We start from the raw sequence: 144179 nt of genomic DNA, 5'->3' as shown, positions 1-144179 counted from the left end.
AGTCATTGCTCCCAGCTCCATGGTATACCATGGAGCCGTACAAGAGCTACTGCAAAGAGGATGCTCAGGGACAATCATGTCAACTATTTCTGCATTCCACAGATCAAGCAGGGTTTTGACAGGAATGCCAGCAAACCATCTGGATCCATTAGCCTCCAAGGACGGACCATTTTAATAGATCCCACACCCTTGCAAAATGGAAAAGCCACTGTCAGTCTAAACCTCAATTGGAGATGATCTGACTATGACCAAGGAAATGATTCGAAGTCCCTTAGTTTCAGATCAACATCTCCGTTACTGGCTAAAAAAACCAAGTCTAGACTGTGCCCTGCTATATGTATTGGGCCGATGACAAGTTGGGACAGTCCCATGGCTGTCATAGAGGCCATGAAATCCTGAGCTGCGCCCATGGCACAAATGTTGATGTCCCCCAAAACCAGCAGCTTGGGGAACCTCAGCATCACATCCGAGACCACCTCTATCAGCTCATGTAAGGAGACTGCTGGGAAGCAGGATGGGCCGTTGCGACGTAACAAATCCTTACAACTAGGCCCATCGCATAAACCCTTCTCAGGCCAAGCACCACCACTTGAAAACCTGAGGGAGGGTTAATTAAAACCTTTCCCCTAGCTATGAGGGGAAAAGGTTTAATCCAGGATCTGCTCTAAATATACTGTGGGTATAATATCGGGTGGGTGTTTAATAACTGTAAGGCAGGTAAATAATGCCAAGCTGACATGTGGTATTTGGTAGCTAACAAAATAATAAGAAGTTTATTATTTAAAAACTTTAAATAAAAATATAATACTTTCAATCCTGCCTAATCTAAACTCTCCACACACCAACCACTTCTCTCTTTACACCAATCCTAAATCCCTAGAATCTAAACTCTTCTTACTTTACAAATAAAAGCCACAAGAAAACAAAACCTAAAAACACTCTCCCTCACAAACTCCCAACACGCTCCTTATATACAGGGCCGGTGCCAGACTATTTTGCGCCCTAGGCAAGGTGAGCTACTTTCACACACACACACACACACACACACACCCAAAAAATGCCAACTTTGATTTTGAAGAACATATGCTTCCTAGAAAAAATAAGAAGCAAGAAACTAACATCTACATGAAACCGCTGGGAGAGATCATCCGGAGGCATGGGGCGGGGTGCTATCAGTATGCTGATGACACCCAAATATATTTCTCTATGCCTTCAGTAACAGCATCAGCTAAGGATAGTGTGTCTCCTCTGAATGAATGCTTGGAGGCAGTAATGGGCTGGATGAGGAAAAACAAACTGAAGCTGAATCCAGACAAAACAGAGGTGCTTGCTGTCAAGGGTTCTGACCTAGGTTTGGAGGTGTGTCAGCCAGTTCTGGATGGGGCTACACTCCCCCTGAAAGACTGTGTTCGCAGTTTGGGGGTGCTCCTGGATCCGTCACTCCAAATGACAGCCCAGATAGATGCGACGGCCAGGAGTGCCTACTATCAGCTTCGGCTGATACGCCAGCTGCGCCCCTTCTTAGAGTCAGAAGACCTAAAGACAGTAGTGCACGCGCTGGTAACCTCAAGGCTTGACTTCTGCAATGCGCTCTACATAGGGCTACCATTGTACCTAGTTCGGAAACTTCAACTAGTTCAAAATATGGCAGCCAGGTTGGTCACCGGTACACCTAGGGATGACCACATTACACCAACATTAAAATCACTCCACTGGCTGCCAATTAGTTTCCGGGCAAAGTACAAAGTGTTGGTCATTACCTTTAAAGCCCTAAATGGTTTGGGTCCAGGTTACTTGCGGGATCGCCTTCTCCCATATAGTCCGCCCCGCACACTCAGGTCCTCTGGGGTGAACTTACTTCAGTCAGCTAAAACTAGGCTGACATCAGTTTCCCAGAGGACCTTTTCTTCTGTCGCCCCCAGATTGTGGAATGGCCTGCCGGAGGAGATTCGTAAAATTAACTCTATGTGTGATTTTAAGGCAGCTTTAAAGACTAGCCTTTTCCGGCAAGCCTATCCAGATCAATGTTAAATCATGAATTTTTAAGATGTATTGATTCCTGTTCTAATGTTGTTCCCCGCCTCGATCTAAAAGGAGAGGCGGGTAAGAAATACATTTATTATTATTATTATTATTATTATTTTAAAGTGCAAGAAATACGTCATGCCAATTATAGCAAACAAATTGGAAAGGAACGTCTATGGGTCTAAAATGCATTATTTGATAGGAATATCAACTCCAAATCATCCCCCCCAACTCACACATGTGCGCGCACACACACTCAGTGTCACTCACTCCAAACAAACACACACATGAACACATGCATTCACTCAAAGACCCCATGCACCCCATGCACCCATACATTCTCTCTCTCTCTCTCTCTCTCCCCCTTCCGGGCACGTCCCAGAAGTCCGAACGTGGAGCCCCCCACCCCCACCCCAGCGTCCCTGACTTCGCTTTGGCTGGGCGGGCACGGCGGGCCATCTTGCCCACCCAGGCCCAGCTGAATCCTTGGGCTGGGCCGGCTCACAGCCAACGCACATGAGTGCTGCACTGTGCCCGGCACCCCTCTTAGCTTGGTGCCCTAGGCGGCCGCCTGAGTGGCCTCTATGGTAGCACCGGCCCTGCTTATATACTCCTCTTTCCAACCCCCACCTATTACATCATAAACCACACCCACTCAGTTCTATTCTTACCAGACATACTAATCCAGACATATACAATATAATCAATTGTGGGGTAACACCACAGTAGTACACCAGCAAAATCCCCAATCTGTCCTGCTGGCCCAAGACAAGATGCAAAGACTTCAGACCAGTAGTCAAACGGACAGGGAGTCTGGAGAAATAGAATTCTAACAGACCACACACACACAAAAAAAAAACCCCTCTGCCAGCCCTCAAGTCTACCATGATGCTGAACCAAATATCCCGATGAGCACAACTGGGAGAGACTAACTCCTCTCTGTTCACCTACCCAGCTCTCGGTTACACATGCTACAAAGCTGCCTCATCCACTATTAAATCATGGATAAGGGAGGTTTTATTATGCACCGATCTCACATTTAAAAGCTGCATCCAGAAACCCAAGAGCAGGTTGATAACCACCAAACCTGCAGATGGGGGGCAGGCCAAAACATGGCACAGCCATTAGCTGTCTGGGCCACATTCCCCTTAGCTGACTAGCCTTCCTCCCAATGCCATATTTCCCTCTACCCATTACTACACTGATTGCCCACATCCTGCCCCCCATTTGGCCCCATATCCTCCCTCCGAGGCAGATACTCAGCCCTAAGAGAGAACCAAGCCCAGATGATATTCACAGGCCTCATATCTTCCTAGCTGACCTGCCTGCTGAATTATCAAAGTCCTGTGGTGTTAAGGGTTAAGCTGCATCACTTTGCTCAGCCTCTCTCCACAAGGGAAGAGACACAAGGCAAGAGAAAGTTGAACATTCCCACTTACCTTGAGTGTTTTGTAAGCACTGCTCATGGTAGACACTCTGTGGTTTGCATGTGTGCCGCCCAATTTGCAAAGATGACAAACAGGCCTTCTGCATATTTCACAATACATGTTTACTCTCTCCATTTCATGTTCTGGACACATCAATATCTAATGAGGAAAAATCAGAAAATAAGAAGTATTTCAAGAACTGCCCAACAATGTAGTACATTACTTGGATGCTATAGTTTTGACAGAATCACAGACGAATGCAGCCATGGCACCATCTGGTCTCTTTTTATGGGAACTTGTCAGCTTGTGTAGTCTGAAGACGCTGAGAAGCTGCTTGGGCTGGCTGACAGGGCAGCCACCAAACCTATGGGTGTGGGGAGGACTGGAACACGGCACTTCCTCTTTAGAACTTTGCCGTTCCTGGCTAGTGAAGTCTGCCAGAGCTGGGCTTACAATATAGATATCAGATTCAGAAATGGTCAATGCCTCACAGGGTGGGAGTAGTTCTAGCAGTTCTGAAGAAGTCAATGATAAAATCACTGTTGAAGAAGCGAAATCTAGATCCCTTGGCTATGGAGAATCACCACCATTTCAAATCAACCATTTCTAAGAAAGGTCTTGAAGGGAGTGATAGATGTCAGGTTCAGGCAATTTTGGATGACACTGATTTTAGATCCATTCCAGTGTAGCTTTGGGCCTGGGTTTGGGACAGAAACTGCCTTGGTTACTGGGGAATGGGTGGGTAGGGGGGCAGTAACTCTTAGTGGCTATCAATACCATTGACCATGGTATACTTCTGGACCTTCTGGGATTGGACCTGAGTGCACGGAGTTGGAATGGCTCCAGGCTTTCTGGGATAGAAAATGGTGCTAGGGGTCTTTTGTTCCATTTCTTGGTCACTGACATTTGGGGTACCTCAAGGTTCTATCTTGTCCCCCATGTTTTTGAACATTTACATGAAACTGTAGGGAGAAGTTATATGGAGGTCTCAGCTGAGGTGTCATCAATATGTGGCTGACATGCATCTCTAACTCTCTTTTTCCACTGCCTAATCCCAGTAAGGCAGTTGAAACCCCTGGACAGGTGTCTGGGGGACAGTATTGGAAAAGATGAGAGCTAACAAGCTGGCAATTGATTTGGATAAGATGAAAATACTATAGGTTTGGAAATCTGTTTATTGGATGGAGATTTAGATCTGACTCTAGATGGGGTTACACACTCTCAGAAGGGCAACGGATGCAGCCTGGGAGCGCTCCTGGATTCGGCACTGTCTATGGAGGCACAGGTGGCATCAATTGCTAGAAGTGCTTCTAACCTACTTAGTCTGGTCTGACAGCTGCAGCACTACCTAGAGAAGGCTGACCTACCAACAGTAACACATGACTTGGTTAGGTCAAGTTTAGGTTACTGTAATACGCTCTACATAGGCTGCCTTTTTTAAAAAAAAATTATATGGGGTTGCCCTTGAAGACAATTCAGAACCTGCAAGTGATACAGAATGCAGCAGCTAGAATGCTAGGCACTCGGATCTTATTATTCCTATTCTGTGTCATATACATTGGCAGCCTGATACATTCTGAGCCCAATTCAAAGTGCTGGTTTTCACTGGCTGAGCAGCAAAAAGTGTACCCCTAAAGTGCAAAACTGATGTTTTCATGGGGAGTGCTACCCCATTCAAGAGAGTAAATCCCATTCCAGGATCAGTCCAGCTCCTGTTGTTGAGGACTTCTGTCTTGTCTGTAATAAACTTCAATTTTTTGGCCTTCATCCAGCCCTTTACTGCCTTTAATGCCTCAGAGCATTAACAGCTTCCCTGTAATCTGATGAAGAGAGAAATAGAGCCACATATTAACAACAATGTACTCCAAATCTCTGGAAGACCTCCCCCAAAGGTTCCATATTAGATGTTAAATGCCATGGGAAACAGAACTGCCCCTGGTCAAGGTATCAAGCAGTGTCCCCAGCACCACTATCTAGAACCAACAGTCAAGAAAAGACCAGAACCACCATAAAACAGTGCCTCCAAAGCAACCAAGCGATTCCAACCAAGTGAACCAGAAGGATACCATGGTAGATGGTATCAATCGCTTGTAAGTTAAGCCAATTAAGTAGCAATGGCAAACAAGTGGAAGCATGAACCGTCAAAAATGTTTCTAGAAGCCATCTGGCTGGCTCTGCAAAAGGGCATGAAGAAGGTTATTTTTTTCCTTGCATTTTTGTTTTTTCTTAATAATAAAGTAAATGTAAGCAAGTTGTTTCACCCAGTTACTTGTTTTGCATGTTACAAAGATTTACTTTTTTCACCTTATTTAATTATTCTGATTCATAGAGTACTTTTTAAAATTTAATAGCAGAAATACTAATATGAGAGACATTATAATTAGACTTGACTAAAAATCTACAACAGTCTGGAATTTAACATTTTTAAGATTAATTCGCTGAACAGGATTACAAGCAATCAGGTGATTCCATCTGCTTCTCCTTGTAAAAGAAAAAATGGCCATCTGAAACAGTTATCCTGTGAGTGTTATAAATGGGAACTAGCTCAACAAGCCTGAGATATTGTAGGTATTCCTCTTTTTTAATAGTTTTCTTAAACCTAAGCTTCATTACTCACTTTACAAGTATAGGTTTGGATACAAAGATTTACCTGTGCAAACAGAAGGCACTTTCACATATGGATGTGCCAATTTCCATAGACCACCTCCCCTCCCAGCTATAGTCCTCTATGTTGCACCACTTCCCATTATGGAGAGTTCCCCAACCCTCACTGAAGCGGCTTTTCAGGGGAAGAAAAGTTCCACTGACATTCATGGTTATTTCTATCCAAGTCAAATATTTAGGCTGAACAACATGGGTTTAGTGCAGGTAAATATGAGGGCAATCACAAATAGATGCAACTACCAATGATTTATAAGTTGGAAATTGAAAGGAAGTTATTAACCATCTGGGGAATGGAAATCTGGAACATGGCCTCAATAAAACTGAAAGCAAATAACCTCATTTGTTTTACTAAACTGCATAGGCTGATATGTTCTATACAGCAAATTTTAATCTCAGGCTTCATTAGACAGACATTTAGGAAAAGAACTATTCTCATTCCCATCTCCACCAGAAGAGCTTTTCTGATATTACATTAGATGACAGCTGAAGACATCCATATATTGTAAGCATGAAAGTAATGCTGTGGTTATCGTCAAAGAAATAGTCAAATAAAACATTAAGAAAGGTAGCAGCCATTGCAATCTTGTTTTATTTTTTATTTTTATTTATTTATTTATTACATTTCTATACCTCCCAATAGCCAAAGCACTTTCGGAGCTTCACAAAACTCTCTGGGCAGTTCAGAAAATCTTTTCTATAGTTTCTTTCTTGGCCTCAGAGACTCAGATCCCCGTATCTCCAGGTAGAGTAGGAGAAAGTCCTGCCTGTAACCCTGGAGAGTTGCTGCCAGTCAGTGTTGACATTACTGAGCTAGATGGACCAAAGCTCTGACTCAGTTTAAGGTGGCTGTTCCTAGGAGACAAAGTTTTGCTTTCTCTATAGTAGGTTTACTTGAGCCTTGGAGCCAGTTACAAACTGACATTGCAACTATCATGCAGAATGATGTATTCTGCCTCATGCCAGAGCGTAATGCATTCACATAATGTAGAAAGGAGAGGGCACCATCTAAAAGTCTCATTCAAACTTAAGCAAGAAAGCCTGCTCACCGTGAACCACGACAGTTGTTATGCAACAACAGTCCTGGTTATTTTTAGCAGAAAGCTTCATCCATGATGTCAGAATGACTACTGTGTGATGAACAGAGTTATTCTGCAACAGTTATTTATTTATTTGAATTGTATCCTACCTTTCAACCAAAAGAATGGCACTCAAGGCTCAAAGGCCCAATTCAAATTGATTAAAAAAACTAAACAATACATTAAACTACAATAAAAACATAACAACTGGAAATAAAAAAGAGTACCCAATTCAACAGACCCACTTATAGGCCAAAGTCCTTCTTGAATTAAGTGGTCTTTGCCTGCCAGTGCAAGAGCAGCAGGGGAGGAACATCTACAACCTGGGAGCGGCCACCAAAAAGGCCCTCTTTCAGGTTCTCACCAAATGTGCCTCTGAAGGCGGTGTTCTCAAAACATGAACCTCTCCAGAAAATCTTAAGTAAGTTTATTGAAAGATGCTCCTGGTTGATAAAGTTTTAACTATAGTTTAAAAAAAAGTTACAAGCATTCTGTTGTAATTGAATTGACCTGAATTAGAATAATTTAAATTGAGAATATATTGTCTTTATCATTGTCTACTTGCGATTAATTTATTTTTGATTTATTTATGTTTTTATTTAGTAATTTTATATGTATTAAATTTATGAACCTAATTAAAATGTGTGTTTTTTTAAAAAAATAGATAGTACTTAAGATTCAGAATTACCATTATCACATCTAATACCCCACTCAGCATAAACTATATATTTTGCTAAATATGCAAAGACCAAACATAAAACTAAAAAGTACTGAGAACATTATACCAACGTAAGTAATGCCTAGAAGGAATTTAAATTATTTTTAGATTCTAAAATATTTACAACATTTGAAGATAATGATCTAGAAACTTTCAACAGTAGTAATATTATACTATTTCAAAATAAAACTGATTCAGCCCTGTGCTCTACGTCCAAATTCACATTTGGGTATGCATTAAATTTTACAGTTGTCTCCAAAATGTACCCTCTGTGTGGTTTTTTTTTGTTTAGTTTATCACATAGACATGCCAGTTCTACCACATACTGAAAAAAAATCCTACTTACTTTAGGCCTGAAGTTGGTGGTTGGTCCCACATATTCATGTTGGGCTTTTACAGTTCCCCAGGGATGATGTACTTTGAAGCATTCGTTGCAGTAACTTGCACTACAATCTATGCAGCTCTTTGTGGATTCTTGCGGAGGTGGTTTGCAGAGATCACACATAATGGCTGTCGCTGCCCTTGCTGCCTGCCTGTATCGCTCTACAATAGTTTCCAAGGTGAAGTTGCGAAATAGGCCACTGATGCCACGCTCTCCCAGGTCAACATCATGCTGGCATCCAGGACAAGGGAAGGTAGTTGTTTTAGGAGTCAATGAATTGCGTTTCCAACCTGTGTAGATGGCAGGACCTGGTTTAGTTGCAGTGCAATAGTTTGAAAGGTCAAGAGGTTAATAAATAATAAACTACTAGATCTTTATTTCAGAATCCCCTTTAGTGCATGTGTCACCCAAATTGGCACTATGTTGATGCCACAAAATTTAGCAACTTTGCATACAAATAAGATCACATAGAAAGCTAAATGCTTGATATTTCCTATTTTGACAGTCTTTTTACCAATTTGTAAAATGATGAAGGGATTTTGACTAATAACTACCCTGCTGGAAAATAGTGGATATCTAAAGGGAAACTGATCAGGAAATGGAAAGCACTTGTTCAAATTCAGATCAGCCTAAAGCACACTCCATAGCCCCTACAACTCTCAGCCTAATCTACCATAAACTGTTGTTGAACATTGTGCATTGTGGGAAGATTGTGTGTTTTGGACGCATTTTGTATTCTATTGTTTTTAGGTTATAAGCTGAATCCAGATTTATGCTGGATCAACTGCGCTGCCAAAAGTAGACTTCCTCATCCCCTCCTTTCCACAGCAGCCCTCCAGCCTCCTGAAAATGCTACACAGAGTTGGAAGCCTCTGCTGAATGGTGTGAAGTGTGCTGTGGAAAGGGGTCTGCCAAAATCAAGAGGTGGAGCTTTCCGAGAGTGGAGACCACCCCTAGTAGAAGGCAGATCCTAGATCAAACCCTGTGTTTTTATAGTGTTTATTTTTATTTTTATTATTGTGGTTCATTATAGTTTCTATTGATTTGGGATTTTTCCTGTTATACCAATGCTGGGTACAAGATAGGAAAAGATCATGAAATAAAAGAACCACAATTATAAGTAAGTTATCCTGAATATGAAGTCTAGCAGCTAAATTCCATCTCCTTATTCAGCAAGAAAATGGCTTAAGTTTGATTTAATTCTCAAATTGCAACTGACCAATATTTAAAACTATTGCATTTGCAGATTGGAACTGATTTTTAATTGCAATGAGAAATATGCATATGTCACTTTAACAGCTGGTTTTAGCTCAAGCTTAATAATATTGACTCGGACCTGTCTGGAACAGCACTCGCTTCAAAAACCCTTGACACACACTTAAGGCTGCTTATTCTCTGTGCCAAGGAAAAATCATGATTTTTTTCCACCCATAATACAACATTCTAAATTCTGTGACAAGGTTTATGGAAGTCTAGCAGGTTCAAATTAGTTTGCATTTTTTTTTTTGCTTCCTATAGGGTTTCAAGAAATTTGGATTTGGGGTGTGTGTGTGCTAAAATTAGGAAAATGGACAAAGTGGGAGGAATAGGAGGCCAAGAGACAGTTACTATGGACAGCTTCCTGATATACAAATATATGCTGAAGGCTCTTGGGGTTCTGTTATTACACTGTTTATACTTTTCTCCACAGCTCAAATAGTTCTTAAATAATGAAACCTGAAAGTTCAGAATGTCAAATTCAGTCAGATCCCATGATTGTGCAGAAGTCCAATAGAGCCAAGAAACTTATCCCCCTATACCTAGTACCATTGCACCAAAAAAAAAATGTGATCATATTCAAACGTTGGTTAAAACATGCCAAGTATAAACCAGTACATTTTCCTAGTTCAAAAGCTGTATTTTAAGAACATTTGGTTGGGTCTAAAGGACTCCTCTGATTCCAAAGAAGTAAGGGACCTTTAAACTTAATCCTATATTTCCCAGAGAATTAACTAATATGAATTATATTTTATAAAGGATTTTTATATAGTTGTATGTACACTTCAGGACTCAAAACTCCATATTTGTGGATTGTCAAGTTTAAGGCAGTAAAAGCAATTTCTCCTATGCAAGACTCCAGAGAATCTTCAGAAAGATGGCTATCCTTACATTCATAGGAAAATATGGAAACACAGTGATTAGTGCATTTATAAATTGATCACAAGCTATCAAATGAACATGGTATGCTTGTACTTGAAGCAAATTTAACTTCAAAAACAGCATGCCCTGCAACAAGGCATACATGCAACACATTACTGAAATATATTTGATGCAGATTTTGAGTAACTTACAGCACAAGCCTATATGTACTCAGAAGTCCAATTAAGTTCATGAATTTTGCTCCCAAGTAGAGCCTTAAAGTTTTAAGTAGGAAGAGGATATAACATGCAACTTGCAATTAAAAGCAGATTGCCAAAAAAAGCAGTCTTGTGTTGACTAGCACAGCAGGCAACCAAAGTCACTACAATTCCAACCATTCACTATTTAAATGAAAATTAAGCAGGCAAAGGAAAACAAAAAATCCAAAATAAGTTTTTATACGTGGTGCAGTGGTCAAGTTTAGATAATGCAATCTGAAATGCTTGGCCAATAGCATGCTTTTGATGTGTTGACAGGTGTGAACCTTTATCATTCAAGCCAAAATATGATGTTGGATGACATGGAACTTTAATTCAATTAGTTAAAAATAAGAAAAAGCATGATAATGAAAGCATGCTTTTACGTACATACTGGTGACACCATGCTGATGACTAGTAAATCCAGGAAATCTAAGATGTTCCATCCCTTTTCACGTTGTCTAGTTATCATTGCTTAGGCTAACTATTAGATGGCATTCTATCATCATTCTTATAGATGCAAAAGAACTATTATTTAATTATTTAGAACTTATGAACACTAACAGAACTGCAAATTCACCATAATTAGAGGGAAACGGTTACTTATCTGTGTGTCATTATTTGCTTTCCACATAGGTACTTATCTTTACACCATTATTTATTTGATAATATAACTAAATTGTTTTTAAAAAACACCATAAAAGTGCTAATATGAACTGTTCATTTTTCATTCGCCTTTGTCTTCAATCCTATTTCTAACGTCAACATTCCAGCTCATATTATGGGTCACAGAATATTTCCAGGCCAATTCCAAGTGCTGGTTTTGACTTTTAAACCCCTTTAACAGCTTGGGACCTAGGTACTTTAAGGTCTGCCTTCTTCCATATGAACCTGCCTAGAATTTAAGGTCTGTGGTAGATATCCTCAGGTGCTTCAGGAGGTTAGGTAGGTGCTGGCTGGGAAGGAAGCATTTTAATGTCCTCCTTTCCACAAGCAGGTTTGTATGGCATCATTTTTTTTATCATTCAGGCAACAAATTTAGACTTTTTTTTAGTCTGCAAGGTTTGGGTAGGTTGCTCCTTTTATTGTCCTGCTTTTTGTTTTTTGTATAATGGCTTTCCCCTTCCAGTAATTTTAAGCGTTTCAGTGTTTTTATTATTATTTAATATTGAATTTTACGATGAACTGCTTTGGATATCAATGTCAAAATTTCAAATAAATAAAATATGGGAAGAACTGTACTCCGCCCACTATTTTCCTAGGTCTATATAAATGCATATCTTGATCAAAACAGTATTTTAGACTTCTGGCTGAAATTACGTCCCCACTACCATCTGCTTTTATCTGCTACATTACTAGTAAGACCAGTATCAATAGCTACAATGAGTTGAATGTGTGTAGCAGAGCTTCACCTCAACCCTCAAAAGACCCCCTTTTGCTTATGAGGAAATAATCTCAGTATTCAAAAATATTAATTGCCACAACAAATGCCAGAACTAGAAAAGGGATAATACATCTTTAACTCAATTTATGTTTTTGAATGCAGCAATATCACCAGTATAATGAAGGACAATGAACAAATTTCTGGGGTATGTTTTAAAAACATTATTTAAAGTCAACTGGATTCATGTAAAGTTCACAAATGAATACTTGCTCTCATCAGATAAAATATTTTCTTAAAGATCTTTGAAACACGTAAGGATTGCCTGGGTATAAGAATGTTGAACAAATTAGTAGTATGAGACACCTTAATTTTAATTTTGTCCAACTATCAGTGCTGGACAATGTTGGAAGCCTTTTTCAGTTCAATTCATATATTTTTGAAATGCATTCTTCCTCAGAAACTAACTTTAAAAAGAGACCTGCATCTATGGCAATGCAGACCGTTTTCACCTGTCTGTATTTTCAAACATGTCATTTGTTATCACTGAAGTACAAAAGTTCTTTCATGGGAAGAGGGTGGAGCCTGAAGAATAAGTCACCTTCTCAAAGCAGGAGGAATTCATAGAACCCTAACTATTGGTGCCGGAGTGACAACTACCACAGGTTTAGCTATGCCACACAAAGGCTGCATTTGGGAATGAATCTAGTTTCCTCCTTTGCGCCTGCTTCCTCTCTCCTGGCATAGTTACAAGGACATCATAAACTTCTGTTTCCACTCTAGATTAACTGCAGTTTAGCATCTTGACCATGGCTAATATTAACTATGCTTAGTGCAAACAAACCACCTTCATAAACTCTGGCTCGTTTTCATTAACCATAGCTAAGATTATTCATGGTTCATTCAGTTTAGATGACATGGCAACTTGCAGATAATCATAAACAGAAGCGAAAACTTCCAAACTCCTCCTTTCGACCAAGAGGAGAAGAGCATATACATCCAAGGCACATCTTTTGAGATAGATAAAGATTGCCTGAGTATGAAATGTGAATGAATGTGAATCTTGAGACACCTTTGTTAAACTTTGGTTTAACATTACATCTGAACCAGGCCAAAGCGTTTTAAGACTGGATACAGAGGTAGAGGCTGGCAGCACCCATTTAAATATCATAAAGAATATTTTATTATTCTTGAGCTAGAAACAGTACTGCAATCTTGTATCATTCTTTCCAAAAAGTGCTTGTTAAGGCAAACTGAGCAGAATACATAATTCTACTCAATAACACAAACTAATATAGCGGGCACTACATGTTACTTTACCTTCCTCTACAATCGGATGCATTAGATGAGAATGTATTACATCACTGATTCTCACTTGAATATTACAAATTACATCAGCATTTTTAAAAAGGAACACCTTTTTGTAAAAAAAAAAAGACACCCACGTAGAATGCTACAACCAGCAATAACACTATTTTGATAATAAACTGAGTTGTCACGTTGCTAGCATCAGAACCACTGATTAATTATTTCTAAGCACAATCTATTATTTGAATGGAAGTTTAAAATCATGCAATAAGGGTGTCAAGTTGCACACTTGAATCCAGTTGACCATAAAGTCTGCTCCACAAAAATGAAAGTAGTATTTCCTCAACAATATTATCTCTATTCACCTGCTAATCTTGGACTTGACCACTGATACTTAAGAAAACTATAGGTCAAACATGTGTATGATAAGACCCAAATACTACCAAGTACTATCTACAGCCATACAAATGTGAAACATTTCTACCTCTCCACCCAAGAGACCTCCTCTGTGATGCTGTAAACAATGAACGGAGAATTGTTTATAGAAATCGAAAAGAAAGGATTCTGTACTGATTTACTATAGTACACTCAAGATAATATCCTCTTTTGCATTTGAACACAAAATTTATTTCTAATTACACAATATAATTGTTAGTTTCAAACTTTTATTATTTGTTAATTATAATATGATTTCCATAGTCAATCAATGGTACCTCAGACTTACTCCCCATATGGAAGTGAATGGTAACTCTGTATACAAACACAAACATACATAACTAGTTAACTACTTGAATATCAGTGGTGTTAATGTAAAGGCAGTATCATGCATGTATTTATTAAGCAAACATTTCATATATGCAAATAAGTCACAGACACTGTATTGAAAACATGAGGTTTGATGATATTATTCAGTTATGGTATCTACCACAGTACAATGCCAGTAAAATTTAGTTTCAGTCGGTCAGGGCTAAACTACAAAAAACACAAGGAAGAATGCTGTTGCAAGGAAGGGGCCATAACACATGTGGCAAAGCACATGCTTTGCATGCAGGTCACAGGTTCAATTCCTGACATCTCCAGTTAAAAGGATCAGGTAGCAATTGATGTGAAAGACCCTCTGTTTCAGCCCCTGAAGGGCCACTGCTAATCAGAGCAAACCATACTAGGCTAGATAAATAAATAGGCTGCACAATAGTCAATGGTGGTTTAAGTAGTCAACCGTTGCTTAAATAGTTGTTAACCAACAGAGATAAACAACGCTCTGTAGAGCTGACTATCTGCAAAACCATTGGTTAGCGAGTTGTTTGTCAGGCTCAGTGGACTATTTTGCAGGGTTGAGTTGACGATCTTGGCTGGCTACAATTCCCGGGCAAGAGCGGTCAAAACTGCGCCGGCTGCTCAGCTGTTCTGATACAGCTGGCACAACTTGCAGAGGCTGCTAGGATAGCACCGGGAGGACTGAGGGAGGAGGGAGGGCAGGAAGAGGGGCAGGGGCTGTGTCAGTCAAATTCCAGGTTGACTACTACTCCACTCAACGCCAACCCCAACCACTCAACAGTTGTGTAGGAACATGTTGTGTGGGGAGTAACCCCTTGATAATCAACCCTGAAGTTGACTATTAACTCACCATTGACTATTGTGTTGTCCAAACGCAGCCATAGCCTGTTATAGTTCTAAAAAACAACCAAAAGTATTACTTGGTTTGCTGAAGAATTCCAACCAATAGAAACATAAAGTAATGAAACTTACCAGAAAAGTTTAGGGGTACAAATAAAACCTGTTTTATTGGAAAACTAATATTCTAAGAACACTTTGACAATAATAAGGGTGACTCTGTAGAGCAACAAAACATGTTACACTTTTTAAACTACTCTAATTAAAAAAGCATTTTTCACATCAAATTTTGTGCTAATCATGCAGTGTTCCTCATACATACCTGATCTATTAACCCTGTCAAGTCTATCCAAGCTAGGGGAATGCATTCGGTTGCGAGGGCTACTTTGATTGGAAGTCTCTGAGGCAGCATCATTGAACGAATCTTCAAATGTATAGTACAGAATTTCTTTTACACATTTGTGGCAGATACTGTGTTGACAAGGGAGAATAAGTGGGTGGGTAAATAACTCCTTGCATGCTGGGCAGATGAGCTCTCGTTCAATATTCTTAATGGTAACCTGTAAGCAAAGAAGATAGGAATGAAAAAGACAGAAGTAACAGAAAGATGTCTGCATATACAAAGAAAAAAATGTCATTTCTATCAGATCACTTTAAAATATAGAAAGATAACTATCTTTTCCAGTTTGAGATTCAGTCTCCAGAAATGCAACATGGGACTCAGTTTAGAAAAGATTTATATGTAATAACTAAAGACAACAAACATCATTGATGTTATGATTCAGTATTGCAAAGGGTAATCAAGCCATATAAGTACTGCCAAGAATTTATTTATTTAAAATATTTCTTAGCTGCCTTTCAGAGCAGAAGCCCTCCTGAGGTGGTTTACAACAATAAAATACATAAAAAGCAATTAAAATATTGATAGCAATAAAAACATAAACACAGTAAACTAACAATAAAACCAGCAACAACAACTGCAGTAACAGTAGCAACAGCAGCCATAGCAAGAGAAAACCATGGTAAAATAATCTGTTTTCTATCCTTCTTAAAAGCCTGCAATGATGAAGCATGGCAGACATCCGATGGCAACTTGTTCCAAAGGTGTGGGGCCACTGCAAACAAGGCCCTCTTACATGTGGTCGGTCACCCACCTAACTGTTCTCATGGGTGCGCAAATGAGAAGAGCCTCTCTTTCTGATCTTAAAGTGCAGGCAGGTTGAAATGTCTGAAGTTGGTCCTTTAAGTAACTCCCAAACTGTTTAAGGCTTTAAAAGGTCAAAACCAGCAATGTGAATTATGAAGTATTATTGTACGATTTAGTGGTAATATGAGAGCCCCAATTTAATCTTTTAAAAAAACTGGAGGGGAGAATTGGACTGTTTTTGTCAGAATGTTGTCAAGGAAAGTAAGAAGACATGGCTCCACTATCTGCTTTGGAAGAGGGTTCTTAAATCGAAGTCTGTGGGAAGAGACTGCAGTTACTCAATGATAAGGAAAAGACACTCTGTAGAAGCCCAGAGTAATTTATCTGTTTCTTTAAAGTAGCAGTATGAACAAAGATATGAGGCAGTGTTAAACTGATGTGAATAAGGAAAAAGTGTGGAAATATATGGTGATGATCAAAACTGATTTTATTCCTTTTCTACCATTAAGGCTGCAACCTTATACTCATTTACCTGCGAGTAAGAGCCATTGATGTTGATGGAATTTATTCCTAAGTAGACATATATAGGTTTGCACTGTTGGTCAAATGTGAATGAATACTATGAAAACATTGGGTGATTTCTTTTGAATTTCAGATTTATTTTCACTCTACAGGGTGCCACATTAGCTTATACTGTAAATCTGAGTACTGCTACTAAATGAGTCATGGCATCCCCCTTTCCACATATCTTGTCTGAATTGTGGGGAGCCCCATGCAGAAGGAAAATAAGTCAAGCATCCACATGCAAAGATGTCTTTTAGAAAACTGGCTATAAATGTACTGCTATCTTTTTCAAATTACTACAAAAATGTAGTAAAAATACGGCTGATATGTTCAAGAATAAGCCCACTAAACTCAGTAGGCCTTGTTTCCAAGTAAAAATGTGTGGGATCTGGTTATGGTCATGAAAATATTTTTTCCTGTTTACTACCTGCATTGAAATCAATATAATAATCAAACCTGGTATTCCTGCTTCCTTCTATTTAGAGATTTTTAGAATGAAATGTTCTCTATTAGGACAATGCTCTTTCACTGGCAAGCCTTTAACCAAACAGTCACAAACTAAAGTTAACTGAAGCCGTTCTCACTTTATGTCGCCTCTGATTCAGCTTTGAGGCACAAGTTTAAATTCCAGATGTAAGTTTAACATTACAAGATCTCATATCTCCACTATGAAATCAAGTAGCAAATAAATGTAATGCCACAGACAGCATAACTATAAGTCAAAAGGGAAATCCCTATTTAAATGTTATTCTGAGGGCTGCACTTTCACAGTGATGCCATGGTATGGCAGTAAATACCACATCAAGAATTTACAGAAACACTTTTAGATATGAGAACAACTTTAACTTGTTATATTATTGTTTAAATAGTCTAAAAATATCTCATTAATACATGCTACTCCAGTCAACTACATGATTAACTGGTTAGAGAAGTTATATTTTGATAACTAATGCACTTAAAATAAACTGTTTGCCCCTTAAATAGACACACACTACTGTGCATGTAGCAGTTTGCTTTGCCTCTCTTCCAAGAGGACTCTAAAGAACAAGAAAGCACATTGTTAGAAAAGAGAGATGCTTGTCCCAGTTACAGTTCAGTCAGAATAAGTTATAGCCTGGTTGAATAAATTAGGAGACAGGCTCTGCAATGCCCAGCTCTTTGCTTTTTTGGAAATGGGGCTTTGTTTAGTGAGGGATGATCAATCTTCTATTCATCCTCTAGAAGCAAAAGCTTCACCTTCCACTCATCCAAAGAAAAAGGAGGAAGAGATACGGCATTGTACATTAGTTCTTCATACATTGGCTAGAAAGACAATAGTTTTTAAACAAGCTGAAAGGGCTAGGATAGAACTTTGAAAAGGCTAGGATAGAGTTGTACGAACTCATGTCTTTTGTCCCATGGTTTTTCTGTCAAAGGGGTTCTGAAGCATCCCAAGCAGCAGTCATAGTTCAACACTGATCATTCCAGATCCAGTTACATGTGGCTAGTAAGCCATCTCTCATGGTACTTAACTGAGTATCATTCAATTAGGAATAATTAGAGATTATTTTTCTACTCTTTAAATGGTTGTTTCCCCTAACCCCCCCCCCCCTACTTTTTTATGTATGGAAAGTGCAATCCGCACTGTTGATATGGTATAGACAAGTATGTCCTTTCAGTTTGTGCGGCCTGATGAGGTGGACAGACTGCTTGGAGAATTGAGAACTACCACCTGCATTCTGGGCCTTGCCCTACTTGGCTTGTAAAAGCAGCCAGCGTTGTTTGGACAGTGGGGGCTGATCATGCCTCCTTGAAGGAAGGGGTGGTTCACCCCTATTTTTAAAAAAATCATTGTCTTTTTAAAAAATCATTTGCCTTTTTTAAACAAGATGTTGGAACAAATGGGGATGTCTCAACTCCAGAAAGTCTTGGATGATACTGGTCATCTGCATCCATTCTGTCCAGCTACTGATCTGGCTTTGGGATAGAAACTACCTTATTTTTCCTGGTGGAAGACCCTCACTGGAGGCCAGACAGTGGGAGTGCCACCCTCTTGGTTTTCCTGGACCTCTCAGTAGCTTTTGATATCAACCATGGCATCCTTCTGAACTTCTCCAGAGTGACGCTTATGGGCATGGGATTACAATGGCTCTTCTTTGGAGGGGCATTTCCAGAAGGTGGTGCTGGGAGAGCTGTTCAATCCTATGGCCACTTGCCTTTGGGGTGCCTCAGGACTCTATCTTGTCTTCTATGCTCTTTAATGTCTACATGAAACTGCTGTAAGTCTTCATTTATAGATTTGGGCTGAAGTGCCATCAGTAAGTGGATGACACACAACTCTACCTCTCTTTTCCATCCACTAATCCCAGGAGACATTGGAAATCCTGAATATGTGTTTGGAGGCAGTTCTTGCATGGATCAGGGTGTACAAAATGAAGCTTAATTCAGGCAAGACAGAGGAACTGTTGGTCAGGAAGACCATTGATCTGGATAGAGGTTTGAAACTAGTCCTGGATGGGGTAACATTACCAGTGAAGAGTGTGGGGTTTTTCCTGGACTTGGAGCTATCTATGGAGTCATGGGTGACTTGTGGGGCTGCCTTTAAAGAGAGTTTGGAAACTTTAGCCATTACAGAATGCAGCTACCTCAACACTTGTGGGGGTTCAGGTATCCAGATCATGTGACACCAATTCTGTACCTGTTGCATTGATTGCATATTCATTTCCAGGCTGAATTTGAAAACCTTGTTTTGACCTTTAAAGACTAAAACAGTTTGGGACCAGGTTACTTGAATAAACATCTGCACCCATATGTACCTGCACAACTCCAAGATTGGCCTCAGAGACTCTGCTCTCCAAGCCTACCATTAAGAACTATCAGATGGGCGGTTACCAGAGAAAGTGCTGTTCAATGGCAGCCTCATGTCTTTTGGTGTTTCCTGCCCAGGTGCGTGTGCATGCCCCCTCATTGATAGATTTAACCTATATCTAGCCTTTGCATCCTAAAAAAAATCCATAGATATAAATAAATATAAATAGTATTCCAAATGAGCATGAAGTACAGACAACAGCTCTGATTTTCACTGCCATTTTTCCCCTCAGTCTGCTGCTTACTCACCTCATGAATTTCCATAGGTGAGACCTGTACACATGCATCCACTTCACCGCATGTGTGCAATGAAAAACTGGGAGATTGATCACATCCCAGCATGTGCAAAGAGCACTCCTGATTGACTGTTGGATACATTCTCTCTCTCACACACACACACACCCCATTGTCCTGATCCCATCTCACCCCACCCTTCAGCAGTGCAGAGATTCTTAACAGATCTGAAGCGACCCCTGGTCAGACTGAAGCAATGACAGCTCCTCCTCAGGATAGAGTCCACCAAGCGGTCAACTGCAGCAGAATGAGTTTGCACAAAGCTCTGGCGCATGGCACAACACACCCAAGTCCCCAAGCCTTGCGTGTATGTGTTAAAAGCAAACAGAGAGAAAGAGGAATCAGCCTCCGCCTAGGGGAGTGGGGAAGGAATCTAGCAAGACCATCAGCTAAAACCAAACGCTTGGGGGTGGGGGGCAGAAGAGGCTGGGAATGGGATAGAATTCTGCTTTCGCAGCAGAGAAATTGGGGGGGGGGGGGGAGAGAGAGAGAGAGAAGCACTTCTTGGATTGCCGAGATATGACGGCCTCTCTTTCCAACCCTGGCTGGAGATGGGCGGGCGGGCGACATCTCGTTGCGTTACAGTCAGAAGCACCCCTTTGAGGCAGAGAGGAACGTAGATAGGTCAGGGGAACCTCCCAGCATTTTCCATCAGACCTTGGTTTGTTCCACAGATCCCCTCCTCAGTAACTAACCCCGTTTCACACCTACATCCCAGTCACTGAAGCACCCCTTCCCAGTTCATCCGTCGCCGCCAGAACTTCGCCGCCGCCCGGAATCCCCCCCCCCCCCACTCAGGGCCACACTCACGGCGGGTTCCAGTCGGTCCCCTTCCATCCTGGAGCCGCTGCCGCCGCTTTCGCTCCCGGGCGGTTGAGTCGAAGGTGCCCGGTGCGCGCGTGTCTGGTTCTCTCGCTCGCTTCGCCGACTCTCGGAACCGGCTGGGTCCGCCCTCCCCAAGGGAAGGGAGAGAGGGAAGCGAGAGGGCGCGAGCGAAGCGGCTACGAGGCGCCCAGCAGCTGCCACCACTGCCCCAAGGAAACTCCGGCGCCGCCGGGGCGGGGTGGGGCGGGCTGCGCGGGGCGGGGCCGCGCGGCGGGGGAAGCCTGGCAACAACGCCCACGCCACAATGGGGGAGGGGCGCCACCTGGCACCTTTGTTGAGCCGCCGCCCGCCTCGGCGCTGGGGCAGGTCCGTCTTTTCCCTGCCCGTTGCTTTACTTTAGAAAGGGCGGGGAATGGGGCGGCGCGGGAAGGAGAAAGAATCTGTCCTGCGATACTCCGCCTCCCCACTACCAAATACACACATTACACACAAGTGGAAGCCGAATAGGGGAGGCAGACCGCCGCCTTCTGCTCCTCTCGAGAAAAATGTGTGAGGACGCTCTGCGCGACGACTTGGGGGATCCGGTTGGCGCTGGGAGCGCGGCACTTTTCTCCCCTCCACGGGTACGCACGACGGGACGGCCGCAGCTGCCACTCACGGAAGTGGGCAGGTGCCGCTTTTCCTGGCACTGACCTGCAAGAAGAGGGAGTGCTTCGGCTACTGAATTTCGGGCTCATACGGCAACTCGACTTACAGCTTGGTTTCAAGCCAAATTTGAGTTCTGTTAGCTCTCTGGATAGAAGCCACTCGTGTCTGTATTCTTTATTGAAATGGCACATTTTCTGTCGTGGAAGATGTGGTTTGCATCTTTGAAGGCTGTTAAGAATCATAGAATAGTAGAGTTGGAAGGGGCCTATAAGGAATCTGCATTCTGGCCATTTCTTTTGACAAGAGTTATTACTTCCACTTCCAGAACCTTCGATACTCCTGGCAACCCCAGGATGCTCAGAAACTAGCCCTGGCGCTTTCCTAGGTAACTAACATCGCATGATAGAGATTACCCAAAGCAGATTGGGTACGCTTAGTAGCGCTAGGGATCTGCAAACCTTGCTACAGTTCTGGTCACAGATAGCTTCCCACCTCCTTCCTTTATGATGGGAAGAAATTAAGACTATCAGAGTAAATTCTCCAGCCTGTCAAAAGGAAATTCTATAATAAGGGCATATTTCCCTAGGGAAATAACACCAAAGAAGGAATTTCTGCTCTACCCAAGATTTAGCAACTGGCTGGTACACATTCCACCACTTACCATAAAATACTACGCATATAAAGTAACAGATTTTAGAGAGAGTCATTCTCTCTCTCTCTCTCTCTCTCTCTCTCACACACACACACACACAGAGAGAGCGCCAGCCACAGGCGAACCTTCCCTACTATGAGCAGTACATAATTGAAAGTTTATAGGAGTAATATGTCACTGAACTCCTGTAGGAATACATGGCACTAACGACTGTTTCAAGCATACGTTGGGATTTATTACATGTGTACCCTCAACCAAGCATGTGAACAGAGAAGGTGAAAAAATGGGAGTCTTCTACAAGGCTGGTGCAGAAGATTACATACACACAAGTTCTGGGCCAATGGTTGCACATGTATACTTGTCTCTTGCTGCCAACAACTGTTGATGGTAGCAGAGACCACAACAAGCCAGCACAAGCCATTTGCCTGGCCCCAGCTGGGCACGGACCTTTGAGTAACTTGTGGGCAGCAAAAAGTAGTAAGCCACATCATTTCTGGAAGTCCAACACAAGGCCCCCAAATTGGTCTAGGGCCAAGGAAGTTTAGCTTGTTCACACAAACAGCCCAGGATCGGAGAACTCACTAAGGCTCCTTGAACTTGGAGGATGAAAGCAGCCCAAGGCAAACGTTTGCAAAGGCTCCAGTGCCAAAAGGAGGCTGAACAGGGTTAACTTTCCATTGGCTGGAAACCAATATCCAGGCTTAGATGTGTTGGGCCAAGAGTTACTCTTCCTTGAATTCAAGACACACATCTCAGTGGGTAGTGTGATGTAGGTAGAATGCAAAAAGAGAAATATTTCCATCGTGATTTCTTTGCAAATAAATCCAAATTATAACAGTTTAGCTTTTAATAAGTACCACAAAACTGTTTTAGGTTCTTTAGGCACATAATTTTAAAATGACACCCTTTGGCAAGACTGTTTTCTAAACTGAAAAGGACAAGAACCGATGGAAGGCACAAGAAAACCTTTTTAAATAATCTTACTTCTATTGCATTTGTACATGAGTAAAGGAGTTGGCTCAAGTGAGTTGCACTATCTGTGGATATCTGAATGCTGTGACTAATCCTCAAAATGCATACTAGTGAGTTAGCCCAACTGTATCCAGTGGAACTTACTTCCACAAAAACATGCATAGGATTGTGCTGTAAAATGAACATGGCAAAGTCCAAAAAAGAGGAAAAACAAGACATTTGTTTCTATCACTGTCAGTTCAATTAGATTAACACCAATTTATAATTAACAGTTCCATCCAAACCTAAGCAGCAGACATCTCCACATCCAGCAAACAATCTCTCCATCACAAGGGGGCTGGGGGTGGCGGATACCATCTGCAGTTATATAGAGTTAAGCTTCTAAAAGCATGCTGGCTAAAAAAAAAAAAAAATAGACTGAGAGACAGTGTCCTTAGCTCACATTTTTGGAAACGGCTTAATAAAAACAAATTGAATTAGAGAGTCTGACACAAAGGTAAAGGACAATCAACCTTAATTACATATTTTATAAAGTTCATTTATCTCAATAGCATTTTTAAAAAATTGGTTTTTCTTTTCTGCTTACATTAAAGCTACCCCGATTGTTCGAGCTACTTGAAGTGACTAAGTCTTGAGAAAACAAACTTGATTTACCATTATTTACAATTCCTACATGGAAGTTGAGACCGGTTGATTTTTAAATATTGTATAGGATCTCAGTCACAGGAGATAGGATACTTTTTTAACACCATAATAAAGTGATTTAACATTTATAATTAACATTTTGTCACTGTCAAACACTGTTTGTTTTGGGGAAATTTGCATACCTGTAAAGAGATCAACTAAAAATATTACTAGTTCCAAAGACTTAAGCCTTAGAAAAATATTATTAGTCACTACTTAAAAAAAAATTATGGGGGGAGATTACAAACAAAATATTTCCTAGTTATTCTGCAAAGTTTTAAGCTTTCTATTTTTCAGAAGTGAATATGTCCATGGCTAATTTTAACATGATCAACTTTGTCCTTAAATTGGAGCACACATACAACATAGGCCACAAAAGCAAAACAATCTAGGATTCTGAGCTATATCCAAATTAGTGATCACAAAAATACAGTTTCTTGGACCAGACTATAAAGTGTAGTGACTCATAATGCTTGCTTCCAATCTCAGTAAAGGGTTAGGGTTAGGGCAGCTTACCAGGCTCCCTTGTCCCTGGGGCATGTAGCTTTCCCCAGGCACTTCAAAACAAAAATTTGCATGAACATCAGGCACCCTGGAGAATGCTACACTTCCCAATCTCTCCTGACAGCACCCCAGCAACCACTAGTTGAGAGAAAGGACCCTCTAAAAAGTCCTCCTGGCCATTGCTGCCAATGCCCATTGTCTTTGAGCCAGATATGCAGGAAGATAACAGCAGAATCCGTGAGACTATGGGTGGAAGGTGCTGTGATTCAATCATGCTATAGATGCTGTAGTCAACAGCATGATGGGATCTGACCTGGACTCAGTATTTTCTCATTATTGAGCTTGGCACCAAATCGTCGGAAGAGGAGAAAAAGAGCCTGACTCTCTGCAGCCTCCCAAGAACCCAAATGTTGGCCATACTTTTCACCATGCAAACAGACTTGCTCTCTTTTACATGAAAACACACATGCACAGTGCTATCTTTCTGCCCTTGCCTGCCTCAATGAGACAGAATGGAAGAGGTCTACACAAGTGCAATTATAAAAAACACAGAATCCTCTTGGGCATCAATTTTCTAAAAATAAAAGCTAGCACTTTCTCAGGTGCAGGAGAATTACTAAAGCCTATATCTGGAAGCAAGGAAGAACATTCCCTCCCATGTCCTTCCCACCCCACCCCACCCCACCCCACCCCACCTCACCTCAACCTTGGAATTGTGAATGAGAGAACATTCTGAGCATATGCAAACTCTGCACATGCTCAACATTCACCAAGTAAGGCAGGAGTATTCCATGACACAACAGAAGAAAAGAGTGCTAGGAGACAAACACTTGCTAAAAACAACTTATTGGGGACAGGCCTGTTTTGAACTGGAAGAGATAAGAGGTCGCTGCCTACCGCTCCCCCTGCACATTCTGCTGGGCTGCCTCTGGGGTAGACCCAGCCTTATTTGTAAACTTGCAAGATGTTTGAGAGTATAGTCTTAGAGTAGCCAGACTATACATATTCATATACACCAATGAGACTATTCCAAAGTAAGTGGCTAAAAGACACAGCTGCCACATTCTGGTTAAATATAGATATAGATATAGATATATATGCTCAATTGTTAAAAGCAATAAAAAAAAATTGCCCCAGTCCTAAACAAAATGGGCAAAGCCTGCCTGAGACTAACTTAACACAACAACTATCTATTCACTGAGCATTAATCAACAATAGCTGATTTTGCACATGCACCCATAGACATGGGAGATCCATTATAAATTACAGGTTACTTTGCTGTCCCTCCCAATTTTTGTTATTGTCAAGACTTCTTTTTGAAAGAGGACACTCCTTGCTCAATCCTCTTTCTGACAGATCAAAGGGATTAACCTGTATCTGTTTGTTTTGACTTTAAGGTGCTTTCAAAGCAAGATTTCAATTATCTTGCTCTGCTAGGCATATTAAAACTGCATTGGATAAAAAGGTCAGCGGTGTAGTAGACACTGGAAGCACTTTTTAAACCACCACCCTGCCCAGGACAATTGCATAGCAGTTCATTCTTCTTAATAACCCCTTTAAGCTGTAACAACATTGAAATCTCAAAGCAGCAATCCATTACTATTTTAGTAGAAAGACAAAGTAGTCACAAATTCTTCTCTTTTTCAGTCTGGGATGAACCAGATACAGAGCATTTGCAAAAACTGTCCTAAGCAGAACAAAGTCCTTTCCTGTAGCACAATCTTTGGGTGTATTGGCTGGATTAAGGCTGGTTTTCCTCCAGGTCTACCTGCAGAGTTAGCACTGGAGGCTTCCAGGACATGGCCTACACTCGATTGCTTTGGCCTAGTATCTTTGACTAAGCTGTGGAGGATTTTTGGTCAGCTCCAGTTTACCATCTGTGGACTGGATCCATGTCCAACTTAGTTGATCCGCCCTGCTTGGTTGGTGGTGGGTCCACTTACAACGCAAGTGGTGAATGAAGGCTCGGGTGCCCACCTGCCTAAAATTGGCTAGTGTGCGGCCACTCCTTAAGAAACCAACTCTTGATCCATCACTGCCAGCAAACTATCGACCAGTCTCCAACTTTCCTTTTCTTGGTAAGGTGGTGGAGAAAGTGGTACTGGAAAGGGTTCAACAGGTTCTCTGTGACTCAATTTTTTTAGATCTTTTTCAATCTAGCTTCAGGCCTGGACACAGCACAGAGACTGCCCCTGCCATGGTCTGTGATGATCTTCTTTTAGTGATGGACAAAGGTAATCTGTCCATCTTGCTATTATTGGGCCTCTCAGCAGCCTTCGACACAGTGGATCATGAATTGTTGATCAGGTAGTTGAGGACCCAGGTGGGACTGGAGGGACTGGCTCTTGCCTGGTTCCAGTCCTACTTGGATGGAAGGGCTCAGTTGGTTACCATGGACACTTGTGCATCTGCCCCTACAGCCCTCCCCTGTATGTGAGGCTGCTGGTGGAGTTAATTAAAGCCCACGGGTTGAGGTATCATTATGTATGCCCATGATACTGCCCATGATACCCAGCTTTACATCTTGGTGGGCTCCGACCTTGGTGGGGCAGTTGCTGTTCTGTCTTGGTGCCTGGATGAGATCTGTAATTGGATATCCGGAAGCAAACTGAAGTTTAATCCAGAGAAGACTGAATTGTTGGTGGTTGGTTGAGGTTGGTGGCTGGCAGATTGGATGCAGGAGTTTGCAGGTGTGTCACTCTCTGGAATCTGACCAAGGATTGTGATAGAGGCGCGAGACTTGGGTGTCATCCTTCACCAGTCCCTCACCATGTCATCACAGGTGGGGTTGTGGTCCTGAGCTGCTTTTACCAACTACATACGCTCCGCCAAGTCCACGCCTTTCTGTCAGAGGCCGATCTTAACACTGCAGTCCATGCCCTGGTCATTTCCGGGCTTGATTATTGTAACCTGTTGTATACAAGGCTTCACTTGAAGCAAACCCAGCACCTACAAGCTGTGCAAAATGCAGCAGCCAGGTTGGTCAAGGGGCTCCCGAAGTGGTCTTCTATCACTTTGGTGCTTCAAGAGCTGGCTGCCAGGGTACACCGCATGGTTTTATTAACGTTATATAAAGCCCTGCACAGCTTAGGCCCTGGTTACTTGAGTGCCTGCCTTGTTCCTGTGTCCCACTGCCAGGAGACTCGCTCACAGGAGCAGGGCCCTCTGATGGTCCCCCACTATAATTTGGAATGTGCGGGGGCCAAGTTATTGCCCCCAGTTATGGAACAATTTGCCACTGGAGTTTAAACAAGCTCCCACTGTCAATTGTTTCAAATGTCTGTGTAAGGCTTTTTTATTTACACAAGAGTTTGGGGCAGGGGTGGTTTTTAATTTTAATGTGGGTTGGGTTTTTTTAATGGTATCTGTTTTATGTGCTATTGTAAAGCACCAAGATGCTGGAAATGGTGAGCTGGCGCTATAAAAATATTTCAAATAAATAATTAAATAAATAATTAGGATTCTTTATTGTTTACTATCTTATTTGAAGGCAGATAAATCCCTCAAACCAGTGGTTCTTGTCTAAAACATCAAAACTCACCTTTGTATTTATTAATTATAAATGAATGGATAAACTGCCCTTCAAGACAAGATCCAAGGGAGAGAATGTAAGCCTATGCGGCAGGGTCTTGCTATTTACTGTTTTACTCTGTACAGCACCATGTACATTGATGGTGCTATATAAATAAATAAATAAATAAATAAATAATGTGCAATATAAAATAATAAAACAAATACAATAAAAGAATAAATACAAAATCTCAGAACAGTAGCTATTAATACAAATAAGACTAGTAAAACTCAGAATCTACAAAAATTCAACTAAGGGTGCAATCCTATGGATGCTTAGACAGTAAAAAAAAGAAAGAAAACGTCCTACATCACCCAGCATGCACCAGCTAATGTATAGCAATTCTATACATTTCTACTCAAAAATAAATCTCCATTGGGTCTGTTCAGACAAAGCGCTAAGCTATGGTGAGGCCGCTAAGCCTTTTGCAGAAAATGGCTAGTACATGTGTTTAATCCATGGTTATGTAGCCACCATGGTTAGGAATGGTTCCCACAACACACTAAGCCATAATGTTTAGATCCAAATGCTTAACCGCCCTGACTTAGCATGTTATCTGAACAGGGTCATTGAGTTCAATGGGGTTTACTCCCATATAAGCGCATTTAGGATTGTAGCCTAAAACCGACTCTATCTCCCCCCCAGCTAATTTCTATTAGGATTAAATGAACTGATTCGTGTTGATCAAGGCTCCTGGAGATGTAGACTAATTGCTTTGCTAAAATGATTACATTAAGAGTGTAAGGAAGGGGTAAAATCATACTGGGAATGGCTGGTTTTAATATGTTAAACTGTTTTATTGTTATGGTTTTAGGAGCGGAACAGATAAGCGGCCAGCTGCATGGGGGCGTTCTGATACATCCTGGAACCGCTTGGGGCTAGGCCAACCGGCCTTGAGCGAAAATTAACATCTCGGTGTGAAAGATCTTCGAAGGGAGGGGGGAAGGAGCGAGAAAAGTATCTATATAGAGTATGCTTTTGAAAAGGGGTTTTGTCCTGAGCTGGCTGACCTCATGGCTGGGTGATGTATCATTTGCAACTTAGTTTTTAGTTTGCTTGGTCTGGGTTCTCTTATATATCTGCATGTTTTATCAGTTTGAAATGCTAATCCTGTATATCCTACCCTTATCCTGAACAAAATTGGGCTTAACCCTCCAAACTGGGAGCTGTGTGCGTTTGTTCTGGGGATCTGTGCAAAATCCAGTGGAAAGGCCAGCTTTGCTGGGGCGTGCTTCCTTTACAAAGAGTACTTCTGTCTTTTCAGGGAGGGAAGGTTTAAGGCAGCGGTTCTCAACCTGTGGGTCGGGACCCCTTTGGGGGTCGAATGACCCTTTCACAGGGGTCGCCTAAGACCATCGGAAAATAAATATTTCCGATGGTCTTAGGAAACTGTATTGACTGAACTATGTCATGTATCATCTTTTGTATTATTAAAGCTATTGTTATGTATTATTTTCATTAGCAAACCATCCCATGACAATGGTTCGTGTAGAGAAGAACGAAAATAATTTTATGGTTGGGGGTCACCACAACATGAGGAACTGTATTAAAGGGTCGCGGCATTAGGAAGGTTGAGAACCACTGGTTTAAGGTGTTCTCTTGGTCTCGTAGACGCACTGCTTCCAGAGCAGACACACAGGCCCTTCCTATACCATGCAGGTGTAGAGGAAGGGGGGGCGATCCTGAACTTACCCTAGCAAAAGGTACAAGAGGGAGAAACCCGCTCCCACTCCCCCACCCACCCCCGGCTCCTTCCCTCTACTGATCCATACTACTCGTGGGGAGGAGGGAAGAAGCCGGGACTGGCGGCCACCCACCTCCCATGGGCTCAGGATGATCTGGAGATTGCAGGAGGAATTGGGTTTTCCCAGGGATTATTTATCCCTGGGAAAACACATGCTCGTTCCCCATGTAGAAATGGCCATAGATAGCATAACGTGTCCATCTTTACTCAAAAGTAAGCACTACTGTTTTCAATGGTGGGCCTTACCTTTTAATAAAAATGGGTAAGATTGTGCCTGTAAAATAGTGATAGGCCACAGGAATCTCAATCAAGTGTAAAGAATTGTCTGCGAAGACCACAAACCTGCTTCCAAAGTAAACAGCCTAGACAAAATTCAATAATGTTTCCCATATTAAAGGAAATGTTTCCAGCTGTGTGCTGTGGTATATTTATCTGGAAGCACCACTATTTGGGAGACAAATCTATCCTGTTTCTTGCAAAAATTAGTTATTACATTTCTATACGGTCCAATAGTTGAAAGCTCTTGGGTAGTTTACAAAACAAAACTTAAAACCATAAAGTACAATGACATAATAAAACTTCCTCTTCTTCCTCCTGCAGCCCACCCAAAAGCTGCTCCAGAGTGTGTGCCCCTGCCCCAGGATTTGAAGGGTGCACAGGGAAGGGGGAATCTATTCTGCCAGTGGTGTCCATTGTGCTGGCAAACAGACACCTTTGGATAAAATCCAGCATTAGTTAATGAAAAATATCAACTTCTTGCTGGCTTCCAAGAATATAATATTATACAAACCAACCTTTTCCTTATGTTCTCCATACTCTCTGCTATCCTGAAATGCACCAGAATCATTGCTGTCACTTCACAACAGAGTGCATATCATATGGTGTATATTTAAAACTGCTGATGCTACACAAAAAGCAACATTAATCTTAAGCAACATTCCAGTCAAGAAAACTTTTTCCCTATAAGCAGACTTTATGAATAAGCTAAGGAAGTGGTTTCCCCCTTAACCCCAAATCATATTGAAGACCTAGCTTAACTAACATCAAAAAGCTAAGGCTTCAAAGCAGCTGCTAATCAAGACATGTTAATGTACTCAAATTCTCCCTAACACGAAGCAAGACTTTACTCGCCTTTTATTTGGGGGGTTAACCCCTACAGCGTGCCACATATCTGTCAGAACTCCTTGATCCATAAACTCACTCTTCGGCCCAAGTACACTGAAGTTGAAAGAAGAGCACTGAGAGGACCGGTATCGATAGACTGTAACAATGACATGAGTAATACACCCAAAGATTAAAGAAATTACAGACAGGAATATTATTATGCTACCTTGAGATGCACTTGGATTACTTTTGTTGAAACTACTCAAGTCTGGCTTCATTCCTTTTCAGCTACAATTTCTCTCCTCTTTTCTTACTACCATTTTTATTAAAAGAAAAAAAGGCTATTGGAACATTTTAAAATGGATAATTTATGAGGATGTTCAAAGACTTTCTTCATAAAGCTGAGGAAAGAACACTTCAGCCACATTGCCATTTTTCACACTCTCACCAAGGCTGGTTCTATCACCACGGACACCTAAGCATAGCTGGAGGCAACGGAGTGAGGAGATGTTTGGAAATGATCCAGAGCTGGAGCACTGGTTGAGTGAGGAGCCTCAGCAAGAAGCATGTACACAAGTTTAGCCCCTCCACTGGCTAAGGGATAGAGCAAGAGCAGGCTCAGGTTTAGAGTAAGGGAGCAGGAAGAAGGGGAGAGTAGAAGAGATTTGATAGGAAAATATTGAAGGGCAGCTTTGATTCCCAACATTGTTATAAACTACAGGCTGCCCATTTAATGAGAGGTGGCAGAGAAGACACTCAAAATTACTCTAATAAGTGACATCTCACCAAAAAGAGCTTGGTTTTCACAGTTTCAAGAAGCTGCAAGTATCATCAGTTTCTCCCCTTTAACTACATTTACAAGTCCTGAATCATTTCCTGAAAGATGACAGCTTCTTCCTACTATACCCCCATCTGTCATCACAGAAAATGGAAGTATTTTTAGCAACATGGCACCATCGCTTATGTATGCACTAATCCTCATGATAGCCATAATTAACTAATAGTAGGAGTGATAAGCACAACACACATTATTATTCTTATTATTTATTTATTTATATAGCACCATCAGTGTACATGGTGCTGTACAGAGTAAATACATAATACACAACTCCTCTGCAGGCCGGGGCCAGCGTGTAAACACAGAAATAAAAGTTATATTTAGCTAGTCAGAAAGGTTTCTAAGCCCACACCAATTTCACTTCTTGACATGATTTTGTTGTGCAATGCCTAACAGATTCTTTACCTTATAAAGATTCGGTGTAATTCAAATGGGGGGGGGAGCTTTGTTTTCAAATTAGTCTTTAGACTGAAAGTTGTTAGAGCTGACTCATCTTTGTCAACTGAGCTGGAATTCTATTAGCATCATCTTGCTCAAGAACAGATCTTGTCTCAAGGTCACTTTACATATTATGTAATAGTAAACATGTGTTTGCCACTTCATATACCTGCAGCAAGGAGCCAGGGGGTGGGGTCTTCCGGATGGAGGGCTCCTGGCGCCAATGAGTGAGCAGAAGGCATTGGGCAGCTATTCCATCTTTTCTTTCTTGTCAGGTTTTTTTTGGGGGGGTGCAAGAAAAAATAAGTGGTGGGAAAACATGGGAGGACTACAAACTGAAGATGTACCCCTCCCCCCCAAGAATCCCCCTATACAAACTGAAGATGATCTCCATAAAATCTATGAATGTGGCACTCTGATTGCACAATTAAAACCTTGTCTGGAAGCACCCATAGCCAATTCTACCTTCCTGATAGTTATAAAATATATTTGGTGGGAAGGGATGCATTTGCCATAAAATTACCATAACACTTTGAAAGGACTATGTCACAGTGCTTAGAGAAATATTTGCTAAGGCAAACATGGATATTATTTATTTATTTTATTACATTTATATTATTTTTGTTTGAGCAAAATGATGTTAATAGAGTTCCAGCTCAGTTGACAAAAGCTTGCATAATTAGTCTAAAATTGTCCTAGTAAGAACTTAGGTCTTGTCTATACAACTTCCTTTTTTTCTAAAACAAGGGCACGTGGGGGATGGAGAAAGAGAAATTATAAGTACTAAGAGCACAGTGTTCATGTGTAATGAGTAATATTTTGTAGTAAAACTTGCTCTGATCCTGCAAGTCAGAGTCTCTCTTAGATATTTGATACCTGAGCCAAAATACAAAAGTGAACACACACAGTATGCTTCCAGTTGGAAGGTTCTTCGCACTAATGATTGAAAGGTATTATTAAGCTATTCCATATTTTTTTCCTTAACAGAGTTTTTTTCTTGCGAGCAAAGAGATGGGGAAAGTGGGTGAGAAAGATGGCTACCAACTGAAAATGACATCTGAATCTCCCATAAAATTCCATGAATGAGGCCATGCAATTGCACAATAAAAGCCTTATCTGGAAGACCCACAATACACAAGAAATAATGTTTGAATACCATCTGGAGATGGAGGTTTGAGGCAGAAAATATATCCCCCCCCCAGTCTGGAATGAGGTGCTTCCAGGGGGATAACTTTATATTACATCATAATAACATTGATCCTGTGCAATAGCTTCCATCAGGATAATTCAACAATTTCTATCCTACATCTTGTCAGTTTGTAAGACCAAACCCACTCCCATTTCTGAAGGCACTTTCCTCACACTCTGTGTGGGTATCTTTTCCTCTTAAAATCAGGCAGAGAAGCCAGTCATAGAAACTACACAGCTCTTAATTGGCCCTGTCTGCCATGCAAAAAACAAAGCAAAACAGGGACCAGTACAGGCAGAAGAACCCTACAAGTATGGACTACAAGAATCAGAAGCATCAAGGGAGAGCATTTTGAAGCCCTACATTTAAAAGTATCTTGGTCCAAGTGTCCCAAGATACTGTGGTGAGCCAGAATTGATAAGGGGCATACAAAAATCATCCTCCCTGCTCAGGACCTTTGCCCTTTTACCATCAGCTCTTCAGTCAGAACAAAGGCCTTGAGCATGCAATGATCAATTTTCTGAGCACAGACTGAACTCAAGAGGATGAGAAACTGACCTATGAAATTCTTTGCTTCAGGCTAAATGATATTCTCTCTCACCCGAGACATTCTTAAATCAAGTTGTTCTCATGATACACATCTATTCCTGCTTAATCCCAATAGTTACTGTCGACACTTTAGAACAATGGGAAAAGGATCAAGGTGTGCTTAAGCCTAGGATGAGGCATGAATCCAAAGCAAATAACCCCACTGTAGGCAGCTGGTTGGCCACTGTGTGAACAGAATGCAGGACTAGATGGACCCTTGGTCTGATCCAGGATGGCTCTTCATATGTTCACTTTGGAGGCTCACCACCTCCAAATGTGGGCCTGAGGTAAAGCAGGCCGGTCCCAAAGCTGATAGACCTTTGGAAAGTCAGATGAGTGCAGTTTCATTTACTTTTACTGGCCAATTTGATACACTTTTCAACCTCCCACAAGCTCGACATAAATGATAGATGCTGAGCAGGGAGTGGAGGAGAGGCAGAGAAAGTCTGTAACTAACTCTAGTTTCCAATCAGAAAATGACTTACAGATATCTCCTTTTTTTACTTCTAATTGTAGCGTTATTGGGAAGGACATAGGAGGAACTTATCAGAAGATGTTCCAGCAGCAGAACTCCAAGAACACCCCCCTCTGGTTTTCCACTGCTGCCTGTTCAGTGACTGGCTAACGCCAACTGCTCTTTCAGATATGTGACATTTCACCCCTATAATCTGATCAAGCTCCCCCAGCACATTCCCCCTGGCTGCTGGTACGGGAGAGCAAGACATAACCTTCCTGCTGAAAATGGTGCAATAAATAATATTTTGACAATGAATAATTTGGCACCAAAGCAATGTCTTAGGGCGCAATCCTATGCATGTTTAGACAGAAAAGGGTCCTACATCTCCCAGCTTTCCTCAGCCACCAGGGGAAAGCTGGGAATTGTAGGATTTCTTTCAGTATAAACATGCACAGGACTATGCCCTTAATAATTTAAATCAGTTGTCAGACTTTGTGCCTTGTGCCACTCTCGCTATTAGGGGCTCATTCACTTGCTCATCTTCCCAATGGAAGATATGCCATCTTCTGTCTCATTGCCCTTCTGCATTCTACATAGGGTAAACAGGCCAGTCTCTACAGAAAAGAATAAATGGACACAAATCTGACATCAGAAATGGCAATATTCAGAAACCAGTACAGGAGCACTGGAGCCTTTCAGGACACTTTATGACAGATCTTAAAGTGGTTATTGTGAAACAAATGAACTTCAAAAGAAGATCAGAGCAAGCTACTGCTGAGCTAGAATTCATCAGCAGCTTTAATTCTATTGCCAGAGGCTTGAGTCAGAAATTTTTATCACACAAAATGTGTTAATTGGCTTACCTAGAGCCAGAATGATTTTTTTTATCACAAACCAGCTGCACTGTGAATAACCACTGTTAATAATGTCATTGTCACCACCAGTATGTTTTGCATTGAATTTCCTTCTGACCTCAGTTTTACATTCTTCCTCTTCACAACATCCATGTACTGCATTTAAAAAAAAACCTGAAACTCTCCACTGTACTCTGTGCAACTGATGAAGTGAACTATAGTCCACCAAAGCTTGTGCCAGAATAAATTTCTCAACCTTTAAGGTGCCACACATCTTTTTGTTGTTGTTTTCTGTAATAGACTAACACAGCTACCCTCTGGAAATCATTCATTTGAATTGCTTATACAAAGGGCCAAATAACCCTAACCACTTTGGTAAACAGCTACATATGTTATGGCTATAATCATGGGCAATTTTTGTCTTCAGCATTGCTGCTTCAAAGCTATACCCACAAAACAACAACTGCACATCTATTTACAAGTGACATCACTCCACCAATTCTCTGTCTGCAAGTACACTATTGACTGTCTATTGCACTATTACCTGTGTTAGATCTGTCTAAATGTGATGTGTGTCCCTCACTACATAAAACTACATAGTTCTATGGTAAATAATATTCCAAGCCAATAAGGCACTTAATTCTTAGGTGATTGAAAAATCCCACCAGGCATTAAATGCTAATTTAAATCCATCTTCCAGGGAGTACAGGCTCTCATTTGAATTTAAAATGAGCCTCTAGTACATAATATACCACATTAGTGCCACCGTTCTGATGAGAAGTACACTGAAATTTTTCATGAAATGCTAGAAGGCATTTTTTAAACATCATTCATGAAAATGCCCTCACTAATTCAACCATTCCATGGCACAAGCCACAGGCCACTGGAAAGTGTCTGGTGATGCTGGAATGCCTACTGAAATGAAGAGATTCTGGCAAGATACATTTGCAATGTATGGCTTTTGATTCCCAAGTCACACATTGCAATATTAATGTATGGCTGCTCAAAAGTAAGCCTTACTGAGTTCAACGGGACTTATTCCCAAGAAAATGTGTATAGAATTTATATACTGCCCCTTCAACAAGTTCTCTGTTGATAAGTTTACAAAATATCAACAATATAATAAAAACACATTTAAAATGACAAAGAGTTTTGTGGCACTTTAAACACTAACGCATTTATTATCGGATCCATTTATTATGGATTCATGAAATGTTACCCTGTGGCTTACATGGTTGGAAAACCAGGGTGGATTTAACTATCACCTGAAGCTTGAATATGGACAAAGGGGTTGTTGGTGTTTATCACACTATATGGGTTAACCAGCTCACCAATGCAAGGATGTTTGTGTTATCATCACCCAACACCTGTCTTGTAAATGGCCACTGTTTATAGGGTAATTATCACTGTCTGTACTTTTTGCATTTGAATTCCTTCTGACTTCACAGGTTTCACCTCCCCCAAACCATCTCATAAAGTAGGCTATACTCCACGAAAGCTTACACCATAAGAATTGTGTTAGTCTTTATGATGTCACACCAAATCCCCACCACCAAAACAAAAACAAAAAACCCTGTATTATTTTTGCTGTAACAGATGCAGCTACCCCTCTGGGTGTTAAAAATGGAAACATAAACATGGAAACATTAAGGCACCACGATTTTTAAAAAGCAACATAAAAGTAATCAGCAGCGATAAACAGGTCAGGGAAAATAAGAGAGGGTTGGAGCTTAACTTTCCACATCATCAGATCTCCAGGATAACATGAGCATAGCAGTGTCTAGCATGAAGGGTCTTCCATATTCACAGCCAACATGTATTCGTATATGAACTGTTAATTCTTTGTATTTCAAAGCAACATCCCTCACAAATACGCATCTCTTAACTCCCATGTTGACTTTTATTCTTTCATCTCCCCGATCTCAATACAGAAAGTGAAGCAGCCATATGAATGAAAGACTAACAAATCCGTGTAAACGTTACGCTGAAAAGGGATGATGGATGGCGGTACTTCGCATTCATTCAATAGTTCTAAAAACGCTTCGCATGAGTTACTGCCATAATTCTGACAACAGCCTTGTAAGGAAAGTCAGTATAGGTGATTCCCCCACTGCAAGCGGGACAGGAGAACTTGGGGTGGGGGGAGAGGGTTTGCCTAAGGCTACCTAGTAAGCTCTTCTTGGAATATCATTATCATCATCATCATCTACATTTTTATACTTCCCAAGAGCCGAGGCTCTCTGGGCAGTGCACAATATACACTCCGGGTAAAAAAGTAAGTGTGGTTGGGGGAGAACCCAACCAGACTTGTCGAAGCCTTTCGTTCGCTTTCAAGCCCTTGTTGGCTGCCGGGTTTATGAAAGTGGGGGTGGGTGGGGAATCGCACGCAGAAGCTTATCTGTGGTGGGCTGATTAACGGCTTATCGATCGACACACAGCGCAATATGTTGCCTCAGGAGGCGGCCAGGCGGCCTAGCTCTCCCGCCACCTCGAGCTTTGCACGGGACCGGGGCTCTAGCTGTGCAGTCGACGCGGTTGCCCCGCCCGTTCCACCGCCCACGTTCAGCCCCTTCCGAAACGCAAGTGACTCGCTGCTGCTCCTACTAACCGGGGTTGCGCCTTTTTCAGAGGGGGGGGGGGAGAGAGAGAGAGAGAAGCAACAGCTAGTCTGACTCGCTCTTTGTAGCCAGGCGGCCGAGCAGCCAGCCCTGCTTGATTATTCCCCCACAGCGCCCTGAGCAGAATTTGCATTGCCCACAAGTACAGACGCCCACAGCACCCGAAACACCTTGCATTTCATATACAGTTTTACTGTGGCTACCCAGACGCACGGCAACACGCGCGCGCGGAAAGGCACGCCTTCTTTGGTGAAGGCAACCCCCCGCTTACGAAGAGGAGGGTTTCCCGCTCTGTCGCCTTACCTTGCCTTTTTCTAGCAACTCCACTATGTAGCCAAACTCAGTCCCTTCCTCAGACATCATCAACAAAGAAACGAGAACGCAATTAGTAACAAACGACACCTCTTCTCCGCCCCACCCCACCCCACCCCACGCAGCAATATAATTTTTTTTTTTTTAAGAAAAAAAGTCCAGCTGCTACGCCGAGCCAGCGTTAACTTTCCGACTCCTCCTTTGCAGTTCTCCCTGGTCGCAAACGCCTTTGCCAAAGAAGAAACGAGCGCTCCGGGAAGGAAAAGCAAAGGGGGAAAGGCGCTGCCTTAATTGATTCTATTTGCGAGCTGGGCAAGGAGAAGATGAGCTAACGGAAAAAAGAAAAACAAAACCATGAGAGGCGGCAAGGATGTGAAATTTTCATTAGCTGAACTCTATCTCGGGACACTGAAGCTCCGCCTAGAGGAGACGGACGTTTCATCCTCTTGCTGCCCCAACCCCCTCCCGCCCGGCAAACAGCCGCCCTCGCCTCGCTCACGCGGAGATCAACCCAACACAAAGCCAGATCGATTATCAGCGAGAATTACAGCCACAACGAAGTACCATCGACAATGGTGCAGCAGCTAGGTGAGCTTTGACCCTGGACTTTATCATCTCAACGGAGCCCCTTTTAGAAGGCCATGTGATTGCTTTGGCTGTGAAGGGCACAACTAACATTTCTTCCCTCTCCCCTCACAACCGCGATTCCATTTTTACAACAGTCCAGCCTATGCATCTTTACTCAAAAGTAAGTTTCACACAGTATTCAATGGGGCTTACCCAAGTAAGTGTGCACTGGTTTACAGCCTCAGCCAAGGATGTGGCTTCCACCTCCTGCCCCATTCCATTCGTTTGGAATTTGTAGATACTCTCTGAAGTCCTAGGTTAAGATTTCCAGGGGTATACGAGAGATGTATCTAACAAATAAAAATAAGGATAAGAAGGATGCTTAAGCAGCTGCCTCGGCACCCTGGCAGGGTCCACACTGATGTTTGGCTTTCTCCTCTCCCTCTATGTTTATTTTATTTATTTATTATTTTGGTGACCTGGCCTGAGCAGCATCAGGTTACTAAGTCTACTCTAACTGCCATTGTTATTTCCCACAATGCTCCTGATATGGCATTGCTCTGGAGCATTGTGGGAAATTAAAATGGCAACCCTCAGCCACCCAGCATGGTTACTGCTGCCCACCAAAAGGGGAAGGAGTTCACCAGAGTGCATATTGTCTGGGGGTCCCTCAAAGCCAAAGCTGGCCCTGATGACAAGATTTAGAGAAAAGGACCAGTAAATAACAAGGTCACTGTGAATTATCAGGCACTTAACTGCAGTGAAACTGGCATTGTATTGATTGGATAGATCTAGCCTTCTAATGCTTGGAAGCTGAAAGTGGTTCATCTTTTTTAAAAGCACACATAGACAGATGTGAATGTACTATCTTTGTGTTTGTTTTGTTTTTATAGCATATTTGCTACTGGGCATAATATGTTTGCTTATACACCATAGCAAAACAGATAGACCCAAAAAGCATCCTGACAGTCCAATTCTTTCCATATTTACTCAGAGGCAAATTGTACTGATGTTGAGGCTTACTCCCAAATAAATCTGCATAGGGCAACAGCCTCAGATTCATATTTGTTTAGTCTATTAATTACGCAAAGAGCTTATTTATAGGAAATGTTTTTTGTGTAGCTGCAATGCATTGTGCAGCCCGAACCTATGCAGTTAGTGCTCCTAAATGTTGGAATCAATATGTTTAAATGCATTCAACTCCACACAGGATCTGGTTGCTTAGTATGATCTTCCAAAGAAAGAGATGGGATTTCCTAGTTCACACTTTGAGAAGGCTCTTGTACCTTTAAGGCCGCAATCTGATGCACATTTACTTGTAAGTCCTAGATGGACCAATGGTCTGACTCAGTATAAGGCAGCTTCCTATGTGCCTTAGTAACAGCTGCAGGAGGGCAATCAGGACCTTTAAGGGCAAGAGGCAGAGATGGGGCAGAGGGACTCGTCATCTCATCATTGTTCTGATGAAATTCACTCCTCCCAAAGCTGCTCTTGGCCCCAACATGGAAGCTTTCAGCATTGGGTAAGCCACTTCCTCTTAACCTAACTCAAAGGCAGTGGTTGAGTTAGGCAATTTTAGACTCTGGACTTCCTGGTCTTGGGGCTCTTTGGATGGTTTTATGTATTACTTTCCTGACTTCAACATGTAGTAAGCCAGCCCCACTACTTTTTTGGGGGTGGGGGGCTTTCTGCTCATTCTGCTGAGAGAAGCCCTGGGCATTCTGCTTCAAAATCCTACCCTGACAGCATCACTGCCCAAGGGTTATTGAGCATAATACAAAAGCAATGCTTCAGCTCTTTGGGAGAAGGATAGGATACAAATGTAATAAACCTAGAAATGATGTAACACTGGAAGCATGATAAAGAACAGCACCCTAATAATGTATGTTTTTAATCTTAGTTTGCAGCTTCAGTACTGGGAAGTCACTAGACTTGATACAGTTCTGTACATATAGGTCTCCAGTAGGACAACCTAATTTTCATCACCCATGCTCTTTGTGAGGACTGAGTGGTGTGGCCATTGGCCAAGGATGGGCAACTTGTGGTCCTCCAGATGTGTTAGCCTACAGCTCCTATCAGCCCCAGCCTCCAAAGACAATGGTGAGGGATCGTGAAAGTTTGAGGCCAAAACATCTGAGGGACTAGAAGTTACTCACCCTTGCCAAAAGGCTCATGTTGGCTGCTTGAGGTTGTTTCATGTTGGTTTCCTGCCTGCAACATATACTTGTTGTTGTTGTTGCTATTGTTGTTATTCATGTTGTTACTCACTACTAACAATCCAGAATGCAGGTCTGCAGCAATGTGCAAAAAAATATGTTGCAAAGGCATCAGCTATACATGATGCAACAGGCCTCAGGCAAGAAGCCAGTGCATGGAGCAATGTCAAGGAGCCACGAGGGTTATGTGAATCAGCCCTTCTGTTGGCATTTCCACAAACGAGAGTCCTGATCCAGCCCAAACATATGCAGCTTATAACTCATTCAAAGTTATTTTATTCATGTTAGAGCACATGTACACACACAATCTTAAAAGCTCAGAGTGGGAAACTTACTTACTTTAAAAGTACAGTGGCAAAACAAATACCCTGGACACCAACACCAGCTGAAGCAGACTACCCCTAGAAAATGCCCAACTTCAGACTTTAGTGGTCCCCACCCCACCCTAGGGAAAAGTTTATAGCAGTTGTTGAGAATGTGTGTCTCTGTGCTCTTACTGTTCACTTGTAGTGGATGGAGTTTATCAGTTCATAGGGAATTCCTCTTCAGTCCATCTAAATAATAAAGAAGGATGAATTGGTAGGACTCAAGTCTAGGACATTTTTCAGAGGTTGCAATTCTGTTCACTTACCTATCAATAAACTTCATTGTATACAATGATACGTATGGGTATACATGCTTGAATTTCACAATGAGGAACATTACTCATAATGTATTTTAAGTGCAGAAAGCTTTGAAACCAGAGGCCTGCCTCAATACTTGATCAGTGTTTGACTTGAGTGTTGAAAGGCACCCTGCCTCTAAGAAAACTCTCGTGTGTGTGTTTGAAACTCCCAAACTGAAACAGTGGCTGAGTTCTGATGACACGCTAATTAATGGGGGAGGGGGGATAGGAACAAAATGGAAAACAGCCGTTGATGAGTCTGTCATCCAAACGCAGACAGTATCTTTCAGATTTGCAACTCAAACAAGTATTTGTTTTGTTTGATAAATACTTGAATCCAAATGTGTTCCATACAAATCAGGAAGAACTGGATTTCTGAGTTTCTTGCTAAAATTATTTCTGCTTTAGTGCCACCAAGGAATTTCCAGAGTTCAAGAGCAAAGCTGAATGGAGACCTCTTCACCTAGGCAAAATATACCTGGGTTGTTATCCTAGGTTATAACAGTTCCACATCTGTTTACTTCTGATGCCTTCCTGCAATCCCCTGTGCACTCTTAATCATTTGTGATTCCTTAAAGTTACCTTATAAAGGAATTTGAACATAGGAACCATCAATGAGGCTGAATTTAGACTGGAGGTATAAAAGCAGCAGAACGAGGTGGTAGAAATCCTGAGGTGGTACAGTTAACTTGTATGATTTCAGACTTCAAGTGGGAAATACCATTTTTAATTCCACCCCCACCCCCAGATGCCCTGCATGTAAAATACTAGTGCATAAGGTAGACAGGTTCCAGCCCAACACAACTGCTGCTGTACTGGGGGTTATTTATGTTTTTAGCTGTAAGGGATTTAGCTGTCTTGTTTCTTTAACAAGTTGGAGAGTTCAAGAATGTGAGTCCTCACCGCTAGCCTGAGGCGCACAATCCATTCTGTCACCTCATGTGTCTGCTGTTTCATTCCCTGTACTGAGGCCTAAGAATATATGGCATTTGGTATCTCTAGGCCTTGGGGCCAAACAATAGGTTCTGTGTAGTGGCATGATTCTTTACCACACACACAAAAAAACCCCATCTAGAAAAAGAAAGTGCACTCACCAGAGGTAAAGGGGCTGCTTAAGGGAACTGGCCATGTTGGCTGGGAATTATAGCAGTTGCAATCTAGCACAACTGAAGGGTGCCATTTTGGGGAAGTGTGGCCTAAGCCATTGACTTGCAGCCATTAATCCACTCAAAATCATTTCCCCTAAACTGCTTGTCTATGCATGGAGCAGGGTGGAGAAGAGATGGGGACCTATTTATTTTATGAAAATAAATGTCAGGGAACGGGTTAAGTATCTCCTTTCCCCCTCAAAATTCTAGTCTTCCAAGAGTGCTTTAAAAATAGGTGAGGGGGCAGAATAATTCAATTACATATAACATGTAATTTGGCACACAGGTGCTGTACAGTTGGCCCTTAAATTCAGTTGTGGGATCCCTAACAAGAAACACCAGGATTATTTCATGCCAGTTTCACTGCAGGATAACCCATTGTCCTTCAAGGAGTTACCATGCATTCCCTTTGCAAGCCTGCTATGTAAGCAATCCATTTTAACATGGTTATTTCAGATTTTGTATCTACATACCTTGGGGTTCACCCAAGTATGTAGATATCGTCTTGTTTGTCAGTGATCCTGTTTTGGCTCCAATCCTGTTGACAGTCAACCAACTGAGTTTGCTATTAGAGGGAATATCTTTTTTGTTTGTTTGTTTAGAGAGGAATAATGAAAAAAGTTACAAGGGAAAACAGGTCTCTTCCTTTCTCTCCTACTTCATTCAAGTGATGTCATTTCATTTCCTATCTTGTTCAATTTTATTTTCTAAAGAACATTAACCTCTGGTTTTTGCATTTGGAAGAATCTAGGTATCTTCTGCCTTCTGAAGTGCTGTCCACTGTGTCCTGTATGAATGATTTTTAACACACAGTGCCAGAACTTTCCCAGTAGGTTTGGGAAGGTTTGAATGCCTGCATAGTCACAGATTTTCAGTAGAACACAGCATCCTCAGAAACTGGGAGCTAAATTCTGCTGAAAGCCTGATGCCAACATATTATGTAACCTCACTGAATCTATCCATAGAGTATGTCCACAGGTTACTTTGGAACAGGAGAATGGCTCTTTTCAGAGGCTCCAGTGTTTAAGGTTACTATAGTAATACAACTCCAGTTCCTTTCTACAGGTTATCCCTGACACAATATACTCTATTTCTCAGGAAACTGAGCACATGAATAGATATCAGGCTCGTTTGTCACTAGATATGGTGCACTTCCATTCGATAATTCATTAGCTAAATAGCTTGCTTTTCAGATCTCTCATCACATCTCTGGTGCTTTTTTCAACACTGTCTTCTGTTTTTGTGACAAAGGGTCCAGATTAACATGAGGCTAAGAAGACAGAAGAACTGTTATCAGCTGATGCAGAGGAGAAGACCTTCAGAAAAGGTGGTAACTTTATACTGCTGGTCTTGTTTGAATCTAGACTGCAAAGCAGATGAATGTAGTTCCTCCCTCCATGGTGGATGAGGATTTCTTCTGCCAAATTTGCCTCTTTCTATGATAACAGTCAGTGCCATGTTCCAGAGCTGGCCCCATGACAAATTGGCTTCTTCTTCCTGAAATAGTCTGTGGTGGGCCTGTAGCATAGTAGCAAGAGGGAGGCACTCTGGCCAACAACACTAGAGTGGGTGCAGTAGCTGCAGGTGGTGCAACCCATAGCCCCAAGGCAAATATATTCAGGGCAATATGCCCATTCTGTTTGACCTTCTCCTTAATTGCCCTCTCTAGGCACTCAACCACCCCCTCTTCTTTGTGACTCCTTGCCTTCCTTGTCTTTCCTGCATATTCAACCTCATGCTCACTTTTCTTGCCTGGTTTTGCCATCCTTTCTGTTCTTCCTGGTCACTTGTTTTCCTTTTTGCTATCTACTACACCCTTGCTGCACTTTTTGATCCTCTGTCTTCTCCTGTTGCTGTCTCTTACTGCACTACCCTCCCAAAAAAGAAAGGACAACAGAGAAGATAATGAAAAAACATGTCGCAAGCACAATCAATCAATCTTTATTTACAGTCAACAGACCATTATTATAGCATATAGGTACACAGTTGTTAATAAAAATACATGATGGTAAAAAGAAAGAATACAAAATCTGTAAAAATGCTAATCAGTAGGTTTAAAATAATGGACAGACATCCATGAGTGGTCTAATGAGAGTAGCCAGATTCAAAAATTTGGCCACTTGCACTAAAATGAATAGAAGATAGAAACAATTATGTTATAAAAACTTCTACGCTTTTATTTTATTTGGTCTCCCTAACCCCCACGTCCTTCTCCCCTGCTCCTCAATCCCTTCTCCATCTTCAGAGTGCTAGTTCAGTTTAAATCACACTTCTCATGTTATTTTGACATGTAAATTAAGAAAACATTAATATAACCACCAGCCTGTTTTGTTTCATTTACATCTTTTAATGGTGTATGTTTCTTACCATGTAAAAGACATGAGCTCTGTACATGCTGCTTCCCCATTTCTTTGTTATGGCTTCGAATGAAGTCCGGACCATCAAGCTTGATTTATATCTCTCTATGACTCAAAAAGGCATTTACCCCTTTTCATTAAGTTCTGAATACACATACTGGAATTCCTGTGTTATTCTCAAACTGCAGGTACACTATACACGTATAGTTGTGGGGAAGTAGGATTGTAAACAGTGGTCAGAGGGAAACGAAATGCAAAAAGTACAGTTTGTTACAGTCCATGCTTTTGGCATTTCATTTTCCTGTTTTCACTGCTTTCAACCCCACCCTCCTCAATACACACAGCCAGACACAAAACAGCCATGCGTATATATACTTGCCAACTTAGGATAACACTTCATGCATCTAATAAAGTGCTCTCTAATACATGAAAATGTATACCCCATGATACATTTGTTATTCATTAAGGTGCCACAAGACTTTTTTCTTTTTTTCTCTCTTTTGGCTTCTAATGGGATTATCCCCCTCTGGAAAATGTTGTAACAGTAAATTATTGCCAAACTTAAGAATGGATCAAATGAAGCAGTAAAATACCTCATGTGCACCTAACTTTCTTGAGCCTAGTATTGCCCTTTATTAAAATAACAAACAGTAGGAATAGTTTTCATTAGCTACATTTTGCTCTGAGAAGCAGAAATGGAATTTGCTTTTATTCTGCCACCTGCATTAAGAGAAACATTTTAAGCTCCTGTGCCCAAATCATTCAGAACGTAAGAGCATTCACATTAGCAGTTTATGAATTTTACATAAACTATTCTCTCTCCACAGGGGGTTGGCTTAGACAGAAACTGGCAGCAGCCACAAAAAGTAGAGACGCTCTTCCCCACTATGCTCAGAAGAAGGTTGACAAAGGGCTTCTTCACATGAGCATAATAAAGCACGCTCATGCCTGGCCACTCCCAGAAGTTCACAGGTCCTTTTGATGACGTTGGTATCATATAGGAGGTCTCCCACACTTTACTTCCTAATTCCATTATAAAATAGATCAAAGAAAAGCTGGAATAAACCCTAATGGCGTGAAATCAGCAGTGTGTAGAGCTGGGGTTGCACTATGAACTTGCCAAGGAAAGACTTCCCATGCCTGCAATAGAGGGAGAAGAGGGTAAAATGCCTCCCTGCAACAAAGGGAGGCAGATCTGACCACCCACCCCACTAAGACCACCCTTTTAAGTTCATTGGGGCTAATCCCCAAGTAAGTGTGCTGGAGGTCTTATGTCTACTCAGAAGTAAGCTCCACTGTGTTCAATGGCGTTTACCCCCAAGTAAGTGTGCTGAGGGTCTTATACTTCTATTAATGCAGCCCAAAAATTTTTTAAGCTTATGTAAACCACCCAGAGAGCTATGGTGCAAAATAGAAATAATAATAATAATAATAATAATAATAATAATAATAATACTCAGAAGTAAGTCCTGGCTTTCTTGGGCTCTGCGAGGAAACAGTACAGCACAAGTTAACCTAGGGAGGGAGGCACTCCTTTGAGTCAAACCTTTAAAGTAGGGGTGTGCACGGACCCCCCGATCCTCTTCACAGCCGATCCGCAAATTGAGGATGAGGCCCGCTCCGGAGCTCCAGCTCCGAATCGGAGCTCCGCAGTGGCGGGGAGTGGCGTCAGGTAAGCCCCCCCTCCCTCCTCCCGCTTACTTGTGTCCATCCCAGCTTCACTAGAGCCCGTGGCTCAACCCTTCCTGGTTGAGCCGCGGGCTCTAGTAAAGCTGGGATGGGCCGTGACGGACTCAGGTAAGACCCCTCTCCCCCTTGGTCCCTTACCTGGCTCTGCCACCATCACTGCATGGGCGGCGGCGGCAGCAGGGCCAGGTAAACCCCCCTCCCTCCTCTCCCTTACCTGCGTCCGTCCGCAGTCCCGCGGCTGCTTCAACTGAGCCCGAGGCCTCAACCAGGAAGACTAGGCCGCAGTTGTGGCCTAGTCTTCCTGGTTGAGTCCTCGGGCTCAATAGAAGCAGCCGCGGGACCGCGGACGGACGCAGGTAAGGGAGAGGAGGGAGGGGGGGTTTACCTGGCCCTGCCACCATCGCAGCAGGGCCAAGTAAACCCCACTTACCTTTTTGGCGGAGCTCCGGATCGAGGCGAAGGATCCGCCTTCACTTTGATCCGCAACGCTCCGTGGGTCCCCCAATCCTCTTCGCCTCCGCCTTAAGGGTAGGCGAAGCCCTCCGCTCCACTCCTGCTTCTCCAGTTCGAGGAGAAGCGGAGCACATCCCTACTTTAAAGGAGCCTCAGGGAAACAGCAGGACCCTTGTCACCCCTCTCCTCCAGTGTAATCAGCTCATATCAGTTGCACCAAGAACAAGGAGGCACAACAGCCCTGGGTAAACAACGCAATTTCCCTTAATGTAGAGACACTCAAAAACAGCATGGGTAATAGGGATAACATTACCTTTGTGGCACAACATCCCTTCAAAGTCCCACCTAGATTTGGTATTTCAGCTTCATGGTAGGAGATTTAGGTACAGTGGCAGGTTGTAGGCACAGTGTCATGAGCTGTATTGTGATAAACACAGTCATTTGCTTTATTTGTTTAGAACATTTGCATTCCCTCCCTCCCTCAAGGAAAACAGAGCAGTAAACATGGGATCTCCCACAATGTCCCAACCAGATGCAGCCAGATCCCAAACTGCTCAGTTTCAGAGACAAAACTGCATCAGCTGCATTTCAAGACACCCAACAAAACTACCTGCTAAAAAGAATAAAGATAATAAAGGGTGTTCATTGTAGTGCAATAACTGCCCAGAATTATCTTTGCTTGGATTATTAAATGCTCGGAGTGTGGGAAGGGCTTTGGTCATCATTCATATCTTGCAATCCATCTGAGACTTTATAGTGGGAGAACCCTTATAAAAGGCTTGGATGTTGGGAAATGTTTAGTGAGTTACTTAGCTGATCAAAAGTTAGTTTCTAATTATGTATTACATTGTCGGTTACCACCTCAGGCAGATTTCATTGCAACACAATAAAGAATTAAGTCCTACTGATTTCCAGTGCAACTTTTGTAATCATGTGTTTATGATGAAGCAACAAATCCTAACTGGGAAAATCTTTAATTGAAAACAGGACTATGGAAAGAGGTGGCTTTTGTCTTGGGCATTTTATGTAGCACTTCAGAACTATGAAAAAAGAAAAGAATGCCACATTTTTGGCATTTAAAACATGTTTCACACATGACTTATCTTTCTCAGCAACTCTATTGAAAAGTCTTGTTCCACATACTACATGCCTTTGAGGGAGTTCATGTCAGAAATATGGGTTAAGTATGTAGACCACTATGAATATTTCATGCATAATGTTCTATCTGCTATTATATATTTATAAGCAACAATCTCAAATTTATAGACAAGCATACCATAAATATGCATCATTTAAAATAATAAAACCTTTCTTAGCAGATGGAGTTAACCAAGTCTGCAGTCCTATGCACACATATCTGGAAATATGTCCCACTAAATTCAGTGGAAATTATGTCTGAGTAAACAAACACAGGATCAGGCTGCATATCAGACAAATGCAGGCCCGTTGAGGGTTAAAAATATTAATTGGATTTTGAAGTGTCGGCTGCATGCATTAATTGTGGTAAAGAAATACACATGTTATTAAAGATTCATATATGGAAATAGAATGGAAGGAGTACTGTTGGGCAATTAGTTGTGCCCAAGGGCTGAGGCAAGGTCTCTCAGGTTTTCCAGCATAATCTGTTTTACTTTGATATGTATCAAACAGCAGGACTTCTCTGCTTCTCCCCAAAACAATTCTATAGAGCAAACAGTTATATTATTGGACATTCTTCTAGTTTTTTTCTTCTATTCCTATCCCCACAAATGTTTATATCCAAATCTTCCACACTTTTACATTTAATTCTTCTTAATACACTTCGCTTGCCTTGCATGAAGGAGCACAAGTTATTTACCTTTGCCAGGCTGAAGTCAATTTGATAGCTAGAGAATCTTCTACCTTTAAGGACATCATAGCATTATTCAAGACACAGAAGTAAGGAAATGGAATATCTTTTATATATGGAAAGGTCAACTGGATTATGACTCTTGAGTAAAATTAAGCAAAGCAGCAAGGACTCTTGAGCAAGGAGAAATGCTTGGTAACATATGATAGCAGGTACACACTGGCCTTATGTACTGCAAAGATATCCTCTTCTACTTTTCGGTATAGACTTCCCCAAACTGGCAACCTTTGAATGTCCCAGCTGTGCTGGGACTTGTAGTCTTAACACATCTGGAGGGTGCCAGGTTGGGGAAGGCTGTTTTAGTGCATCACAATTTCTGTATTGCACTGGAGGTAGATAGCATCTAGATTAATGTTTCTCAAATTGTGACTTGGGAACCACCAGTGAGTCTCAGCCAACCTTCAGTTGGGTCTCAGTGCTGCAGACTGCTCAGCGCCTCTTTGCTTGACTCCCTGGAGCCATGGCCGCACCATGCACACTGCATAGGGAATTGAAGTTGTTTGGAATGCAAGACTATCATCATCTTAATATTATTAATAGATAGATTAAAGAGGAAGTGGATATAAAAATACTGTTATAGGAGGAAGTGAATGTAAAAGGAGCAGGAGGGAGAGATGAAAGAAACTGGCAGCTGGGGATAGGGTTCAAGTTACGCATGTAAGAAGAGGAAAAGAAATGACAGGAGGTAGGTAAGAAGACTTTGAGAGGCAAAAGGGGGAAAGGAGAAAATCAATATAAATTAATCAGCTTTCTCTACCTAAAGTAGGGGTCCCTAACCTTTTTGGGTCAGTGAGCACATTTGTAATTTTGAGTGTCAAACGAGTGGGATTAACAGAAAAATAACTAGCCCAAGAACATAAGGACAAGGCAGAGGTGGGGTTCTGAGCTCCAAAATACAAAACCACTCTTGAACCTAAATACTTTGAATCCAAATAAGGGACAGCTTTGCAGCATGGCAATCTCCCAGTTTTTTTAACAAAAAAATCTTAAGAAATAAAATTGAAATCAGGTAAGGCAGAGAGCCTGGTGTGCAACAAGAGAGTGCCCTTGGGCACATCAGTGCCTATGGGCACCACATTGGAAACCGAGACTTAGAGCCTCTTGATCAGCAAATTCTACACAAAATGGGAAGGATGAGTAATGATACGAAGAGCTACTCTGTGTTCTTAACTTGAAAGCTGAATTATGAAACTCCCACTACAAGGAAATAGCTGTGGCAAAGTATTTAGCAATTTTCATAGAAGGATTAGTTAGCAATATAAAATGACATCAGCAATTGCCACCTGCTTATGCCAAACTCCGCCTCCACCTGTCACCATTTTGTGACTTCTGGGTCAACAGCTCTCTCAAGCAGGCTGTGAGGGTAGAGAGTCTGAGAACCCCTGATGTACATAAAGCTCTCTGAGCAAGAGTTGTATCCAATCTTAGTCCTACTTAAAGTAGATCCATCAATGGTATTTAATTTAATGTCTAACAGAAATCCCATTGATTTCATGGGTCTGCTGTTCTAATGACTATGTCTGGATCCAACCCATTGTTTAGATGTCTTCCACAGCAATTTAAGGCATTTTTATATTGGCAGGGGTTTGGTGGCTAAGAAAGCACAAGATTGCTTTAGCTTCATAAATGTGGGTTGAGTTGTAAACTGGGCACATGTTCCCTTAAGTATGTACCTAACACTGCGTGGATCCATCTAACCTACACACACTGCATGCATGGAAGACACAGTTCAATTTGTGGTTGTGAAACTCCACTTGGTGTAAAGAACAAGTGCACACCTATTAGGGCAGTGGTTCCCACATTTTAATCCGGACTTTCGATCAAACAAAAGCTTTTTTCTGTCCTATCCAAAACATGACTGTGGATCACCACACGTGAATTGGTTAGGAGCCCCCTTTTCAAAAAGAAGAATGAAAACAAAAACAAAAAATCACATTTCTATCAGTTGCATTAGAAATCTGAAGGCAACAAATTTACATCAACAAACTACACCTAACCTTTCCTTCCAGGAATTCGGCAGTAGATTAGACTATAAAACAATGATATGCCAATCCATCATCTATTCTAGTACATTTCATAGCTATACAAAAACTTGAACCAGAGTTTCTTTAACCCAACCAAAATACCCGACATTGCAGTGGCTTTACAGCTTAGAAGTGACAGGGTCATTTGGAGATGTGGACAAAACTATTTTCTTAATAGTTAGCCCAAGGCATAACTATTATATGTTTTAAAAGTTTAAATATGCCACACATGCCACTTATACATATTTTAGAGGTGCTGTGATTTAAAAGCAAAGTTACAGAAGCATTAAAGAGGTGGAAGGTTTATGAATGTTGTACAAAGAGGCCCTTGCTGTTCAAGTAAAGCATGTATAGCCTGTCTGAAGCTTTTCACTCATCATTCTGCAACACACACAGCCCCTCACCCCATTCTCTCCTTGTGTGTGTGTGTGTGTGTGTGTGAGAATACATGCACATGCGTACACAAGGTGGTGGGGGGAGGATTCTTCACTACCCATTTTCTTCAGCCTTAAAAAGATTTCATTCATTAGTAGTAAGTAAAGCTGTTGCAGCTGCTGAGAAGGGGCAAGGAGGAGGGAGAAAAAGCAGAGAGAGAGAACGAACCAAATCCAGACTTGGTATCAGACCAACAGCTGTAGCAGAATTGTGTTGCCTTTTTTAGAAGGAAAACCGTGGGAACTCTTGATCTCCAACAGCATTCCACAGTCTGCATGAGCACTTGAGATCAACATACAAGGGGGCCATATAACATGTATCCAGATTCCAAAGCACCATTAAATGTCAGAGCCCACAGGGCAGAAATAAAACTTATGTGCTATTGTAATACTTACTATTTTTAGACTGTAGAAACTAGGCTAGGCATTCTAAGAAAATCACTAGTACAAGGAAGGGGCCATAACATTCTAACACAAGCTGCACGTGGTAGGCAATTGGCATCCCAGTCATAGACACCTGTATCCTACAAGTAGCTCGAGTTCTATCCCTTTTTGGCAAATGGTTCCAAGGTTACTCAAGATATTTTTATCACTAAGGAATCTCTGGAGCCCTCACACACACACACACACACACACACCAAGAGTTGCATTCCAGTTTCGTATTGTATACATATACATACAAGATAGGATAGTTAATGCTGATGGTAAGTTTCAATTTTATTAGGCAGACCAGGAATTGAACATTGGAAAGCATACGTGCACCATTTTTTAGGATTCTATGAGCTACACTGTGATACCTATTTTTCACAGATATAACAAGAAATATTCGACCCCATATTTCTAACTAGGCTACCGCTAAATATTTTTCCTACATAGCTGTGTATTTTAGGGGATATTATGAGAGGTTGCACCAGAGGCAACATGCTTGCAGCTGAACTGTGATAGGATTTCAGCACTTGAGTTTGCTCAGACCAAATCATCCTACAGCACAGGTGCACAACTTTTTCAGCCCCCAAGGACCACATTGGCTGTCTGTTAGGGTGGCAGAGGCCGCACATGCATGCATGCATACTCACGTACAACTCACATTGCCCACTTAAACCTACCCTCTCTCACACACCACTCAAATCTAACAGCTACCCAAGAGCATTTTAGAGGCCTGACACTTGATCAGAAAAAATATCACTCCTCCCAGAAACCTCAAATCACCTAGCCATCCAAGAATCCTGGCTCCTAGCTCTTCTCCTCCCTATAATCCACTCTCTTGCTGAAGGATCCTGACATCCCACATTGTTACCTGGATCTTTTTCAGAAAAAAAACTGGGGGGGGACGGGACATTCTAGGAATAGGCTCTATGGTTCTTAGAGTGACCTGAGAGGCAAAAAGGAGTGTTCAAATTGTGCTTCCTTAGTATACTCCAGGGATATTCTACGAATGAGGTGGGTTGTTTTTTTTTTAAAAAAAGCAGGAATCATACAGCCCATTCCTACATTTTGCTTTTTTCCCTGAAGACCCACCAGACAGAGCTTGGAGGACTGCCTGCAGTCTGCACTTTTTGTACCTATCTTACAGTTTTGATGACAGCTCTGCCTTTCAAGTTCAGTTCTACATAAAAGTAACAAAAGCCATGCTAACAAAGCATTACAAATTATTTTTCCTACCTTAAATAAGCATGGAAAAGTAATATGAACACATGATTTTGAATTAGTAATTTACTATATAAGGATTAAAAAATAGGATTCACACACTGAAACTTGATTCTTTTATAAAAAGAAAATGCGACACTCAGTAAAGAGGAATGCTATTTCACAGTGGAAGTGAACATATTACAAGATATAATGGATGACTTTAAAAGGGGATTTGACAAATTCATGGATATCAATGTGTACTAGTCATGATGGCTATGTATTTGCTTCCAGTATCAGAGGCAATATGCCTCTATGTACTAGTTGCTAGGGAACATGAGCAGGAGGATACTATTGCACTCATGTTCTACTTCTGGGCTTCTTAGAGGCAGCTGGTTGGTCATTTTGTGAACAGAATGCTCAACTAGATAGGCCTTTCATCTGATCCAGCATGGCTCTAATGTTCTTACAGTACTGTATTTAAATACCATTCTACTATTTGTTGCTTAATCTGACTAGTTTAGTCAGCCATCCAAGCAACTTCAATTTAAAAATCAGGGATTAAAAATAAAATCCTAGTATTGATTTAATGCTTTAGATTTTCATTCTCCATGTTGCAAACATTAAGTTGTCTATTCACAGAAATGAACTTTGCGGAACAGGGGGTGGGGTCATTGGCTTGAAAATAATAATAAACTGTGCTCAAAACACATACATACATTCACTCCAAGTTAACCATATTCATGCCCTTTGAAAGGCTTAACTTAGCGCTTGTCTAAATTGCACTTATTACAGCTTAGACTTCATAGTATGGCTTTTATGGTATTTGCACCACCTTTGGACCTAATAAATGTACTCCTTTAACTGCGGGCATTATAGAACAAAGACTTTGTTTTGTTTGATACGAAGATAGCCATTAATTTTTTTTAAGATTGCTTTTGTATGTCTGCTACTCATAAGCTTCAGTTTAAAGAACTATAGCATACTCCTACTATACTTACATAGGCCCCGTTCAAACAACACACTAAACCATGCTGCTAAACCACAAAATGGAATGCATTCCTAACCATTTTGTGGTTAAGCAGCATGGTTTAGCATGTTGTCTGAACGGGGCCATAGAATTCAATGTCAAACTCATTTTGCTGATTTGAGCAAGGAGTAATCAGTCTATCCTTTCTATTATGAACTTTGCTTAGGATAAGCTCATGTAGATATACGATTACTTTGAGTACTCAGTAGACAAAGGCAGCCCATCTGCAGATCAAGTTAGCCTACCCATATATGGGATAACTGGGTTAATTCCAGATGTTTTAGTAGCACAGTAACATAACTTAAGGTGTACAAACATAAAATTATGATAGCTACAGGAATTTCCAGATGTTTTCACAACAGACACTTCAGGTGAACTATGGATAAATTGATGATTCAAATGGTGGCCAACAGACTACTTGTAACCTTCAACACCATAACAAAAAGGAAACCTTAAAAGCATTTTCAGCAAATGCCAATTAAAACCCAGTTTCCTCCAGATCAGGGATAGGGAATGCCTGGCCCTCCAGGTGTTACTGGACTGCAATTACCATCATCCTTCATAATAAACTATGCTAGCTAGGCCTCATGTGGTCCAACAACATCTGGAGGGTCATATCATAGAATCATAGAATAGCAGAGTTGGAAGGGGCCTACAAGGCCATCGAGTCCAACCCCCTGCTCAATGCAGGAATCCACCCTAAAGCATCCCTGACAGATGCTTGTCCAGCTGCCTCTTGAAGGCCTCTAGTGTGGGAGAGCCCACAACCTCCCTAGGTAACTGATTCCATTGTTGCACTGCTCTAACAGTCAGGAAGTTTTTCCTGATGTCCAGCTGGAATCTGGCTTCCTTTAACTTGAGCCCGTTATTCCGTGTCCTGCACTCTGGGAGGATTGAGAAGAGATCCTGGCCCTCCTCTGTGTGACAACCTTTTAAGTATTTGAAGAGTGCTATCATGTCTCCCCTCAATCTTCCCACCCATGCTCTATATTCTGACCTAGCTGTACTATACACATAGGTGTACACACAGAGTGTGCACAGGCACATTCTAATTTCCCAGAGCCACCTTCACTTTCCCGCACACCCCACTGCTTGAATTGGGGCTTCTAAGGAGGATGGTAAAGTGCAGCCACTATTAGCATCCCCAGGGAAACTACGCACTTTCTGGAGGCCCTAGAAAGCATGCTTTCCTGCGCCCCACTGCTCCAGTTGGGGCTGGGGTGGGGGGCAAGAAAGCATGCTTTCCCCTCCTCTGCTCCAATTGCAGCTTTAAAGGTGCACACCCTAATGAAATGAGCTGTGCATGCCTATGACTTTATGGGATGAAAAGAAGTAGGAGATAGTGCAAGGTAGTGAATATATTTTATTAGGTTCACACATGTTCCATGTCTTGGTCTTGTCAATACACTACTGCTCAGAGGCCTTACGGTACCAGCATGGTCTGTAAAGAACAAACCAACCAAAGTAGTGCTCCACAATAAAGTTGAATTGCTGGTTTAAATCCAAATTATGTTTAAAAGAACTGACCTGTGGTAAAGTTAAGAGACCAGAAAAGATAAACGAAATCAGCTAAAGCTCACAAGCTAAAGCCCAGGGTGCCCATTACTTCGCTCTGCACCCACATAAGAGGCGGCTGGGGAAAAATAGTTCTTTCCCACATCACTGTACACTGAACAAGTTACAGGAGATAAATGAAACCACATCCCTGAACTGGATGGTATTCCTTGGTAAGAACCACCCACAAGATTACTAGCATTCAAGAGTTCTTGTCAGGAGGGAGAGTGGAAGCCACTCGGTCAAACTATTTTCTTCACTTTCTGCAGCTCAGTTTGAAGTTATTTCTTGTAAGATTCATTAAATTTGTTATTTTATAGCAAAAAGCTATGAAGATATGAACTACAAGAGTAAAAAAAGAAAAGCAGTCTGCACCATAAGTGGCTGTCGATTAGCCTAGAATTTTAATATTTTGATATGTGTTAAGGTTTGTCAAATTAGATAAGAACTATAATGTGATCACTATAAATTAGGGACTCCCCCTCCTTTTTTGGGGGGTGGGGTAAGAGTCTTTTGGGAGGAAAGTTTATGTATACGGCATTTTATCCCATTCTTCACTCCGTAAGCTTCACGTCTGATTGGAAAGTTGGACTAGGGTCTTTCTGGCCCTAGTCCAACCTTCTTACCCACTGCAATATACTGGCTCCCTCAATTGGGTAATGTTGCTCTCTAAATAGTACAACTGAAGCAATTTTATCCCTCTCTTTGAGTAACAAGGATACCTTGAGGGGGAAGATTAGCCACAGAGCTCCTTTCCTACAAATGATCTGGAGTCTCAGAATCTAGTGCTACTCTTTGCCCTTTGTGTCAAGAACTAAGATCAGCATTCTGGATTATATTTCAAAATATGTACAGAAAGCTGCTCTTTCTACTCAGCCTTGAACTAAAGAGACCCCAAGCAAATGGTAAATTTGGATTAGTAGTTTACAGCAGACTGGCCAGAAGAATGGCTTTAAACATTTTAATTTATAGAACTCAGAAAATGTTTCTAAAAAGTAAATTCACACTTGCAGTGATAACAATGAAGTAATACTGCAAACCTTAATACTAGATTTCAAAAAGGGTAAATAGAAGCTATCTTTTCATTTAATTATTCTTATTTGTTAATATACACATTTATGTGCTTCTTTAAAACATATATCTTAACTTCTCCTTCCAATTAGGGAAGGAAAAAAAACTTATCTTGTAGATGGTTTGGAAAAACATTTAAAAGAACTCAAAATTTAAAAAACACAGCAAGTAGTGAAATGTAAAAGGGACTTTGCCCTTATTTTTAAGAGTGCATCCAGAACAGCACTCTAACCACATTTTAATTTTGTCCTTCACTTACTCAGGATTTATATGATTCCTATACATATGGGTTTCCTCCTCCTATAAAAATAGGGTTGGATTTTTAATTTTTTAACAAAAGCTAGGGGAGGCTTAGTACCCTGAAAAAATGTAATGCAAATTACCAAAGAGGAGGAAATTGAACCCCTTTCCTTTACTAAGAGAAATTGCAAAACAAAATAAGGTACTTGAATGGATGCTGGAAGCAATGAAATAAACTCCATTGAATAAGAATAGGGGAAGGAATAGGGGTGGGGTGGAGTGGGGGGAGAAACCTGCTCCAATAATGGGAAAATGACAAAGACCAAGATCAGGGAAGTAGGAGACTGATGTCTTGACAAATGATGCAATATGTACCTTTCAAGTGAAATATAATATTAAGCTAAAAACCCAGAACTTGGAGTGTACAAATCAAGAGATCACAGAACGCAATCTAGGCTAGATCACCTTTGGGCAATCTGTAGCAAGCCACAATTGGCATACTAATGAACTGCAAAGAACACTAGCAGAAGTTTTGTCTTTCTTTTCAGTTAATATGACAATGCCTTAAAATATCATTAAATTTCAGTTAAGACTGTAGTACATTACCTCAAGTATTACGTCAAATTGTTCTAACTTGTGGCAACCAAGGTGGATAAAAAAATAACACAACACGTTGGTCCAGTATATAATGAATAAAATAATTTTAATATTTTATAAAGGTTATAGAATTGTCATCTACCTTAAAAGAACACCTTTTAGCAATCAAGACTTAATTTATAAGATTTTATACGAAGTATGTGTCGAACAAGTGTCACTAAACTGAAGCAATTAAGTATGAAAATATGTAAATACATTTTGAAGATCCTTTTTGTTATTATGCTTCACCATTGCACTTTAATACAATAGAACTAAATAATTAATTTTGCTTTGAAGGTATTCTTCACAACCAAGTCTGTTACAGCATCTTTAGGGGCAAGCAATTTCTTTTTAAGCCCAATCCAGAATTGGCTCAAGGCCATTTGCTGTCAAAATGATGCCAGTAACATGTATTTGATTGTATGATTCCAGCACTGAAAAAAGAGCACATTGGTTATACATGGCTTTAACCTTGGGCTACAATTCTGCTACCAAGCTCAACTGGAGTCCCAGTCAGTCATGTGGCATTGTGCACTTCATCTGAACACTGTTTAGAGTTCTTGGTTGCCCAAATCTGATGAAGGTGCTGAAGGCGCTCTGAGGTTCTTGTGCTTACATTCAGGGCAGGGTGAACCTTGCGAATGCCAGATTCATCCATTAATGACAGGCCACAAACCCCAAAGTAGGCATGAAGAGCATCTGGAAGGAGAAACCAGAAGTTAGAGTTCATATATAATACAGTAACTAATTGTTACTTAATTTCCCAAGTATTATTTCACTGAATGTCAATGGTAAATATAACCTCATTCTTATGCCTGGCTGAAAAAAATATATCTATAGTAGTTAACAGTTACAGGAGATCTCTACTAGCACAATGGAGATTTAGCGCTTCCAGGAGCAACTGGTAATGAACGAAAACACTAGTTTCTGGAACAGGGCAGGTCAGCGGAGCTTGCATAACCTGTTCAGCCCTAGAAATGAGCATTTCTACTTGTTTCACAGCTTCCTATAGAAAATGTTAAACCCCGCTTGCATAATGGAATCAGCAGGAGGGACTGCTTGTACAATGGAATCTTGGGAGATGCTTGTGCAACAACCTTGTTGGATACTGCCCAAAGTGTCCCATCTACTAAGGAATTCCAGGCTAGGAAAACCCATATAATTCCAATCAAGTGGTGTCGGCTTTTCTTTTTAAAAAACAACAACAAAACTTTACAAAGCAGTACATACTTGCTACCACTAAAAGTCTGTATAATGTAACAGAAAACATTCTGGCTCTGATGCAGGGACAGGCATACCAATGTAGGTAATGACCTTCCCTCTATAGTTTTTGCACATCATACTAGACATGCTTTTTGTATTAATCTTTATGTTAGAAAGCACAAAATATTCCAGCAATGAGAGAAAACCTGGTAATTTTAGTTTATTAAGAAGCAAAATTCATACTGTAAACACGAAACAGCATTGTGAACAGTATTGGAAGCACCTGAATCTGATTACAAGTCTTAATAGAGGAGACTTCGAACCTGTCTAGCAAGGCACCCTGGTGACTTGGTCACACATTCATTCACATTCCTACCAACAGAATGCTTAGCTCACACAATCCTGCAGCATGCATGCATGCATATTCAAACTTTCTGAAAAAAAGAGTACAACAGGGAGGCAGTTGTCCAAAAAGTTCAATAGCCATCCACTCTCATGGGCCCTACATTGGAGATGCCAAACTACAGGATGGATGTCTGACAATGTGAAGTCTCAAAACTAAAGATTTGGAAAACATTTCCCTCTATTTTTTCAGGTTCTGTTTGCAAACCCCATGTTGTCCTCTTCAGACAAGAATGTTTATTACCCACATAGTTCTATATCTGTACCAGCTTTTACAACTCAACACAAGTCTTTGCAGATATTTGAGTTACTGCTCAAAGCCATTTGAATGCCAGCACTACTTGATGCAATTCAAGAGAGTACATAGAACTCTGACCTCTCCAATTCAACCATTTCTGACCAAATCATTTAGAAGTTGTTTTTTAATATAAAAATAAAAACCAGTCCCTTGTAATCCTGCCTCCAAATTGCTAGTTCTCCAATGTTCGCTAGAAAATCTTCAAGAACAGCAAGATCAGAGCCCAATGCAAGTCTCTACCTCTCAATCTTGCCAATGCTCCAGAGCCATTTCAATTTCAATACATTCTTGTACTCAATTTTGCTTCCCACTCCCGTCAAAAATCTTTCCTCTACGAATATCTGAGCTTTACTGAATGTGCCAGTTCACACATCATAATAAACCACCGTGGATTAGTTAAACCGCAGGTCTCTGAGATGTGCACCAGGCACCATTTTGAATATGCAAGCTGCAGTGGACTATGGCTTATCGTGCCGTGTGAACCTGGAAATCACGGATTTGAGGGATAAACAACCCTCAGATATCGCTAAAATAACCCAGCATTGTTTAATCCTCAAATAAGCCCCAACACCCGGGTTCACACAACATGACAAGCCATATAGCCTCCTCCTGCCCTGCCATAGCTTGCATATTCAAAATAATGGCTAGAACACATGGCAGAGCCCTGCAGGTAACTGACATATCAGTTTTGCATGCAGAAAACTTATTCAGTATATTAGGTTCATTCCAGATGAACCCAGAAAACATGTACATTAGTCAAGGACTGAGAACTGAAAAGTAAAGCTTACTGGAGTACCTTAGAAACCCACTAAACATAAAGAGACAGCAGAGTGTATAGTAAAATAAAGTATAACAGCCTTGTGATACTGAATTTGTTTAAAGGTCTGCATAAGGTACAACTAACAGTACATGTATGGGCAGAACCACTTCTGACCAACTGATTTCTCCAATCCAACAGACTACATATTTACAGCTGGTCAACCAAGAGGCACAATGGGCTGGATCCAGAAAAGCAGGAGTGGAAATCTACTTAAGCAATATAGCTTTCCTGGCTCCTCCTCCCTACTGTAGTCCTCTGCACGCCCCCAGAAGCTGCTCCTAAAGCTTGAGGAACTCTCTGGAATGACAGGGGAGCTGTCTCATGCAAGGAAAAGTGCAGTTTCACTTTCACAAGTCACCTTGGATTCAAAGGTAGGTAACTTCTACTCTAGGCATTTGTCCAAAAATGTTGGCCATATCCCATGTCTAGGAATAGTGTTGACAGAAAAACATTAAATTTAGCATTAATAAGACAGAAGAAGGTATCCTAGGAACCTGCCTTATACCAAATCAGACCTTTGGTCTGTCTAGCTCAGTATCATCAATACTGGCTGGCAGCAGCGCTCAAGGGTTTCAGACAGGAATTTTTCCAGCTCTATCTGCAGATGCCAGGGATCAAACCTGGGACCTTCTGCATGCAAAGCAGATGCTCTCTCACTAAGCCACAGCCTCTCCCTATAGTCTTCATTTTTTCTTATAGACCTTCACTTATAGGATAAAGATCTAGCAACCATTTTGACCTAAAGACTTTGGGGTAGAAATAAAAGCCAGACAATTGGGGTTTTATTCAATATTTCTCTAGATTAAAAGTATCTGTTTTTACTGCCTTTGCTGTCTCAAATCTAATTTTAAGTTTTAAAAATGTCTTATTGGCTTGCCTGTTCGGTAACACCAAGTCATTAATTGTGGTCATTCTTCCTGTCTTTCCCACCTGTCTCAAGCTGTAAGATGATGACTAGTTAAGCCAGTAAGCATTGCTGGCATAGTTTCCAACTAATTCTACAGCTAAAGAAGAGTTTTTAATGCCTCATACAACTCAATAAGGCCATTTTAGAAGTAGTCAGCACTTCACGTATACGAAATGCTTGAACCTTCTGGAAATTTGATCCAGAAGCCCAACCTCCTAATCCTAGAAAAAAATATGGTTGCTGTGGCTACTCAATGAGGAAAGACACTCTCTACAGCCAACCTTTGCAGGTGCATAACATAATATAGAAGACTGCAGTTGAAAGGCATGAGAACAGAAAGCCCTAGCTGAAACAGAAAACTGCAACTAGCTATTCCATTGTTCTAGCTCTAAAACAAACTAGTTAAATTAACTTATTCAGAATCTAGCCTCTAGTAGTGGTAGATTCTATCCTACCTTCCTGTAGAATAGCAGAAGTCTGGAAAAGATGCTAGCTGGGGCTGTCAGAATGTCCTTCTATAGCAGGAGATACCAACACAGAAGCATTAATATTAAATTTTACAGGTTTAAGGGTTGAGTCCTAGAATTTGAAAATTCATTTCAGAACTAATCCCCAGCTCAAATAAAGTCCTGCAAGATGTTTTTTTCCAAGGTTTCCAAAGCATACAGCTATATGTGGGAGCAGCAGGGCCATGCCCACTAGCCCCACTTCCACATGGTAGAGATCCCACTTGCACAGGAAACGACATTCATACAATTCCAACACACATAGAGTCCAAATGTTTGTTCTGCACCCTCCATTTTTCTGGGGAACAGATCATACACTTGGCACCTGTGTATGTTGGACCCTATGTATGTTGGGCCATGTGCAGATTGGACCTCCAAAGTATGGAGTGAAGTTCAGCCAAAGTGGCACAGCCAGCAGCCCTTCATTCCCACTTTATGAACATCTACATAAGGCTATATTTAGAATGGCAAAATACCAGGAATTCTGAACCCATTTAACATAATGGACCCATATAAATATGAATCTATGCCTCTTTGCAACTATTATGAGGTCTAGGAGTCTTCAAACCAAATGGAAAATGATGTAAATTGTAATATACCCTTATACTCTAGACCCTCTGAATCAAGAAAAATCTAACACACGTTTATGGAAGGCTCTTATGATTTTTTAAATTCTTTACAATAATTGGAAACAAGAGAACTCTAGGTACTCAAAACAAAACACAATGCACTTATTTTACCTGGTTAAAATAAAACAGGGAAGTCAAGTCTTCAAAGCAACAACTCAAAGTCTTAAATAATATACAAAATTTTGATTAGTCTTGGTATTGTTTGAAAGATTTTCCTATAATTGAGTATTTTAAAACTTAACTGTAGAATCATACTCTATCAAGACTAAGAAAGCTGTCTTTGTTGAGCCTATAGTAACACCAATTAGTCTACTTTCTATATAGTTCATAATCATAGCTCTAATGATCAATTCCCAAGTACAGCCCCAACCCCAAACTCTGCATGAAGTATCACTTGGGTCTGATGGAAGACAGAGGGCTGCCTGCTCTATCAATTCCTGTCAAATACAAGGTTAAACAGAAATTAAAATATCATGAAAAATATCTAAAAAATACAATGAGAGCTATCAATAAGAAAAGCCTTGTTGGATCAGACCCTTGGTTCGTCTAGTCACTGTTTCCAACAGTGGCTAGCAAGATTCTGCAGGAACCCTCAAAACAGATCATACCAGCAATAATACCCATTTTTTGATCCCTAGCAATTGGTACTCAGAGGTATACCTACATCTGAACATGGATATTAAATGTACTCTTCTATATACTAATAGCAAACTCATTCCCCAAGTGTGGATCCTTAGGTAGCCAAAATGGCACTATCAACAAACACAAGAGTGGTATCAGTAGGCTTGGGAGAACCCCAAGATTTGCAAATGTACAAAACAACTTTTTAAAAAACCTAAAAGGGGGTCCCCAATACAGTCCAATGAGGATGGTGCATGCTCAGCAGGCATGGAATTAGGACTAATGGGGGAAACAGGATGGAGTATCCTGAGAAAAGATGGATGGCACCTTAAATAGGCACACTTCCACCCCCCAGCCATGCTTTGTTGCAGGTCCTACTTGTTATGGCTAATAGCCATTGTTTATACCTATCCTTTGTAAATTTATGTAAGCCTCTTTTAAAGTCATCTATGCTAGAAGCTATCATTTCATCTTCTGGTAGCAAATTCTATAAGTTAGTTATGAAGCAGTGTTTTGTCGGTCCTGAAACAATTTGTTGTACGAAAGAAAAACTTCTCCTTCCACTTCTTCTACACCATGAATATTTTACTCTTTTTTCTAAATCAAAAGCCCCAAGTGCTTTAGCTATTCATTGTAGCAAAGGTTATCCAATCTCATGATCATTTTTTTTCTAGCTTTTCAGTGGACTTTCTATTTTCAGCCAAGACTGGCTCCAAAAACTGACACACTTAAAAACTTCAAAAAATATAAAATATATTGGGGATTAAGTAGACTGGTTATGACAATATCTTTTAGTCCCTAGAATCTGATATCATAGTCCAGGATCCGGGGGGCAGAAGAAGCTATTGATGGACTCAGAAATTGGCTGATACCAAGAATGCCAGCCCAATGAAACAGCTTCTTTGATGATCTGCAGAGTCTTCTGGTCCCTAATAGCGGATGACATTTTTGAGATGGGGTGACTAGAATGGTGCAGAGTATTCCAAATGCTGCCACACCATAAAGGGCACTACAATACAAGCAGCTTTAATGTCAGTACCTTTCCTAAGAAACCCAAGAATGAAATTTGCCCTTTTCAGTTCAGTACATTGACTCAACTTTTTCAGGGAATTATCTACCATGACCCTATGGTGGATAATTCCAGCTAGTTCAGGTCCCGGTACATATATGAAGTCAGAATTTTTTTTGCTCAATGGTGTTTTTATTTGTGTTGTACCCCGCCTCAATCCAGAGGGAGAGGCGGGTAACAAATATATTACTTTTATTACACCATTTCACACTACTTTAAATGAGGCTCAGCTGCTATTTTATTGATTTTTAAGGAGTTTGGAGACACCCTGTTGGAGCTCTTCAGTCCATTTGGGTTTTCACCCTCCTGAATCATCTGGAATCATCCATAAATTTGGCTATGTCACTGCTCACCTGATTTAAGATCATGCATGAATACATTAAGCAGCACCACTCCCAATACAAACCAGTGGGCTCCTCATGTTTACTTCCATCTATTGTGACAACTACACATTCCTACCCCATTTCCTGTTTTATAACCTGCTGATAATCTGTAAGAGGAGGCACAGTTATCCTAAAAATGCCACATTTATTCAGGAGCTTTAGTAAGGGATGATGTGAATAGTGTTTTGGGAACCCAGGATTACTGGGTCACTCCTACCTAGACAAATGACTTCATTTTGCAGAAGCCACTTATTGTTTGCATTATTAAGAACCTATCAGTGTTGTATAGTAAGTTTCCTCTTATAACATAACCAAACATATGAACTATTCTTTTTCACCTTATAAATATTTGGACACATCTCTCTCACACAATTACACATACACTTTTGTGAGTGAACAAGTAAGTGAGTTTACCTGGATGACTATCCGGCCATTTAGCAAATCCACCAACGAGGCGATCTTGGGTTGATAAAATGTAATTTCTGTTCTTTTCATAGTTTGTATATTGAAATATTTTCAGAAGCTGAAAGAAAATTCAGTCAATTAAACATGCAGCAAAAGCATTATTAAATTTTAACTTGTATCCGCAATAAAGACAAGCATCAACACTGACTTTTCATGAGAAATGATAGGACTTAATGATAGGAGTTTGATATTAAATTCCAATGTACATAAACTAAAAACCTCTGAGATATGCGAAAGTCAAAGAGTTAATAGTAGACTATGGATGATAGTGTTTTACCTATTCTTTCAAATTACCTTAAGAGTTGCCCCAACCCAAAATGAGTAGCAGGTGTCTACAGGTTTGTTGGGTCGGCCGTGATAGCCATTCTGTTGCCGCATGATGCACCATCTCCTTATCCTATCCAGCTCCTTCTCAGAGAAGACTTCCTCAAGCTTACCCATTAGGCACAGTGTTGCAATACCACAAAAAGTAGAGCCACCTATGGGATGGGAGATGAATCTCTTCAATATGAGCAACACATATATATCTTGGCAACAAACAATTTTCAAGCAAACGGCCCAATAAAAATTTAAGAAGAGCCCTGTTCGATCAAATCAAAGGCCTGGTGCAAACAATGTCATGTTTTCAGCATCAGGCAAAGTTGCATTAGTCATGGCCCAACTGCTGTGGGCTGGTTTTGTAGTGTTCATTCTAGTCTGGGAGGTTGGGGGGAATTTGTGTATTGTGCATGAACACTTTTCATGTTATAGAGCTTTTAGATTATGTCTTTATGGTGATTTTATTCATATTATGCTGATTTTAGTTTATATTGATTTTGGGTGGGTCTTTTTGTTATACTAATTATGGATTTCTGTTATGTCTGTATGTAAGTCACTTTGACTTCTTTTCTAGTGAGAATCATAGAATAGCAGAGTTGGAAGGGGCCTACAAGGCCATCGAGTCCAACCCCCTGCTCAATGCAGGAATCCACCCTAAAGCATCCCTGACAGATGGTTGTCCAGCTGCCTCTTGAATGTCTCTAGTGTGGGAGAGCCCACAACCTCCCTAGGTAACTGATTCCATTGTCATACTGCTCTAACAGTCAGGAAGGTTTTCCTGATGTCCAGCTGGAATCTGGCTTCCTTTAACTTGAGCCCATTATTCCGTGTCCTGCACTCTGGGAGGATCAAGGATGATGCATACATTTTAATCATCATCCAGCACTGTGTTCACAGGGGCCAAACGGATGCCTATGAAAAGCCCATGAGTAAGACATGAGTAAAATAGCATTCTCTTGGTCATGTTCTCCAGCATCAAGTATCTATTGTACTGGAGATAATATATAGCCATCATGATTAGTAGCTACTGATAGCCTTATTCTCCATGAATTTGTCTAATCCCCTTTTAAAGATGTCCAAGTTGGCAGCTATGGTAGCTAATTACACAGTGTAAGGAAGTGCTCAAATAGTTAACTCTTTTGCTAGCCAGCTGTCCTTCCACTGATTAACTATCTGGCTGCCAAAAGATCTCTAAACAATAATGTCAATATTTTCTAAACAATTGAGAAGAAAAGAGAACCACTGTTTACCTATTGCTATTACTCCATCTTGGAATCTTACTTCTTTCTAAAAATAAACCACACCATTACTCTTTCCAGATGCCAGTTTGTTACATTAGTTGCAGTGTTAGGCCAAGGGCAGATATAACAGTAGCCATGTGTGTTTGTGGCCTGTGATAACGTGGCCACATTATCACAGGCCACAAACACACATGCACATAAGCACACTTTTCCTGAAATTGGGCTTATCGCTACTTTTAACCCGTTAATACTGTTCAGTTTGAAAAATTAACTGTTATTCAGAACTGCACAGACAGCTCTGGCAAGTAAGGGACTTAAGATGCAACCACTCCAAATGTGGGAAGAAGCTGATCTTCTCAAAAATGAATGAGCAAAGAGGCTATTGCTATGAAAGGAGGACTCGCCACACAAGATTCCCCATATTCAAATTTTGTCAGTCCTTGTGCTGAAGCCAAGCTCAACAAGAGGGCTTCTCAGAATATGCAGTTCTTTTTGCAAAAAGAGGATTCTGTATCACTGTCACTGTTTTCAAGCTTGTATCAAAACTAATACTCTTACCATGAGATTCCAGTCCAGCTCCTTGGGCAAGCCCATTATCATAGGACTGAAAAACAAAGAAAGGCAAATATTAATAGAAACTTTTATTGCATAATTTTTTAAAAAAATCTTGGATCAAACTGTGACCCTGGTTCAAACCGAATTCAAACCAGAGCTGTAACAGCCTAGGAGACGACATTTCAAAAGATACAGGATGAACTTCAAATGTTGTAAACAAATGTGTAACCAGAGGCAAGGCAGCACTTATGTATACGCTACAGCATGTTCCACAATTTGAATTACACAAAGGATTTTAAGTATTTCTATACATAACATTGGAACCCCATTGAATGCCGCTTTGAACTGATGTTAATATAATACTGTTTTCCTTGATTTATCAACCCACTTTGTTATTAATATATACTTGATTGGTCTTTTTGCCTGACTTCTCTAGAGCAGCCAATTCCAAAATTATTTCATGCTTTTAATGAGTTTCACCATGCCCCTTTGTGACAGAAATTATCTAAATGGCAGGATTTTTATCATTTGATCAATTTAACCTGATCATCTCCATTTTCCTAAGGCCAAAAAGAGCACTGCCAAGCCAGTCATTCACTGGTATGTCAGTATTTCCTTTCCTTTGTGGATCAGTAGTTGTCACTTAAAAACAGAAACTTCACCACCACCCCTGGCGCTGCTAACTCAGTTGGGAGCATCATGGGAATGCTTGGACAAATTTCCTAATTCTTGTCAGACTATCCTGTAAAGGCAAGGGTGGACAACATGCAGCTTGTGGACTGCATGAGCCTCTGGTGCAAACCCTGCTGCTGAAATTGCTGCAGCGGCAGAGAAAAACACCGCAGAAAAAAAAAATGTGAAGCAAGCTTCATAGTGACAAATTTAGTTTGAAAACAAAATGTGTCACTTCTAACCCTCTATAGCAGTTTGCCACTAAAATTTGGTAACGAATTTCTGCATCGCAGCAGCACCAAGAGCCAAAGGGTGGGGAATGGCCTCCAGGCCCCTCAATGTTGCCCCACCTTTGCTGTAGGGTATGAAGTGACATTTTTCCTCATAATTGTTCAACATTTAAGAGCATTTACTGCAAGTTTCTCTACCTTTGCACAAGGAATACAGACCTCAGAGTGACTTTACCTTCTCTGATTGGCTGTTGCAAGCCTGGCCTTGCATATCTGTGCACAATATCCATTGGCCTAATTCCAGGGGGGTGATATCTGTCCATCCCTGATTCCTATCAGAGAACAAGTAGTGGGACCCAAGAAATTCAAGAGAGATATTCCAGTTGGCTAACCATAGAGTGAGCTTATTGCTTTTTTGCTCTGGTTCTAACATGTGCCTAGATGAAACTGCAATCTTCCATCAGCCTACCTGGAAAACTATTGAAATAACTTGAAAACAAAGCAATGTTGGAACCATGCCAAGTTAGAGACACCAGGTACTGTAGAAAGCCCTAAGCCCCCTTCTACATTTTACACTTTTTGCCAGTTCTAGCACTATTTTCTTCCTTTTACATTTAAAATACTATGTGAAGTCTGATCTCTTTTAAAATAAAACAGTTTTATTTTTAATTTCAATATTGTGGCTTGCATTTCTTCAAGAGATACTACCTGGGAGTGCTTATCCATATTACCAATGTATTTTATGCTTACCAGACTGTTAACCAGCTATATTACGGTGCTTTTAGAAAATAAAGTAATTCAGGTAGAACAAGCAGAGGATGGCAGACCAGCCTGGTTTGTGAGATGCTTGTATGTTTTTTGGATCAGATGAAGAAGGATCAAAAGGCAGCAACTCCTCCCTGTTCATCCATCCCTTCTGTGACCTTTCCATACCAAAATTCCTCCATTCAGTAATATGGGTTGAAGGGAATGCTATGAAAGAATTTGCAGAATTGTGCCTTAAGAGTCTCCTTTTTTAATCTAAAAGTTCAGTGATTGAAATAGCAAATCTCAGAAATCTGCTTAGCACTGCTCTCCCCTCCCACCCTATATAGTATTGTTTAAAGGAGTGGTGTTAAGAGATATTTCATTTTTTAATTATTCAGCAGTTTAAATAACTACCATTATGAAATACATAATACACAAATACAGGCTCGTTTACAAACAGCTACCTGTGGAAGGGGGAAGAATGAAGGCGAGTGCATCACACCTACCCTTCAATTGCCTCAGGATAATCTATGTCTTGTGGAGATATGGGCCTGAATTCACACTTCGCCTGAGGTGAGTTCCACTCACAGGATGCTTCCACTAGAGGGGGGATTTTTGCTGGAAGGGGAGCGATTTTTGCCCATTCCTCCTTCCCCTTGTGCCCCCTGAAAAGCTGCTTGAGGAATGGGGAACCATCTTGAACATAATGGTAGCTGATGCCTGGGGCTGCAGTGGGAACAGGGAATTGGCAAAAATAGCCTCTCCTCTCTACCTCCTGCATGAGTTTCTGCTGGATTTTAATCTGTTCTGAAAACAAAAGGCGCCCTTCCATTCACACAAAGGCAAGTCTGGATCCAATCCATGATGTGCAGATAATCAGATATTGGTAAATAATGAGAACAAAACACCACACCAAGTAGAGCAGAATCCATCTGCGGGGTAGACTTGGCCTAAAAAAAATGTAGTTAGCTATGGGAATTACTCCTACACTAACTGCCAGATATTGGTTTATTTACATGCTGTAACTGTTATGCTTGCCTGTAAAACTACCTGCCCATTTAAAGGAGGAAGTGCAAATTTCCACTATTCAATGGTTAATGCAATCATATGCTAGAATGGTACAAGATAGGAAATGTAAAAAGCCCAACCAACAGCAGTCTTCATTTCACTGGCTGGTAAGAATGCATTTTACAAACTAATTAAATCATCTTAATTGTATTACTGGATCTGTAGGGAGGTTTGCTCTGTAATAGCTGATCAGGCTACAGCTATGCAAAACTGAAGCACAGCCTTTGATAAAACTGGGAAACTCTAGAGCAGATTGAATTATTTTGTAATATTTCCTGCAATGACTAATGCTGCACATTATAGCACTGTATAAAAGAGTACAAATGTCAAATGAGTGCTAGAGCTTAAACCTCCCAACTCTAACTAAATCAGCAAATTAAAAGCAAAAAATGAAAAACACATGAGCCAAAATGACAAACAAGAGTTACTATTTTTTCTTAATCCAACACTAAAAAGATCATGCACCCAATACTCCAAGTCATGCTCCAATGATCTGGAGACATTCCCATATTAACAGCGAATAGAAAGCACAGTTAATGCTGGAGCCCTCTGGGGTTGGCTGCTCAAGGTACTTCAGTGAAAAATAATTAGAAGCTGATCCTAGAACACAAAAGGAACATTCAAATTCGGTGATTGGTGATGTAGAAGTAGGAATAGGAAGGAGTGGTTTCTATCTACCATAAACCTTAGCATTTCTATATACAAACATTATTGCTTACAGCCCTCGGCCAAGGGAGGGCAACTCATGGAGCTGTGCAAGATTCCTCCAGGGGGCAGGGGCTTTGCCGCCAAGGCTCTGGAGGACTCCCTGTTGTTACCGCTGGTCTGTGATCAGAGATAACAGTGGGCGATACAGATGGGAAAGGTGCCATGTGAGCAAGTCCCCCATCAAAGAAGCCACTGCGTGGACAAAGCCAGCCATGAGTACATGTACTTCAGAAGTGAGTACATGCTATTTTATAATACAAAAAGGATAGCTGTATGTTTTCAGTTACAAATAAGGAAAGGTGTATTTAAGAACTTCCTGGCTAGGAACTGCAGATCAAATGCAGTCATGCATAGTGCTTGGAAGTGGTGGTGCTCACCACAGTAGAAAGGCTGAGACCTGCTGCATTAATATTAATGCAGAAGGCATGGTTTAGATCCAGTTTTAGTCAACCCATTGGAAGAACAAACTTAAGAGAACAAACATCTTGGAATATATGAAATACAAGTTATACTAAACTGGCTTAACTTCCAAGAAAAGGACACAACAGCATTAGGGGGAATTATTTAAGGTATTTCTATCATGGGGGAGAAGAGCAATTCACTAGGGTCGCAGAGAGTAAGTCAAGCCACACCAAATTCAAGCTGTATCAGGGGAGGATTAAAATTAAAGATCTGGAACTCCAGTCACAATAATGAGGATAAATGGCTGTCATTCCTTTCCAGGGCATGTGTGAGAGAAGAATGGCTAAACGTATTTTGGGTGATGACAGAGAAGAGGTCTTGAACCTCTTTCAGCTCTAGGGCTGCATTCAATTTTGCAGAAGCGATCAGGGCACACTCTAGTGGTGGGCAGGGCTGAAGGCAAAAGGGGCAGGGCCAACAATACCAGAATATTTTATCTTAAAGCTCTTACTGCCGGTAATTTGGCCTCTGGAGAAGCATTTAAACTTTTTAGAATGGGCGGGGGTGGGGGAACTACACAAAAACTGCAATATCAACCAACAACCATGGATGGGGAAAAGAGGGAGGGGCCAGAGGAAGAGAGCATGACTGCCTGGGGAACCCCCTGAGGGCCAGGCTGGGACCCCAGGCAGGCCACATATGGTCCATGGACCTGGTCTAGAGAATCTTAAATCTATAAAAGGTTGGATGGTTTGGACTGAAAGATCTGTGAGCAGAACTGCATTCATATAACAGGGCTTTCCCATCCCTTTCTTCCCATTACAGCATCCTGAACAGCCACATCAGAACATGTGGTGCAAGGAGCTGCAGCCAGGCCGTGGGGGGGGGGGGGTGTCAGGGGGAAGTATCAACAGAAATCTGTGGGAGAGCAACTTGCATAAGTGCCTTGTACTCATGAAAGAGCACCTTTGGACACAGCCTATAAAAATACTGACTTGAAATAATATTTGACTGACCAAAATAGTTTCTGCCTAACCAAATACCATGAAGCTCAGGAGCATGCCAATTTGCATTGCAGAGAAAGACATTTATAAGCTCTAACAAGCCTCATTTTTTGCCTAAGACACAGTGAAACAAAGCCAGATCTATGAATAATAGCACCCTTCTAACAATGACATCTATTTTGACTGTAATGAAGGGAATATTATCAGAACAAGCTAGAATTGTAGAAAAAAACAACATAGTTAATTGTATCAATGATATATTTAGTTTGCACTACAATGCCACATGGACCCCTCAGAGATATATATATATATATATAAAAACAGTGTTGACAAGAAATGTTTTTACTCTGCATTATCCACAATACCCTCTCCTAGAAAATTTCAAGTTGCATAGAAGCTACAATTTCAAAACTTGGTGCAGCAAAAGTATGACTGTACTTGATTTGGTAACAAACAAGTATGTCTAAAAAAACTTAAGTTAGTATAGAATATTAAAAATTCTACTGAAGTATTCCTGATACAGGGAATTTTGAGTGATCTCAAGTACCACCATATCCATGCTCATCTTAACTGACCTCAATGCAAAACTCATTACGGCATACGAAGGATGCTAGCGTAACAGAATCCAGCAGTCCAAGGAGAGACCGAAAGCTTTGATAACCAGATCACTCACCAATTAAACTGGAAAATAGATGGAACACTTACCCTATTTCTTCGATTCTAAGACGCACTTTTTTCCCCATATAAACATCTCTAAAAATGGGGTGCGTCTTAGAATCGCAGGTGTGTCTTAGGGTTTTTTTTTGTTGGTGGTACTGAAATTAGTGTGCGTCTTATAATCGATGGCGTCTTACAATCAAAGAAATACGGTATGTACGTTGCAAGCCAAGGGAGAATTGGATGTTTAGTGTCACTTGACACTGACATATGACGTGGGGATGGGCCATCTGAAGGGGATCCTTTCTTACCTGGTCCTCTTCTCCTAACCCTCCTCTGCCAGGTGGCTATTCCCCCTTGTCTTGGAAATACCCATGAGAAACTCAGCTGGGTGGGGAGGGAAGAGCAGGTTGCAGTGGGAAAACAGTGAGTAAGAGAAGGATTACGCTCAGTCCCCCTACCTGCCACTTCCCCCCTGCAAATGCATCCTTTCTTCCACTTTATATGTTGGCAGGAAACCTAGGGCTGAAAACTCCTTTTTTCAGCCAAATGCCTAGCTCTGACCATATACATATATTACTTTAGAGCAAATTATCCTGCTTCAAAGGAGTTCACAAAAGTTATTTGTAATGTTTTCTCTTATGAATTCTTCATCTTCCTTAACAATGGTATTTTTAATCTTTCAAGCAGCATCTCCAGGAGGTCAGCACACTACAGCATTTAAATTAAACTTCATCATACTCATTGTCTCCCAGGTCATTGCTTACCAAGTAGCAACTATGTATTCTAGCTCTAATGGGGGTGAGGATGGAGAGGAAATGGGAGACGTAGAAACAATTGGTAGTGACTGACCATTCAGCAACTCATCTTAATTTAATTTGAATTAAAAATAGATACATTTAAAACAAACCTAACAGGGACTAGGAATGGAGATATGATGCCACATGCTCTTTTCAATGCATTTGTCTCCCACCTCACCAGTTCAGCTATACATATAACTGCTGCTAAGCCTCATAATATGAACCTGTAGCGTGGATAGTTTTAGAACCTGCTCCTGCAAATTCCAAACTTTAGCATCTTCTAAATTAAACATTTACAGTATCAAACAGGGGCAAGAAACACAGAAAGTAAGTTATTAAATTGTGAATTCTGTTATATCCTATCTACAACAAGAGATGAGATTGTATTATAAGAGGTAGCTGCCCATTTCATTCAAAACTGTATGTTTCAACTGTTCATAAATCATAAGCAGTTTAAACTTAAAACCAAATTAGACACAGCGATCATATTTTCACCATACTAAGGGGTACGATTCTATTTGAAATCACAGTAATATGGTGTATGTTAGCATAAATACAAACTGATAGTCTCTTGGTTTTGAACTGTCCATTGGAAAATATCAAGTTGACCAATAACTTCATAAAAAGCAGGAGCAAAAAACAGCCAACAGTGGATATGAAGGAGATTGCAGGAGATTATGTAAATTGGGATCACCAGCGCAGCACACATGGGAGCCGGGGGGGGGGGGGGGGGAGATGCGCACAACTTCTTTTCCTGTCATGATCGTCTAAACATACTCAAAGAGCTTGGCAGTATAAGCTTATTCATATTTACTCAAAAGTAAGCCCACTGAGTTCAGTGGGGCTAATTCCAAGCAAAGAACATATATACTGTTGCACCCTAAATTGCCCAAAAGCTAAAACAATCTAAGAATGCATATACTGATGGTAAATTTTACATCTTTTACACTCATATGTAATAGGAACAGTTTGTATCAAAGTGGAAACTATTTTGCCCAATAGCAGTCACGAAGTCTATCATACCATTTCTAGTAAAAAGGTAAACAAAGCAGTAAACATTACAGCAGCACTATAGTTCACATTTTAGAAGTCCTAAGCATATTTTAATGCTACAGACCTCTCTCTTACCCTGCTCACGCCAAAGGCAAAGCTATGTATTAATGCCATTATATTCTGCATGTGATTTGGATGCAGCAACAGTAGCAAAGAAACTGCTTTAGTTTCCCATAAACACAGGCACAGAACATATGCTCATGAACAGCAGTGGAATAAAACCCTTAACACAGCAAACAAGAAAGTTGTTGTAAGATGACGCTTGGCAAACTCACCATGCTTCTTCTAATATAGTCTATGGCTTTCTTCATATCCATCCCTGACCAGTTGTTGAGCATGTAGCATATACAAGCAGAACAGTATATAAATCTCATGTCATTTTCACTTCCTTCAAGGACTGCACAAAAACTGAAATAAATATTGAAGTTATGCAACAGTTACTGCATCATTAAACTGATTCTCAAACTATTTATTTTACTTTCCAGGACAAGAAGTTATTTAATTCAAGCCATTAGTTCCTATGGAGAAATTTTAAAATAATTTGCTGCTGTCCAGAATCTGGTCTCATGATTACAATACCTCTGGCTGCTCTAACTACTGTAAACCCAGCACATACATACTACCCTTAGGTGAGGGACAGTTTGAGGCTGACAGAATACCCATTACTCAGCTGAATGGCTTCTGAGCCTTGCCCCATAAGCAAGGGCCTGTGCTTCCTAGAGTGAAATGGGGTCATATTATATGAAAAGAAATAAAGTTATATGAATTATATGAAACTAAGATCCACACTTCCCACCAACTGAAGATAAAAGAGATCAAGATCAGGCATCTGAAGTACAAATGAATCTCCTTCCTGAACTACCAAGAGGACTGTCAACACATTAAGCAGGATGGCCTCAACTTCTTTCTTCCTCTTCCCACAAAGAAGGGGATATATTCATATCCATCTCAAACACATACTGAGCACCCAAAAGGTATGTGCTCAAAGGCTCTGGAAAAACCCTTCTGCATTTTGAAGTATTTTAGCTATATCTCCAACTAAAGTGGCAATATAACAACTTGCCCCAGTGCTCTAAGTCAGTGTTTACATATATTTGTCAAGACACTATGACATAATTCTTTATAACGTACGGAATTATTAACTATCCTTTTCAAGTTCTACATATTGTATATGCTACCTTTCTGACAAAGAATGCGCTCAAGATCATATTATATGAAAAGAAATGAAATAGGGGCTCTACAACTTAAAGCTGGCTGTTTTTATCAATATTTAATAAAAGGCTTTATTGTATCATTCCACCTGCTGCTGTATTACATTGCTACAGATGAATTACTAAAACAGTTTATATGAGAATTTCTCATACAGCTTTTTCTCTCTAGCAATTAATGTTAGCCTCAATGGAATGCTAGCTGTAACTAAATGTGAAATGGCAAATATAATCTTCAACCAAGTCCACTCGAGAATATGTCAATTTGCAGAGAGTTATCAGTTCTCATGCTTCAATTTGCACATCTGAAAATATGTAAAAAAATTCAATGCCATTAGTATCCCATACTCATCTTTTTTATATATAGTTTTATTTTATAGCTTTGATTAAATTGGCCAAAATCTCTCACAAATTATGACAAAATATTACTCAAAGCCAACAATTTGGCTGGTAAATTCCAAAGCACTTAACCTGCACCCCACACACCCGTTATTCAATCAGCACCACCTGGGGAAATCTTTTTTCCTTCCTCCTCCCCATCATCTTGTGCCTCACGCATGCTCTTGATGCCCATCTATTTCCTTATCTCTCAGTTGCCATCTATTTGTCTCTTAAAAGAACACTGTTCATTTCTCTCCATAACCTTCTTCTCTTTCATATTCCATTATCCCATCCTGCCCATCTCAGAATCTCCCCACTTCCAGGCTGACACATACACTATTTGTGAAAAGCTTTGGTGCCACAAGCACAACATAAAATGTTTGTCTTTGTTATGGCAACCACAACAGGGATTAAGTGTGATATAACATCTGTCCAACCTACATTTCTTAGCCAATACCACTCACTGATGGTCTCTTTTCTAGGTAAGAACCTGATAGATAATCTTCCCTTCCATGTTGGACTGAACACACTTTCTACAATTATTAGCTAGCCGGCACACTTGCCTAGCGCTTATATTCAATTATTCAACCCCCCATTCCTAGAGGTCTAGCACGTTATTATACTGAAGTTATTATGAAATAATTAACTGTATTATCTGAATTCTGTCCCAAATAGCAAGTTAGGAGAAGGCAACTGAATTCTGCATCCATTCTTCAAGTTTATCAAATGGTGGAGGAAGAAAAATACTATATTCCAGGATATAGATGGCCATAAATTAGCATAACTGAAGCAAACAGTGAAAGGAAATTCAAATTATATGGTATTCATTCTGTGCCTAGTAAAAGGATCTGAAATGGATAATAGCATCTTAGAAATTGTGATTTCTATTCTTCTGTTCGATATTTTTGCAGAGAAAAGTGGCTACAAGTCTAACTGTGCTCATGTACCAACAAACTGATCAGTTAAATTAAAAGTATGCTAATGCCTCACCATTGCCCCAAGCTAATTAAAATAATTTCATATTCATAAAACAAAAAATCCAAGTATATCTGCAAGTACTATCATCACAAAAGAGTAACTGCAGTTCCATTTAAAAGCCCACATATGAGAAAACTATTTTAAGATTGCTATTTAGTTAATTTAAATAATTTATAGCTAGCGTCATATTTCTATGATTCTCCAGTCTGGGAATATGGCATTACATGCACTTCAAAAATCTTTTGTTAGTACTACTAATAAAATAAATAAACATAACATAACTTAACAATGAAATAAGACAAATCTTTTATTTAATGTTAAGCAAAATGTATGCAATTTCTCTTTGCCAATTGCTTTTTTCAATCACCAGCAAAAACTGAAAAACGGGTTACAAAGCTGTGAGTTCTGTCCTTTCCCCCTGTCTAAACCATTTCTTTGAAATGGAATTCTACCTTTATAAGTTAAATCTTGCTAGACTCAGGTGTTTTTTTAAAAAAAACAACAGAGATACTATTAGAGAAATGAACGTTCTTCAGAGACAGTGGGGAAAACTTATTCAACACTGAATAGCTGATATCCCACCCACCCCAAAATATTAGACTGAAAAAGTACCTGTATTCTAGAATGTATGGGAACTGGAATATTGCTGAGATATTAAGCATGAAAGAATAAAAACTGGTGTATTTAAGGTTTTTTCTCCTAACTGCAGTCATACCCAAGATAAAGGAAATTTGCTTTCCCCCAAATAAAGATTGTTCCTTGTGAAAGAAGTCAATGTAATAGAGATATAAATGATAGCAGCTAATCTGGGTATTGAAGTGAGGAGTCTTTAACAAGTTGCTGTGACCAGAGAACGGAGGTGGTTCATCTTGTTAAAATGTAACTCTCCCCCTCTTGAGTCTGCAAGTCTCTTGACTTCCTGACTCAATATTTTTATCTTCTACTTCTGTAAATGCAGTTTTTGTTAGCCTAGAAACCTTCCAGTTCCCTCTTTTGACCAGATGCCTGGTGATACAGAGAGAAAGGAACCAGCACTTGGCCTGTAAAGACTGGGCTTTAAACCCCCCAATGAATAGCATTAAAGATAGGAGCGCAGGCTTCCACCTCTCCTCTATGCTATGTAAAATGAGGAAGGGGTCAAAGAAAAACCACTCCCCTTACTAGAATGCCCAGTCTCAGTTTGCCTTCCCTAAAGAGAAGAGAGCACAAAGCATACAAGCAACTTGAAGATCTTACTTGTGCTTAAATCTTATCTTTCTCCAGGCTGGACTCAGCCTGGTCAATTCCTACTTTACAGTACTGTGCATTATGCAGTATGATCCAGTTTTTCCTCCCTAAAAATATTCAACACCCTGCAACACAGAATTCACTGTACCTCCCATCTTCCAGCTGGAGAGCTCTGAGTCCTGCCAAGCAGGCTTCTTTATTTACTCGGCTCAAGTCATCGCCAAGAATAACTAAGCAGCAGAGGCCAGTATAAGTCATTGCTATGTGCCCACTATCATAAGGATGAGAAACACCGGGACCCTGAAACACAAGAGAATTCAAATTTTAGTTTGCTGAACAGCATAATAATTATATGCTCATGAAACATAAGCATTTCTTTTAGAGGAAAACTAAGACCATTTCCCTGAACTCTCTTTTGTCAGGAGGAACTCATCCAGAGACTGGTCTGAAATGCTATAAATAAATGCCCCTCTCTGTGACCCACACATATCAGCAACTGTGCAAGCAGCAGGAAGCTGCTATTTTAAGACCAGGGTATGCTTCTAATACCAAAAGGATTTTCCAAAGATTTTCTACCATCCAATAGCTGCTTCCAATATGCCTCTTTAGTCTTATATGATGGAGCTCAACCACTGTAACTACTGAAAAAGAGAGCTACATCAAGAGGCAGTATTCTGGCTGAGACTAATAAACTGGCCCCTTTTGGACCATTTCATGGATAATTGCAGATCTAGAAAGTTAAAAGATTTGAGAATATATATATGAGCTAATCCTAAAACAGCACTTCGCAAAAGTAGTTGTCCTTGCAGAATACTCAGGGATTCTAGGCTACAGGACTATGACATCATCTAATAGGGCACAGTAAGATATTGCTAAACAAACATTGAAAATCATGTTCTGTGTCTGGAAATATGTTAACACAATATAAGAAATTACACCCTAATACTTAATTGTGTGCTGTTTTATGAGTGATTATTTTTAAAAAGAGGTCAAATATTGCTGGCTTACATTTGGAAATACATCCATATGTAAATGTGTGCTATGTGAAATCTGGCATTGTGTAAGCATAAAAAAGTGGGAACATGTGTTGGCTTTTCTGCCCATCATACTGTTTTCTCATAAGGACATCTATTCCGCAAGACTAAAGTGTTAGGAATAGAATCGTTGTCCATGACAGCACACTGGCACTAGTAGTACAGACCCATTGATTTTTCTAACCTTGCAACTGGAATATCTGCTTTGCCGCCTCCCTCTAGCCTACATTCAAACCCACAGGCTGTACTTTGCACATCCCAGAATTCATCTGTTCCATGTATCTCCTCCCAGTACTGCCAATCTGGAAGCTAACCATGGAGGAAACCTCAGGGCCTTTGATACTGTTATTCTATTTTAGGTCTGACCCTTCTAAAACACAGATTTTGCCTTGTCTGGAATCTGACCTTGGAATTAATCAGAATGTAACCAGACTGCTGCTGCTAAACATCAAAAAAGGTGGCAGAGCAGCTTTTAAACCAAATTCTGGAGAAAGCTGACAGCAGTTAAGGGGTTTGACAGGAGTTAAGGCTGAATGAATCAGCTTTAGGGGCCGGTCAAGCAAAAGCTACCTGGCATCCCCACTGCTATCTCTGATCTGAGATAGGAGGTAACACTGGGGATCCGCTGCTGGCATATGTCAGCAGGGGAATCCCCAATATTATCTCCAATCTCAGACTGGAGGTAACAGTGGTGATACCCTCCAAGGGTATTTCTCCTGAAGATGGGGTTTAGAGCCTAAGCCTGTCCCTTAAAGGAATACCCAGAGGCTGCACCACAAGACAGAGGTTCTGTACCCTTGCTCTATAGGAAGGGTTTACTGAGGATGGTGTTGCTTTGTACATCAAACAAGGCATTATGTCAAACCAACTAGAAGCCTCAAAAGGAGCAGACTCTCCACAGAATTGCTGCAGGCGATCAAGCCTCAAAAGTACCTTAGTACTGGGGACATGCTATTCCCCACCCCCTGCAAACAAAATGTGCAAGGTGACCTTGAAATGAAAAATGAAATCAGGGAGCCATTAAATAAGGAAGTGTTATAGCAATGAGTAACTTCAATTACTCTCAGATATAATGGATAAATGCATGTTCCACTTATAACAAAGAGGTAAAATTTCTAGACACTCTAAATGTTCCCTAGAACAGTTGATCACAAAAGCGATAAGAGGGGAGGCGACCCTGGACTAATCGTACATGGTGCCCAAGACTTCATGCAAGATGTAATGTTATGGATCTGATCGAAACAGTAGCCACAGCGTTACCAAATTTAATTCATATGTAAGTGAAAAACTGCCAAGTAAATTTAACACATTTGCCTTCAAAGGGAGAAATTTCTCTGAAATGAGGGTAATGATAGAAAGGAAGTTGAAGGAGGGAGTCAGGAGGATTAAATCTTTCCAAAAAGCTTGGGGGTTACTCAAAACTGCAATGATAGAACTCAGCTAGTATGAATAATGCAGGTCAGGAAAGGTAGCATCAAGTCCAAGAGGTCACCAGCATGGCTAACAAGCAGGGGCAGAGAAGGTATTAGAGAAAAAAAGGCTTCTTTCAGAAAAATGGAAGCCCAAATGAGGAGAATAAAAGGGAACGCAACCTTGCAAAGGAAATACAAATAGACAATAAGAGATGGGGGGGAAGGTTTTGCAATGTATATCACAAAAAACATTAAGACTAAAATTAAAATTTTCTTTAAATATATCAGAAGCAGGAAAGCTGTTAGGGAGGCAGTAGAACTGCTAGATGACAAGGAAGTTAGGAATGCTAAGGGAAGATAATAGACTGCAGAGAAGCTGAATGAATTCTTGCATCTGTTTTCACTGCAGAGGATGTAGGACAGATACACATTTCTGAACTGACATTTTCAGGAAGAGAGTCTGAGGAAATTAGGCAAGGGATGAATATCTTCTTCCGAGACCACCACCATCAGAGGCGCATTTGGAAATTAGGGTGAGAGTGGGCCTTTCCAGTGGAATTCCTCTCTGCTATCCTTCTGGCAGCAGGCAAAGACCAATTTATTCAAGAAGCCTTTTCATCTGTAAGTAAGTCTGTGGGTTAGGAGCTGTTGAACATGCAGGGGTCCCACTTAAGGTCTGTTGAAATGAATGGCAGTTTCCCCCTTTCCAAAGTTCCTTTTACAATCTTGAATAGCAATCAGCACAGTTCATTCTGTGCTGACTGCGAGAAGGGATCTCCAACTCTACCTTGCAAGATCGGAGCACTGCCTCCGACCTTGGAGGGGGTAGCCAAACAATCCTATGGCTCCTTAGACACCATTTAGGGGCCATAGGAACGCTCCCTTCGTTACTTTAATGACTGAACTGTAATGACAAATTATAGCACGCCACAAACAAGGAACTAATTAACTAAAGATGGCTTGTGCTAATCATGTAAACCAGGATTAAAACCTGGTTTATAATCCTGGTTTGCAGGGTAAGTACAAAGTCATAGTTTTCTGGTTTGAATGTAACAGCAAACAACAGTTTGCTGCAAACTAGGAACATATTAATTAAAGCAGAGTGTACCTGGGGAAGAGGGATTATATAAACTGAGCTTGTCCCTGCAGCACCAAACCATGGTTTGGAATTCCACATGAATCAACCTATAATTTAGTGGACAGGTGACAAATCTGCTCCTACCATTCCCAATTCTTATTCTTGCTGGTTTTAATATTAACAAATTCAAATCTGTGCATTAATTTCTTGTTTTTATTAAAATAATACATCGATACCTTTCCCCACTGTCTCATAGAAACATTGTAATGTTTTCTATTTATGAATAGAAGTTATAAGAATATAAAGCACTGCTTTTCATTTCTTTTCCCTATTACCCGCATTTTTAGTTTTTAAGATACCTTGGGTCTATGCTACCCTCAGAGATTATCCAAATAGTTGTTAAAAGTTTCTAAACAAAATTAGAGACTTTATTTCATAATGTTCACTAACCTTGGATGGATTGAACGGCATTCCTAGATATGAAGAACCACGGAATCCACAACGATGCATGTTTGATCCTTGGGAAGGAAAAAACACACCTAGTTTAGTTTTCACATTCATCTGAGTGTAACAGGGCAATCCACCCACCCTGACACACATATCTCAAATTTACAAGCACTTATTATATAATATTACTGAAATTTAAAGTCTTACTGCAGCTCACTATTAATGCCAGATCGTATTCCCTGCCTTAGTCTACAATACTATCTAGCACCCCATGCTGGAAAAGGGGAAAAGTCCCCTTCACTCTATTTGCTCCTCACATTAGCCTTCCATAAAATATAGTTGTTAAGCAGGGCTCTAGCCTATCATGGTTTCAGGTGTGCAGTAATCACAAGCAAAAAAAGGTTTTAAAAATCACACTACTACATATTTACCATAAGTAATAGTAAGGCATAGAACAAAGAAGCATAAATAGCCCTCTCTATGCTAAAATAAAATTACTATAGGATTGTTTAGAGTTTATGTACTAAGTAATTTCTTTAGTCTTTTCAGCACACACAGCTTTGTATTAAACTGTAAGATAATTCTTTATAGTTCATACAGTAGTACCAGTAAAATCCCCACAGGAGTGGTCTCCAAGGAACACATGCACACAAAGCATTCAAACTGTACAAATGAAAGGCCTTATGTATATAACTTTTTGCCTAATCTGAGACATACTAAAGAATGATGTATTCCTATATATTCTTGATATTAGTGTCGATGCAATATTTATGGTGGGTTGTATACAATGCTGTCCTTTCATTCACGAAAGGTTCTTTGCTCCAGCAGAGGCTTCTGTGAATAAATGAAAAGGGGGAGGAAGGCAATTTCTTCAATGTTCCTTCTAAGCATTGCACCAAAGGTCTAAATGATCCAATGCTATCATTTCTCCAACGGTAGCATTTGTTCTGAACCAACTAATATAGATAAGAATGCTTTAAAAAAAAAAGCTTTACACAGCAACAATATTTTAACTAGCATTAACAACTTTTTATGAACCACCCAGACAGCTTCAGCTATTGGGCGGTATAGAATGTAACAAAGAAATAAATAAACTTCAACAAATTCTTGTATCTAAAATTAGTCTCATTTTACATTAAAAATAAACTTTTTACTATCATAGCTATTGTGATGAAGAATACAATTGATGTTTCTGATTACATTAAATATAGCAGGGGAAATGAGAAAATCATCTTTCTTAAACATAGTCCAGATTCAACAGCCAAAAGCTAATAATAAATATAAACCTACACGTTGGTAATTTGTAGAACACTGTTTCCCAATTCCCTTAACAGTAAGAGAAGAAAACAAAAGAGAAGAGAAGTTTCTTGGGGTTTTTACTCCAAGACAAATTTTATATGAAAGATGGTTGAAAGTTACAAATATCAGTCAAAACACTATTGCAGCATGGAACATTCTTTGGAGATACCATATATATTGTTCTTTTTGTCCCTGATATGTTGTCCATAAATCCACTCCAAAAAAATCTCCTATTCAGGGCAATTCTGGTACAAAATTCAGCCAGGGAAGCTTTCTGAAACCACAGTACTGATTCAGATTTGCTACTCCATTACTAGGCAAAGAGCTGCTTTGTACTCATTGACTGGGTTCGGATGACACAATAACCAATGGTGGTTAAATAGTCAATGGTTGGTTTTTCTGTTGTCTGTCAGGGCTTTTTCACACCATGGTTGGTTATTCAGCCAAAATAATCAACACAAATAACCATCGCTGTGCAGAGTTGATTATTTGAACAACCACTGGTTATCGTGTCATGTGTTGGGCACTGTTGACTGTTTTGTTGCACACAGTTGGTTATTTTTAGCGACAACAGAGTCCCCTGGTAAGAGTGACCAAAGTGGCGGCTGCCGCTCTAGTCCAGCCAGCAGAACTCACAATGGCTGATGGGATACCAGCAGGAGGCCTGAGTGGAGGGATGTGTCAATCAAACACACCATTGACTAATAGCCAACTCAACGCTGGTCTTAATAAACACCACAGTTGATTATAATCATGTTGTGTGGGGACTACAAATCAATAATCAACCATGGAGATAACTATTAATCCATCATTGACTATTGTGTCGTCTGAACGCAGCGAATGTTTGAGGCAAACGTTCCTTGATAAACAGGGACTGTTGATTTGCTGGACCATAGACTGATTTTGCCATGTCTCAAATTGGACTTGGAATTGGATTAGAACATGGTGCTTAATTCTTCGACGTTACAACTCATTTACTTACACTACACTCTTCTGGAGCTGATTTTGATTTTAAATGTGCAAAGAGATAACAAGTCCCCACTCCATATTTTAGTTATTTTAATCAGCTGGAACTGTAAAATGACTCACACATCAAAGTTAGTTGAGCTACTGTCATTTGAAGCAAAAGCAAGAAAGAGTCTTGCAGCCCCTTAAGTCTAACAAATCCATTATAACATACGTTTAAGCCATAAAAAGCATGCAGGTGTTTAAGGTGCTACAATATATCCTTGCATTTGCTGCAACATTCCAGCATAGCTACTCCTCTGAAAATTGTAATCTGAGAGGTTTAAAATCAATTGTGGTACTACGCCATCTAGCGTTTGTTCTCTGTATAAATTGTACTGCAATTGAAAAAGATTAAAGCATTTACAAAAGGCTGGAAGACATTCCAATGAGTTAAGTTCATCATTACTCTAAGGTAGGACTGGGCAATATGTGGCTTTCCAGATATTTTGACCTACAACTCTCATCAGTCCTAGTTAGCATAGGCAATGGTGAAGTATGATGCAAGTTGTAAGCTAAAACAGCTGGATGGCCACAAGTTGCCCACCTCTGATTTACAGAAACACAAACTAGAATATTGCGACACCTTTATCTGTTTAAGATGCCACAAGACTTATTTTTGTGTTTTCTGGAACTGACTGTCACAACTGCCTCTCTGGAATTATTCTAAGGACAGCTGAAATCAGAGCTGGGGTGGGAAAGGTTGTCCCTATGAAATAAAATAATTCCTCACCACACAACCAACCAAGATATATGCAGCAAATACTAATGGACAAAATAAATATGGACCACATAACACTGAATTCTATGAGATTTCCCAGAACCCCTTAAAAAACTTCATAAGACAATTGAATATCAATGTCATTTGGATGTCATTTGAACAAGTATTTAAAATGAACCCCATTTTAGCTGCAAATCTGATTAGACTTTTAATATTTAGATAGGGTCTGGGACAATTCAGAAAGCATTGCTGTGCAACAGCCACTACAGTGAAGAGAGCTTGCATGAAAATCTTGCTCAGCTCCATGGAAAAAACATTTCTTCTGAATTATTTTTTATTTCAGTTTGTTTCCATCTTGGTCCATAATAGCATAATTACAAAGGAAATCACAATACCAAAACCAATTTAAAACAGCATTATGCAATACTCTTCTCACACAATATTTTCCTGAAGTCCAAGTCAGAGTGTCAGTCAAGAGCAAATTTATTTATTTACAATATTTATATACCGCTCCCCATTCAAAATTTTGGAGCGATGTACAAGATAAAATAAAAACAGAATAAAACACTTTAAAATAGACTTTAAAAGAAGCAAAATGTACAGTGAACCGTGGCTGGTCATTAAGGAAAGGCTTCCTGGAATAATGACGTTTTCAGTAGGCACTGAAAGGAATACAAAGTTGGCGCCTACCTGACCTCCAGAGGCAGGGAATTCCACAGGAGGGGGGCTACCAAGCTGAAGGCTCTTCCCCTGGGGGACTCCAATTGGAGGATGGGTCTATGTGGAACCACCAGGCGCAGGCCCTCGGATGACCTCAGTGAACAGGCAGGTTGGTAGGGGAGAAGGTGCTCTCTCAGGTATCCTGGTCCCAAGTTGTTTAGGGCTTTGTACACAAGTATACAAGAACCTTAAACCTGGCCTGGTAGCGAATAGGCAGCCAGTGCCGTTCCCTCAGCAGAGGAGTTACATGCTGCAAAGGGGCAGCTCCAGACAACAGCATAGCTGAAGCATTCAGCACTAGCTCCAGCTTCTGGAGCAGCTTCAAGGGCAGCCCCAAATAGAGTACATTGCAGTAATCCAATCTTGAGGTTACCAAGCTTGCACCACTGTGGCCAAGCTATCCCTGTCCAGGAGAGGCCGTAGTTGGCGAAGCAGCCGAAGCTGGCAAAAGGCACTCCGAGCCGCCGTGGCCATTTAAGCCTCCAGCAACAGAGATGGATCTAAGAGTACCCCCAAACTACGAACCTGATCTTTCAGAGAGAATGCAACCCCATCCAGAAAAAGCAATGAGCCTATCTCCCAGACTCGGGAACCACTCATCATGGCTTCTATCTTGCCAGGATTCAGTTTCAATTTATAGGCCCTCATCCAGCCCATTATTGAGTCTAGCCACTGGTCCAGGACCTGCACAGCTTCACCTGATTCAGTTGTCACAGGGAGATAGAGCTGCATGTCATCAGTATATTGATGGCATTTAGCTCCAAATCCCCTAATGACTGCCCCCAGTGGCTTCATATAGATGTTAAATAACATTGGAGACAAGATGGTGCCCTGCAGCACCCTATAGTTCAATTGCCAAGGGGTCAAGGAGTGGTCACACAATGCTACTCTCTGAAAACGACCCCGTAGGTAGGACCGTGGCTCTGATGCCCATCCCATGGAGTCGATCCAGGAAGATACCATGGTCGATGGCATCAAAAGCCGATGAGAGATCGAGTAGGATTAACAGGTTGCATTCCCCCATCCCTCTCTTGATAAAGGTCATCCATGAGGGCGACCAGCTGATTCAGTCCCATAACCAGATCAGAACCTAGACTGGAATGGGTCTAGATAATCAATATCCTCCAAGAGCGCCTACAGTTGCTCTGCCACAACCCTCTCAAGTACCTTCCCTAAAAAAGGAGTGTTTGCAACTGGGCGGTAGTTGTCTAATACCATTGGGTTCAGGGTGGGCTTCTTCAGGAGTGGTCGTAAGGTCAGCACGGCCTTAAGGCCAGCACAGACCACCCCTTCCCGGAGTGAGGCATTTATTACCCCATAGACCTACCCAGTCAACCTCCCTCAGCTTGTTTTTATAAGCCAGGAGGGACAGGGATCTAGAGGGCAAGTGGTTGGTCGTATTGAGTATTTTAAAATATTTCAGTTGGCTTTTGGTAGACAAAGACAGGATTGTTCAATGCTTTTTATATTTTCTTTGATATATGCAAAGGGTTTTTATTCTTTTAAAAAACATTTTCAACATGCTATCATCCATCATTAGCCTTTAGGATTTGAAGAACTGAATGAAAAGAGAGTTATTCCCAATCCTGCTTTTTTTGGGGGGGGGGGGGGGAGTCTGCCTCCTTGTGGATGTAGTGGAAAGCACACAGTATGGATCATTAACACTGAACCAGTAGGGAGAAAGTTGCATTCAGAGATCCTGGGGTCTTATTTCTATCAGATAAGTTCAGTGCCTTCATTATTATTCCAATGTTCTCTTCAGTAGTGACAAATTTGTCTTAAAGTTCATTAATGTAATAAGTTGCATGTTTCATAAGTTGCATAATTAATGTATTAATAAGTTGCATGTTTCTTATATAGCTAGGCTAATAAGTCTTAGAGGAGATCCAGCGCAATTAAGAGAAAAATATCAATTGATCAATTAAATATAATACTATTTAAACAGCCTTAATAAAAAAAACTAACAAGAATGCATTGTGTCAGAATTAGACAAAATACCTTTGGAATATTCCTATATCACATTATATAAAGAATCTCAACAAACTCTTCTAGAGTATATATGAGAAAAGATTTTCAAAAGGGGGGGGGAGACAGTGCCCTGTTTCTGACCTGAATAAGAGCATACACACTGTAGAACTGCTGAACATTTACAGCTGTTGATGTAAAATAGGCTCTGCAACTGCTACGTCTTTCTGAACAAGAGACCACTCTCTATTCTCAAAAGCTAGAAACAGCAAAACTGAATCTAATTAAATATCAGTAAGAAAAAAGCTAAAAACTCACTCACTGTCTTCTGTGGGAAGGACTTGCAGGGAATAAATCCATTCTACTATATCCTCTTTGTTCACCACATCTAAAGAATCCAACATATCCAGACCAGAGAGTGCAAAAAAAGCAATTGTCAACCTGAAAGGAAAAAAAGCAGCATTTCACTACCCACCATCAGTATCAAATTGCTTCTAAGCCTGTGAATTCATACTTCACACAAAAGGTACTTGTACGTGTGTCAACTCCAGCATGAATGAAAACAGACATGAACAATCTAACCTGACAATAAACTGGAGGGAGCTGCTTACATACAGCTCTGCAAGCAGGTAGCTGTGCTGCTGTCAGGCTTAGCTTACCAATTTTACTTCCAGTCAAAGCGTGCAGAACTAATACTAACAATTCTCTCCCTGACAGCTGAAGCAGACCATATACACAGAATGAAGAATAGTTCAAAAAACTGTAAAATAAAGGATTAGCACAAAAATCAGGGAAGTTCCATTTCTTCAGCACTGATAACCATTATTTAAAAATCATGAGACAGATATATGTAGCTAATTATCCCTCTTCTACATGTTAGGGACATTTTAGTGGTCGAAATTATACAAAAATTTAAAAAAGCAAAACAGCTGCCCTTGCAAAGTAAGCCCATACAGCTGGGGGGTTAAAGTCACAAACATATATGTGGAGTAGACTGTGTGGCCCTGTGGGTTGCATTGCAGAAAAGATGGCTGCCGTGGAGATGTACTGTATATGAAGGGCACCAAAATGGCTAATGTTACAAAGTCAGAGGAAGGAGAGGGAAGAGGTACTTGTATGGCAGTAGTAATAATATGGTGGAAAATATTCTTTATCAGGCCGATAAGTCTGGTCAGTGCGTGAATAAAGTAGTGAGAAATACCTTTTAAGTGAGTTGCTGTTTACTGCCACTTAAGACATAATGCTAGCTTAAGCAGCTTCTAGCGCAATGCCAATAGCATATCCTGGAGCAATGAGTTTCCCCAGAAACAGCGCTATTGGGGTTGCTCAAGAGGCTGCTAGCACTACTCCAATTCTGTAAGAGTAGCAGCAGTATTGGATACTGCAGAGCTTCCATTTGACTGCATGTTTGTCATATGCAGTTCAGACATGTAATATTTAATTTATGTAAAATATTTATAAACTGCATTTAAGGGGGGAGTTAACATTCTACTTTAATGAAAAGGCACACTGCAAATACTCTAAAAGTTAAACCTTACAACTCACAAAAGTTACCATATTTCCACATGGGCAACTGAGGAGAAGTTGTGCAGCGTTTCATATGCCACCAGTCTTTGGCAGAGACAGAACGTGTATCCAGGTCTCCCTGACACAAGTTGCAATATCTAATCCCTGAATAAGAGTTTGAATAATATTCAAGTTTAACATGATTTAGACTAGCAGGAACCCAAGGTGGCATACATGGACCTCCTCCTCTCCATTTTATCCTCATAACAACTCTGAGGTTGGTTAGGTGAAGATGCTAAACACTACACCACACTGGCTCTCACCCATAGGGCAATACCTTTATTAGGTGCATATAGCTTTTGGAAAGCCATCTATATTACTTAAAATGGGGGACTTGCAAATTTCACTGCTTAACTGAATACCCAGATTCAGAATTTACACTATTGAGAATAGCCAAGATAACCGTTATATCAGCCTTCCCTTGGTGTCCTCCTGATATATTGGGACTACAACTTCCATCCTCCCCAGTCACCACTGCCAATGGCCAGTGGTGATGGGAGTTATAGTTTAATACATCTGGAGGGCCCCAAATTGGGGAAGGCTGCTTTATACTAACAGTGAGCTCATTCTCTTGAGAATGGATCTAGGACATAGCAGCAGATTCAGAGAAACCCCAAAATCTGCAAAAGTATGACATCTTTAGAAAAAAAACCTAAAAGGGGAGGGGGGCTAAAACCAGCTTAATAAGGACAGAGTATGCTCAGTGACCACAGCATACTGACTGTTGGATGCAAAAATGGAAAGCCAGGGGAGGAGGAATGGAACAGAATACTTTGAAAGACGGGCTGGCTGGCTAGCACCCTGAATATGAACATTCAATACTGCTACATTTGGGGGCAGGTCCAACCTGTAATAACATATCATTCTTTAAAAATAATAATTCAGGACCTGTTTGCTGGGGGTTTAGTTCTACACTAATTACATTAGGATTATGGTGTTTATCTTTCAGAGTTGCTGCACAAAACATATTTACCAAGTTTAAATCAGATAGTATTATTTCTAATGAAGTAACCCTAACCCTACAGGTTCTGCTAGTAATTTCTCAGTAAAACACTCACCACTATATAGGGGTTATTAAAATCACGTCACATCATCTCTAAAAACCGAGATGCTGCCCAATTTCATTTTGGAGATTCAGTAAACACAGACAAGCAGTTAATGATATTTGAGAGAGGCACCATTCAAACTTTAGAACACCGCAGAAAATGACTAATTATAATTAAGCACTTTGATTTCCAGTCTTGGATACAACTGAACTATTTTCATATCTACCAAGGATTTTTGCAATGTAAGAAATAAATAACTACCAAGGACATTCACATCAGCTACACCCATACCTACCTGAAACCTGTTTCAATATTGAGATTACAGACTACTCACTAATTACATAGCTAGCATACATATTAAAAATCATGGTGTAATTAAGTACACGGACTACTTGTCTCCATATGTAGTCATCTATTTAAGTACCTATACTTAAATAGGTGATTACATATATCGGAGAGCATATTCAAGGAATAAACAAAACCTAAGGAGGCCACTGTTAAACACATACCTGGTTAACACATGACACAACAGCCCATCAGGGGTTAATTTATCCACAGCGACTGCTGCACCATTTTTGGATGGTACCCATGGGCACCCAGCTTGCCATGTTGTGTGAATCCAGGAGGCAGAAGTTGTTTGAGAGTCAAGGCAACTCCCAAATAATCTCAAAAGAAGCCATGGGTTATTTAAGAGTTGTCTAACCATCAAACAACAGGACAAGCCATAGCAAGCCAGGTGCCCAAGGGCAACCTGGCCCTATGCAACAGCCCTGTTGGTAAATTAACTCACAGTGGAGTGTTGTGCTATATGAACCAGGTTAGTATATTGGATGGACCAGTGTTTCCCAACCACTGGCAGCAGACCTGCAGTACAGAAAATAAACTTCTTCTGTCAATTGCTCTTTTATAAAAACAACGAAGAGATTAATAATGCAATCCTATACATGTGTCCTCAGAAGTAAGTTACACTGAGTTCAGTGGGGGGCTTACTCTCAATTAAGTGGATATAAAATTACAGGTCTCATTCCTGTTTGTCTGCTCCAGTTAAAAAATAACTTCAGTTTAAGCAGTGGCCAGCAGGAAAAAGGAAACTACTTTCAAAATTATGAATCCATCCATATACAGAACTGGGGTTTCAGTCCCTTAGTAAGAGGGACCATCTCTAGTTTCCCAAATTCCTGTTCTTCTCCTACCACATTTCTAGGAGGTCCTATCACCTTGTCCCCTCATAAGACCACACTCCCTGATTTCTAGGAGGTTCTACCACCAAATTCTTTATGCTTGATCATACATCAGAGAAATATGTTTTCAACAACCTACAGTACAATCCTATGCATGTCTACTCAAAAGTAAGCCCTGAGTTCAATGGGACTTATCTCCAGGTAAGTGTATATAAGGATTGCATCCCTAGTCATTCACATTCTAAACTCTTACTGCTCCTTGTCATGCTTGTACTACCCTCCAACAGCTTACCCAAATGAGGATTTCTCCACAGTAAAGAGTTGGATGAGAACCTCTGCAATAGGTCTTCTGAAGCAGGGGGGCAAAACCTCAGGCCCAGGATTCCAACCTTGGGGTCCCCAGAAGGCCACCTCCCTGGTCCAACCCCCATTCCCTCAACCACCAATTGTTTGGTGGCTTTCTCGCTTTTGTGCCATTTCCCCCTATTTTAAAAGGTTGAAAAGCTCCTTCTAAGGGTTACTCACAGTAACAGAATACACACTTTTTCAGAGGCAAGCACCATTAAACTTAATGGGGCTTACTTCTGAGTAGACATGCACAGGATTGCATTGTTAAATTAAATTATGCTGGTATTTTCTTGTGTGTTTTGCCAAAACACACACAAGTGCAGCCTATGAAAGCTTCTCCAAAACGGAATTTGGTCCTCAGGCTGAGAGGGGTTCTGCACTGATATATAAAAAAAGATCAAAGCATTTTTACAGCTCAAAATCATAGGATTGTTTCTATAAACACTTGTCTGTTCCCAGCATTTCTTCAAGCAAATTGCGTCCATTCCTTATTTCAGATCTTGAGACCTTTAGAGCAACTCCAAAGCTGATTCTAGGCTGAAAAAGGTTTACAGCACAATCCCATGCATATTCATTCAGAAATGTGTACAGAGAGACTTGAGCCCAAGTAAGGATGCATAGGATTGCAGCCAAACTGCCTTGCAATTAGATAGTAGGGTTAACCAAACTAAATTGAAAAGTACACTTTGATCATTATTCCTAGATGTTTTGAAATAAGGAATAATTATTTTCTATAAGCTATTATTATGAAGTTATCTAATTTCTTTTTAATAGCAATGGGCAATGTAGCATGCACTGACCTATATACACAAACACACCACTCAAATGCTGCTTTGCTTCTAATTGCAAGTTCTTGAGAACAGGCACATGGATAAGCCTAACTTCCAATTTCAACAAGGCCTACAAATACTTCAATTGCAGTCCAGGTGTACACCAAAATCCTACTGCTCTACCATAGGTTGGTCACTTTCAGGTAATTTTCCCAAGTCATATGCCTCAACACACTTTATAGCCTGTTTATACCCAAGGAATTATGCCACTCTGGGAAGGCTTTTTGGAAAAGTGGGGTATAACTAATCCCTTCTGCAGTCTAGGGATTGCAGCCTGATCTTGAAACTCTGAAGCAGTCTTCCCCAAGCTGTGTCCCTCCATAAGTTTGGACTCCAAGTTCCATCAGCCCCTTCCAGCATAACCCAATAATCAGAGATGATGGCCAAAACATCCAGAGAGACAGAGCTCAGGGAAGGCTGTAAAGGGTTAAAAGAGGGTTTTCTTAAGAAATAGTGTGTTTTTAAAAAAAGTGAAACAGAAAATGATACAGTCTGTGCTTTCCTGGTAGTGGTTTTAAGGCCTTCTCTTTCAGATGCTGTATTAGCAAATTATGCCTTGTTAGTTTAAATTAATAAAACTTAAGAAAAATAAATCTTCCGGACTCGTTTCACAGAACCTGTTCCACTGGGGTCTGGCCTGCAACAGTCACTTCTAGCACCAAGGGGACCAAAAGTTGGGTCAGGAAGCCATAACACAGAAGAGTAAGCAATTGCAATGCTTCAACACATGATGTACTAACAGACTTCACAATCTGCATAAAGGGATCAGGTATTGTCCCTACTGGAGCTGAAGCTCTGAAGGAGGATAAAAATTCGCTGTTTTATGTTACAGGCACCTCGCTGCTGTTCCATGCCCAGTAATACACACACACACACACGTAGGAATTTCCATTCAATGGCCACAGCCTCACAGACACAAATAATAACGAATGTGTCGGTGGAGAGCAGTACTGAAAAAGCCCATCTTCATTCATGTTCGGCTGCAGCCGAGATTGTGCCAAGGCTCAAAACCAAATTCTGGTTTCAGGTAGTGGGATTAAGCCTCGTAGTATACAAATAAGACCTCTGAGCATAAGTAGGGTGAGCTCCCTTCAGTGATGAGCTACCATATACAACCATCTCACCCCAAGGATTAGGGGGAGAAGAGTTTTGCTGGGGAGGGGGGAAGAGTGCGACTTCCCACAGTGCTGCAGCGTAGTCGGGTCGAGTTAGAAATTGAGCACAGGGCAAGCTCGGGACCCGGGAACCTCACGCTCCGGAGCTGTTGCTGTTACCTTTGCGGCCCTGCACATTGAGGGGAGCAACCTCAGGCCAAACCCCTGCTGGTTACCACCGCTTCTGGGAGGAGAGGCGAACCAGGCCCACCGCTCAGCAGCCCCAGGCTCTTTATTCTCCGGGCGCCTCAGAGGCAAGTGCCCGCCGTCCTCCTTCGCCCACCCGGCGTCGCTCCTTCCCCCGAGAGTACCTGCTGGTCTCCAGGGACGAATAGCGCTCCGGCAAAATCTGAAGGCAGCGCTGGAAGAACCGCACATGCCGCTCCTTGAGGAAATCCAGCCGCTCCCCGTCTCCGAAGGCCCCCTCTGCCTCCGCCAGCGCCGCGCCCGCCGCCACTACAGCTGCCGCCATGTTGCCCAACCGCTCCCTAACCTCGCGCGCGGTCACGTGGCACGGCCGGAGCGCAACGCTCATCGCGGTGGAGCGGGCGGCAAAGAGCACCTTCGCTGGGAGGAGCCCGCTTGACCCCGCCCCTCTAGGGCTGTGGAGGCGGGGCCATCCAGAAGCGTCCTCAGCGCTGTTCTTATTGCGGGTAAAAGCCCGGATGCTCCATTTTCCATCCGAAAGACTTCGTCTGAGAAAAGTAGCCTTCTTAGTGTGGAAGTATTTAAAGTAACATGCTTGTTTTTTAGGGAGTGCCGGGGGGCGTGTTGGCCCAAGGGTGGGGATCCTGCAGCCCCCCAGATGACGTTGGACTACAATTCCAGTTATCCAGCAATTGCCCATGATGGCTGGGGCTAATGGGAGTTGTAGTCCAACAAAAGAACCATGCTGGATCGGACCAAGGGTCCATCTTGTCCAGCATTATGTTCACACAGTGGCCAACTAGCTGTCGACTGGAAACCCACAAGTAGGACATGACATGAATGCAACAGCACCCTCCCTCCCATGTTCCCAAGCAACTGGTTTACTTATGCATACTGCATCTGGAGGTGGCTTGAATTGGTTGATATATGGGATCCTGATTAACTAAAGTCAGGTTTTTGTATTAACTTTAACAGTAATTATTGGCAAACTCAGAACACCTGTTGGTGATTGGGTGAAGTAAGTAAAAGTCTTGCGCTTTCACAGGAGTGTGTGGGGTAGGCTGCTGCCAGAGGAGGGAGTATGCTGTTTTGATGTGATTTAGGGTAAGATAGTTACTTTGTTATTATTTGATGCTACCAGCCTGGTGTTTTGTTTTTTGAAGACTTCTCTAAGCAAATGCATTGAGGCTCACACTTTTGTTTATTTGCAAACTGCTAGGAGGAATTTGTACCACACTACTAATTCCCCCAAGAGGTTTGAGGGTGCTGAAAATGATTCAACCCACAAATGGATCAGTTTTATGAATCTCCTCCAGAGTCATTCCTCCAGAGTCCATTCCCCAATCTGGGGGTGACAGAAGAAAAGGTCCTCTGGGTAACTGTTGTCAGCCTAGTTTTGGCTGACTGAAGTAAGTTCTCCCCAGAGGAACTGAGTGTGTGGGGTGGACTGTATGGGAGAAGGCAATCCTTCAGGTAACCTAGACCCAAACCATGTAGGCTTTTAAAGGTAATGGCCAACACTTTGTTCTTTGCCCAGAAACTAATTGGCAGCCAGTGGAGTGATTTTAATGTTGGAATAATATGCTCACCCCTATTTGGGCTGACATGGTAAAAACTGCCCACCTGTACAGTAAATTGCTCCACACATATAGCTCACCCCATATCAATAGCCATTGTGTGGGTGACGCAAATAAGTCTCTGTGCAACAGATGTAATGATACAAAAAATTACTCCATTGTTGCAATAAAAATCATAGCCTAAGCTTCCCAAATCCATATTTGAAAATAGCTTGCATTAGAATAAACTTTTGAAAGATTCTTTTAACTTTTTATTTTCAACTGCAACCAAGATTTGCAATGACAGAGATGCCTAGGGATACAGGCATTGCAAAGTAGTCACAATGCTAGTCTTTTGTAGCTTTAAAAATATTATTAGTAAGAGTGAGGGATGAGACTTCCAGAAAGTTCAGTAGTCCTCTGTTTCTCATCTCAAATGTGATAGATCCTTTCATTTCTCATTTTACTTTTTCAGAACAATGTTTCATTTTAAAGAGATGATCTTTAAAAGTTGGTTTGAAGCATTTCCATTATGTTGCCATTTATTGGAATTAATATTTATCATTGTGAAAACCACCTCTCTGTTATCTGTACCACTTCAGAATTCAAGGGTGGGATTATATGATTGAGTGCCTCCCCAAGTTAAAAAAAAAACCCCACAAATAGTATAATGGTTCATTTCTATACCCAACAATGTAAGTTGTGCAACTCAACTTGTGCTTGCTTACTTGGCAGCATGTTCCACTGTGTTCAATGGGGTAGACAATCTTGTGTAGATTGGGATATAGAAGGAAGTGGCAGCATCACATCTAGTCTCTTGAGTTTAAAAGGTGGTTTGGTTTGGAGGACGATGGCCAGGAAGTCCTCAACCTTTTTGGACCTGTGGGCAGGAAGTAGCTCATTCTTCACCTAGCAACTGCATATTGTTCGATAAAGAATGTCCAACTTGCATCATGAGAACAATGAATCTTATAGGTGCTTGCATTTCTAAGGTAATTGGAAATATATTAGTCCAGGGGTCCTCTACCTTTTTGGACCTGTGGGCACATTTAGGAATTTGTGGAACTGCTGTGGGCGCCCTCACAAAATAGCTCCCGTGAAGGATATGGCTAGTTACATAATGACTGTCGTGGGGGCCTGGCTAGTCAAAAGGGGTGGTGGTTGGTGGTGAGAAAGAGTGAGGCTAGAGGTTGGAAGGGAGAGGGAAATAGCCAAGAAAAGATGTAGAGGAGAGAGAAAGAGTGAGGCTAGATTCTGGGGGATGAAGAATCAGCAAGATAAAGGGGTGAGTGGAAGATAAAGAGCAAAGCTAAGGGCTAGGAATGGAGGGAGGGAAGGGTTAGGGATGGGAAGGGAGCGGAATAGCGAGGTAAGGGGATGGGTACAGACAAATAGCAGAGGCTGGGAGCAGAGAGAGAGAGTGAGTGAGCAAAGGGGAATGAAATGTCTGTGTGATCAGAAGAAGATTGGGTGGGGCAGGCACAACTCTTTACTTCTCTTCCTGCCCATTGAACAGCTAATCATCGGCAGGTTCAGGAACAGGAAGGAGAACCTGGTGCTCTTAACATTTTTCAAGTTTGATGTTAAAAATAAAGTTTTGCAGGGTTCAAGGGGCAGAGAGCTTTGCAGAAGCTGTTGGAGGACCCCATGGGTGCCATGTTGGAAACCCTGTAATTAAACCCAATAATTAAACCCAATAATTAAACTAAAGAAGAAAAAAGAATTTAATGAAGTTTATTAGGTGAAACTCAGTGCATTCATTTCTATTCCAAACATACAGTATTACAAAATCTAAATGGCTACATTGAGGTTCCAGCCAAAGGAGAAGAAAATGCAAAAGAAGAAAGGGAGAACATTTGCTTTATTGCATTTTTATACATAGCCATTGCTAGTTCTTTTTGCAGTAATCTACAAAACAATGTAATTTGATCTTTTATTTAACATGACATAGAATTCCCATTTACAAAACTTCACACTCAGTATAAAATGAACATCCTTTTTATCCCATAACAAAGTCATAAAAATGTAATAAAATACCCAGTCACTTTACATATGCAAGTTATGAATCTTCTAACTAATTGGCAGGCAGATATCCAGCTATAGCCCTTGTCGCCAGCTTGGAACAGCCCTATAAAGATAAACAGGAGTAAGTATCTTGTTATGAGTGACATTGAAACTTACAAATATCTTTTCATTTCCTTACTTGTGTGGAATCTGTAGAAGTGGCACTGTACCCTCTGGTCCAATCTCTTTTGTTCGTTCTTCCCAAACTTTTGTAGGTCTGTACAGCCTACATGGGTCTCGAGTTACATTAACTTCAACCTGTTGACAGTGAAAATTTTAAAAATCGTAATAAAAAGCAACTGCAGCCAGCAGTTATTATGCAGAAGGTGCAATGCATACTAAGTACCATGCAGCACAATCCTATATATGTCTACTTGGAAGTAAGTTGCACTGAGTTCAATAGATCCTACTCCCAGGTACATGGGTATAGGACTGCAGTGTTAATACTTCTGGGCTTTAAAGAAATATGGAGACATTATGACTCTTGCAACACATCCGTGCTATAGGTCTCCCAATTAAAATGACTATTGGAAATGATCCTTTTTTTGAGTAACTGAACTCAGTGGGACACTTCTGAGAAGTATGCATAGGATGGAATTATATAACAAATCAATGTATTACCTTCTCTCTCAATTTGGACAATCTTTTTTCTTTTTCTTTAATTTCATCTTCTTTTGCCTGTTTTTCTAGTATCTTAAGCTCAAGTTTATGCAGATCCTGAGTAGAACACAATGAAAAAAACACCTATTTTTAGATATAATAAAAAGAACTCCTACATAAAACGAAGCGCTTCTTATGTTTCACTTGTTAAACGATTTAATGAGCAGTGTCAACTGGTTATTTTCTAAGAGTAAGCTTCAGCCAGCTCCTTGACAAAATGACCAGAGATGTTGTACATTGCTCATACCTGAAGGCTACTTCATGTAGATCTCTGCTAATCCAATAATGAGGTGGTGGGATGTCAGCCATCCCTTGATTTACCTTCCCATTCTTGCATTACTCCCCTCCCCACTCACAGAACACAGAGAGGGGGCTGTTTACATGAACACTCACATGCATTCCTGTTGCCCAAGTTCTAGATGACAGGAAGGTCGGCTGCCATTAAGCACTGTACTTTATCCACAACCCTATTGGTTCCATATGCTTCTGGGGTCGAATCAAAGTGCTGATGCTTATCTTTAAAGCCTTGCATGGGTTAGGATCAGCTGTATGGTAGACTGCCCTGTCCTGTATCAATCCACCTGTGTGCTGAGACTCCTCTGCAGACGCCCCTGGCTTTCAAAGTAAGGCGGGTGGCAACCAGGAAGAGAGCCCTTCTGGAGGTGGCACCCCACCTTTGGAATGCCATCTTCAGGGAAGCTCACCTGAGACCCACTTTGTTATCGTTTCAGTGCCAGGCAAAGGCACTGCAAGGAACCCGAAGCTTTTGAATATTTCCAACTTTTAACGTTTTTAATTATTTTAAGCTACTGTGAGTTTCAGACCCAGTTTGCACATCACGGCCAATTCCTGGGTTGTTTAACTTAGAAACTGGAGGGAAGCATGGGAGCAAGGAAGCAGGCTGCCTCCTGTCCATTTGCCACTTCTGCTTTCAATTAACAACCCAGGAACATCCCATTGTTTCTTGACGTGTGAACTCAACAAACCATGGATTAAGTCTGGGTTGTTCAACCCCTAAACAACCCAGAGTTTCCAGGTTTGTACATCACAAAACAACCCAGGAATAAGCCTATAGTGTGGCTCCTGCCACCCCCACACTGCTGAAATTTGATGGCGCAACAGCTACCCCTCTTTAGCAGTTTGCCTATTTGTCCCCTTTTAGCCTCTGTCACAAGTTTTGTCAGTGGCACAATATCAGTAGAGTACCACTGAAGAATGAGATATAAATTTCAGAAAGAGAAAATAAACAGAAGCTGTTTTCTTTTGCCCTCAGAGAGCTAAGGGGAAGGCAAATAAAAAATGAACCTCATGTTGTGGACAATCTCTGTAGTATCTTCACAGAGACTGAGCAATGCATCTCCTCTCTTGTGTGGAAAGAAAGTCACCAGTTAGCCAGTTCTGTCCTCTCTCTCTCTCTCTCTCTCTCTCAGAGGGTGTGTGATGGAGGTGAGGGGCAGGGGGCAGGCAGGGACTAGCTCCACTATGTTGTTTTTCTCTCTATCCGTTTTCCTCCCCTATGGCAAGAGAAAGAGAGGGCCGACCTAGGCAGCTGGGGCATATCCGTCCTATTGGAGCCCTGTAACAAAGCTCCATCCTGAAGGCAGCATTTGGGACTGTTTTTCTCACCACTGCTTCTCCACATCCTTTCCAGGAAGAAACAGTCAGCCCAACAAGCAGCCTTCAAGGTGGAGAATATACTGTATGCTCTGGAAAGAGCACTTATGGCTGGTCACTCTCTCTTTTGCAGGAAACGACACAGAGACAAGCAGTGTTTCTTCCATGTGTATCTTCCAGAATTATTGGATAGCTGCAGTCACGCATATTTGTCCCACCTCAATCCAGTTCTTACTCACTCCAGGCAAGTTATTTTTAAGACTGTACTAGTCATCACACTGCAAAGTCAATCAGCAAAGCAGTCCTTTGGGCTTATTTGTGATACATAGATTTCCCTCCCCCCTCCCCAAAAAAGAGAATTGTTGCCAGATCATTGAAATCCAAATGTTCAAGGCAACGGGTGGGTTCACATGTCACACTAAGCCACCCTGCGAATAAGCCACCATGAGTTGTTTGTTTGCTGAACAACCCACAGTACTCCTGACAGACCATCAGGCTTGCCCGTGACTAGTTCCCCCTCTCAGTCCCCCTGCCAGATCCCGCACATATCCCAGGCGCCTTTGCAGCAGAGCTCCTCATTGCCTCGGTCCCTACATCAGCCCCCTTTCTGCCATTGGTTTGCTGGGGTTGCTGGCTACCGAGGGAAACTCCCCCTATCCCTTCACATCACATTGCCAAATGGAATTAATTTTTTGAGCCCTTTTGAATGAGTTCTCTTGGACAAGAGTGCAAGACTGCCTCTCTGATACTGAGCCCAGCATACTTGTATCCCTCTCTTGTCAATGTCCAGGTCAATTTCATCCTCCATTTGTGTGCTTGCCTTGCTAGTGAACACCCTTTTTAAAAGTCTGCTTCACTTTACACTAAAACGAGAACACCCACCCACAAAGCACCTTCTCTCCTACCACCAACGGACACTTTCATCTCCGCCGCTGCATCAGATCGCAAAAAATAAAGAAAAAAAGAAAGAATTCTGAGCCCTTATGGATGCAGGAATTCGTTCGCCAGCTTTTGAGACACAAACACACACACACACACGGGACTTGTTTAGCTAAGAACCCCCATGTTCCCCTTTTCCACTTGAGAGCTTCCCTTGCTAGCTAGTGAATACTTTTTAAAAAAACGCTGCTTCATGTTACACTGAAGTAAGCACTCCACTCCCAAAGCACCTTCTCCTGGAGCCACCAGCTGCTTTCGGCTCCCCCCATTCTTCCTGCTTGCGGCTTCCCTCCGTCACTAGCTGTTACATCTAGATATGGATTATAGAGCAATGAGTGAGACTGATATATATACACAAATGTAACAGGAAAACCAATAAGGCCGAGGTGAAATCTCAAGGCGGAGCAGTAAATGGGTGAAAATTACACAACTGAAAAGGCAGCTGTCATTCACTCCTGAGCACCAGCACAGGACCAAAAATAGTTTTTCTAAAAAAGTTGCAAAAGTGTTGGGACACTCTCAGGTGTCTTTTCTTTTTCTGTTTTTAGGAGCAGGAGGTGGGGGGGCACTGAGAGTGGATGAGGGACAACAGCAAGCAAGATCACGAGGAGTGCCAAGGGGGTTTGCCGCTTTGACAGGTGACTCTGTAGCAGTTCCCAATAACCCATACCAAAGTGGTCCTGCCAGGTTCAGACAACACAACAAGCCACTGTAGGTATCAACAACCCTGAAACAAGCCATAGATTCTCAGGATAGCTTGTTGGTGAAAAATAATCCACCATGCAGAAACCTTGCTGGGTTCGCACGAGACGACAACCTACATGGCTGATCATCCATGGTGGGTTGTCATGTCACATGAACCAGGTCAATACTTATAACCAAGAAACTTGTCATGAATCACGATATCCATTTCCTGTTATACTACTAACTGGAATCTGAAGTAAATATGCAGAAGACCAACAAAACTACTCACTCGTTCTTGGAACTTAAGAATGTGTTCTGCAGCAGTTCTTCTCTTCTCTTCCCTTTCAGCTTCCTCCCTTTTTTCTTTTTCAAGTCTCAAAAACTCTTCCTGCTCCTTTTTCTGTCTACCATAGTTTTCCAACAGCAACTTCATCTGAAACTGCCGTTCACGTTCTCTCTGCTTTTTTTTCTCCTTCTCTTCTTCCTCTTGGAGCTGAGCGGCTTGTTTCATGGCATGTGCAATCGCTCTCTGTCTTTTCCATGCTTCAAGCTCTACTAGTCGTTTTTTTCTTTCCTCATCCGCCTTTTGCTTCTGAGTTTCTTCACGCTGAAGTTTAGCTGCACTGGGCACTGCCTCTGGCTTCTCCTTTAGGGCTAAGATTTTCTCTCTTTCTTGCTGCTTCTTCATCTTCCATTTTTGAATGGACTAGAAAATAACAGTAAGAACAAGTTACGTTTCATGTATTACCATGACAGTTCTAATCCTCTAAAGGCTATCACTTAAAACTATTATGATCCCAGACCACTGGGCATCTGGCCCTTTTCTCAGCTATAAATACAGTGAAAAGGTATTTATTTCTTTATTTCTTTGTTTATTTATTTATTACATTTCTATTCTGCCCAAAGGCCAAACCTCTCCATGTGGTTCACAACAACAGCAAAGTAGATGTAGATCCAGGGTGGGCAGAAGATAGATCTCTAGTCATTTTGGACTTCAACTCCTAGAAGTCCCTGCAAGCCTGACCAATAGTCAGGAATGCTGGGAGTTGAAGTTCAAAATGTCTGAAGATCTACTTTCTGCCCACCCCAGTGTAGATTCTTGACAGAAACTCATAAGGTTTTCCCTTGAATAAGCAACTTAATGTATCTTTGTTTGCTACATATAAAATGTCAGCAATATTTACCTATCTGTACAAGGCCTTCCCACGTATGAGGCACTTCAGTGACCAGCTTTGCTGTTGAGGTCCACTTGATTTAAACAGAGCTACATAGGGCTATCTTTGTGCCTAGTCCAGAAAACTTCAACTAGTTCAAAATATGGCAGCCAGGTTGGTCACTGGTAAATCTAGGGGTGATCACATTACACCAGTCTTAAAATCTCTTCAATGGCTGCCAGTTAGTTTCCGGGTTGATTATTACTTTAAAGCCCTACATGTTTTGGGTCCAGGCTACCTGTGGGATTCCCTTCTCCCATACAATCCGCTCCACATACTCAGGTCCTGTGGAAAGAATCTACTTCAGTCAGCAAAGACTAGGCTGACAATCATTACCCGGAGGACCTTCTCTTCTGATGCTCCCAGACTGTGGAATAGCCTGCCAGAGGAGACTCATCAGCTTGACAGTCTTTTAGCATTCAAGAAAGCTATCAAGACTGATCTCTTCCAGCAGGCCTATCCAGTAGAATTTTAGGATACTTTTAATATGCTTTTAGGATGCTTTTAGCAGTGTGTGCTATGTTTTTAATCAGTATTTTATGTATTTTATGCTTGTTGTCGTTCCCCGCCTCAATCCAATCGGAGAGGCGGGTAAGAAATACATTATTAATATTATTATTATAGTATTATTGGCAGCACTAAATCATATAGTTAGGGTGCAACATAAAATATGTGAGTCAGTACTATCTCTAATACTGTAGCAAAACTACAGGTTTTACCTCAGCTTCTTTAAAGCCTAGCTGCTTCTCCTGTGTAAAAAATCATAATTTGCATTATGAAGGCATAATTTGCAGTAGAGAACTTTGGGTGGTGGGAGGCATGTAATCATTCCTCTCGTTGCCAATTTCCCCTGCCCCACCACTTGCACACACACACACACACAAGCTGGTTTCACACACAAGCTGTGTGAAAAAAAATGAGTTAAGTGCCTCTACCTGCCTAAAGCTTCTCTATGGCAAACTGTGCTCTCACAGCTCTGATTCACACAGAAGCAGCACCTAGCCTTAAAGACACAAGGTTTGGGCAGAATGCAGAGTTCTGCACTTGGGCTCCAAGTCTAAGCAGACAGTTTGAGAATATGATCCATTGATTTAAAAAAAAAATCCAGGCCAATCAACTTTTGTCTGGCAGCCCAAATATCCAGAAAGAACCATGTCAAAAAACATATAAAAGGTTTAGCATGTATTGACCCTGTTCAGATGGCACGCTAAGCCATGGTGATATTTCCCTCTTGTAAATACCCTTGTCGGTTTCATTCTCTCCACACACTACCATATTTATTGCAGCAGAGCCATATTCTGTACTTGTCAAAAAACTTGTCAATTTCATCTCCCACTTTGGAGCTCCCCACCACCACTTTACTCCAGAAGCACTGAAAGTCATTGCAACAAACATTACACATCAATTTTGCAACATTTTCTTACCTCCCTTTTTTGTGCCTCTAAAGTTAGAAATTCTTGATGCCATTTTTCATGCTGCTGAATTTCCTCCCTTGTTCTGTCAGGGAGATAATCAAGGGCTTCATCTATATATGATGGTTTTCCTTTATGCTTTGTCCAAACTTTCAAAAAGATTTGATGATCACATTCATCCCAGCCTCCTTGCCTCCCTCCTGTCTGCTGGAGGAATCTTTCAAGCTCAAGTACTTCTTCAGGCAGATGATTTTGGATTTCCTTATCCAATGGAAGTGTTCCTTGCTTGAAAATTCTTCCTGTTGCTGAAATACCTAATGCCCACATCTCAATTTTTCTCTCCAAGGCATTAACATCATTAGTAGCAGTCTTCTCCTCTTTCATAAGCTCATCGTATCTGAAATAAATAAATAAAGACTAGGAAAATGATTATCCATCAATCCTAAAACATTGGCTGAAATCCTAAGAACTGTGCATTCTAAGTTTATATTTCATGAAGAAAAAAACCCTCCCGCACTCCCCCAGGCATACTACATGGCTAAAGACGTTTAAAACTGGGGATCTACCAAAGCAGTTTGAGATGTAGCATGAGGACTTTGGAAGCTGCAGATGATCTGCTGCTTCACTCCCCAGTCCCAAACCTGCTTAGGGTTGCTCGGTTAGCCACTGGGGCCATTCTCCCTATGAGATAAATCTTTTCCTTTACTCATACATAATGGTAGGAAAAGAAGGGGGGGAAATATGACTTCAAAGCATAGCTTGATATCACATGGGACTACAATTATAAATGTGCATTAGAACTATTTGTATGATTAAATGCACAGATTTTTATATGCAAGGAAACTGTTTTTAAAAATTCAGCAAAGTTTGTGTAATCTTAAATGTTGATTTTATACCAAAACACTAAAACGAGGGAAAAATGATTACAAGACACAATGACCAAGTTCGGATGACAAGGTTTATTTAACCATGTGGGTTAAATAACAGCAGGCTGTCATGTTGTGCAAACAGCCCCACTATCTATAGCCTTAGAATTATCATTTTGAAATGTTTTGCTTTGTTTTAGTTTAACTACAATCAGGTTTAGAACAGACCATGTAACGTATCAGAGAAGGCAGCTTTCTCGATAACTGTGCAAAGCTTCTGAAAGTCCATCCCTTCTTTAATAGTGTTCTGCCATTATTGTTAAAAATTTCTTTTCCAGGAAGGCCTTTGGGTTCTAACTATTTTAAGCTGAACCATTTAACTTCCTGGAAGCTGTTTTTTTTAAATTGGGTTTTTCAGCTGTTCTCTGCTTTTTCAGATCCTGCTGTTTTTTTAGTGTTTTGATTTATTATTAGGGTTATTATGTTAATGTTATAATACTGTTTTGAGCTCTGCCAAGGAAAGGCAAGATATAAATGTTTTTATGTAAAAGCAAGAACATACATTTGTCTCTGTTCTTCTTTAAAAGTGTTTATTGCCATTTCAGCTTCTTCCATCATTTCTCTGAGTCTGTCAACAACTACAAAATAGATGAAAAGCAATATTTATATATCAAAATAGAAAAGTTGGAACATATCAGATATTATAGAAAAGTAACACATTTTAAACAATCCAATTTAAAGAACAGGGAAATTCAAGGAAACCAGATTTCTGCTTACACAAATAAATAAATAGCCCACACAGCTCCCAAAATCTTTGAATATTTGCCTATTGAATTCATACCAAGGACATCTGTGTAACCATTTACAGAAAATCCTTTAATAATATCAAGTCACAAATGTATGACCCTGATCTAGGATGGCCAGATGCATAAGAGGACAGAGTTCCTACCCCTTTAACAGTTGTATAGAAGGAATTTCAGCAGATGGAGCCTGCCATGAAGGTGACATCTGCAGAAATGCCCTTTTCTACACAACTATTAAAAGTGCAGGGCCTTTTCTGCTTTTGCATCTGGCCACCCTGGCTTGACCCCCGATTAAGAAGTAATATTTCCATCTGCTACCCTTAAATTGGAATTAATCAAAGTTACCAAACCTCATTAAAGAAAACAGGCTGAAATTTTCCTGCTTTCATAAAATTACAGCCCAAAAAGTCTTTCAGTATAATTCAATGCTTGTTTCCTCAGAAGTAAATCTCACTGATTTCGCTGAGATTTTCTTCCTGGTGAGTGTGTATGGGATTGCACACAACATGCCAAGCCACATACAGTGGTTGAGTGTGGGTTGTTTTGAACCGTGGGTTAGCATGTTGTCTGAATGCAACCAGGGTGGTTTGTTAACCATGCAGTGTGGCTTATTTCCTCAAATAAGTCACCTTGAGAACCCGTGGTTTGTTGTTGGGTAGTTCAAGGTGGTTAACAATCCACACTGCACTATTAACAAGCCACCTTGGCTGTGACCAGACAACATGACAGCCCACCCTGGAGAAAACATACTACGTTCAGACAACACACTAATCCACAGTTCAACAAACAACCCACAGTTCAAAAAAACCCACACTCAATCACTGAGTGTGGGTTAGCGTGATCTGTGAACAGCCCCTTTGTAACTGAAGCTCAGCCAAGCACATAAGGAAAATATTTTGACTTTTATAAGCTAAGGAAAGATATGAAAGCTAAAAACACAGGCAAAGGGACAATCTACAATACAATTACTCAAGCAAATTACAGGGATTGTACTTTCCTAGCAAAAACATTAGTAAAATACTTACATTCAGGGGTTGGCTTCACATCTTTTAACTGTCGCTGAAGTCCCTTAACATTATTATGAATTCTGGCCAATTTTTCCTGGGTCTTAGCTTCTATGAAAGAAAACAAAAAATTCTATCACGTTTTCATTTTAAAATAACCATTGCCTTCTTTTTTTAGATGCATTGCTTTTTATAGCTTTTCATATACCCCTCGTATTTCCGACCCAATAATTCTGAACAGCAGTTTCACCCTTTTTCAGTTTGCTGCATGAATGGTATAATCCTCTTCATAATACAGGCAGCCGAATCCTATACATATTTCACAGGTCAGTCCTCCTGTGTTCAATAGGGCTTACTACCAAGTAAGGCTGTACAGCACGGGTGGAAAACTTGTGGCCCTCCAGATGTTTTGACCTCCACCTTCCATCAGCCCTAGCCAGCATGGCCAATCATGAATCATGAGGGTTGTAGACCAAAACATCTGAAGGGTCACAAGCTGCCCACCCCTGCTGTATAGGCTGCAATCCCATGAGTAAGCCCTGTTGCACATTGTAGGGGTTAGTTATGAGTAAACATGCATATGATTGCACTGCTAGAGACCCTTCCATGCCTTCTTCCATGTCTTCTGTGATACTAATTTCAAAGTCACAATCCTTTCTGTTTCAGTTTTTTTCAAAAACCCATCTGTACCATTCATATTTGAAATAAAATTTACAAATGCTATTTAAAATGCACATGCCTAAAAAACATTGTTTTGTTATTAGTACAGCATTTTTCCTCTCCCTTTTTCTTTTGACCTTGACAAATAGTTTCATAATTTCTTTGCCACAGTCCATCTTTTTCTGCCTTGTTTCTGAAAATATACCTTATCTCCAATAATTGTCTCCCCTTCCTTGAAAAACAAATGCTGCCTTTAAAAAATTCTTACACTTCAAACCATCTATGATATGGAAGTTCCATTAAAATCAGTGCAACATGCTTCCATATAACCATGCCATATAACCAATATAGAACTGAGGGGGTGTTTAGCAGGAATGTGCTTAAGACCAGGGTGTAAGTAATACCGATCCATATATCCAGAATACTCAAGGAATGGACCAACTTCTGCAGAACAGTATTATATTATTCAACACACAGCTCAGTCCTATATGCTTGTTACTCACATGACCATCTGAGTTCAATGGACTTACTTCCAAGTAAGTGTGCTCAGTCTTGTGTCACATGCGTCCTCTCTATACAAACTCAGTTTTCAGCAAATTTTCAATAATATGCATTGATGTTTGCACAACCACAGAGTTTAAATTATGAGTGAGATCCAACCTCCAACCCTTCCCTGGGTATGTGAACAGAAAGCATGGCTAACTCACAGCAGGGAGGGGAGTGGCAAAAACCCTTCAACCAGCAGCCTCTCATGGCTTTCAGGTTGCATTCTGGAGGGCCCCCAACCTTGGCAAGGGTTTTTCCAGGGGACTGCCATTTAAAGGGGAAGCATGAGCAGAGCAGCTTGTGCTGGTTGGGAACCTGGTCTACCCTGGGTCCGTTCACATATAACTGGCCCATCCCTTTTGCCTATGGCCCCACACACTAATGGAATGCAACCCCCATTAATTAACCCAAAATTTGCTGGGTTGCATGCTGCATGCAAGCCACCTCCACTTTGCATATTCAACCTCCGATTGGCCTGATCATAGGTTGTTGCATAACATGCGAATTTTAACACTTTGGATTGTCCTGGGTTAAACAACCCAAAGTTAACCTAAGAACTTATTGTAGATTAACTTTGGGTTGTTTAACTCATAAACAACCTAAAGTGTCCAGGTTCATAGGTTAGGCAACAACCTATGATCTGAACAATCATAGGTTGATTATGCAAATCAGAAGTGGCTTGCACACAGTACAGAACCCAGGAAATCATGTTTAACTCTGATAAACGACCTCTGACACACAAAAGCAAATGTAACCTTATAAAGGTGCTGTACTATCTTTGAATATTTAGATATACATAGGTGTCTTTTAAAGGGAGGGATTGGTTATTTTAAACTCTGTGGCAAAAATATTTTTTTTATCTTATCAAAAAAAGAGGACTAATTTAAATCCCATTCATTTCAATAGACCTACTTTAAGTAGGATTTAGGTCGCATTTTATCCACTGTGAAAATATGGTATCTGTTTAGTTATTCACAGAATATATAAAGTAGCATGAAACTCTTTCCAGTTATTATCAAAGTGGTAATTGAATAAATATGTATAAGGAAAACAATATTTTACTTTCTGCTTTCCGGTTTTTAGTCAGTTTGTGTTCCAGTTCTTCCAGTGTGCAATATTCCATCCTAAAGTCGCTCTTCTTGTTGAAGAGAAGGATATTTTTATCCTTTTCAATGTTCAAAAGTCTGGGGGTGGGGGAAAGCGTTTGGTTTGAAAACACATATTTGACAAATCATATGATAAATATCCATTAATATCATATTAAATCAGCAATCAAAAATTCTGACCAGGTAGATCTTTTTGCAACATGTATTAAACATTCACTATTCATATTTTCAATTAAATTAAATTTTCAATTAAAGGGCATTCACTAAAGCAAAACAAATACAATAAATGGTCTTAATTAGTCCATATTTCCCATATTAAATTATTCTAGCAGGTAGTAAAGAAATATATCCATAAATGGCATTGTCACATTATTTTCAGAATATAAGGGCAATACCTATAAAACACATCTCCCTTATGCGGTTATTAGATATGAGCATGATTGCTCCCTTTTTAAAAGAAACATTTTCGTTTTAAAAAGAGAGAGCGTGAATACCCCAAAATGCAGCCACTGGGGGGAGGAATTGAGAAAAAAGGGGTTTAACCCTTCCCCCCCCCCAGTTTTCCTTATTAAAATACCCTAACATCTGCTAATTGCCTTGCAGATAAAAATATAAAGACTCAAAGTCAATAATCTCCAGAATAATTCTTATAAAAAGTCACTTACGAAAAGTCTTTGGGAATGTTACTTCAGTTTAAACAGGATGTTGATTAAAATTTTACAAAGAAGCAGATTTTATAAGGTCTAATATTAGAGGCACGGAGTAGCTACTGAAACATAAAACTCAGCAGACACACAATAATGGAGCTACTTTGCTCCTTTTAAAGTAAATAATATTGAATGGAAATTTTATTATTTAATGATTAGAATCTCTAAGAAACTTCTTCTTGGACTAGTCTCTGTTAACAGATGGTGCAATCCTATGCACATTAAGTGGGGATTAAAGTTTATGGGAGGAATTCAGTAGGACTATTCCTGAGTAAGTATGCATAGGTTTGGGCTGCACATCTTCTATACCATTCATAAATCCTCTGGGGATCACCAAAATCATTCAAAACAGATTTTTGTGAAACTGAACAATGTATTATACTTAGCTCAAATGCTGTTATAGCCACCTGCATGTAACAAGAATACTAATACACATGTATTCCAAACGATCCCTTCTTATAATATCACCCTCCCACCAAAAAAACTTTTTCTTTGTTATTTTAATGGGGTTTTTTGTTCTGAATGGATTCCTTTATTATAAAAACTAAACTTACTGGTTTTTTAGTTTATCCTTCGTTCTTATAAATTCAGCTTTCTTAAGTTGAACAGCTTTCATCTTCGAGTTTTGAAAATGTTGAATAGCACCCAGAATACTGAAATACCTGTTATTCTACACAGAACATAATAGCAAGAATTGTTGTAATCAAAAATACTGTATTTATCTTACAGAGCACTTTTTAAAAAATTAAAAGGTGAAAACCTGATTTAGCTTTTAAGGGGACAATCCTACGCATGCTTAAACAGGAAAAAAAACCATGGCTGGCTGGGGCATGCTGGGAGTTGTAGGAATTTTTTTCTGTCTAAACATGCATTGGATTGCACCCTAAATTACACACATTTCATCCAAACATAATTAATTTTAATGATATCACACCAGTATAAAAGTAGTTTCCATAGCTAGCTGTCTCTTAGGCCTAATCTACACCTGCCATTTATCTCGGGTGGACTCAAGGTCATCCCTGCTGATCCAGGGGTGAACTGGGGACAACTACTCAGTTCTCCCTGGATATCTGGGGCTGCTTTTGTCCCAGTTTTTTCTCTGGTCTCGGGACAATCCCGAGGTCTGCAGGCAGTGTGCATCACCCTCCCGGGGTCCTCCCCACAAGTAGTGGGGCTCAGGAAACGGGCAAGGAGCTGTGCGGGGAGAGTCCGCGGGCATAAGGGGTGAGGGGAAGAGCATTTTCACCATGTTTGTGATGGCTCTCAGCGCCTTGCAGCACCAAGTTTGTTGTGTGTGTTGTTGTTGTTTTAAAAAAACATACCTTCGCGCAGGATTGGACTGTTGCGCAAATGTCTCCGCTTGTAAAAAAAAAAGAAAAAGTGCCCCAGAATGGCCCGCTTTTACTTCCAGGAAAATTCACTGGCATGTGGCCCCTGAGGAATGATCCCGATAGCACAAAACCCTGTTATCATCCCTCCCTGATCCCCGAAGGCCTCCTGGTGTATATTAGGCCTTAGAAGCCAAAATATCCTAACATTATATCTTATCAAAATAATGAGTCTCTGAAATGCTGTGGCAGACCAAGATTCATTAGTTTATCAAAATATATGGCAAAAAAACAGAAAATTCAGGCCATCCATATGGCTTTGATGCACAGATCTTTCTGAAAAGCAGCGGTTCCACTATTCTTTTCATCAGAAGGACATCCCTGTGCACAATGGGAATATAAATACAGAGCTTCCATTGCCATTAAAAACGATAGGTGAGCTCTGTGACATGCAAAGATAAAATACCATACAATAGATCCAATTATGTTGATGTGCAATGAAGAAAGTGTCCCCCTAGACCAGGGGTGAGCAATTTGTGGCCCTCTAGATGTTTTGTCCTACAGCTCACATCATCCATCAGCATTACCTGTGCTGGCTAGAACTGCTGGACCTTGTAAGGTAAAACGTCTGTTGGGCCACAAGTTGCCTTTTCCTGCCCTAGACCCACGGCATTCATCTGTATCATCAAATGGGTCTAAGCAAGGCCCAGCATCAGCACCTGACATTCTTCAGAGATTGCCAGGGCCCACATATTGTGGTAGGGCTCATGTCTTGCCTATTCCCACCCCATTGTCCCAACCTCCCCCTTGTGATCACTTGAGGGGGCTTACCCAGTGGCAGCACTGTAATGGGGGGGTGGGAGTGGGACAGCAATTGGCACCGGATGGGGGCCACCAAGGGCAGCCTGCCTAGGACCGCTCAATATCTGAAGCCAAGCTTGATCTAGCCTGGCATCTCATCAATTCAGTGCTCAAATTACATGGATTAGAGGGGGGTGTATCCATTAGCTTTTGTGAGCATCCCCCTTTACCTACTGCTGTTGGAAAGCTACAAGTTGTACTATATGATTGGGCTAAAATGAGGAGGGATCATTGAGGGAACTTGTAGATTTTATTAAGGGCCCCCATTACCTTTCCCCCTATAATTCAAGCATGGCTCCCATAGAAGCTTTATTTATTTTATTCTCTGCCTTTCTACCCCAAAAAATGTAACTCAGGACAGCTTAAAACAGAAAAACACATTAAAATAGAATAAAAACAGAACAATTACTGAATAAAACAGGATCTAATCCAACCCAGTTACAGGCCAAAAACCTTCTTGAATAAAGCAATCTTTGCTTGCTGGCAGAATAAGTGCAGAGAGGGAGCAAACTTAGCCTTGCTTGGGAGGGAATTCCATAGCCTGGGAGCGGTCACTCAAATGGCCCTCTCTCGCTTAGATGCCAAGGATATTTCAGAAGGAAGTGATCTTGAAAGAGGGGCCTATCCAGAAGATCACAAGAACAGAGAAGGTTCATTTGGAGGAAAATGGTCTTTCGGGTATCCCAGTCCCAAGCTCTATAGAGCTTTATAGGTTATAATCAGCACTTTGAATTCTGCTTGGAAACAGACTGGTATCCAGTGAAGCTGCTTTAACAGGGGAGTCACATGTTCCTCCTGTTACAGCTGGGTTAACACTCGGACTGCAGCATTCTGGATCAGTTGAAGTTTCTGAGCAGTCAGTGGATGTTGGTGGCTCTGCTCTCAGTGGGGCTGGGAATCCATTCTGGGTTTCAGTCAGAGCCAAGCAGAATTCTAAAGGATCTATCTAAGCTGCTGAACTTATTTTGGGGTTACAGTTCAGCACCATGGATAGCTCCTATTAGAGTTCTGGCGGGTTTGGATTCACTGCCCCATCAAAACCAAAGCCACCAACCTCCACTGTGAACAGTTAGAACCTAAATAATTTAACAGATTAATGATCTAAATCTCTTGCACTTTCTCTTTTGCGCCTCCGTGTGTGAAACCACATCTCTTCCACTGTATAAAGACCTACTAGTCGGTTTTCAGGCCGCTCCTAACTTCCGATGAAACTAGCGGTGATCTGTCAAAGCTGCCCCAAGCGCCCAGTACATTTATTCCTGTAAATAGGGAAGCCAGCCTGATTCAGCGCAGGTGCGGAATCCCGTCGTGGGGCTGTAAGGGGAGCATGGTCATTTTGAACTCAGATTTATGAAACGCGGCGAGGTCCTCTCCATCCGGAGCCGCCCCCTCTTCATCCCTCCTTCGTGCAACACACCGGTGCTACGGAGCCCGCGGGAAACAAAATAACCAACCCGGAATCCCGTTATCATTTGGGGAAGGAAATGGACGCGGGGAAGAGCGGAGGCCGGCGAATTTACCTGGTGGTAGCTGGTTGCCCCCGTAGGCACTGCCGTTGCTAGGGCTGCCATGTTGGAAGCGGACAAATCGGGTGGGCGGGACCACAGAAAGCAGGACCTTTCCATCTCCACGGACGACGTAGAGCCGCTGGGACTCGAAAAACGTCAGCTTGAGGGCGGGGCTAGTTCCGTGTTCGGCTTGCTTCTAAACTTAGGGCTCAATCTTGTCGAGATGGGGGGGGGGGAGACCTACAACTCCCAGCATTCCCCAGCCAGCATAATTTAGCCTAACTAAAACGTTATTCTGTTTTAAACAGGCATAGGGATTGCGACCTAGAGCTAGTTTCCGGTTTCAGTGGGTTATATCCATTAGTCTAATACAAATCCCATTCGTTTCAATGACTCTACTTTAAATAAGACTAACATTGGATACAATCCAGTGAAACGTTATTGTTGTTGTCGTCATCATCATCATCCTGGCCAGAAGTAAGAGCTGTTCATAGAACTCAGTGGAAAAATACCGGATTTTAGCATACCTGTGTCATGTGTCTCGAGTAAGATCTATTAGGATGGAGGACGCAAGATGGGGCCTTTTTTGTGGTGACTCCATCCTAGCAGAGTTCCCTCTACTGGATGTGTGCGTGGTTCCCTCCCTGACTTTTCTAAATGGGCCTTTGCAGACTTGGATGTTCCAGTTTGCTTTTCAGTAAATGTATGCCCGTTTTTAATTTGTAAACATAAGAAGTTTACTGCTGTTATTTTAAATGTTTTAGGTTGCTGTTTTAATTAATTACGTGTTTTATTTTATTCTATTTATGTTTTAAATTTTCATTTTGTAAACCACTGCGGCGGTACAAAATATTTTAAATAAATTAAAATAAACTCCTACCTTGGGGTCGGGGGAGAGACATCCTGTTGCCCAATCACAGTTCCGTTGAAATCTTGGATTTCTCTATGGACATTTCTTACTTTCGCCTATGAACACATTTAAAAATGGCTTTCCCAATATGAACCCGGAAATCACCTATGTAGACAATTAGATCCCTTTCTCTCCTTTCGTATATCTATGTTTTACTTTCCTTCCTGCTGCTCAAAGTGCATTGGTAGTGGGCGCACTCCCATTTTTTCTCTCCTTTCGCCCCATTCGGTTCCCCACCTTTCAGGCGCAGTATATCAACGCCCTATGACGCATAGATTAAGCCCGTCCTCCATTAACAATGGCCTTACTATTCCTTCGCTCCTCCAAACTCGTTTTTCTAGAGCCGCCGTAATTGCAGGTTGTACAATTTCCACAAGTGCTGGTGCTGCAGGAAGGTGTGCGGCATTTACGGTGTGTGAGGGAAGAGCTAGGCAGGCGCTACTTCATACAGCTCGATCCTACACGGTTACTTGCAAGTAACCCCCATTGACTGCAATGGGGCTTGCTCTCAAGGAACTATGCATAGGGTGGCACTGGGGCAGGAGCGCCGGGGGGGCAATTTGACTCGATTTACCTTTGCTGCAAGCCACGTGAGGTATGTGTTGTTGGGGGGGTTTTTTATGGAGACCTTTCCCCCCCCCCCCGTTGAAAATCCAAAACAGATGCAAATAGAACGTGACTGGGTAATATGCAGTTATGTCGCATAGGAATTGCAAACCCTGTATTATTTCCCGGAAACTTGATGAATTCAAAGGCGCAAATGCAAGGGCCATGCTGGATGGGGATGATGGGAGTTGTAATGCAAAATCATCCGGAAATCAGAAAGCCTGCATTAGGAGCGATGCCAGGGAGTTGGGAAAAGGCCTAATGCAGCAGTGCTTGTTTCTTCCCGTGTGGCTGGAGCCAACACTCCTTTACCAACACCTATGTTGCTCTACCATCCAGCTTTCCTTACCCCGCATTGCCGAATCTACCAGAATGTAACCTCTATACACCTCTCTTATAGACACATGAACATTCAGCACAATATAATATGCCATTTCGCTTCGAAAAGGTGAAACTTCTAGCCTTCATCGTTGCTGAACTACAATTCCCATAAGCCCCAGCCAGCATGACCAATGTTCAGGGGTTATGGGAGTTGTAGTCCAAAACATCTGTAGGGGATGTTGCCTACCCTCGATGTAGAATTTATTTGAGCTTCAAATGCGACTTAAGAGTAAGGTGTCTGAAGATGTCTTTGAATGTTAATTGGCCATATATGGACAAGTCTCCCGAGAGTATTGTTGCCGGCATTTCAGTGGAATCACTAGCCATGCTCAGTTTTGCTTCAGGAAAAAGAACAGCTTGTAATGAACATGTTAATTAACATGAAAGCATGCAGGGCATAGAGGGCATAGAGGGCACAGAGCACTGAGAGGGGGAGGAAATGGGCTTGCTTGCTCTGTTTGCATAAAGTTGATACTCATTTTCTGGAGATGGGGGTGGTTGGCTCAGTGAAGCTCGTACAGCATCATCAACCAAACTTTTTGCAGAAGATGAGATATTCAAAGAGAGAAAGTACATGATGAAAACTTTTTACAGATTGTTATTTTTCCAGGCTGCAGAACACAAAAAGTGTTCATAGGCGCAAACAAAATGGCCTATGCTGAAGAAGTCTTATTGTCTGATTGATGTTTTCACAGCACTTTTCTGCTGTATTTTTTTGCTCACATAACTGCAATTACATTTGACACATTTGTGCTGGTGATTTTTTATGTATTTCACTCTGAATTGGAATTAGCAAGTAGTGGGAAGCATTTGAAAGCCTGAAAATAATCATGGGAGCACATTAAAGAGAATTGTTTTTATTGATTACTTCGTGGAACGAACTGAAAATGCCTTTTTGTTCTGTCACTGCAGTGCTGCTTAATCCTTTGTCTCATGTTGCAATGCCATAATGCCAAGGGAACGTGTTGTACGCTCCACTGCGAATTTGCCTCGCTTTTGCATTGAGTCATCAACCCTTCTATTCTAAGGTTATTATATTGTTGCAGAGATGTTCAAACTTTCTCATAGGCATTTTTTAAAAGTATAACTTCACTTTTATGTAATACAGCCTTCCCCAATCCAGAACCCTCCAGATGCTTTGGACTACATCTCCCATCATTCCCTGCTAGTATGGGCATGTGGATGATTGGAGCTGTAGTCCAAAACCTCTGGAGGGTACCAAGCTGGGGAAGGCTTTTGTGATATAATATAATATAAAAATGGAAGATGATTTAGATTTACAGTGTAATCTTATTCATGTCATTGCAGAAGTAAACACAGAATCTAGTAGGACTTACTCCCAAATAAATGTTTATAGTTTTGGAGCCGAAGTTGTCTAGAACCCAGTACAAAATCCTTTTATAACACTCTATCAATTTGCCAAACCACTTTACAATAGTAGAATGGGCTTGATAGGCTTTTGGGTGTAATTAGAGATGTCAGAAAAATCTACAATGGGATCAAATGAGTTCAGATTTCTATGAATCTGACCCACAGATTCTGCAAAAGACCAGCTTTTCCCAAGTCACATGGATTCCACAGTCTTACAGATATATTTTTAAAAAACTTTCCGGAATTTTATGCAAATGTAGTCATAGAAAAATACCTAAAACAAAGCAAAAAACCCACACCGGTTGAAAATGCGCATTTCCCCCATAGGTTAAACCATGAAAATGTACATTGGGGTGGGGTGGGGGGTTGCACATTTTTGCAAGTGCAAATTTGGGAAATTGGGAGGGGGAATCTATTCTGTCAATGAGCAAACATTGGAATAAAAGGCACCTGATGATCTATGAAACGCAGACGGAACGGATTTTTACAAAATCCGTACATTCCTATGTGCAATACATCACCCTGGTGACTAAAAGCCTTGTCAAAGATGGAATTTGGGGGTGGGGGATAAGTTGAGGCATCATTGTCTTCAATTTTCAACCTTCCTTTTTTTCCCACCATTTCTTCCATTGTTTTTCTTACCACAAAAGAATCTGCTATGGGGGGCGGGGGAACAGCTGCAAAATCCTTTGTGATTGGTAGCATCCAATTTAAGTGATAATGCAAATAAAGTGTGCTGATTCCTTGCCACTTATCATACATACAACCCTTACTGAATCGTATTTACTTTCTGTCAGTGTCTCCTCTGTCAATTATTTTCAGCATTTGCTCATTCCTCCATTAGATGCTCATGGACCTCCGTAAGCCTCATCCAAACAATCAATTTGATTGGAGAGCTGAATGCACAAGTGATTTCTGTATTGTAGGGAATCTGTCTCCCTCACTGAGGTTTTGGTGTTGCAGCAAAACTGTTTTAGTGTTCAAAACGCAATAGAATTGTACTGGGGGTAGGCAGTGTGGTGCCCACAGGTAGCAGTGCACGCACACAGAGAGAGATACTTTTCTTGGTGCCCTATCCCTCCCACTTTCCATTTTAAAGAAATTAACACGTTTCTTTACTGGCACCTGAGATTGCTTCAAGGCAAAGTGAAGGCCTCCAGCTACTCCCTGGTTTTTCTTCTTCTCTGCATTCCGCAGAGCAACCTGGGCTTCGACAGGAGCATCAGCCATACCAGGAGGTATGAAATCCATTAGCCTCCAGGGGTGTCCATTTTAATAGGGGGGGGCACCCTTGCAGAGGGGAAAGGCTGTGTGTCCCCTCCCCCTGACATGGGCTGTAATGCTGATGTGGATAGTTCCTGGGTAATTATAGTGATCCCACATGATTCCAGTCAGAGTATTATCAGAGTAACTTTGGACTCAGCCTGGAGGAAAGACTACCGTGTTGCTCTGGTAAAATATTACCTGGTCTTATGAGTATTCATGTGGCAAGGTGAATGTATAAGCCTCAGGATGCTTATACATAAAACATATGTGCATCAAGGTTTGGCCAAGTGCAAGTTTTTGTGTGTGTTGAGTAGACAAAATTTGTGCCCAATGCCCATAAACCACATAGAGATAGTGATGGTCCCCATGCTAAGCACCATTAATCCAAACAACTAACTGATCAGCCAAGCGCAGGGGGCAGAATGGACAATAAACATAGAGCCAAGTATGTTCCCTGCTCCCTACCTGTCTCAAAGTTTCTCTTCCTGGATATATAACTCCCTCCATTGCTTGTTTGGGGATAAAATTAGGGGAAGTGGCAGTAGAAGTAGCCTGTGGTATTCCCATAGCAGGTGAGAAGGAAGATGTCTGGATTAGAAGCCACATGAATAACATAATGGCATGTTTATTAGATAAAGGGGTTCATCAGATGAGTGTTATCGCACACTCGCTACTCCCCACTCACAGTTTTTGCGCATCCTTTAGATGACACTGTATGTTTCCCATGCGCCTCCTGCTCCTTCTTGTCTTTCTTCCATCACAAAATGGACCCCTTTTAATCCTACTTTTTTTTTTTTTAGAAACAATGTGCCATCATTTACTGCTGGGTGCAGGAAAAGCGGTGCAATAAAAATGCCCCCTGAATGATCCATGTGGTCTTTGTTTACTTCCACTTCTCCGGGAAGAAAGAGGAAGTAATGTGGGACAGGAGTGGGGACGGAGAAGTGATGGCAGGGAACCATGATTTCCCCCCGTCTGATGACACTCTAAAACTAGCCAGAAAGACATTAGCAGAATTGTACTGGATGCCTTCACCTGGGAGTTATTTCCTTGCACTGGCTTACAAGGATAATGATTCAACAGATGTCAATAAAAGAGGATTTCATAGTTACACGGTGGGCCTTACAAGATGTGTGATTAATTCTGTCTATTCATTCCCTGACAAATGTCTTTAGCAGAAAGAGAGTCGATTCTGTCTTCCCATCTGGAGTCTAATATGATTTTATTCTTGTAGTCCATTGATTCCCCTTTCAATATTCCCTTTACTTACATCATTTAGGCATCTAACCAGATTTCTGCATATTGTTCAAAAGAAAAATGTGGATACTTAAAGGAAATACATGAGGTGTATTATTACAGTTATTAAAAACCCTCCTTTTAAAATCAATGCTATATAGCTTTCTCTCCCTCTTTCACCTTACCTGTTTCTTGGAACAGAATAATGTGGAATACATAAAAGTAAAGGTTTAAAAAAATCATTGAAAGTTGTTATTCATTGAAACTGTTTTTTAATACACTGTTTTACAAGGGGAAAACTTTGAGCTTCTCAAATTGACATAGGAATCAATGAGTCCTAGTACTGTTTCAAGAGAATGTGGTGTGTGCCGTTTGGAATTTATAGCCCATGTCGATGATTTCTTCATGTGACCATGGGTTGTATCTAAGTGTGGCTTAGATACACTTCCATTCATGCAAGGCAAGGTTCATACAAGGTTCTTCATATACACATGCCCCCCACAGCCAAAGCAGTTTCTGAAGATTGTGGGACCGAACAGAATGGGTTATTGTGCAGAGAGCTGCAGTAAGCAGTAGGGGTGTGGTGTGGTGAGAATCAGCAAAAACAGGTGCCCTCGCATGCGTGAGTGGAAGCACTTGCCATGAATACAAAGCCACCATTGGATACAACCCCATGTATTCCTGCTCCCACATCAGATCCAACTTATCTGATCTTGCTGCAGAGATTTGCCCAGGCAGATTGAACCAGACTGAATTTGGGCCAAAACATTGGGTGCATTCAGAGGAGCTTCCTCCGATAGAGGCGTTTGCTCCATTGGCAGAAGGTACTTAAAGAACTCCTCTGGATCCATCACATCTTTTTCCTTGGGGAGGCCTGCTGGAGAATTTTACATGCGGGACTGAATTATACAATCAATGGAAGATTATTTTAAGTGGGCTGTGTGGTTAAAAATTGCATGCAACAGCTGCGACACCTGCTGGAATCTCCCCAGCCTTGTCCGCAAAAAATTGCATGCATTATTTCTTGCTTTCTCCAGAAATGCATTATTTCTTGCTTTCTCCAGAAATGTATTAAAAAAAAAAGGAAATGTGTGTTGTCTTCAAAATCCTGCTTCCAGGAGTTCAAAGGCCAGCTATTACTGTGTTCAACTTCAGCATGCTCAGGCTCACTGTATAAAGCATGAGGGCTTTATTCTCAAAAATTCTCCAAACTAAGCAAATCCTTGTGGAGATCCTCCCATACATTTTGAAATGTGGTGGTGGGAGAATATCACTAAGTGCATCTCTATGGGATGGCTGAAATGCTTGTGTTTGTGAATGTTTTAAATCACTTAGGATTCCTCATCCTTTGTTGATGTTGCAGTCTCCAAGGGCTTTAAACTGAATCCTATGGGGGTGGGAGATGTAAACTTCAAGGCAACAATTGATGAAGGCCCATGCACCACAATACAGAGGACAGCTCCAATAGTGCCCCAGAATTGTGTCCACAACAATGTAGGAATGAAACCAGACTATAAATCACATGGTCTTCGATTTCTATATACTAATGCCCAGAGTATGGGAAACAAACAGAACGAACTTGAACTTTTAATACATGAAAGCAAATATGACTTGATAGTTATAACTGAATCTTGGTGGGATGACTCCCATGACTGGAATATAGCAATTGAGGGATATAACTTGTTCAAAAAGTACAGAAAAAATAGAAAGGGAGGTGAGGTTGCACTATATAGTATGTTAAAATACTTATCCCTGCACAGAAATACAAGTAGATGAGTCTGAGAGCCCCATCAAGAGCATCTGGATTAAAATAAATGGGGCACGGAATAAAAGGAACATGATAGTTGGAGTCCTCTACTGACCAACCAATCAAGAAGAAGACAAAGATGAAACTTTTGAAAAGCAAATTGCTGGTGTTTCAAGGAAGTGTGATGTAGTACTGATGGGGGACTTCAATTACCCCGGTATCTATTGGGTGACAAATTCTGCCAAAAGTGGCCCTTCCAAGAAATTCCTGACTTGTGTGGGTGATAACTTTCTCCTACAGAAAGTGGAGGAAGGAACTAGAGGATCAGCTATCCATGATACTGACCAAAAGGGACGACTTAGTGGATAAAGTGACAGTTACGGGAACTCTGGGGGAAAGTGACTACATCATACTTGAATTCTTTATTTTAAAGGAAGTAAAAGCTGAGTGTAGCCATACATGTACTCTGGATTTTAGGAAAACTGATTTTAATAAACCCAGAACTATGATAAGTAAGATCCCATGGCAAGTGGCCCTAATGAGAAAAGGAGTCCAAGATGGGTGGGAGTTTTTTAAAAAGGAAATTTTAAAGGCACACTTACAAACAATTCCAACAAGGAAAAAAGAACACAACAGAAGAAACAAATGTGGCTTTACAAAAAACTTAGAGATGACCTGAATACAAAAAAGATACATATAGGAAGTGGAAGGAAGGCCAGGCCACAAAAGAAGAGTACAGACAGGTAGCACAGAAGTGCTGAAATGGCGTCAGGAAGGCTAAAGCTGAGAATGAGCTGAGACTAGCAAGGGATGCTAAAATCAATAAAAAGGCTTTCTTCAGAAATGTGAATAGTAAAAGACAGAGGAAAGAAATGGTGGTTCAACTGCTTAATGAGGATGGCAAATTGATAACAGATGACAAAGAAAAGGCTGAAGTGCTGAATTCCTACATTGGCTCAGTCTTCTCTAAAAAGCGGGTCTATGACCCCCCCTGGAAAAAAGTGAAGTACAAGCTGAGGGGGTCGGATTGCAGTTTGAGATTAATAAAAAAATGGTCAAGGAACACCTAATTTCTTTGAACGAGTTCATATCTCCAGGGCCTGATGAGCTGCATCCTAGAGTAATAAAGGAGCTGGCAGAAGAACTCTCAGAACCACTGTCTATTTTTGCGAAATCATGGAAGATGGATGAGGTGCTGGATGACTGGAGGAGGGCTAATGTTGTCCCTATCTTCAAAAAGGGCAAAAAGGAGGAACCTGGGAACTACAGACCAATCAGTCTGACATCCATCCCTGGGAAAATTCTGGAGCAGATTATAAAGAAGTCAACCTGTAAGCACCTTGAAAACAATGCAGTGATTACTAGAAGCCAGCATTGATTTGTCAAGATCAAATCCTGTCAGACTAATCTGATCTCATTTTTTGATCGGGTAACCTCCCTTGTGGACTGTGGGAATGCTATGGACATCATATATCTTGACTTCAGCAAAGCTTTTGACAAAGTGCTCCATCATATTCTGATTAACAAACTAGCTAAAAGTGGTCTAGATGGAACAACTATTAGGTGGATGCACAGTTGGTTACAGAATCGGACTCAAAGAGTGCTTATCAATGGTAGCTTCTCAAACTGGGGGGACGTAATCAGACCTGGGCCCAGTGCTCTTCAACATTTTTATTAATGATTTGGACGAGGAGGTGCAGGAACGTTTATCAAATTTACAGATGACACAAAATTGGCTGGGATAGTGGGATAGCTAATACCCTGGAAGACAGAAATAAACTTCAAATTGATCTTGATAGGCTGGAACGCAGGGCTGAAAACAACAGAATGAAATTTAATAGGGATAAATGCCAAATTCTACACCTAGGAAAAAGAAACCAAGGCAGGATCTACACTACTGCTTTAAAACAGTTTATAACAGTAGTGACAACTGTTGGGGCCCAGGACAAACTCCATATACAGTTTTCAAAACATTTTCAAAGTGTCGTATCCTGCTTGGTGTAGATCTGGCCCAAATGCACAGTTACAAAATGGGGGATACTTGGCTCAGCAATACTGCAAACAAGAAGGATCTTGGAATTGTTATAGATCACAAGCTGAATATGAGCCAACAGTGTGAAGCAGCTGCAAAAAAAGCAAATGCTATTTTGTAGGGGTGTGCACGGACCCCCCGCTCCGCCCCGCGGGCCGATCCGAAAATTTCGGATCGGCTCGCTCCGTGCCGCTCCGCCCATAGTCCGCTCCTTTTTGCCGCGGAGCTCCGGCTCCGAATCGGAGCTCCGCAGTGGAGGGGAGTGGCGCCAGGTAAGGCCCCCCTCCCTCCTCTCCCTTACCTGCAGAGCCCGGTAAGGGACCAAGGGGGAGGGGGGGCCTTACCTGCATCCGTCCGCGGTCCCTCAGCTTCTTCAATTGAGCCCGTGGCTCAACCAGGAAGTCTGGGCCACAAGTGCGGCCTAGACTTCCTGGTTGAGCCGCGGGCGCAATTGAAGAAGCTGAGGGACCGCGGACGGATGCAGGTAAGGGAGAGGAGGGAGGGGGGTTTACCGGGCCCTGCCGCTGTCACCGCATGGGCGACAGCGGCAGGGCCTGGTAAACCCCACTTACCTTTCTTGCGGAGCTCCGGATCGAGGCGAAGGATCCGCCTTCACCTCGATCCTCTTCGCAACTCTCCGCCGGCCCCCCAATCCTCTTCACCTCTGCTTTAAGGGGAGGTGAAGCACCCCGCTCCGCTTCTAATTCGCCGGTCCGATTAGAAGCGGAGCACATCCCTACTATTTTGGGCTGCATTAATAGAAGTATAGCTTCCAAATCACATGAGGTACTGGTTCCCCTCTGTTCGGCACTTGTTAGGCCTCATCTTGTTTATTGCATCCAGTTCTGGGCACCACACTTCAAGAAGGATGCAGACAAGCTGAAGCATGTTCAGAGGAGGACAACAATGATCAGGGGTCTAGAAAAAAAGCCCTATGAGGAGAGACTGAAAGAACTGGGCATGTTTAGCCTGGAGAAGAGAAGATTGAGGGGAGACATGATAGCACTTTTCAAATACTTGAAAGGTTGTCACACGGAGGAGACCAGGAGCTCTTCTTGATCAACCCAGAGTGCAGGACACAAAATAATGGGCTCAAGTTACAGGAAGCCAGATTCTGGTTGGACATCATGAAAACCTTCTGGACTGTTAGAGCAGTATGACAATGGAACCAATTACCTAGGGAGGTTGTGGGCTCTCCACACTAGAGGCATTCAAGAGGCAGCTGGACAGCCATCTGTAAGGTATGCTTTAAGGTAGACTCCTGCACTGAGCAGGGGGTTGGACTTGATGATGTTATAGGCTCCTTCCAACTCTACTATTCTATGATTCTATGAACTTGCATGTGACAAACCTGTTTCTCCTCCACTCTGTTGGCAAAGGGAAGGCTGCTTTTCAAAGAATCACGACAGCAGCCTCCGCTCCTTGTGCTCCTACACAGTTTTCAGTATTTTCAAAGGAAACCATAAGAAATGGAACTGTAACAAGGCCTGAGCCTTTTTAACTGATGAGAGAAAGAAAGACGGAGGAGGCTGGTTTCCTGCCTAGCTTTTTAGAAAAAAAAGAGGGAAAGGCATTTAGTCAGGAAAATAGTCCTACCTACTGAAGAGAGAGGGCAGGCAAAGGTTGCCTTCAGCATCAAAAAATAGCTTTGCCAGAAAAGGTTCCAGATGATTTTGGAAGGGGTTTATTCATGCTCTCTCTACAGAAATGAATGTCTGAATTCTGTTTTTTATTGAAATAAATCCTGAACCTCTGGCATTTCATACGTGTAACAAAAGCTTTTCAACTAAAAAGCAAAAGTAGCTGTGTTGACCATAAGTAAAATGCCCAAATCTCTATTACTGTAATACCTTTATGAGGCCAACCAAAGGATCACAAATAATGTGTGTGTTTTCGAGAACTTCAGATCTCTTCATCAGGCAAGATATGGGCCAGTGGGAGAAAACAAGTGAGTGAAAAAGGCTGACTTGAAGGTGAAGTCACAATATGCACTCACCATCAAGAGTGTCATCAGATGAGCGTTTTGTAGCACACTCATTACTGGCCACTCACAGTCCTTTTGATGACGACGTCTGCTTCCCATGCATCTCCCACTCCTTCTGGTCTCCCCTCCCCCATCAACACTCAGCTCAGGTCAGCTCCCCCTCCCCACTGGCACACCCACCCACCTGTAAGGAAGGGGTTAAGTGTACAAAGAATTGCTGTTTTTAAGAATCTTTATTCATTGTCTATTGTCTGTTATAGAATTGCAGAAGTACCGCTTATCTCTCCACCTGGCCGTGGGCGTGAGACCATCTCCTGGCTCCGTCAAGGCGAGAGAAGTGGCCTTGGGGCAATTTGCATCTGTGAAGGGAAAAAATGGCCCATCCGGAGGGAGAGGGGAGTAGAATAGCTGAGTGGCCATAAAAGTCTACCAAACGTGGGGCCTGGGCCTGAGCTGAAGGACACCTGGCTGGGGAAGTATATTCTGTAACAATGTATTAGTATTGCTGGTATTGGGGTTCAGGGTGTTATTTCTGTATCAATTTTAGTAGCTAATCTGATGTGATGCTTGCCTCTTACCCTTCCAATTTCAATAAAGGATTGGGCCTAACCCTTTCAATTTGAGCGCTGTGTGCTTTATTCCAAGATCTGTGCGAAATCCAGTGGACAGCCGGTTTGGCTGAGTGTGGTTTCCTTTACACCACCCACCCATGTTTTTTACGTGGGAAGTTTTGGTTGGTCTAATTATAGTATTACAATAATAAGAACTTATAAACTAAGTTTCAAGCCACATCTCTTTCTTTCTTTTTTGGTAGTAAACAAAAAACGAATAGCAACTGTGTGTGGCTGTTTTGGTTCACAGTACCCTTCTTTTGATCTTTGTATATTCAAACATTTCTTGACATCCATAAAATTCCAAAGTGCAGCCTAGATTAACAGTGCTTCAGCTCATGTTACTGATAATCAATATAAATTTTTCTAATGGTACAATCCAACCAAAGTGAGGGGCTTTTAAGTCCATATAGATTTTCCTGGAAGAATTTTATGGGGACATAAAAATGCTTAATTTTGATTGGGTTGTGCTCTTATGATTTTCTTTACAAAACTGGGGGGAAATGATTTTATTCTAAACCTACGTACAGATATGAGTTTTATGGATCTAGGACAGCTATACTGTAAATCTGACATGCTACGATATATGACCAAACGGTATTGGAGATTTTCTACCAAAATTAGCCAAAAGAAGCACATGCAACAGTGCTTGAGTAGATACATTTATGTTGAGATCTGACTGTCATAGGCACCTCTTTGAGCTTCATCACACCAGCATTATAGTCCACTCTCGCTGTGCGTTGTTTCCTGAGGGCTCACATGACGTTGTCTATGTCCTGCCTCTTCCCCCCTCTTTGCAAGGTTTCTGGTGCGGGGAAAGAACGTTTTTTCCAGCAATGTGCTTGACCCACAACATGTATTTTTATCCGATCGTACTCAAGCCGATGCTCTGAGGGCATGTGTTGCTGACAAAAGGGAGGGGTGTGCCTTTTCTCCAGCGTGCCATGATGTCGATCACTGGGGAGAGTGAGGTGTCTAACTGCAACCAACCAATAAACTGTAAGGGAAGGTACAAAGGAGATCTGTGGGGGTGGGGGGACAGACAGCAATTTGCCGGTGCGCTGGAGAGGTCTAAAGATGAATGAAATGTAAGGGTTTCAAATGCTATATAAACGGAGGGGGATAATACGAGGGCAAGCAAGGGCAAACGTTTAGGTGTGATGTCTCTCTTAGACAGAGTCCATAAAGAATAACAGATTTTCCCAGTCTGTACAAGCTTGCTTTTCTTTTGGGTAGGGGAGATGGGCAAGTGCTGGAAGGGACATGTAGTCCAATTCCCAGAATTCCCCAGCCAGCCATGTTTGTTTTCTGTCTAAACTTGCATGGGATTAAGCCCTTAAAGACAAACAACTCTTCAGCCAGCAAGCCAAACAAAAACATATTAATGCCATGCTGACATTAATGCCATGCCATTTCAAATAATATTCTTTTTTTTTAAATCCTTATTTTTATAATCAAGATTTTCTTTAGATAATGTGCACTCCCCAACTCCAGCACTAGAGTGAGCCTTCTGCTGTCTGATTGTTTTAAAAGGAGCAAAGAAGCCTTCCCATGAGAGCAAGGCTACCCACATGCACAAGCTGCATGCCCACTCCATCATTACAGTCAAATAGCTAATTAGCTTGTGACCCAGTAGGTTCGGGACTAGCATCTCCATTGTAAGGATGTAGTCAATACATAGAAATCATCCTCATCTATACAGAGCCTAAAAGAACAAAAGGAAATGCTGTCCTTTTCAGAGATGAGACTAAAATGCAATCCGACATTCTGTTCTGTCCTTCTGTTCCTACAGGGATTAATTTTTTCCTCCCGCATACCAAAAATAACTGGCAAGTAATTTGCAATTGCTACAAAGCTAGCTGTGTTGGGAATTTAGACTTATTAGACTGATTTGACATGTGCCACTTAAAGCACGTATGTGTGAAAGACAGAGGTGCAGTTTTAAATGTGCTTGCATTGATTAAAAAATTTTTTTAATTGACTGATGGCCAGGCAGTAAAGCGGATTTACTTTGCAACTTTCCTAAGTTTTTTGTGTCCCTGTGAAATGATGCATTCTCTCTTCAATACAGTTTGAGTCCTTCAGCCACCAGTTCTGCCATGGAATTATACACATTGGGAATGGCTTTTTCATATATATTTTAAAAAAACCACCTCACAGCCTACTATAGTAGTATGTGTGTGGTTACCATTAACAGGTGCAGTCTGACTCCTTTACCTAATTCATTCTCCTGTCACTGTGGGCATCCTGGGCATCGCGATTGCCTTCCTCCAATGTCCCTGCCCCATCTCTGATCTCTGGTTAAACTATCAAGATGGTTGGGGGGGGGGGGAGAAACACTGTCAGTCTGGGGAAATAGTATTCAGCCTCTTCTGCTATTTCAGTGGGCCTTTTCAGTGGTGGCACCTGAACTGTGGAATTTCCTCCCTGCTCTTGTGTATTTGGAGCCTTCGTTATTGTGATTTAGGCACCGGGTGAGGACCATCCCAATCTCTTGGGATTGTAATGGCATAACCAAGAATATTATGATGTAATTACAGCTAGGTCTACTTACCAGGCAAAGCATCGTGGTAAGCCAATTTGGGTGTGTCTTTTCCAAGCATAGCTCAATGACCATTAAAGCAGAAAAAGGAATAGTGACAATGTGTGTTAACTGGTGTGAGGGAAGATACTCAAATTATCACTAAGGGTACCATCCCATGCATACTTACTTGGGAGTATGGGATTAAATACATACTAGTGCACTTATTGCATGCTACTGATTGGTCACTCGTGGAAGTTTGCAGGTTCTTTATACAACGTTGTCAACCTCTAGGGCATCTCCCACACTTTTTGAGATTTATCTTGCTTTCAAAAGGATCAGGGAAAACCTGATAAGAAGACTTCAAAGTGCAATTCTTTCCCATGAAATTCTGGAGTTGCACTATAACCACATCTAGTGGCTGTAAAATGAAACATATAGAAAGGTATTCCCCAAATCAAAGCATGTGTAAAGGAGCCAATCTTAATTCCACAAAGAATCCGGAAGCAGAAGCCCCAGGAAGGATGTGGTATTTTAGCCTCATGTGGTTAAGCCCTAGGCCTCATTGAACTCAGCAGGGTGTAAGTCTGAGCAAATGTATAGCATCACACTGTACAGTGCTTTAAAATGCATATTTGATTTATACCTGAGTCTTATACCTCCGAAGGCTCAGTTAGTGCCAGGATTTTTGTACCAGGGCAGAGATGGGCAACCTGGCACCCTCCAGATGTTATTCACTGCAACTCCCATCAGCTCCAGCCAGCATGGCTAATTGTCAGGAATTGTGTTCCAAACCATCTGGAGAACACCAGGTTGCCTCCCGTGCACTAGGGGCATATCACTGTTTCCAAATTTACCCAGCAGAGTTTGCTGTATCTATCACAGCCTCCCGTCTTCTGTTAGATAGAGGGGCAGCAGAGGGAAACAGGAACTTAAATCACAGCTAATGAATGTGAAACTCTGTTTCTCACCTCAAATGCCAATGTTCCCAAATGTTCTCATTCATTCATTCATTCATTCAAAGCTCAAACATTCTGAAGTCAAATTACCATCTAACTGTTCAATGGAAAACACAACTGCCATATCAAAGAAAGTAAGTTGCCCCCAGGGACCCTGAATATTAGCTGAAACCTGCCAGAATTTGAGCTGAAACTTATTACACCTCCAAAGTAGGACATTTATTGCCTATCTTATATAAAGCTTTATGTACATTATTATAAAGCTGGGCAGGGGAACTGTTCACATGTTGCATTAGGCAGTGTAAAGAAGTAGGATTTTAGGAGCTGTGGGAGCATTGCTCCTCATTATTTCCACGGCTCAAGCTGCAAACGGTAGCAGAATAATTGGTCCAGCCAAAAAGATGAGAAAAGAATGCACAGGGAGGCATTGGCTACAGGAGAATTGCATTGAATCAATGACACACACACACACACACTGAATTGTGGCATGAGTTCTACCAATGGTGGCACAACCAGGTGGATGGTGTTGGTGTATGCGTCTTCAGCAATGAAAGGGCAACGGAGCACACCCCTTTCTCAGAAATAAAATAGTTTGTTTGTGGCCTTGGTTTACAAACTCTGAATCAGATGAAGCTGAGAATGTAATTTGGGTGTGGCATTTTAAAAAATTTACTAGCGGATCCTAGTCAGTATTTAATATTCCTATTATGAATGATAGGTGAGCTTTCACCTTGGTTCGATTTGGAATCAGCTTGGTATTTCTGAGCTTCCTCAACAAGCATTTGAAAAAAGCCCATTTCTTCCCCACAACTTTACTCAGGGCTTGTTAGGATAGCAGTCATGTGTCGATGCTGCCATGTGCATACGCATTATCATGTTGCTACTGGGAATGGTTTGTGTGGAAACAGGGAAGGCAGTGGATCGCCCAGGCAACCTTTCATGCACATAGTGCATCACAATGCTTTGTTCTATGAATGGCTGCTGCTCCATCAGCCTTCCCCAACCAAATGCCTGGTAGACTGTGGGACTACAATGCCCATCATCCCCAGCCAGCATAACTAATCAACATGCTGGCTAGGGCAGGTGAGAGATGGAATCCAAGACATCTACAGGGCACCAGATTGGGGAGGAGCAGCTTAAAAGATACTTAGACGGTTAAGCTATATTGGTATCCCTTGATACTGGGTGTTGCAAATCCCACGGTTAGTGGATATGCCATGGCCTGATATATGTGTACTTTTCAAACCTAGAGTGATGGCTAAAGGATTAGATTATGGAATTCCCTGCCACAAGGTGGTGGTCGCTAGCATAGATGGCTTTAAAAGGGGACTAGACAAATTCATGGGGGATAAGGCAGGAGCTACTAGTCATAAGGACCAGAGTCAGTACACGTGACTGTCCTCCTCTCCTGTTCGTGGACCTCCCAGAGACATCTGGTGAACCACTTTGAGAAACAGGATGATGCTCTAGATACACCTTCTTCAGTCTGATCCAGCAAGGCTCTTGTGTTCATGCAGCTTACAGTATTAAATCAAGTGCTCATGCCTTTGGCTGCTGTTATGCTTGGGACTTTGGAATGTTTTGTAAATAACCTGCCCACTGAGAAAGTTCACTCAGTGTGCAATCCTATGCATGTTTAGATGAGAAAAAAGTCCTACAAATCCCAGCATTCTCCAGACTGCACTTCTGTCTAAACATGCATAGGATTGGGTCCTTAGGCTGCAATCCTATACCCACTTACAGGAGAATAAGCCCCACTGAAGTTAATGGGACTTACTTCTGAGTAGAGAATCACAGGATTACACTGTCAGTTTCACAGTAAGCAGTGAAGTTTCATTGAGGACCAGGGCTTAACAGTTCTGCACATTTGCCCTTGGAACAGCTCCCCTATTGTGCATGCGCAGAATGTTGCTTAACATTCTAAACCAGAGAATAACATCTTAGGCAGTGGTACTCAGTTCATAATATAGATGAACATTACAAGCTGGTTAAATTCATATACCAAATCAGGTCGTTACATATTTCGGCAACTTCACTACTTATGATGATGGTACCAAAGTAGAAAGTGTTGAAAGGAATCCGATTAATAGAAACTTGACATAGGATGGAGGCATGTCCAATATTTTAGGAAGACTCATTGTTTTCACTATATATCAACCTGAGAGCTATTTACTATAGGGCAACTAATACATTTAAGGGAGAATCCTTAATGTTTATACTGTTTATGGTTGTAAGCCACCTTGGGAAGGCTTCTGCCCTGAAAGGCAGATAAGAAATGTAATAAATAAATAAATAAATAAATAAAGGACATACAAATATCTGTAAGTGGGCAGGAGCGAATGTGTAATAAAATGCTCATCTGATGACACTCAATGTAGAAAATATAGGATGTAATTTAGGGTTTGAAAAATACCCCTTTACCACAAAGGATGAGCAACTCATACAAAGACCACCATATTCTACATCAGCACAGCTTGTGCACAGTGTGTTGTATGGTTGATCATTCAGTGCCTTAGATTGTGTATTTTAAAGAGAACTAATAAGGAGAATTAGATTTATAGGTATAAAACACATTATTTTTTGTTGTTTCTCAACCCTATAGCAGAGGTTGCTAAAAATCTAAAATAATAATTACGGCCATAGCTAGACCAGACCTATATCCTGAGATCATCCCTGTCCATCCAAATGACACACAGGGGATCCCGGGAGCAGGCAGGGACAACCCCTCCATTTGCCTGGGATAATCCTTAGGTCTTGCTAAGGCCTACGTAGTAGTAACCCCAGGACTGCACTTTATGATTATAATAATTAAAATGATGCAATATACCCACGATTATATTTTGATTGCAGTAACCAACTTAATGTCAGATGCATTTTGAACTGACGTGACTATGGGCAGGACTGACCACAATACCCCAGGTTATAAGGTGGTAAGTCTGCCAGCCAAAGAACTGACTTCATGGACTTTTCTAGAAAAGGTGCAGGAGAGGCCCTTGAAGTTGACAACATAATTTAAAGCACCCCAAACTATTGTGAGGCATGGCAAGCAGACAATAAAAACCTTGTCTAGAAAAGCCCTATAAACCTTCAGGATGTTTTCACATGTGATGCTAAAAGCAGCTTTGAGCTTCTCTTGTGAATGGTGTTAGCATAACAGCAACTTATCCCATAGTGTAATAGCAGCCATTTTAAAATGGGATGCATTTTTGAGCCAACTGAGAGATTAAATTCAAATTACAAATGTGAGAAATCCAAACAGTGATGTAAACATCAGATGCAAAACTACCTTGCAACTTTTGGGTTGCTTTGCTGTAATAACATTCTAAATTGCAAAAGATTTTGCTTGTCACAACCCTTTGGGTCAACACTGTACTGGAGCTTTCCCCAACACATGGTACCCTCCAGATGTTGTAGACTAAAACTCCCAGCATTCCTGACCGCTGGCTGAGGCTGATGGTAATTGAAGTTCAAAACATCTGGAGGGCACCATGTTATGGTGGAAGGCTGCTATAGGCCAGTGTTCTCCAATGGAAAGATTGTGACCCTGACCTAAAATGGGATTGCAACAATGATGTTATGATTATGTTCATTTTTTATTTTAAAGCAATATTTCTCAAGCTATGGAAAGGACTAATTAAGGCTATTAGTCTCCCGCTAAGGCTGCTAATGAGCATACTTCAGAGGGATAGCTCTGTTAGTCTGCAAAACCATCAAAGGGGCTTGTGGCACATTTATTCTGCCAAGCTGAAAATGCATACACGTGCACCAGAGGAGCCTGCAACTCACCCTTTCATAGGTGCATAGAACTGCCTCTGGCCCAACATCGCATGTGGCCTCTTTTATTTCCTGGTCAGCCACAGCTGTGCTTCTACCCTGCACTAAATTTCCACAGGATTCTTTCTATGCACTTTTAACCACGAGGCCTGGATTGCAGTCATGCGCAGCATTAATGGGATTTGAAGATCACCACCAACACCCAGATTTTCTTGTTAAAGAGATATAGGACAGCCACTCTGGAAACAGGGAGTGGCCAGGTAGACTGGATTGTATTCTGCTGATGAAAGATCGATGGGGAGGGATTGGTAGTGATGGGGCACTGTCTTCTTATAGAGTTGCCAGTCTGTCGGGTGGCTCACCAACTTGACCAGGAAAATCTGGCCTCCTGCTGTCCTTTTTAAAGTACTGTTTGATATGTAGAAATTAGCATGTGGTGCTTTTCACCTGGAGATTCCTCAGCTCCATTTTTTTACTATTATTGACGAGATACCATTATTATTTATTTTAAGTACTAAAACAAAAAACTAAGAATCAACAATACAACCATTTTTTATATCGTCTCCTGAGCTTGTTTACATTTAAGATTGATACAGGTGTGGGTGGGTGTTTCTGGATCTAATGATTTGCATTCTGGAAATGAAAAAGATCTGACATTAACGGGAATTAACAAAAGATGCTAATATCTGGATTCTTTCGTGTCAGTAGCTAACTGTGTATGTGCTATGAATTGGAAACAAAAAGAATTTTGTGTTTTGTTTACTCTCTTTCAGAAAGACTGCAAGAATAATTGTCTCTTTCCCTCTGCCCTGCGAAGCACAGCAAAGCCTTTATTACACTCCGTTCTTGCTGGTTCCGAGGGATCATTTTAGAACTGTAGTTCTTTTGATTATCACATTCACTTATGTAGTAAAGGCATGGTCTTTTGGGGCACAAGACTATGCATATACTGGATGGGGAAGGCTGTGAGCTGTAGGACTTTTTTCTATCTAAACACATGCATAGGATTGTGCCCTTGGAGTCTTTGCAGGGAGTGCTGGGGCTCAAACAGGTCTGGAAGCCAGGCCTTCTAAAGCAAAGCCTGAGCGTATGTATGCACACTCTGTGGTGGAAAAATGTACTAACATGTGCTCAGGGACACTATCAGACTATCTGCAGCTACTGAGATAAACAGATGAAGATGTGAGAGGTTAAGGTTCCAAGGGTTTTTTCAGCAGATCAAGGGGCTGTGTCTATACGTCTTCTAAGCCCACAGTGGCACTAGGTCAGTTATATGATGCAGCCGCCGACTCATAGCCACCATGAGGCTTTTCGTTGAAGCTGCGCGGTAAAAAAAGTTGCAAAATTAAGGTGGGGGTGCTGTCATAGGGAGAGCACACACACCCTTTCACCCCATTCCAGCAAACTGTCAGGGAATGCAGAAGACCTCTGTTTTTTATAAACTGGAGATGTACAGCTGTACATCAGCAAAGTAAAGGACAAAGGCTCCCTCCACAAATGTGCAGATCCTCCCTTCAGTTCCTGCCCTGGATAACTTGGGATTTTTACTTCTTCTTAGAACAGTGGGCACAATGGGGGGAGGGCGTGGGAGCTATTACTCCCGCGCCACATCCACACCCAGAAGTTTGTTTTTCCTGGCACGGAAAATCCAGATTTTAGGAACAGCTAGCTCTGCCGTATAACACTGACAGAGCAGAGCCAGTTTCGTTATACTGTGGAGAACGAGAGCAATGTGCTTTCTTCCTATGCTCGTCAAGATGAAGCCTGAAAAAGAATTCGGTCGTAGGGCCTGTTCAGACAGCACGCTAAGCCATGGTTAGGCTGCTAAGCCTTTTGCAGCAAATGGTTACTGAGTGAGTTTAAATTGTGGTGATGTAGCCAGCATGGTTAGGAATGGTTCACACATATGCAAAGTCATGGTTCACATGACATGCTAAGCCAAAATGTTTAGCTCACAGTGCTTAACCACTGTGGCTTAGCATGTTATCTGAACAGGGTCATAGAAACATAGCAGCCAACTGTAACCTGGGACCCTTCCAAATGTGTTTGACTACATCTGCCATTAATATTGTAGGAGTTGTATTATTAATTATTATTTTAAATTTGATTGATATCCCATCCCTTCCTTCCAAAGGGTCCATGGCAACCTATCAACCTGTATACTAACCTATATTTCACCACATAAACATTAAAAACATGATGATAAAACCACAAATGTATAATAAAAGATAACAAAACCATTAACACAATAACAAAACAAAATAAAAAGAGCACTTTTCTATATCCTAAAATCCTGCACAAATAAATAGGTCTTTAACTGACACCTAAATAACAATACCATGAGGGGCTGCTGAATCTCTACTAGAAGAGAGCTTCATAGCCAGGGTGTCACCACCGAAAAAACACTGCCACATGCAGTAGCCCCCATAATCAAGTACCTGGGCTTAATTGTGGGGGCTTGGTACACCAGTACTAACACCTTGAACTGGAGCTGGCAGCTCACTGGCAACCAGTGCAGAGATTTCAAAGCTGGTGTGTTATGCTCACATCTCACTGCCCAAGTCAACACATGGGCAGCAGCATTCTGCACCAGCTGCAGCTTCTAGACTATCTTCAAAGAAAACCCCACACAGAGAGCATTGCAATAGTCCCATTGGGAAGTTATCAGAGCATGGACTACTTTGGTCCAACACCTCTGGAGAGCTGGAAAATATAGGAAGCTGACTTATACCAGGCCACACTATTTGTCCATCTAGCCTAGAATTATCTATCCTGTCTGGTGGTGGCTCTCCAGGGCCTCAGGTCTTTCACATCCCTGAGCCCTGCCAGTGAGAGATACCAAGTACTGAATGAAATTGGAACTTCGTGCATGCAAAGCATGTGCTCTACCACTGAGTTATGATATCTCCCAGGTCTGGTGAGATTAAAAGCATCATCAGACAGCGAAATTGCAGTTCCCTACTGTCGCTTCTCCACCCCTGCTCCTGTCCCATAAACAAAGATCATGTGGCCCATTCAGGGGGTATTTTCATCATCTTGCTTTTCTTGCACACAGCAGGAAATGGCGGCATGTTCCTTTTTTTGTTTTTGTTTTTTAAAAAGTCAGATTAAAAGGGGTCCATTTTGTGATGGAAAACAGGCTAGAAGGAGCAGGAGGTACGTGGGAGGTGGACAATGTTGTTTAAAGGACACACAAACATCTGTAAGTGGGCAGTAGCGAGAATGCGATAAAACACTCGTCTGATGATGCTCTATGTTAAAAGCGAATGCTGGCACAAGCCCTCCATCTTTGAGAATATGCTGTATTATTTTTCCCTGCATACCAGTTTAGAATGTGTTGATTAGGGATGCCAGATGATATTCTATTTTATATGAAATATATTATATTTAACTTATTTATGGTTTTAATTGTTGTGAACCTCCCAGAGAGATTTGGCTGTTGGGTGATATAGAAATGTAATAAATAAATGAAGCCTTCATATTTCAGAAGCTGCTTCACGTTTTCGCCTCTGTCAAACTATCATCATATGGAAACAGATTTTCCATAACAAATAGTTTCTGTACACTAGAGAATGAATTGTCATTCTAGTCTGAAGGCAGTTGTAGGCTCATTAAGGAGAGAAAGTTGACAAATCTTTGTCAGCAATAGCAATTCATACATTTGTGTGTACTTTGGAATAGCTGCAAGAGTTGTTCAAGAAAGGACTAATAGACCATTACCAGTCCTCCCAGCTTGGATCCAGGACAATAAAACTGCCAGGTCTGTGACAGCATTCTCAGCAAATTTTGAAATTATGCAAGATTCATCATTGGCTTCAATTCAAAGGACCATAGATTGCTAGGTCAGAAAACAACTTTTCTCCAGTTGTTACTCCTCTGCACTGAGGCAGGAACAACCCAGACTTACCTTACCCCATGAATCACACCTCTCTGTCTTATAGTAACGGAAGACCCAGAGGGACAGCAGACTTGCAACTAGAGTAGCCCCTTGCACATCACCCCAAGATAAAGAGTCGCAAGTATGCATAAAATGTGCATATGCTGATTTATAGAGATAGATGTGAATTTAAAAATAATTGCTATAATTAAATAGAACTCCAAAACATCTCGCCATAGTGAGAAGATTGTGACTGCTGTGACTGCTCAGACTGTTGTCCAGGTATTAACTGTGGACAGGCAACCGGGGGGGGGGGGGTCTATTCATTCTAGAAGCCCCGAGGTGGCTCTGTGGTGGTGCTGCTGTGTTGATTATATGATGCAGCAGCCACCTCAAAGCAATCACAGGGCTTTCCAGAGAAGCTCTGCAGCTTAAAAGTCAGGGACTTACCCCAACTTTTCAGGAGGAAGTAAGGCGAATACAAGCCTTCTGCCGTCTAACCTCGCTCCATTCTCAATGTGGAGGCATTGAGTCGCCATCTGCCTGGGCCGAGCTCAGGGGGCAGGCCCAGCCACCAGAAACCCCCTGCTTTTGCTCTGCATCAGGATTAGCCGTTGCCACCCCAATGCAGAAAAAGCATAGGTTTTGCTTATCGCTGCGGCAACCCACTGCCATATAGGCAGCCCGTGTGTGTGTTTGTGTTCTGCGCTCTCTTCTTATAGTTCTTTATTTTAAACCAAACTTCAAATAGAGGACAGTCCTGCAACAGCCATTCAAAACAGAGGAGTCTGTTCTGTAAAGGGGGACATATAGCCACACTATCATCAACCTGGCTTTAACATTCAAAGAAAGAGTCCGCTGGAACCTCATTATGACATATGATTCCCCACCCCGCTACTCAATAGTTTGTTGTTGTTGTTTTTAAAAGTGCTGCTTTAAGATCAGAGTTAAAGCTATGTTGGCTCAAGCTCCATAAAGCCAGGAATTTGAAAGCTCAGGCTGACATCTCAACAGATGTGCCCCGTGATTAGTAATGATGTTATACAACATCAGAAATTCTCTTTCCATGTACCTACATCTTTCCTTGGCCTTTCAGGCCCAAATCCAGATGGGAAGGACGGAGTGCTTGGGACAAGCAAAGATGGCCCCCTCCCCCACCACTGTTTTCTAGGTCCTGTGCCTTATAAAGCATCTGAATCCTACTGTATTGCGAGAGCAGCCTTCCTCAACCTGCTGATCTCCAAATGTTTTAAGCAGCTCCCAAGAGCCCCAGGAATGGTTAGGAATTCTGAATGACAAATGGCTGGGGATTATGAAAGTGGTAATCCAAAACATTTGGAGGGAACCAGGTTGGGGAAAGCTATGCTAGAGGAATCTTCCAGTGAGTTGACCAATGCCTTTTTGTCAGGGCCGGTGCCAGACTATTTTGCGGCCTAAGCAAGGTGAGCTACTTTCACCCCCACCCCCCTTCCCCAAAATGCCAACTTTGATTTTTAAGCAGCTCTGGGAGGGCAGCTTCCAGGCAGAAGTCCGAACGTGGAGGCCCCAACCCACCCCAAGGTCTCTGGTTTCGCTTCGGCTGGGCGGGCATGGGGCGCCATCTTGCCTACCCAGGCCCAGCTGAATCCTTGGCCCAGGCTGGCTCACAGCCAACGCGCATGAGTACTGTGCTGTGCCCAGAGCCCCTCTTAGCTTGGCGCTCTAGGCGGCCGCCTGAGTGGCCTCTATGGTAGCACCGGCCCTGCTTTTTGTTAATTACTTACCTCAATAGCTAGCAGTGGCAGGTTAAGCAACAGGAAGGTGCTCTTTTCTAGCATGCTTCACTATTCTTATGCTGCTGGATCATTCCTCCCGCAATCTGGATAACATAATTCATCCCCTCCCTCATTCACTCTCTCCAACTGCCACCTTTTTATGGATGAACCAGGAACTGAGCTGCCCAGAGAGACCACAGAGCGAAAGGAGAATTACAACACGTCCTACTCCTGCTACTGTTCTGAACAGGTTTTGGCTGTCTTGCGCTAGTAAATCTTTACTATACTGATGACCACCCAGTTAAGGTGAGTGAGCACTGAGGCAGAAGTTCCCCAGTTCTAACAAGGCAGGGCTTGTTTATAACTGTAACCTAAGGCCACTGATGTTGCCCAATATTTTTAGAGCAGCAGTGATTGATTGCAGCCACCCAAAAAATAAAGCTAACCACACATTATGCTGTATTATATATCATTCCAACACTCACAAACATTGTGGACGAAATTGAGAGCTCAGGCACACCGAAAATATAATTCCTTATTGTAAAGGTCTAGGCAAAGTCAATGGGGTGGGGTGTAGTAAATAAATACATCTGGTGACCCCAGTGGGGTGGGGAACTTTAATATCTATTTCTCAACAGATGCGTTTCCCCTAAACAATTTCTGCTGTAGATTGGGGTTTTCCAAGACAAAAATGGCAAATATTCCCATGCAAATTGAAAATTAACATGGCCTTTCCCCCCAAATGGCAAAGTATATTTTGCAATCCTTTTTGCTCCTTCACAGCGAGTGAGTGAATCACAGGACAGGAGCTCAAAGTACATAGGGATCACTCACATGAGACCACCTTCAAAATGTACCTCTCTGTAAAATGACTGGTAACATCAACCAATGAGTTGTCAGAGCAATTTGTGTGGAAGCAATTGTTTGAATCCGTGGACAGCCCCATTTCTAGCCTCCCTCTCTCTGGTTTTTTTTAAGGGGAGCAAAGGTAGAAAGAAAGGGTTAGCAGAAAAAGTACGGGGTTGGTGGCTTTGAAACCAAGGCAAGGACACATGATTTCACAAGGCATCAATTGGATATTTCTTTACCTTGTTGGAAAAACCAGATAAAAAAGGTCAATGGCTGTTGGTTCAATAACAAAAGGCTACCTTTTAGCCACATCTGCCATTTACTGACATTCAGCTCAAAATAGGCCACTGAGAAACCTATCTTGTATTGTGCTCTTCTCAGTATCTTGCAGGTAAATGAAAAGTGGTGATCTGGATTTTATTCTGAGAGTCTCTGATCTTCTTCTACAATTAACAAACTCAGGTTTGGTTTGGTTTTTTAAAAAAATCATTAAGGTGAACCAAATGATAGGTCGTGTAACAGCTTTTGTTACATCAGAGGGAAGGAAGCTGCATGCACTTTTCTTTGTATTATGCCAGATCACAAATCAATGTTGCTCTGCTTGGAGAGGTAAGAAAACCCTATAGAAAAGTTGGGGTTGGGGGAAATGTTTGCAGGAACAGTAACCTCAGGAGCTGATATTGCAGAGCTTTTCAAACAGTCCTGTGCCACTTCACATATTACAGATTATGCACATATACACATGACACATGCCAGTGAGCCAGTGTGGTGTAGTGGCTAAAGTGCTGGACTGGGAGCCAGGAGATCCGGGTTGTAGTCCCCACTCGGCCATGGAAACCCACTGGGTGACTTTAGGCCAGTCACAGACTCTCAACCCTCACAGGGTTGTTGTTGTTGGTATAAAATGGAAAGTAGAAGGATTATGTACACCGCCTTGGAGGGAAAAAGATGGTATATATATGCAATAATAATGATAATAATGTTTGAAATGCTAAGCCACTACAATCCGCCAGCGAACAAGTGGTGGAAAAATTATTATTATTATTTATTTATTTATTTATTTATTTATTTATATAGCACCATCAATGTACATGGTGCTGTACAGAGTAAAACAGTAAATAGCAAGACCCTGCCGCATAGGCTTACAATCTAATAAAATCATAATAAAACAATAAGGAGGGGAAGAGAATGCAAACAGGCACAGGGTAGGGTAAACAGGCACTGGGTAGGGTAAAACTAACAGTATAAAGTCAGAACAGTGATCTCTGAAGTGGGACCCCTGGCAGTTGAGAGAGGCTTTCACACCTCCCCATCCCCAGTAAACCCTAGATCTCAGCAGGCAGGGAAGAGAGGATAAAACCTTCTCATCTCTGTACACTGAGAAATGTGTGTGTGGATGTATGTACATCTGTGTGTACGTGCATGTGAGTGTGCCCATGTAGGTGCACACATGTGCAACATCAAGACCAAAAAGATTATGCACCCCTATGCAAGGGAGTAGACTGGTGAGAGAGATTTAATGATGGAAAAATGAATAGGATACAAGGAACTGCTTGGGGTGGGAGGTTTACAACTGTGAGGTATCAAAAAGGAAAGATGAATGAATGACATGGGTAGAGAATGTCGGGATGGAATGTTCGTAACTAGGAAGTTCCAAAATAATAACATGAACAAAACCTCCAGCAGGCTCTGTCTTCAGTGCCAACATGGAAAGAGGTTATCCCCTCACCCTGCAATTTAAAACTATCTGTAGTGAATGGGGGCTAAGTTGATGTTTCACTGCTCTGCAGTGCATGCTTCTATTTGCAAACTAGCAGAATCACTGCATTCAGCTCGCCATACATACTTCAGACAGGGAATGAAATCAATACCCTTTACTTAGCCAAAGTGCTGAGTGGGCCTAAGTCATTAATAGTGAGCAAGGAAGAAACCAGCCTCACTTAGCATGCAGACAGACTTCTAGAGCGTTTTCTTCTTCTTTTAGAGGCAGGGAAAGATGAAGACTAATAAGAGAGTTTGTGGAAAGATCAAAAAGATTTAGAAGTGTTCAAAAGTGCCTAAAGATGAATAGAGCTGCACAAATTCTGAGGACGTATGCAGGAAATCTGCATGTTGACGTGTGGGCATCATACAAGCGGATTTATCTGCTCAACACATGTGCACATAGCAAAATAAAAACATTGCAAGACATTACACTCCAGGGATAGATTTCCTGAAAAACCATGTATATACCTGTAACAAACAAACAAACCCGTTCTACATGGATTCCTTCTTTGTAAGGATTTCGTAAGGTTGCTTGAGTCAGGAATGTCACCTTTTCAGCAAACACCTTTTAGAGTGCCAGCCGGATTGCAACTATCAGTAGATTCAACCTGGTCATTTTAAAAGTGTGGTGTGTGTTTGTCTGTATCTATACAATTCCACATTGGAAAGTGATTCACTCAAACCCCCACAACATGACTGCTGCGAGACGAAAATGAAAAAGCCAGACAGCAGGCGGGAGCGCAGGCTGTCCAGTCAGGAAAAGCTGCGGCACCCACAGCCATTCCCTTGTCAAGCCCACCCCCCCTGCCCTGCGTTCCCACACTTACCCAAGCTTGTGGATAACCTGAACCGAAGCCAGGAAACAACATGGTGACCTCAGAGCAAATAAAAAAGTCACGTTAAATCGAGACTTTGAAAACACAGTTTCGGGGTGTGTGTGTGGGGAAGCCCAATATGGCTATGAGTTGGAGGCTACGTCATATAAGAGCTCCATCACACCAGGGGTTAACACGCTTCCTACCGTCGCTTCTCTGCCCGTGTTTTCATTCCTGAGTTATTTCCTCTTTCAAAAGAGGAAGTACACATCGCGCACAAGGTCCATTGAGTCAGCTGTTCTAATGGTGCTGCTTCTCCTGCACACAGCAAGAGAGAGCAGCAATTCCATGTTTAAAAAAAACATTAGGCTTACTGCAGGGTTTTTTGGTCACACAAGGAAGGCCAGAAGGGGCGGAAGGCCCGCGGGAGGCAGACAATGTCATGTGAGGGACCTGAGCAAACTCCGTGAGTGCCCAGTAAGGAGCATGCAATAAAACGCTCGTCGGATGGAGCTTTGCAAATTCAGCCTTCCCCAAATTGGTGCCCTCTAGATTTTTGGACGAAAACTCCTTCAGACTCAGCCTGCAAGGCTAATTATCAGAATGATGGGAGTTGTAATCTAAAATGTCTGGAAGACATCAGGTTGGGGAAGTCTGCTTTAATTTATCAGTACCCTCCCACCTTTGGCTGTTGACAGGGGAAGGGCCATACACAGCATGGTGATCTCATCATGCATGGTGGTCAACCAAATGTTACACGAAAGTGGAGTCATGGACCAGCAGCTGCTCTGTTTATCTTGTAACTTCTGTTTAGCTTGTAATCTGCAACATCAGTGCAGGAGCTCTCACACCACTGCTGTGTTAATCCATGTTGGTCCATCCTTTTCTCCTACCAACATCTATCCTTTGCAGGATGATCCCCCACCATTTCCAATCCCTTGTTGTCGTGGGGGCGAGTGAGGGTGAATAGCTGTGTGGCTCTTGTTTACTCTCTCTGCTTCCCCCACCCCATTTTTTAAACTTCTCTAGATAGGTACTCTAGGACTGGGGTCCCCAAAGTGGTGTGTGTGGACACCCAAAGACGCCTGCCAAGCTCAAAAGTGTGCTTTTGTGGTTTGGAGCTCAGAACCCACACCTACATTGTGCTTAGGTTCTCAAGCCAGTTAATTTACTTTTAGTCTCACCAGTGTAACTTCTGTGAAATGAGTGTTTTGTGAATGGCCATGCCCACCAAGGCAGCCATTTTATGAGAGCACCCATAATGTTCTGACCCCAAAAGAGTTGGGGACCACTGCTCTAGGACCTGAGAGGGGGTGCAGTGATATGCAATGGTACCCCTGCTTCATCCTTTGTGGTGGACCTTGTGATTGTTGGGGTTCAGAGTGACCCCTCACATCCTGGAGGATTTTTAGAGGCTTTGGCCTTGAATCCATGTGGGGCTCCTGCCAAAGAAATGTTAAGCCTGGACAGTCTAGTTAGCACTGCAGGAAGCCAAGACTGTCAAGGAACAGCAGAATACAGAAAAAGAATAAAAGTGAAAATGATTTTTAAATATATGACTCAGGAATACTTTCCCCCTACCCTCAGTTAGATGGAAATTATTCAATCCCTCACAGAGATTTTGATCCTTTTGATCCTCTTGTCTGAAAGTTTAGTAATAAAATTATCTTCAACAAAGTGTGGGTATTTAAAATGCCTTCATATATTCCAGAGAAGAAGTTACAGCACAGTTAATTAGCCTTACCCAATGGTAAAAAAAATACTATTGCTAGGATCAGTCAAAGTTATTAATATGTAAAATTTAGAAACTAATTATGATGCTATCTTTTTTTACAGATAGGCCTGAATTCCATCAAGCATTAATTTCTAACTAAGCCCATATTTTTTTCTGTTGTAATCGTTCTTCAGTTATGTAAAATAATTAGAGAGATGTATGCTCTGGACTGCATAATTTAAAATAAAACCAACAGTAAGTGCTGTTCGGGGTGGGTGTGGGGGCTACTGCTACTGTTATTGTTGCTACAATATTGATAAGCAGTATATAAAACTATTAAATATTAAATTAAATAAATGCAAACCTAATTGCTCTGTTGATTTTATAAAGGGAATAGTGCAATTCTAAAATAAGTCCAACCTAGGATAATTCAACACAAGACAAATCAAAATTAATGAAGGTGCAATCCTATGTGTTGCACCCCCTCTGAACATGGAGGCTTCCAGGTATCAAGTGCCCCCTGCCAGACAGCTGCTGGAAGGATGGGAGAAGCA

The 144179-nt window shown here is 41.4% G+C and overlaps 3 protein-coding genes across 5 annotated transcripts in view; all 3 read right to left on the bottom strand.

Annotated features, from left to right (window-relative positions):
- Positions 1 to 37912, bottom strand: part of TRIM36 (tripartite motif containing 36) — a 53282-nt gene extending 15370 nt beyond the window's left edge. The window contains exons 1-4 of one of the 2 annotated variants that reach the window (XM_063129514.1): positions 37812 to 37912; positions 15293 to 15530; positions 8257 to 8582; positions 3465 to 3611 (exon numbers count right to left, since the gene is read on the bottom strand). In XM_063129514.1, coding sequence (XP_062985584.1) covers positions 3465 to 3611; positions 8257 to 8582; positions 15293 to 15530; positions 37812 to 37871 — 771 coding nt within the window. In that variant the 5' untranslated portion in view covers positions 37872 to 37912. Of the gene's footprint in view, positions 1 to 3464; positions 3612 to 8256; positions 8583 to 15292; positions 15531 to 20632; positions 20674 to 37811 lie in introns of those variants that run through there. The other variant, XM_063129515.1, reaches the window with a different exon arrangement.
- Positions 37913 to 57458: 19546 nt separating this feature from the next.
- PGGT1B (protein geranylgeranyltransferase type I subunit beta) lies at positions 57459 to 94274 on the bottom strand. Of its 2 annotated transcripts, XM_063129513.1 has the most exons (10): positions 94087 to 94274; positions 87973 to 88091; positions 81944 to 82011; positions 78118 to 78269; positions 74451 to 74583; positions 66838 to 66883; positions 65015 to 65199; positions 64665 to 64778; positions 61503 to 61556; positions 57978 to 58116 (listed from the first exon to the last, which is right to left on the bottom strand). In XM_063129513.1, exons 1-10 carry the CDS (start codon positions 94245 to 94247, stop codon positions 58075 to 58077), a joined length of 1074 nt encoding a protein of 357 aa, XP_062985583.1. In that variant the 5' UTR covers positions 94248 to 94274; the 3' UTR covers positions 57978 to 58074. The 2 variants fall into 2 exon arrangements, with proteins under 2 accessions (XP_062985582.1, XP_062985583.1); XM_063129512.1 differs by lacking the exon at positions 61503 to 61556 and having other exon boundaries at positions 57459 to 58116; positions 64670 to 64778.
- Positions 94275 to 97297: 3023 nt separating this feature from the next.
- CCDC112 (coiled-coil domain containing 112) lies at positions 97298 to 113518 on the bottom strand. The gene is made up of 10 exons (XM_063129511.1): positions 113467 to 113518; positions 110312 to 110427; positions 109007 to 109128; positions 106760 to 106849; positions 105494 to 105569; positions 104078 to 104462; positions 101729 to 102145; positions 98164 to 98259; positions 97682 to 97800; positions 97298 to 97606 (listed from the first exon to the last, which is right to left on the bottom strand). The coding sequence occupies exons 1-10, from the start codon at positions 113515 to 113517 to the stop codon at positions 97576 to 97578; spliced, it is 1503 nt and encodes a 500-aa protein (XP_062985581.1). The 5' UTR covers position 113518; the 3' UTR covers positions 97298 to 97575.
- Positions 113519 to 144179: the final 30661 nt, after the last annotated feature.

This window comes from Elgaria multicarinata, chromosome 6 (assembly GCF_023053635.1).
Source record: "Elgaria multicarinata webbii isolate HBS135686 ecotype San Diego chromosome 6, rElgMul1.1.pri, whole genome shotgun sequence".
NCBI lineage: Eukaryota > Metazoa > Chordata > Lepidosauria > Squamata > Anguidae > Elgaria > Elgaria multicarinata.
This window is presented reverse-complemented; position numbering and strand designations above follow the sequence as displayed.

Coding starts and splice junctions, on each gene's coding strand:
- PGGT1B (XM_063129512.1), bottom strand. CDS start 94,247: ATGGCGGCAGCTGTAGTGGCGGCGGGCGCGGCGCTGGCGGAGGCAGAG. Junction 78,270..81,943: donor TGCCGTTCAATCCATCCAAG/GTTAGTGAACAT, acceptor CTTGTGTTTCAG/GGTCCCGGTGTTTCTCATCC. Junction 58,117..64,669: donor ATGGCCGGATAGTCATCCAG/GTAAACTCACTT, acceptor TTCTCCTTCCAG/ATGCTCTTCATGCCTACTTT.
- CCDC112 (XM_063129511.1), bottom strand. CDS start 113,517: ATGGCAGCCCTAGCAACGGCAGTGCCTACGGGGGCAACCAGCTACCAC. Junction 106,850..109,006: donor TAAAAACCGGAAAGCAGAAA/GTAAAATATTGT, acceptor TTTCTTTCATAG/AAGCTAAGACCCAGGAAAAA. Junction 97,607..97,681: donor CTTCTACAGATTCCACACAA/GTAAGGAAATGA, acceptor TTATCTTTATAG/GGCTGTTCCAAGCTGGCGAC.